The following is a 144,179-nucleotide window of genomic DNA, read 5'->3' on the forward strand; positions in this document are numbered from 1 at the left end:
TTTACCGAGGGCCACATCAGGAAAATGACTGCCTTCAAAGGATCAGATGTAAAATAAATCTTCTTTTTTAACTTGTTAATTAACTGTTTCTGTATTTATTACGTATTTAAGTTACAAATATTGCACATACATTTGCCTAGATGTAAAAAATATGGCTGTGTAACTGCGTATCTCCTGATAAAATGACATTTTAAACCATCATACCTTTTAATTTACTCTGTCGGGGGCCACATAAAATGATGTCGAGGGCTACATTTAGCCCGTGGGCCTTGAGTTTGACACAAGTGACTTAGGGGATTCAATAAGGGAAAATAAACTCAGGAACAGGTCACTCAAACAGCGATAAATGCAGGTTCGGAATTGCAGAAATGTAAACAGAGTATTTCAGACACAGTGGAGTGTGGCTCTTCACTGATAAACAGTCTAGGACTGACTGAACAGAGCAAGTGTATATAGACTACCCTCGGCCGGAACAGGCTGGAAAACGGAGCTGGACTGGGAATTTTGATAGAAATTTTAGTCAAGATACACTGCAAGAAGTGTTAAAAGCCACACTAGTCTTTGTCAAATCCTTTAGTCTCACACGAGACTATAGGTAACTTTGTGTTCCCATTTACACGTCTGTGGTTTTATTTCACACGTCTATTGTTTGATCATCTCTTACCTGTGCTCAGATGCTAATGTAAAGGTGTGTCCTCTCTGAGCTAAAAAGCCAGACTGACCTAAATGTAAATTGTACTTGGGGAAGGGCTTGGACCTCAGACAGTATTTAAGTGTCGTGACTCCATCGCTCTGGACCCACTGCAGCAGAAACTCTGTAGTTGGTTTTATCACTGGCGCAAACGTAATAAAACCAACATAGACAGTCTTCTTGTATGTTTTGGTATTATTTTACAGATAATTTCCACGACAGAATAAACATGGAAAAGAAGAAGTCGCACATGAACCCCTCTCTAATACAAATTAATAGGAAGAAAGTCCAATTCTGGGCCCCCTAAACCCCGGGACAACAGACCTCTTTGTCCCCCCTGTTGACTCCCCTGTGAACTTTTTTTTGTGCACATTTTGGTGATACAATGGCGATTATCTTTGTCGGCGATTATCACAATTATATAAAATGTCCCAGGAATGATTATTCTCGACCGTTTTTATCCCGATAAGTGATATTATTGTTTATTGTCCCATCCCTAGTTAGTTATAGTATCGATTAGTATATGAGTATCCATTTTTTGCGGTGAGTTATTCTTATTTTCAAAGGCAATGCTGATATAAAAATGACTAACACATTTTATTATTATTATTATTATTATTATTTTTTTTTTTTACAATAACAAAAAAGTAATTGGTACACATGCCCTGTAATTCTGCAAACATATAAAAAAAAACAAAAACAAAACACCATGATAGGTAACATAACACTTGGACCTCTAGAAAAAAATATAGCACCACTGCAATTTCTTCTTTAATCAGCCGCTCTCTCTGAGTCTGACAGCCAGTCCAGTCCAGTCTATGAAATATATTGAATTGCCAGGTTCTCGCCATTTCACAGTCCTGTAACAAGCACTTTTCTCATACACTTCTATCTCTATACAACTCAATTCAAGTTTATTTATACAGCACGTTTGGAGCAACTTCAGTCGACCGAAGTGCTTCACACAAAATTAAAAAAAACAAGCACGATACATTGGAAAAGAGCAATAAAACACTGAGATATCCTGTCTGTCGGGTGTTAAATGCCAGGGAGAAGAGGTGGGTTTCTAGTCTTAAACTGTGTACAACCTCATCAAAAACAAACCGTGAGTTGTGTTTTGTTTCATTCACACATGTTGAACACACAAACCTTGCATTTTTAGTTAGTTTAGTTCTTCTCTCAATTAGAAAACACCCCGTTCCACCTTGTGATGTCATGCGCTAATACAGGAAGTGCCTCACCGTGTTTTTAAACTCCTAAGACTTAATTTCTCTTTGTTATTTGGGCTGATTGGGACCTGATGAGAATTATCTTTTCACATTTTGTAGTAAAATGATGTCCACATGAGGAGATTCGTTCCACGTTTTAATAATTTTGATAAAACATTTGAATAATGATTTGCAAAAACTATTAAGACCCTGAACACAGCAATATTTGTCCTGAGTGTAAAAAAAATTTTAAAAATAGTACAACTTGGAATAATGTGGCTCATTTGAAGTGCTGCTAAGAGGTGTAGGAAGACATATGCAATAAATAAATAAATAAATAAATAAATAAATAAATATTCTAAACTCTTAAAAATATTCAAAATTGTATGTTTTTCCATTGTTGCCTACACAACCCAAAATGTGTTGTGCACATATGTCCCACGCCAGGTCCTAGGAGGTCAAACTCAATCATTTGGATCATTTCAACTCTGTAATTGCAAATCTCTACTGAACTAAAGGTAAAAGGAGCTGTTAACTTGAAAACTACAACTACATGACTGTCACGGCCCCGGGTCTCCATCTCCTCCTACAGACGTATGTGTCGTCCCTGCAGCTGATCCCTGTTCGTGTGGAAGCTTTGAAATTACAAACCTCTCCTGCAATCGGTGTATTGTTTGCAAGCTAGCACCTGATTGGCTCCTGGGCCTTAGGTGCTGATTGATGCGACGCCCTAGAGCCTGACCACTCTGCCGCACCTTAAAAGGACCCGCCCCCTGCCACTCCTCACCGCTGGATTCTACCTTTCTGTGTCTGTGTGATTCTTGTAACTTTGACTTTGTAATTGAGACACTCGTAGATCTTTGGTTAGTTCTGAGATTGGTTTGTGTTTTGTTTTTCTGGAATTGACATACTTTTGGTTTTATTAGCTGTATTCCTCTGAGCCGTACATCGATTTACTCTGTTTATGGTGTTTTTTCTTGTTAGTTCTTACTTTACCATTCCTTTTTAATACATTCTGACTTTAGTTTGACAATTTTCCATCGTGTTTTGTTATTTTTTGTAATTTTTTGTTACATTTTGAGCTTTGGAGATGCAGACAGACTAATAATAAAGGGTGGGAATGAAACAAAACGCAACTCCAGGTCTGTTTTTGAGGAGGTAACATCATTCTAACGCGGCTTAACGCTCACACGAGTCAATTTTGCGTAATATCGGACCTTTAAAACCTGAAACAACCTGACTGGCAAACGTAACTCACTCAAGGATCCACTCTGACCACTACACAACCTCACTGCCCTTAAAACCCTCCGCAAACACTTTGGTGGTCTGACCGACTCTCGTCCTAATTAGCTACAAATCAGAGAGTGCATCGGAAAATCATCACTATTACTTTCCCAATAAAGAACACCAGTAAAATGAACGGGTCTTCGATTGGAGACTTTAGGGCCTATATGTAAAGTGGGCCACTGGAGTACATTAAGTGATTGTAGTGGTCTTCTATTGACATAATGTGGTGAAGAGAGAGACGCACGTACGAGACAAGGCTGCAGACATGAGCTACGTGAGCCTGATTATTGCTTCACCGCTGAACGATTAGAGCCGCTCGAGTAAAAAAAAGAGAAAAAAACAGCTTCTCAGAACTCTTTAACTCCTCGAGACTGGAACTATTTTCAGTCAAACTTGATGTAGACGCGAGAGAGATTTAAATCCAAAAGAGTCGTTGGAGTTTTTGGATTTGTGCAATTTGAATAGCGAGTGTATGGTCTAAAAATGATCCAAAAAGCAAAAAAAAAAAGGCTGATTTGAAATTGAAACAGCCCATTTCACGCTGTTTTCGGATTTATTTTATATTATTTCTCGTCAAAAACAGACCTGGAGTTGTGTTTTGTTTCATTCACATGTTTGAGTAGCACTTTTATTTGTCTGTTTACATCTCCAAAGCTCAAAATGGCTGAGTTCTTCTCTCAAACTGAAAACACGGAGAGGTTTATGGTTAACTACTACTTGTACATAACGCGGTGGTGCCTGTGTAGTGCATTTTAAAGGTGCACTACTTGTCGTTATTGAGATATCGCAGGCTAAGTCACTGGTACATGTTCATTTACGAAGGGATTATGGGTCTGCTCCCTCCATATCTAAACACGTATATTCAACATAAAACAGATGGACATTATGCTCTGCGATCACAAAATTGCAGCTTCTTTCTGTCCCGAGTGTCCGCACAGAGACGGGTAAAGTGGCATTTCAACATTCTGCGCCTTCAACATGGAATAATTTACAAAAAGTCTTGAACTGGCTTCAACAGTTCAGTTTAAATCTATGTTGAAAGTTTAGGAAATTAAGTCTATGATTTGTAATTTGTCATAATGGTGGTGTAGGCGGGGCCAAAAAGGTGCAGAACTCGGAGCAAGTTTACAGTGTTTATTTACAGTTAGTGAATTAACAGACAAGTGATGGCAAGACCGACAAGGAGCGGGGAGCAGGGTGCGAGCCAGAGTCCGGGAATGCGTCGCGGAGAGCAGGGACAGGGACAGGGCGTAACCAGTACCGGAGCGGGAGACAGGACCAGGAACGGAGCCAAAGACGAAGGAGCTGGGATGGTCCAGGGAGCAGGAATCTGAGGGTAGCAAAAATCCAGTAAGCATCAAAAAGCCATCAACAAGAGTGTACAAAAACAGAGCTGGAATAGTCACGTTTGACACGCGGACGATCTGGCACCGAGTGTGTGGTCCTGGCTCCTCTTATCCACGGCAGGTGGCGATGATTGCGCTGATGGGATTCAGGTGCGCGCGGGAGGAGCCAGGAACTCCGCCCAGCTCCAGACTCAGGCAGGTGAGGGAGGGGAAAGAGCAGACAGGGAACAAGACCAGGAGCAGAAAATACGTGCATCATGACATAATTGCTTTTAAAAATCCATTTTGTGAAACATCTGTGTGTGATGTAACTGTGCTGCTGTCTTGGCCAGGACTCCTTTAAAAAAGAGATTTTTAGTAATCTCAATGGGACTTTCCTGGTTAAATAAAGGTTAAATTAAAAAAATCAAATAAAAAATCAAGGTGTTTCTGAAATGTTCATGATTTGATCGATTTGATTTTATTGTTGTGTCTTGCATACAAAGAATGTCGAGTCCTTTAATGAGCTAATAAGACACCATTAAACAAAATACAATAGTCCAGACTCTTTTAAACAAACTCATGTGCCGCTTCTTCCAGGCTTTACATACTGTAGAAATGAAGCCAACTTATAAACACTAGAATTAAACAACCATGTCATCTCGTTGTCGTCATTACACCAGAACATCTCAGGACATTGGAAGAACATTTCATCAACTAAACGATTTCTAAATTCATCACAAAATGGACAATACAACAAAAATGAGCTTCACTTTCCACTCCAACTCACATAAACCGCAAAGTCTTTCTTCTTCAGGGGCTTGACGAAAAAAAAAGATACGTTTAAGACAGAATTTTATGTCAGAGCGTAAAATGTTCAACAGTATGGCATTAAATATCTTACATTTATTCATTTACTGGTGTTTTTTATGACTAAAATACCTTGGAAAATGATGCATTGTTATTGTAAATGGGCTTCTCCACAGATCTGTACGCAGATAGAAAGATTTAAGGCCGTACATCGGAACATTCCAGGTTGCGCCGTTCACTAATTATATAGTTTTGCACCATTATAATATATTTTTTTGTCATTCTGCTCTCACAAAAGCACTTTAAACGGTTCATATTACTCTGTTATCTGATCTGTTATAATGTTGTTTCTTCATTTGTTTTGTTTCATTAACATGTTTAACACACACACGTTTCTTCTCTCAAACTGAAAACACTCTGTTCCACCTTGTGATGTCATCGTGTGGTAATACAGGAAGTGCTCCACGGTGTTTTTAAACTCTGTACACGTTCGCTAGAATCATTTGGATGATTTCAGACCTGGAATTGCCACTTATCTCTACTGAACTAAAAGAAAAACGTAGATGTTAACTTGAAAATGACCACTTCCTGACATCACAAGGTGGAACAGAGCATTTAGAGCTTCGGAAATGTAATTAAGTGTTACTCAAACATGTGTGAATGAAACAAAACACAACTCCAGGTCTGTTTTTGACGAGGAAACAACATTATAACATCAGAAAATAGCGTAAAATGGGCGCTTTCAATTTCCAATCAGCCATATTTTTTTTTAGCTTTTTAGATAATTATTCAACTATACACTCACTATTCACACTGCACAAATCCAAAAATGACTCTTTTAGATTTAAATATCTCTCATTTGAGTTTGTGTTTTTAAGTTCATTCACTCGTTAGGCAAAGAAACTGGGACTTTTACAGATATGAGTGAGCAGAAATTCTTGAAAATATTGTCTGATTATCGCGAATAAACACTGAGATATTCATTTTGTTTAATTAACTACGAGCTCCAGGTGGATTAGGGGTAACGCAGCATCAGGTCCCACATCTTTGAGGACTTTTAAAACACCACACAGAAGATATTTACAGACCCGAACTGCCATTTTTACTTGCGTGTGGATACTTCCTTACTTTCAGAAGTGAGACCTTTCAAGTGTAGAAAATCAGAGGTGTTACAATCAATTATGCAGTACAAATCCTCAGGAGGTAGAACTGCAAAGATGACAGAGAAAGATACGGTATTAGCATAAGCATCGCCTTGTTTACAGCACATACAGTGATAAGAGCTGTATCCCTCTAATGAACAGATATCACAAGATGTTCAAGTGCAATTAACTGGAAACAATGAGGATCTGCAAACATAAGTCTTTATTATTACTGAAGGCACCTCCGGTAGAACAGATAATATCGCAGAATTAGACCAATTATAGTTTAGCTGTAAGGGTTAAATTTGAGTTACGCGACATCGGCGTGACAAAGAAAACAGATTTTTTTTGGCAAATAAGAAAATCTGGAGTAAACTTGTTTTGTAATAACCCTCAATTTTCATGATTTTGCAACTTTTTAGCATCTCGATGATTAAAAACCTGAATGAATTTGATTAATAGCAAAGCCCTGGTTACAACGTTGACTAGAATGCTCCACAGTATGGCATTAAAGTGTATTCTTCTCCACGGAAACAAGCATCCAGTACCAGCAGGTCAAGTTACACGTTAAATCTGTGGAAATGTGACTCAGTTTACGGTAAAGATTCATGTTTTTTGAGCAATAAATGCAAGATAGACACGTTTAAAGCACATTGTGGAACATTTCAGGCAAACTTCCAACCTTTTAATTTACTTCATAGACAAAATAAACCATTAGAAGTGTAGAATTAACTATCCTAACGTAATCATGATGGTAAAATGCTGGAGATTTGAAGTGAATCCAAATCAGTAAAAGCTGAACAGTCTATAATCAACTAAGCTTGTTTTAACACAATGGAGCCAACAGCAGCCTCCATCCATTCCCCGTGTAAACTCCTCTTGACCCGTCACATCTGTCTCCAGTCTCGCTTATGCAACAACAAACAAACAGAGTCGCTCCGGCAGACTGCTAACCGCCAGCAAAGACAGAGGAGGACGCCTTCCCTCCATCTCCAAACCGGAGAATACGTCTGGCTACTTGATGAATGCTGCAGCTGCGAGCCACGTCTAATTGTGAAACGTGGATAAACACTAGCACCGGGAGAGGAAAGCGTGCACGTCAGGCCCCTCCCCGGAGAGCTGGACATGAGGTTTGGTTTAAGGATGAGGCTCAGGCGTGAGGACCAATGAACGCTCTGTGTCCTTTAGCTCCTCTCACTGACCTCATGCAGCCTGTAGTCCAAGTGTGAGGCTGTTTTTAGGGTAAAACTGCAGGTTAAATGTGGGAGTTTAGTAACTTTATTTATTTTTTTGGTGCAATTTTACATGCTTTTTTACATCGTCTGAACGTGCATTGTGCTGTGCGTCCTGAATGGCTAAGGGACTGTAGACCATCGTCCATCAGTCCATGTACATTGGATCGCAGTGTGACTCTGAAGTGCTGTATGTTTGCAATTTGTTTTCTCCCCGACAAAACCCAAAACGTCGATGAAACGTTCTGCACCGACAAAGGCGCCTACGAAGGTTTGAACTTTGAGAGAGTTTAAACGAGAGAGAAATGTGAGAAAATGTTAATGCCTGTGTGAGGAAAGTGTATAAAGTGTGTGGTGAGGGGTTTTACAGACAAAAACAGATAGAATAATTGTAAAATAAAGCTGATACTTCGCTGATTTCGTCTATTGCGGGTTATTTTTAGAACGTGACCCCCACGATAAACGAGGGACCACTGTATTCAATTTATTTTTTAAAACTAATACGATTTTCAACATTAATTTCATCAACTTAAATAAGCCACAGAAACGCTCCAATTTCCAACATCTGAACTCTGCTCCAAACCGCAGCCTTTGAATGACAGAGGAACCTGTTGACTTCACTTTTTAAAGACCCAACCTGATCACTGACCTTTTGAAATGATTGGATATCGATTGTATTTTTTATTTTTGTAATTGACTGCGCAGCCTTAGAAAACTCCACACATAACATCTATAATAGTTTAATAAATCACTTCATGGGTGGACTGTATTTTGCAGGAGCGCAGGGAGATAGTCTATCCCCATCAAATCCCTCCCCGAAGAAATATGAGGTGCTAGCGTACGTGCTAATGTGTGCAAAGTCAGCCATATCCTCCTCCGCTACATCCACGCCTGGCGCCCCCCTGCTGCCAAAACCTTCACGCAATTTTGGGGGTTCAAATAGTAAATCTGACACAGGTAGCTTCTGTATTAGCCATGCGCCGCCGGACGGTGGGCGAAGCGTCCGATCCTTGGACGTGATTGTAACTGATGACTTGAGGAGACATAAATCACAGTTGAATTGCAGCCCTGAGATGTCAGACATTAAAATACAGTGCTGGCTGAAGTGGAGAGCAGGAATACACATGAGATGATTGGTTGTTGGCGATGCAGTGTGACATCCAGGGATTACCTTATGCAAAGGTGGTCGGCTGAATCTTTAATATATGCTGCTGTTTAAATATCTGTCAGTGTGTATTTGAAGTATCGCGCCTACGTGTACCACTCAGGGATGTTTTTTTACTACAGTTTCCAAACGAGGTACGGCACAAAAGTTTTGGCGAGGTGTGAAAAAAGTTGTTAACTATTCCATGGAGATTTCGTGTTTCAGATTTTGATTTGCGTTGCAGAATTTCGGGGATTTCTTGTAAAGGGCACCGTTAAAAATGTAACACGGATAATAATACATTTTAATAAGGATCCAGATCACGTTTGTGTAAAAGATTTTCAAGTATTTGGCCAAACTTTTAATATCATGAGGTTTTGTGACTCAAATGAGAAGGTGTGAATATTTGCTTGTAGACAGAGTTTCAGCCGTGTCAACAGTGATACTAGCGCCTGTTGTATTGTTCATGATATGTTGTTTGCTTTGGGGGTGATATGAAATGTTAATATCGTGATAAAATATGCGTGCACACCGCAGCTCGCGCCAACACCAGGAGCTGATTAAAGACTGAGTGTGGAGGCTCTGCAGACTCTCTTCCTTTTTGGAGAGGAAGCCAAACTTTTTTTTGTTTTTAAACACCCAATATGGTAGAAAACTCTGTGTATTTTCAGTTATATCCTCTTTTACATAAAATATAGGTCAACTCAATGAGATCGCTGCCTTGTGCTCTGTTTGCAATGCAATCCAAAGAGAAAAACTGGCAAAAAACAAGTGTACAAGTTCATGTAAAGCTTTAAAAACAGGTGCATTCGTGTGGATAAAAGTTCATTAAATTGCAGTTGTGTCACCAGTGAAAGCCTGATTTTTTGTTTTATTACTTTACTCTTAAACCTTGTGTTGAATACTTGTCTTAAACATTGAAATGAACTTGTTTCTCAGTAAGAATGCAAGACATATTTATTTTAAAACATTAACTTCGGTTACAGGACACAGCTCTTCATTTTCAGGTTGACAAAAAGTCTTTTAATCCATCTTTTCAGTGGCTGCAAGCATCTTTTTAGAGACGTATTCTACCTTCATGTAAACAGGTAACGTTACATCCATTTATGATCTTGTACGGACAAAAAAAAAACGAGGCTTCTATAGATCGTACCTTTCTTGGAGTACATCCTTTATAATGTAACACTCATGTACCTGCTGTTTGTACGTCCGAGATAAAAGCTCTTTCAACTCTCTACCTGGTCTGCAATCGCTTCGTCCACAATTAGAACCAACATATCCAGTGTTGCTTTTCCTTAGAGTATGGTCCATTTTTGTGAAGCGAAACAGCTAAAAGCCTCTATCTGGTATTAAATGTTCCAGTATCAATGATGAACCAGCAGTTTTTGAAGTAGTTCCTTATAGATACATTTCATACAGTGCTGTTTTCTTCTAATAGACTGTGATGGACAACCCACTTTTTCATAGAGAATACAGAGATTTTAGCCATTTCTTATGCAAAACGATAAGATTTGAGCTGTAGACGGTTGAATAAAGAACTTCTATGGCTAATTATTGGTTCATTCTAGTATATTTCTTGCAGCTCATGTCTTTAATGATGCTGTATATTTAAAATAGCTTCACTGAGATGATCCTGCTTCGTGTCAGTGGCATAAAACAGTCTCAATATTAACGTTTATCGCAGTATTTCTCTGTTGCGATGTATCATGCTTCCAGTGTTTTATTGTGACAGGCCTAGCCCCGCCTTAAATGAAACATCGTCCTTTCTTCACGTATAAAACCCAACACTTGCACGGTACTGTCCTTAGCTGTAAAAAATGACTTCCACACCAGGAAAAGCCAAGGCGCTGATCGAACAAGTCAGCAAACTGGATTTAGGTGTTTGCAAATAATCCTTTGGCCTTGACTGAAGACAACTGAAAAACTGATTGCTGCAAATCACCAGAGCCAAAAGTCAATTAAAGAGAAGGCTAAAAAGCATTTTACATCTAATTACGAGCCACAAATCGCCCCGGGACAAGGCACACGTGTACGCTGCTCCCATATATTTGTGATACCACGACAGGAGTCTGGAGTCTGGGCCATGGTGGATTCTGTTGCTTTCACTGCCTTTCTGTGATATCTTTCCAGCTGATTATAAAAGACTCCATAGAAAATGATAGTCCTCCTTTTAATGCAGCCACTGGCTCATTGGATTACACAGGCTCCCACGGATAAGTGCCCCGAGCCTGCGCTGTGCCATTACAAAAATACAGATTTAGGCTGTAATGCGACGGCTCAGAATCCAGACAGCAACTCACGACAGTTCAACAAAACGGAATAGAAATCTCAAAGGATTCTGGCAAAATCACAATAAGCAGTGAATTTAAACTCTCTCTCCGGCCCTCCCTCTCTCAGCGTCTCTCCGCCCCTCCCTCTCTCAGTGTCTCTCCGCCCCTCTCTCTCTCTCAGCCCTTCTCTGACCCTCCCTCTCTTCACCCTTCCCTCTCTCAAGCCTCTCCCTCTCTCAGCTCCTCCCTCTCTCATCCTCTTCTTTTCTCCTCCTGTCCCTCTCTCAGCCCCTTCCTCTCTTTGCCCCTCCCTCTCTCTGCCCCTCCCTCTCTCAGACTCTCTCAGCCACTCCCTTTTTCAGCCACTCCCTCTCCGCCCCTCCTTCTATCAGTCTCTCTCCACCGCTCCCTCTCTCTTCCCCCCACCGCTCCCTCTCTCTGCCCCTCCCTCTCTTTGCTCCTCCCTCTGTCCCCGCTCCTCCCTCTCTCAGCTCAGCCCCTCCCTCTCTCAGCCCAGCCCCTCCCTCTCTCAGCCTTTCTCTGCCCCTCCTTCTTTCAGCCCCTCCCTCTCTCAGCCTTTCTCTGCCCCTCCCTCTCTCAGCCTTTCTCTGCCCCTCCCTCTCTCAGCCTTTCTCTGCCCCTCTCTCTTTCAGCCCCTCCCTCTCTCAGCCTTTCTCAGCTCCTCCCTCTCTCTGCCCGCTGCAGAAATCCTCATTCGCACACTCATCACCTCCAGACTAGACTCCTACAATAACCTTCCGTACAGTCCACCCTCCACCCACCTCCACAAAACTGCGCTACATCCATAACCCTGCGGCCCGCGTCCTCACCCACACTCGCTCCACACCACCACATCACCCCTGTGCTCAAACAACTACACCAGCGCCTGCACAATACCTCAAACCAGCATCACCTACAAGTCCCTCCATAACCTGACCCCTCAGTATCTCACCAACCTCCTCCATCAGCACCGTCCCACCTGCTGACACCACCCTCCTCACTGCCCTCATCCGGGAGTAGAACTATTATTATTCATTATGAACTAAATGCAACAACAGATAAATCAAAGAAACGCTATCCCAGTTTTCTATTAAGTGGTCATGAACATTGTTATTCCATGCAGAGAAAGAGGGTCAAAGGTCATGCTCGGTGGTTCTCCATTTGCTCGTTTCCTGTGACTGGAATCTGTTTGTCTGTTACTGACCAATAACTGTTTCACTGTCGGTTAAATAAACAGTTTTGTGAAGCTGTGCGACACGACTGCTGTTGTGATTTTGAGTCCTACAAAAATACATCGAAATGAATCCTTAGTCCTTCAAACGGCAGTAGCGTGCACTATTTTCCAGCTGAATACCCTTTACTTCTTGACACAACCATGTTTATTTATCAGCACTTAGGACTAGCACAAATCCTCATGGCTGAAATATCAAGATTTGTATTTTTGAAGCCTGTGAGGGTTATTTAAAGAAGACATATTGTGCATATTGTGTCGCTCTACAGCTATTATCTCTGACACCTGTGGATCATTATGTTATAATTTGCACATTTTAAATCACAATATTCATCTACAACGACTTAATAAAAGAAACTAGTCCGCTCACTCTTGCGTTAGAAAATTGCGGTGCCCAACGGGAGCTGACGTCGCCGTAAACTTCATGACAGCAAAGAGTCCGCACCTCCTGTGGATAGCTGCAGATAACGTGTTAAAAATGGCTACACGACGCTGCTGATATGATTACGGTTAAGGAAATATAAATGGAGAACGATGTAAGTACAGAGCAATGGGCGTGTAGAGGTGAACAGGTATCGATCGGCGACATGGCGTCTTGAATATACGCGATTAAAGATTGTTCAAACATGCACGAATCGCTCCAAATACAACTTCGGGTGAGTAAATGGTGGGAAGAAACAATTATAACACGGTGAAAAGCTCTGAAAAGTTGATTTTGCATGATACATCTGGAGATAAAGAGTTGGGGAAGGTATTCAGCAAATTATTAGAAGTCGTCTGTGTGATCCCTCAGTCGTCCAGGTCTGATCCACAGCGAAAGACGAAATAAAATCTGTCAACTGGACAAATCGTTTTCCAATCCAAGCCTGTTCTTCAGTTCTGGTCAGATTACTGCTGGACACTGCCTTATATCTGTCTGAAGCGAGGAGCTAACGACAACGAAACTGTAAACAGCTGTTGTCTCCAGTTTCAGCCTTAACGACGCTATTCAACCTGTAATGGCCGCCTATTGTTCTCTTTGTTTCCTGTTTGTTTTGGGTCTGAGGATAGAGTTGTAGATCGGTGAGAGATTATGTCTCAAACCTCCATTTCTGCTTAAGGAAGGATTCTTTTTCCTAACATAAATAGCTTCTTTAACTCCCTTCTCAAACCATTTCTTTTCTCTGGCTACGATCTGAACTTCACTTTTCTTCGAAGGAATGGTTAGCGGCTTTGAGATGGAGATGCACGTCGGACTGAGGTCTAATTATCAGAACCAGAAATTAAACTCAACGACACGGAGGCGAACACAGAGCTCGACGCACGTGACGGTCATTACAGTAGTTTAGGTTGTGTCTTCTGCAAAAAAAAAAGAATAAATGGACACATGCCTCTACGTGAACGCTTCAAAATGGCCGCTCAGCGTTTAATCCCATAATCTGAAACATAAAACAATGAGCCCTTAGTAACGTCCTTGTTAATTAAACAATGGAGGCATATTCATTTGACATCGCTCAGTAGCACGTTTCCATTCCTGTCGTGTATTGCTGACCTCCTTCCCGTCTTGGCGGCTGCAGTTCGCCATTGGCAGAGCCCTCCCCTATAAAAGCCCTGGCCGTCAGACTCAGCATTCACAATAAAATCCTGCGATCTCTCAGCGGGGCTCGGTGAAAGCCCCGTCCCGCCGCACTAATTACACAGTGCAAATCTAAATGAATTCTCCCTGAAGGACAATACTTCCATTAGGCTTGATAAGTGGGTTACTGTGCTGCCATAACGCCAACAATATACGTCTAATATTAGGGAGCGGCGTTTCAGGAAGCTAGGGCTTTGAGGGTCACGTGGAACACCTCAAATCGAGACAGCTCCCGGCGAAAGAATGGTATGAACGAGCCGACGCTGTTTTTAATGATGTTCATAAAGGTTAAATCCATAAGGTCAAACCATTGTCCCGAACCTGCAAACTTCTTCGGCTTTTGTACGAGCGCTAATGGGGGAGACCTGCGCTGTGCTCAGACTACCAACCTACTCATCTGAATAAACAAGACTATACCTCATTTAAGGCTTTTAGAAATCACTGCTTGCATTGATTTTACCACTAACAGCCTAACAGTGTCTGGGCTGGGTGTTTAACACAGTCCCAGGGAGCGCCGCTGCACTCAGTGGCCTCTGGAGCCTCAGAAAATCCTGCCATTTTAGCACTGACAGATGTAGGAGTAAAGAGTCGCGTTTAAGAGTCAGATTTACTTGAGAAACTCTTGAAAAAAACGTGCACTTTGTAACTTTTCCTTGCTAAAACGATACCTTGAAAACCATGCTTTCTGACCATGGACTGTATATAAATGGACATAGCTAACCTGCTAGCTGCTGTGTTCACTTTCTATTGAAAAACTGCAGCTCCTCTTTCTGTAACTGCTGCTGTCAGACTCGTCATTTTGGTCTTAAAATGTTCGTATTAACCCGCTCTACGTGATCCTGGTGTTTTTATTTTGCTATTGTGCCCGTAAATTGCGTTCGTTCCCTGCTAAACCAACAGTCCGGGCAGGGAGAGGTGTTAGCTTCAACAGCGTCACTCCAGATTAGCTCTTTAGTTGGTCTGATTCTCGTCGTCGGAATTTCAAACATGGACCCAATTCGCCCTATACCTGCTCGCCTCGATGAATGCTCTGGGTGACGTCACATTCGCTGAGTCCACGTCTTCATACAGTCTACGATTCTGACCATTAGTGGGGTCACCTCTCCTTAGATCCGACCTGTAACCTGGCCAGATGCCATTACGTGCTTGTTTCCATGTAGATAAATGATTCTATTGCCATACTTCCACGCAAAATCCCAAGTAAAGCATTAACATCTTCATGGAGACAAACAGGAAGCAGAAAAGGTGACTTAGATTAGTTTTATTACCGTAATAGCATCGGATTCCGGCAGTTTTGTGACGTTTAAAATGATTTACGTGTAGTTTTTGCCTTTTATTTCAAATTTAAATAGTTTGTTATTGTTCAAATCTTGGGAGTTGGTCGCCAGAAATTTGGGGGTGAAGGTCAAGAAGCCTCACATGGGACCCTCTGTTATATAAATGAATAGGAGCAGGGTTCAGTTCAGGTCTTTCCTCCCCACCCTATCCCCCGTTCAACTCCCCTGCATCTTGGTAATGGTGAAAACGTAAGAAAACAACTCATAATAACCTCATATTCCATCATTTCTCAAAGTGACTCCATAATAATGATGTTTGTGGACTCTTCTTCCCCGTCTCGACTTTATCTAATGTACATTTGGCCCAAACCGAGCGGACGTTTTCGGAGGCGTCCACCTGAGTGCTGACAGCTTGCCACTCCAGCTGCTGGTGTTTACTGGTGCTCGGCCCCCACACGCTGCAGCCCATATTCAGCTATATTTATGTATAGCTCATGGACACTGCCATTAGCTCCACTCGCACCTCCACAGCACCTGCTCAGCCGCTCGCAACATCGTTCATTCAGTCGATCAGTTCATTGTCTCTCTGCTTTTTCCTCGGCTGTGTTGCTCTAGCAGCCTGAACGACTCTGGAAAAATATGACATTTTTCTGACTCCAATAAGATTTGCGATTTGTTTTCAAATAAGGACCACGGTGAACATTTTAACCTGCAGCAGACTGAAATATGAACTGCTACACCGACTTATAGAAGCCCAAACAGAACAGTGTTTTAAATATCAACATCTGCGTTCGTATAAAAGGTATTTGCAATTTCCTGTCACACTCACGTCACGTTATTCAGAAAGAGTTTATAAAAATACATAGGCCTAGAGCCGTGCTGATCTATTATCTAATGTGAATGAAGGTGACTGAAGGCTTTCACAGCTGCTGAAATACTGACTTTTTAAAAATGAGATATTTCTTCTCGAGATATTTGCCCTTTAGCGAATCGCCTTAAATCTGCAGCAGAGGCCGATATTTTATTTTAGCCGACCTGCCGCCTAAAGAATCTGTATTCTATTGTATCTGTATTCATACTGTGAATGATCTGTGTCCGTCTCAAGGAGGTGGGTTCCAGAGGAGTTCAAGTATCTCAGGGTCTTGTACACGAGTGAGTGAAGGATGGAGCGTGAGATTGACAGGTGGATCGATGTATTGCTCAGTTGTGGTGAAGAAGGAACTGAGTCTAAAGGCAAAGCTCCCGATTTACAGGTCAGTCTACGTTCTTACGCTCACCTATGGTCATGAGCTTTGGGTCATGACCGAAAGGAGAAGATTGTGGATACGAGTGGCCGAAATGGGTTTGAGGCCTATGAGGAGCTTGGACTAGAGCCGCTGCTTCTCCACGTTCAGAGGAGCAGCTGAGGTGGTTTGGGCATCCGTTCAGGAGGGACGTCTGGGAGTCCCTGCTTAGACTGCTGCCCCCACGACCCGGCCCGTCTGTCGGAGACTCAGACCAGACGTGAGCGTGTGTGAAGCTCTGTCTCATCCCACAAGAAAACCTTTGTTGTTGTTTTATCTGTTTTAACATATGACTGTGAATAGACGTGACTCTGCTTTTGTAACGTCTGATGTTTGATCATTCTGATGTAAATACTGGGGTGGGGGTCAGGGGGTGGGGGTCTGTCCTGTCCATATCAGCCGTAACAAAGAATGAATCTTTTTGTATTTCATAACTCACCAGGATTCGGATTATTACTCAAGAGATATTATTTTTCCACAGCAATGCAAAGCTTTACTTTAAAACTTTAATATGAAGAGATAACTGCACAGTGGGGACTACACAGCTCTCTTAAAGGATTATGATAAAAAAAAAAAATGGCTGTGCGTGAATCTTTAGTCAATTTAAATAACATCATTTGGGGAAAATAATCTAAATTGATTCCACATATCTACACAAAAACATCAGCAGAGCACAGGCATTGGTCGCTCTGTTTTCTAAACGGTATCAGCCATGAAAAAAACCCATATCAGTCGATCTGTAGTTTCTCCTCACAATAATCGTACACTAAAATGTGATACAGTGACATTCGTATTCAGCGGAGAGGACGAGATACTCTATTAAAAACATGCCGTTGGAAGCTGGGAGGAAGCGGTGAGAACCCGGTGTAGAAACGCACACGGGGAGGTCAGATGATTTCAGATATAAGAAATATGAGTCCTCCTCCCCCTATTGATTAAACTGTCACACGTGGCCTGGGAGATTGATAAAACTTCGTTCAAACGTGTCATGTGCAACGGAGCGGCGTTGAGTGACACAGCAAAAAAAGAAAAAAAAAAAAAAAAAACGGAAACCAGAAGAGGGATTTGACATAAAGGGCTTATCCGTGCTGTCACCTTCGGAGCGGATCTGCATTTGAACGCATCATGCAAGCGCCCGCTATTGTTTTATTCAAGGGCTGAGTGAATTTAGGTCCCCCCCTTTTCACACATCACAGGAGCAGCCCCTCGCTTATTATCTGTCAAGAGGCCTCATGGGATAGCGGTATTTACCAAGACGTGTTTGTATAGACTACAGACAGACATCGTGAGGTGGGTTAAGGTAATACAGAGGCGAGCAAACTTCACCAGGTGCTATTAAAGTCGATGATTCTGGCAATTCTTAGGCAATTTAAAAGCTAATTATAACTTCATTTGTGGCACTACCGACGATCTACTGCAACCAGGAGCTTCACCGGAGAACGACAAAGATAACAGACGCGATGGGAGAATTAAACCAGCCGACCGTTTCAGCGAATAGACGCCGTATTCTACTTAAACTATCAAATCAATTCTTTAACAAGCATCAAGGCGGGTTCCAAAATCGCGTGACCCAAAGGTGCAGTTTTGTAGATTTTTAGGTAATTACAAATGAAATCTAAAACATGAAAAGAACCAAAAAACCTGTGTTGGTGGTTAATGGTTGCTTAGGAACATTAGTGTAATTCGGTTCAGTAGTGGGACGCAAACCGAGCCAAAATTTGTTTGGCATTTTAAAATGAGGGCACTGTGAAAATGAGTAGCGCTGCGTCGATGCCAGGTGGTTAACTAGAAACATGGAAAATTGAAACGTAGTAATTACTGTACAAATGTAAGGTGGGTGGTACTTCGCACAATGACATAAATTATTAGTTTTTTTGTGTTGTGATGGGATTTCATGCCTGACGTTCTCCATGCAGATGTTACTGTTACTCAATTCTGTCTTTTATTATTCATTTAACATGTGTTTTTATTGCTGAAAAACTCCTCCCTGGCATTTGGTTCAAGCTACGCAGGATATCTCTGAGCTTTATTGTTTTATTGCTCTTTATTTTTACGTATATCTCTTTTTGTTGACTTTGGTGTGAAGCACTTTGGGCAGCTTAAGTTGTATTTTGAATGCGCTATAAAGTCAAAATTGAATTGAAAAGCACGTATTTTTACCGTGGATGTTCTTGCCTCTCCAAAGATCTGAACCCGTAACTGGTTTCCATGGAGATAAACAAGTTGAATGCCATACTGCGTAGCGTTTCAGGCAAAGTAATAACATCTCCATGGAGACAGCAGCTGGTAGAACGGACACTCCACTAGAAAACTTGTATAGTGCATCTTTAAATAATCATTTTACTCAGTGTACTGTACCATTGGGTAAACTGTCCCTTGGAATACAAAGTAAAATGTACAGAATTAAGGGTCATAGCTTTTATATTTTTAACGTTTTAATGTACGTCCAATATATATACTGTACTTTTGTCTGTAAGACTGTATGTATAGTTTGACATAGCTAACCTGCTAGCTGCCGCGTTCCAAATACAAACTGATCATGGGCGCACTTGCGGCTCCATCAACTCTGGCTCCAATTCACTTTCTATTGAAAATCCGTCGCTCCTCTCTTTATAACTGCTGCTGTCAGACTCGTCATTTTGGTCTTAAATGTTCGTATTAACCCGCTCTACATGATCCTGTGGTTTTTATTTTGCTATTTTGTCTGTAAATCAAGACATGACCATTAATAACAGACAAATCAGACGCCTTCTTTCCCTCGTGTCACTCTCGCTAGTGTTAGCAACAGGTTTGATTGACAGTGTTGCTAAGCGCTCGCTCACTGCTAATCCTCGCTCTGGATTGGCTCTCCGGTTGCTATGATACTCGTGGTCAGAATACTAAATATGGAATCCAAATTAGCCGCTATAACTTTTAGCCTCGATGAGTTTCATTCGTCTGAACTCTGTGGGTGACGTCACACTCACTTTGTCCACGTCTTTACACAGTCTATGTTTAAACTGTAATAAAACCACAAAGACAAATGTAGTAACTTGTTCTCCATCAGATGCACTTTTAAGATTAGTAATTTGTCAAGTTCAAAACTGCTGAGCTAAAACCTTAACCTTAAGATAAAAACACGTAATATTTGAGCTAAATAAACCATGTAGGGTAAGATTGTGACACTACAGTCAGACGCACAACATGAAGAGTTTACTCACAAAGATGCTGCTTGTCGTCACTGTGCGTCTGTAGATTTGGAGAGTTCTTCTTGTGGGTCACAGTTTATACACTTCACCTTTTTACACTGTTCCCTCGTTGCTTCATTGTGATTCCAGTCCTGACTCTTGATGGAGAACATTTGTTCAGTCGGTAAAATGCAAGTAGTGAGTCCACGTGTCGCTGAAGGGACAAACGCTGGTCATGACCTCACGTCCTCTGTCCGTAGACCAGTGATGGAATATAACGAAGTACAAGTAGTAAAGTACTGTATTTAAGTAGAATGTTTGGGTACCTGTATGTTACTTAAGTACATTTTACAGTGGATACTTTTTACTTTTACTTCACTATATTTGAGAGCAGTATCTGTACTTTCTACTCCACTACATTTTTGAACAGGACTGAAAAGTAAAAAGTACTTTTCATCTGATTTGAGGGGTTATTTTTACCATGTACGTGGAAACATCCTGACTAAAGTTTTTGAGTTCAAGCTTTGGCTTTGAGCAAAACAAAAATAAAAACACAAAATTCATAAGTAAAATTTGAAATTGTTTTGTTACTGTGACCAAAATATGTCACTACATTTACACTTTAACTAATAAACAACTTAAATACTTTTACTTAAGTAGATTTTTTCATGTGCTACTTTTACGTGAGTAGCTTTTTGGCTCTGTATTTGTACTTTTACCTAACAAACTTGAGTACTTCATCCGCTGCTGCCATACACAGATGTAGTACTGCATAGATCGTGGATTAGCCTAAACAGGAGCAAGTCAATACAAATGTGACTGGAGCACAAACAGCTCATGGGTGGGACTTTTGTCGTTTATTTACTACCTCATAAGCTGGTTCTGGTTTCCCTGTTGCACCGTCAAACTCCTCCTTTTCTATCTGTACGTCTCCTGTAGAGCCATACGTAAAACACAGCGTCTTTTAGCTTATTTTGCATTTATTTTAGCACATGGGCGTCGTTAGCTCGTGACCTTCGTGACCTTTGGCATGAGCGTGTCCCTGAAGTCGACCCATAACCTTTTGCCATTTGATTTTCCATGCATTTTTTTATACAAGACAATCAACTTTTCTTACTCAAAATTAAATAAAAAATGTGCATTTGTTTATTCATTATTATTACATCATTATATTTTCATTTAAATATTGTAATCTAAATAAAGATAAAGGTCAGTGTAGGCCTTCATGTAACAACAACACTTAAAATATAATAAAAATGCACAACTCCACCCATTCACACACACATTCATACACCAGTGCACACAGACACTGACTTGAGGTGGGTTAAGTGTCTTGCCCAAGGACATTCATCTGTGAGAGCTGGAATTGCACCGCCAACGACTCTGCCAAGCACTCTACCAGCTGAGGTACTGTCTCCCCAGAAAACACAACAAAGCAGTAATTCTGGTTCTAATTAAAGTAAGGACTGTCTTAATATAGGACAAAAATCTCTGTATCCTGAGATTAAAAAGCACGTGACAGTTTTTCATGTTTTTCTAATTCTAATCAAATAAATATCTATCATAGTTTTACATAAGTTAAGTGACTGTTTGTGGGAAAAGGTTGAAAAGAAAAGGGTGAAAATACAAGAAGCAACAGTAAGTTCTAAAGAGGATCTGACCACTCAACCAATGTTTATGTGAAGAGCGGGATTTGAACCGCCAACCTTCAGATCGGTGGACAAACACTATATATTGAGCTAGAGTCTCCCTCAGCAGCAGCATCATCACAGATTCAACTTTATTACACCAGGGCTCAAGGAAGGGTCAACACAATTCAGTGTGCAATAGGTTTTAAAATATTTTATTTAGATAATGCAGGCATCAATATAAGAAAGTATGCACTAAAAAGCTCTCAATAATAAAACAAGGTTCCACAGCAAAACTGTTATCTCCAGAATAAAACGACACAGGTTAAAATGAGAAAAAAAATGGGGAAATGGAGATGTTTATCTAAATTAAAATGCATTTGTCAAATACAAACAAACCCTTTGTTCTGGCTCAACAAACATTGATCCCCAACACAAATCAGTCACGGACATGATCTCACAAACCTTAAGCTACAAGAGCCAAACTAGCACAAGTAAAAAGTCAACACTTTCTACCATTTTAAAGCTCCAACTCTGCAGCAAGCTCCTGGGTTTTCATAACGATTGTGCACAACATAAGTCTTGATTAGTGTTCAAGCTTCGGGACAAGAACCCAACAATAAAAACAGTTTAAAGTGAATGAAAAGTCGGCCCTCTCTCCCTCCACCTCAAAGCAGTGGAGGCTAAACATATTGATCCCTCATTTAGATGCATTCTAAAGATCGTGGAGGTGTTTTGGTCTCAGTGTTAGTTAATGAAGCTTGTCGGAGCATGGTCTGCTCATTGTTTGGCCCACTGGGTTTTCTCTCCTCGCTCTGGATTTGGGACTGACTCACCAAGTTTTCGACAGTTAATGCCTCAGGTGACTTCAGAGCACTGCCTAAAAATCACAAGTCTGTTTTTTTCTTTATTTTAATAGTTCATTCCGACATAAAATAACATAATTACAAGAGTCGTACAGTGTATTACTTGAGCTCTCAACATCTATACGATCGGACATATGGAAAAATATCAAATCTACTTTACCGTGCCAGTCAACCCAGTACAAAATATTTTTTACAAGCCAGTTACAATTTTGCATAGCTCAGCTCAAACTTAGTGGAAACATCCCAAAAGCCAATATTAGACGATGTTAGCAAAACCAAACAATAAAAGAACTCTTGCCAGTTAAAAAGTACTGTTAAACTGTAAGCTTTTTCCAACTACAAAATGTGAAAAAAGTGTTTCTGAAATGAATTTTGTCCAGTTTTCTCTTCCTCAAACACCCCATTAATGCTCCAACAGCAGTTATTGCAAGAAGTAACACAACATAGTGATTTTAATTGGTCTGACAAGTCGTCTACAATAATGCAAAACAATTTACAGTATTCCAAAACACTTGTAGAAGCTCGATCTCTATATAAAATCATTGGTCATATATATGTTCTCTATAGCGTAATTCAATATAATGCTTAGATGCTATCCATGGCCTTGAATTCACTCAGGGCTTGCACGGGGTTGACGTGCTTCTTGTGGGACGATCTCTTGACTCTGTTGGTTTGGCCGTCGTCCTGCTTCTCTCTCTTCACCAGCGGTTTCTTCTCGGGTGCCTTCATCCTCCAGGAGACCGCGGGCATGTTCAGAGCTTCCATACCTTTGTTCTTCTGGTATTTGGTGGAGGCCACGTATGAGGCTTTCACCGTCGACACCACGGCGTTCATCAAGTTCTTGGCGGCCTGGATCAGCGACATGGCGCTATCCAACTGAACGAGAGAAAGGAAATTATTATTAGTGCTCAAAAAATTAGCAGCGCAGCGAGGTGAGGGAGATTAGGGTTTACAAAAGTATTGAAAATCAGACACTGGAACTAGTATTCAAAACGACATAATTAGATACTGAAAAAAACTACCTCTATTGTCTGAAAGCAACCTGTTTTTTATCATCATTGTGGTATTGAAATTGGTATCAACCCCGTTTTTAAGTATTGAAATTTTTTGTATTGTGACGACACTAGTTACAAGAGAGCGCTTGTCGTTCAAACCTGTTGCTAACGCTAGCGGGAGTGACCTTGGGGAAAGAAGGCGCCCGATTTGTCTGTTATTAATGTTCATTTTGTGATTTACAGACACAATAGTGAAATAAAAACACCAGGATCATGTGGAGTGGGTTTAAAAAAACGAAAATGACGAGTCTGACAGCAGCAGTTACAGAGGGAGGGGCTACGGTTTTTCAATGTAAAGTGAATTGGAGTCGATGGAGCTGGAAGCGCAAACGTGATCACTTCGTATTTGGAACCATTTATATATACAGTGTATGATCTGCGCACAGAAACACACCAGTATCATTACCTCCATTACAGATCTTACTACCTATATTTTGCCAACTATACTTTACTTCAGCCCCTCAAATGTTACCGTCTGAAATCTCAACCTGATTTGAACACAAAGCGTCCATTTTACGCCATTTTCTGATCTGTTACAATGCTGTTGCCTCATCAAAAACATAAGTGGAGTTGTGTTTTGTTTCATTCACATACGTTTAACACACAAACCTGCATATTTCCGCTGAGTTTTTCTCAAAAACTGAAAACACTGTCCCAAACTTGTGATGTCATGTGGTAATACAGGAAGTGCTCCACTGTGTTTTTAAACTCTATACACCTTAACTAGAATAATTTGGATGATTTCAGTCCTGGAATTTTCAATGTCTACTGAACTAAAAGGAGAAGGTAGCCGTTAAGTTGAAGACTGCCACTACATGACATCACAAGTTGGAACAGAGCATTTCGAGTGCTGTAGATGTGGAAATAACAATTAGCCAAACAAAACACAACTCCAGGTATGTTTTTGATGAGGTAACATGACTTAAAGCTCACAAGAATCCATTTTGTGAAATATAGGACCTTTAATATGTTAATAGTTCTATCTATTCTAATCACAAGGCTCTCATTCTACCACGACGACGCTAATTTGAAGATAATTTAAAGACAAGACATTATATGCAATAGTGGACATTAGCAACATTGTGAATGAATAGAATTAGCAACATAAGTATTAATACTACACATTTCAGAATGATATTTTAGGACAATGTGGCAGATCCACATCAAAATCGTTCTCTGGGCCCAGTAATAAAAATCGTCATAAAAATCTGCCCACTCCCTTTTGAGCAATTTAGCAGAATACTGGAGTGATAAAGGTCCAGCCGACTGAGCGAGCAGAACAGTCTTTGGCAAAGGACAATATTTATGTTTTGTCGGAGGTTCGCGGTTTAACTTCCAACCGAGCCGTGAAGGTCTGAAACAGTAACAAGCCCTCGGAGTCTGGCACAAACAAAGGTGATCTGAGGAATATGGAAAAAGGTCACGCTAATTTAAACTCCGATGTTTAATGGGGTCTGAGGCTGGAGCCGAGCGGAGAGCCTGCGATGTATAGAGAATTTATAACAAAAGTTGCATTGCCCAGTCCAGATGAATCGATAGAACCAATAAGGTTTAATTAAGGAAAAAAACAAATGAAAATAAACTGGGCTTCACTGATCCTAACACCCAATCATTCTTAATCGTCATTATTATCATTTTTCCTCCCTTTCTTTTACTTATTTTATTTATTTTTGCCCATTTACATTCTCTATATCTTCTTTTCTCAAATGCGAATTACTAATACTCACATTCTCCTCTGCTGTCCCCACCTTACCCCCCAAAACCACGGAAATATCACACATACACCACAAACATGTCACATGTAGTTGTCTCGCTAGGTCTTGATTTGTTTTGGTTTGTCTTGGTATGTCTGTGCGCATATTGGTTTGTCTTAAGTTTGTCTTTGTGCGCCTTGGTATGTCTTGGTTTGTCTTTGTGCATCTTGGTTTGTCTTTGCGCGTCTTGGTTTGTCTTAAGTTTGTCTGTGTGCGTCTTGGTTTGTCTTGGTATGTCTGTGTGCGTCTTGGTTTGTCTTGGTATGTCTTTGCGCGTCTTAGTATGTCTTGGTTTGTCTTTGCGCATCTTGGTTTGTCTTAAGTTTGTCTTTGTGCATCTTAGTTTGTCTTGGTGCTTCTTACGTTTGTCTTAAGTGTGTCTTGGTGTGTCTCGGTTTGTCTTTGTGCGTCTTGGTTTGTCTTAAGTTTGTCTTTGTGCGTCTTGGTTTGTCTTAAGTTTGTCTTTGTGCGTCTTGGCATGTCTTGGTTTGTCTTTGTGCGTCTTAGTTTGTGTTGGTGCGTCTTAAGTTTGTCTTAAGTGTGTCTCGGTTTGTCTTTGTGCGTCTTGGCATGTCTTGGTTTATCTTATGTACATGACTGGTCACTATGTTTATCTGTCTTGCATTTAAAAAAAAGGCTTAATTAACATAAACAATAGACTGGTGTTCATCTAGTTCATCTACACATTTATGAGATTCTTTCAAGCACAAAAACGCCATTATTTCTCTTATCTCTTTATTGTACATAAACATAAACCTCTAATTGCAATGCACAGTGTGAATCGCTGACTTCTCTCTGCCAATAGCCCCACACTATTAGAGCTTAGTACTTTGAATTTATCTAGAAAACAACAGATAATAGAACTATAATAACTACACAGCCAATGCATTTCATCAGATTAATCTCCCCATTTGGAAATGAGAAGTATCCAGCAGAGAGTTCACTGTAAATGAATGCAGTCTCTTTGTTTTCAAATTAAAAAGGAACCCACTGAGTATTAAGTCCTCTACATTATAGAAATCTACAAGGCTTTGTTCATTATTTTAACGCCTTAACACCGATATAACTTTTCAAGAGGGTCTGAAAACGTTTAGAACTGCTTTGCCAAAAAAGTTCCACATGGCATTAAAGGTCCTATATTACGCAAAACTGACTCTTGTGAGCTTTAAGTCGCGTTATAATGCTGTTACTGCCTCAAAAACAAACCAGGAGTTGTGTTTTGTTCTTTAAATTATCCAAATGATTCTAGTGAAAGTGTACGGAGTTTAAAAACACAGCGGAGCACTTCCTGTATTACCTCATGACATCACAAGGTGGAACAGAGTGCGTTAAACAATGTGTGAATGAAACAAAACAGAACTCCGGGCATGTTTTTTGATACAACATTAAAACAGATAAAAAAATAGTATTTAAAACTCACTTTCATGGAGACGCACTAACAATAATGTATTTTTCAGCAAGAAAAACAAACCTGTAATTTATCTAATGCAAAATAGGTGTGTTTAAAAGCATACGGCAAAACATTTCAGCCAACGCAATGACTTCCTCCTGGAGAAAAGCAGGTGGTAAGGTCCCATTCCAAAAGAGTAACGGTGCAGTCTACTCCTGTTTGCTACGGCCTGCTAAAGAATTCAGTTTGGCTAGAATAAAAATGGTAATGCCGCCTCTAAACTGCTCCCCTTGCTCTGTCGGTCCCTGAGGAGGTGAAGACATGTGCGGAAAGTAAACCAGGGTCGAAATGGAAGGGAGGAAGGGACTTACTCCGGACACGACCAGCTCTCCTCCCAAGTTCTGGACCTCGGCTTTGACTTTGCTGCAGATGTTGAGCTGGTGGCAGTACAAGGCGATGCGCTGCAGGTAGGCGAGCAAGTCCTGTTTACAAGTGGAGTCTGGGCACTGCAAGACAAGAGAGGAGACAGGAGTGAGCTAACGTCACTATATACACACACTTTTAACAGGTGCTGAGCTGTACGAATAAATACAAGATTATAGATTCAAAATATTATTAGCTGGTGGATTTCTGCAAAGGCACTCTCTCGCGATGACAAAGATAGAATGCACAAGCTGGTCTCTTCTGGTAGAGTCATATTTATCCATATTTGAGCCATAGGATTTATAATTAAGATCAAGATTAAACTGCCTTTTTCCCCTCACAAATGGTACAAAATCCCCACATTCCTAGCAACCAAGGATTCTGTTTGTCTGTATTTTCTGTCCTTCTCCGCTTGCAGAATCCAGTCCATCATTCGCAGTGATCCGGCGGTGCTGTAGTTGGCTCGGCTCCGTTCAAAGGCAGCGGTGCTAGTGCTGAGCTCCAGCAACACGACAGAGACGGATGCAGGGACTGTCCCCGCTCAGAAGTTATACTAGAGTGTGTAGGTGATAATAAAATGCGTATTAATGCTTAGTTGCAGTTTAATGGATTTATTTGCAACAGTAGGGCTGCCTTGAATTTTGCTTATTTAGCTTCATTTGTTTGACAGATACATTGAAGTGTGCAGGGAGTATGGATTCTACACGGTAGACGTGGCTCCTGTTCCCTGATCCTAACCTTCCCTCACCTGGCTAAGATGACCCATTACCCTTCCCTGAATTAGCCCCCGTCTGGCTCTTAGTTGAATGGGCTCTGGCTCTACAGACTTGGAATGCGCGTTAGTCCCGGACACATCTGCAGCTGCCAGTCTTGGTTCAGTCTTGGTTCAGTCTTGGTTCAGTCTTGGTTCAGTCTTGGTTCAGTCTTGGTTCAGTCTTGGTTCAGTCTTGGTTCAGTCTTGGTTCAGTCTTGGTTCAGTCTTGGTTCAGTCTTGGTTCAGTCTTGGTTCAGTCTTGGTTCAGTCCTCGTCTTGGTTCAGTCCTCGTCTTGGTTCAGTCTTGGTTCAGTCCTCGTCTTGGTTCAGTCTTGGTTCAGTCCTCGTCTTGGTTCAGTCTTGGTTCAGTCCTCGTCTTGGTTCAGTCTTGGTTCAGTCCTCGTCTTGGTTCAGTCTTGGTTCAGTCCTCGTCTTGGTTCAGTCTTGGTTCAGTCCTCGTCTTGGTTCAGTCTTGGTTCAGTCTTGGTTCGAGTCCTCGTTCGAGTCCTCGTTCGAGTCCTCGTTCGAGTCCTCGTTCGAGTGCTCGTTCGAGTGCTCATTCAAGTCCTCGTTCAAGTCCTCAGGAGTGGATCTCTCCTTCACTGTGGTTCTCCTCGAGGTTTTTCTTTTTCCCACTGGATTTTTTTGAGTTTTCCCTTGCCGAGAAGAAGGGTCTAAGAACAGGGAATGTTCTGGGACAATTCTCTATTTGCTTGTTTTCTCTTGATTGATCGACCAAAGTCTGTTTCATTGCCAATTTTCTAACTTTCTTTTGGTTAAATCAGTGATCTTGTTCAGCCCTAAGAGGAGACTGCTGTTGTAATTTTAGACTTTACAAAAATTAAATCGAATTAAAGCGGCAAGAGGAAGAAGCGAGTTCAGTTCATTTAACCAACAAATTTACAAAAGTTAAGAGGTTCTGTAGTTGAGAGATACTTATATTTTTATCTGTTATACTTTTTGACCTTGGCCGGATTCTGATCTGTCAAAAAATACACTGTTTGTCTCTAATAAAGCCTTGTGTGCTGCCTGCATTCTGCACAATAGTCTGTAAACAATATGTATAATTAATTAGTCTAACCATAACGTCTTGTTTTTTTCAAACCGAGCAAAGTCGACAATGAATCAACTTTTGTCACTTTTTTCATTTAGTGGCACCACTCAATTTGAATATTTATGCGATTGTACAGTCTCCATGATAGTGCACTTTATCAAGATGAGTTAGGAGCGGTGTGACAGGTAAGGTAGACACCCACATTAGGGACGTGCTCACAGCCGAAATGACAAACACACGCCCACAAGCTAAAAAGATGGATCGCTCATCGTCTCCGGGTTAAGTGCATTCGAGACGAGCCAGATGTAAAATTTTATTGGGAATCGGCTGTCAATCAAGTCGCTCTGGTGAGAAAATAATTTGGTTTGCGATGTAAAGATGCAACGACGCCTTTGAGAGGTGGTGTGAATTTGAATAATTAGAGGAATGTAAACAATCTTAGTTTACTTAAAGCGGAGTTACTTGATTTTCACACCACGGTAGGAGGTATTTAAATCCGTCTGACTCGTCCCTAGCGCTCACAAAACCTTCGTAATAATAATTTTTAAGAGCATTCAAGGCTTTAGAACTGATTTTTTTTTTCAGACAACGGATTGAAATTGGGATGACCTGCACATGCATGATCAAGAACGCTGCTTTAGGTCTTTACTTCCTAGTTTTTCTTCTTTCTTTTTAATGAAACCCAATGAGATCACTTAAATTCTTTTTCATGTGCGCCCTGTTAATATCATAAAATAAAAAAAAACAAGTTTACAAGTCCATATAAAACATTAAAAACAGGGGCAGGTGTTTGTATAAAAAGTCTGTTACAAGATAATTAACAAGACAAGACAAAAGTTGACAAGAAATACAAAAAGTATCTAATAATGTAAATGTGTGATTTTAAACAGTGCACATTACGTCTGTCGTGATAATCACTATATCCACTTATCGTTTGTATATGAAACTGGAACTATATTTTTTTGGGGGTCATTATTTATTGTGTGGACTTTTTCTTTAAACTACTGGGACATTTTTGGTTGTTTTTTGGCTATAAAATAAGATTTAAGCTGTAAAAGATTGAAAAAAAACCTGAAAAAAAAAACGTATGTGACTCATGGACACAAACTAAGTACTAAAGTGTTTCATTCGGCTGTTTATTTAGTGCAGCTCAACTTTTTTATTTTTACAGTATTGCACTTTTAAAATAGTTTTTGGGGGTAATCCTGCTTTAGGGTAATTGTGTCACCATCATAAATTTGTTTGAGTATCCATTTCGTTTATCGTCTCTATTTTCTTCAACACAGCAGCCACATTTTGTCACGAATTGTTGCTTTTACAATATACTATTTGAGGGAAAGCATGGAATTTACTAAGGAAAAAACGGAGTACCCCAGTTTTAAAGCTGACCATACAAAGATACTAAATATATCACTGTCATATTTGAAACAACAGATGTGTAAGTCTGTTTTGTCAAAATGGCACCTTCAGGAAATGTTTTATTGTGTCAGTTTTTGTTTTATATTTTTTCCTGAAGACACAATGACAGCAGTGTAATCAAGCAAAAGTAGTGAAGTACTGTACTTGAGTATAAATTTTAGGTATCTGTACTTTACTTAAGCACATTTTAGAGTGGATACTTTTTACTATTACTTCACTACATCTGAGAGCAGTATCTGTACTTTCTACTCCACTACATTTTTTAACAAAACTGAAAAGTGAAAGTATTTTTATTATAGTTTGAGACCTGATGAAAAGGCTGAGGGTTTATTTTTTAACACTTTTCATTTGAGCAAACAAAAATAAACAAATAAAAACAGAAAAAAATACTGGTTCAGTTGTTTCCATTGAACAAAATTGAGCACAAATCTTTAACAAAATCACAACATTTAAAGCTTCATTTGATCTCAGAATCTGCACGAAACATTAAGTACATTTTTTTATGTGATACTTTTGAGTATTTACTTGTTTTTGCTCCAGTGTTTGTACTTTTAATTGGGTAAAAAAATAAATAAACAAATAATACTATTACTTCTTCTGCCTCTAATTGACAGTAACAGTGAAGCAGTAACATGTTCAAGAAGCTGAATACATTATGATAAAACGCACTTAAAGCGGCAGGTGAAGTACCTCCCAAATGCACCTCATTTAGAATTGGCACGATCTTCATGACTAATTATGTATACAGACTTGGGCTCTTCCTTGTGAAAGTGTTTCCAAGCCTTTTCCAGAATTGTCTAAACAGCCTCCTGCCAGGACTCTAATTAGGCCACTGACTGTTCTCTTATCTGCCAGTCATCCAGTTAGGAGAAAACAGCCCAATAAGTCTTATGCACTTAAGTATCTCCAGCCTGAATGAGTCAAACACACTGCGGTGACCATGAGGGACCGCGAGGGCACCAGCCAAACTGAAATGTCTGAGAAGTGCAAGCTTTGCTGGTGCAGCGCTGTGTAAAGGACGAGTCCTTCGGCAGCTGTTAATTCTGAGAGCAGGGAAAAGGTGAAGCAGTGGTAATGGAAGCCAATCTTTTAATTGATGGTCTGTTCACAGGAGGAGCTGGCTGAGGCAGGTCTGCGGCAGGTCTGCGGCAGGTCTGCGGCAGGTCTGCGGCAGGTCTGCGGCAGGTCTGCGGCAGGGTACGGGGGCTTTCAGAGACCTAAGACTACCAACGCTGAGGAGACGCAAACGATGTAGACCGATCATTTGTAAGGAGCCAACAGTGCCAGGATGAAGAACTAAGGTTTCATTGGGGATTATAAATTACTTTCTTTTATTATTGTTGTTAAAAGAGTTTAATATGGAAATGTGCAAAATGGCTACAGTCTTGGATTTGTTTTTCAACAGCCTCCAATTTATTAAAAAGTGAGTTAATAAAAAAAGAAAATCTAACTCAAAACTTGGTGTAATTAATGCTTCATTTTATTAAAGTGAAAACAAACCGAGTTAACATCAGTGTAACATCGCCCTGAGTGCAAATGAGAAAAAAAAATATTTTAATTGTAATGTTATTTCCCCTCTGAAAAAGATAATCAGGCTTTTCGTTCCCCAATCTTGCTGGGTCTATTAGGTCTACCTGAGTGAATAGCTGGATCTTAAACATAGAAATTAGCATTTAGAAAGAATTACTAATTACTACAAATACAACTGGCGCTCGTATTGAATTATGGGCAAGTGGAACAAAACACTTGTAGTACAAAACGGGCTACTTCGAGGCGGCTCTGATTAATAAAAGATGAATAGGCCGAGTGAGCTGATCTATTGAGGACTGTTATGCAAGAGGATGCGGGCTAAAGGCGCTGCGGGCTGTCCTCATCAATCAGAATAGGCATAGCACATATACGCCTGTGTTTAAAAAGGGTACACATAAAAAATAAGTAGTTTAAGAAGTGGGGAGGGGGTGAGGAGTGCTTCAGAGGAACAGCGCAGAGAGGTAAATAACACGGATGAATCCCACTGGGCGCAGCAACAGCCAGAGGAAACACAGGAACGGACTAAACTTCAAGGTGTGGAATCTTTAAAAAAGCCCACATCAGGCTCATTCACACACGTTTAACCCACAAACCCTGCGTTATTTAAGCTGAGCTCTTCTCTCAAAACAAAAGACACTCTGTTCCACCTTGTGATGTCATGTGGTAATACGGAATGTCGTCAATTTCAACCCTTGGAATGCCGTTAACATGAAAAAAACTACCATTACGTGACATCACAAGGTGAAGCAGAGCAGTTTGAAGTTTGGAGATGTAGACGGACTAATACAAAACACAACTCCAAGTCTGTTTTTGAGGAGGTAACATCATTATAACACGACTTAGAGCTCATACGAGTCAATTTTTGCGTAAGACGAGACCTTTAAGCGAGTAACAGTGGAGCGAGGAGACTGAGCGTGCATTAGAAATACATACAATAGGAAAAGGCTGGAGAGATGCCGCCCTAATGCAGTGGTCCATGCTAATGAGGCGGCCCACTGTGAAAGCATCACTTGTGCCCGCACTCAGCTGCACTCAGGAAACCCAGCCGCACACGTGAATGCATCAGCCGCGCACGGAGGGGACGGGGACACGGAGGACGCCTATTCAAACAGTCAAATTAGCATCAGGCGGTTTCTTAGGTCTAAGTTAGGACTGCGAGATTAATCACAGTCATGACAGAATCTCAGTTTGAATGGACGCAATTAGAAAATCTCACATTAGGTAACAAAAAGGGGTGACTCCAGACATTTTTGGTTGGAGGAGCTATGGGGGGGACGCTCACTTAACATGTTAATTTAGAGGCTTTTATGGATTTGAATGGACTCCCTCGTCATACATTAAAACAGCAAAGGAAGCATGGTAAGTTTAGTAAAGTTTAAATGCAGTTAGCCCCTGTAGTGTGTTATAAAACCTAATATGGAAATCTTTTTGAATTGTAGTCTCATTTTGAACACCCCTTGGCTGACATTTGAACATTTTTTTATTAAATGTCCTATGAAAATGGAGCAAAACTGCATTGGGCCATTCTAGGGGAGGCTACTGTCCTTTCAAAGAAAAATGTGTGCATCAAAAGTTTGGACAGAGGCTTGAGTTCTTGATTTCCAGCTCAAATCAATTGCAAGTGCAGTCCTTGAGCTCGGTGGGGCCGTTGTATCAGTGAGTTTTGAGCAAAGACAGGTACCAAAAATCAACACCTGATTTCAGTTGCTGGAGTAAGTCTTTTCCAGTTACTTACAACCATTTCCTTTGCACAATACAATTAAAATAACCCCCAGCTGCGATTGCCACGATGATATTTTGCGATATATTGCTGTAAGTAAATATAGATGATAAATGACAATATTTAAACCAATTTACGCCAGTGACCAAAACCTGACACCAGATTTAAACCACAGAAACTCAAAAACTATTCTAAATCTACAATATTGTTAAAAATCATGAGCTGCAATAAATAAACAGCAGAATGAAACACTTTAGTACATAGTTTGCATCAGTACTGAGTCATAGAAGTCATTTATTCAACCTTTTATGGCTTAAATCTTATCGTATAGTCGGCAAATAACCAAACATTTCCAAGTTTTGCAAAGAAAATGTACAAAAGATAAATATTGACCCCAAAAAATATTGTTCCAGCTTTCATATATTGAACAATAAGTCGATATAGTGATTATTATGATAGGCCTAGCTCCAGATAACATAACGTGTCCACTCATCTTTTCCAGCTAAATTCTGAAAAAGGATGAAGAGCGCGAAATACTGGCAGCACAGAAGAATGGATGTATGCAATGCTTATATTATATTTGTGATATAAAGATGATGGGGAGGCCAGGTCCCATTATTGCAGAACAAATGCCACCCAGTCCCGCTGAATCCCATTATAAGCAGCAGACAGAGCCGATCCGCCTGACTCTGACCTTTCAGGACATTTCACCCCGAGGAAATGCCAATTTCCAATATTTACTGACACGCTGCATTCAGATGGGCTGCTGCCAGTAACCACCGGCGCAACACCAAAAAACAACAAAAACGGGATTGTTCAAGAGGAGTGATGCTCTGATATGATATGCTGTTGGGGCCAATATCCAATTTGCCTGTGTGGAAATGGCCAGCGTGAAGGGAGGCTTTTCTGAGAGCTGGCTATGACACAGTCCAGTCCATATCTGCATTTTTCTAAAAGTACCCATCAACAAAGGAATATATATAACAGCAGATGAGAGAGGCTGGATGTGTTCTGTGGATCTGAACTAAAGATAATGTACTGTTACTTCAAATAGAGGTACTCGTGAATCCAGACTACTCTCAATGAAATACAGTGGTCCCTTGCTATATCGCAGTTCAATTTTCACGGTCTCGCCGTTTCGCGGATTTTACTGCGTCTGAACGTAGACTGTGTTCTGCATCCTGATTGTTCGTGGCATTTTCGATCATCTTGCACGATTATAATCGCCTTTACAGCACCACACTGCCTCATGTTTCCAGTTCCAATACAATGTTTAGATGTTAGTTCTGGTGTTTTCCCACTCTGACATAGCAATGACACTTGTAGCTTCTGTGCTTATCTCTGTCTGTTTGTTGTTGATATCTGACAGAATATAGTTCAAAGTCTGATCCGTAACTCTCCACAGGAACGTACCAGTGCGCGCTTCACCCGTGCGCACAGATGAGACGCTAATGTGTGCACATCTTATATTTTTACCTACAATAATGCAAACTGCAGAATAAAACTACACCATTTAAACAATAGACAAATTAAGTCTAATTCACACAGCTGAACACAAATGTGCCAGAGCGCATGGTCCGAATGCGACCTATGTGCACAGAAGCAAAGCTAACAATTATACACGGTATATTTTACCTACAATTAAGTCAATAGCAGAATAAACCACGCTTACCGATCGAGAACAGCATCCAATCCATCAAAAAGTAAGGTCCTTTACTCCTGAGTCCACTGTGGGATCTTTACTCTTTGCCATGAACCGCTCGAGGTCAGAGATGCCTCTAGTTTAACTTGTACAATCATCCACAGTGTCCTCGATCAGGTACTCCCTTTGGTTTGTCCGTTTCGTCGTGTTTAAAACGCAAAACAGTGCGTAAAATGCGCCATTATGCACACATTTCTGCATCCACTCGTTTCCCAATTCACCAAAGTGCCTTAATTTAAAAAATTAAGTGTTCGTCGACGGGCACTTGCATCACTTCCGGCGCAACAAAGACTGGTCCATTTCGAGAGCATGGCATTGAGGAGTACACATTTTCTTCTGGGTACTTCTGTTTACGGAAAACCATGCCATGTGATACATCATCCTGTCCCGCTGCTCATTGGCTGTAAGGGGAAAACGTCACTAAATGTGTGTGATGTAATTGGTTGATTCTACAAGGGGAAGAGTGGGGCGTAAACTTTCAGTCATCTGTAGCACTGATTCGCTGTCTGCGGCCTCAGTAACCCACAACCCCCACCTTATTGGCCAACACTGGTGTCAATCACAAGCTGACACGTGTGTTTAGCACTGGGGAACAAAGTTGGCGCTGTCAGAAGTTTATTATGCCTGAAATCGACAAAAGAAAGGCAAAGAAGTGACGGAGCAGATTTCATATTTGGAGTACTTTCCTGCAGCAGATTGAACATGGAGGATATTATTTTGTGGACAAAATTTCTTGACTGGATTATATTCTCTGGACCTTTACGGAACAAAAGAGACCAACTTTGTGTGAATATGTTGATGTTTGACAGAACCAGAGCGCTCAATGGTAAGTGAAGTCCAGATTCACACTTTGTGACTTTTCTGTAAAAACGTCTCTCCTATCAGCACTGTGGTGATTGCAGATGAAAATGGTTTGCATATCCAGAAAGACGAGCGCCGCAGCTTTCATTTGATGTGTAGATTGTTTGGGTGACGCAGAAGTGCATGTACATTGCTGTAAAGTTGTAAAGTAGGCCCGGGCCGCCGGAACGTTAACAGGTTAATAATTATCACGATAATATCATTAATCACGATTATTTTGGCCACGGTAATCGTGAGTCTAAAATTTAATATCGTCCCATCCCTATTGGCTAAGGGAGTGTAGACCATTGTCCATCAGTCTCCTCCGTGCCGTGTCTCCTGTACAGTACAGAATGTGTTCAGACAAATTTAAATAAATGTTTGATTAACACTACAGTGGAGCGGCGCCAGGACGAAGAGGCACGGTCAGAGGAACTGTGAAATACACGCGAGTCACTACTAATTAATTAAACAAGAGAGAAATGTGAGAAAATGTTAATGCCTGTCTGAGAAAAGTGTATAAAGTGTGTGGTGAGGGGTTCTACATCCTTAAAACATATATAACTTCGCAGATTTTGCCTATTGCGGGTTATTTTTAGAACGTAACCCCCGCGATAAACGAAGGACCACTGTACACAACGTAAAGAATTGGCAATAGTACTATTTGAAAAGTGTACTCACCAACTACATAATTTGAAAAACTAAAAAATACTTCAAATATCAAATAATTTTCTAGCCCTGGTTACAAGTGTCACTCTGTTCACTGCAAGGCAAAAACAGTTCAAAACGTTTAATTAAGCTAAGAGTGTGCGCTGAAAATACAAAAGGAGACCAGTCTAATTTTGTAAGTAGATCCATAACTGCAACTCAGACCTACTAATCATTTGTTTTCCCACCGACGTGACAAGCCAATTTGTTTACCCGCTGCCGTTCAGAGACAAAGGCAGACAAAACAACACAATGAAACCTTCATTTAGAGCGTTTTGACAATGGCTGCGAGAGGAACAGAGCGCAGATTCAGAACGCCACTTCAATAGACATGTTTTAATTTGTGGCCTTACATTCAGGTGTTAACAGGATTTTGTTGCCATGGGGAATTCAGTGCAAATGAGATCTGGGATAGAGATCTAGGAAACTTTATAATGTTATCTTAAGCTTAAATCAAGTCAAAAGAAATGTGCGTTCACCTCTCTGAATGGCTCCGGATGTGTGGGGGCGGACACAGCATAATCGCCACCGCCACCGTCTTCAAATAAATGTTGAATAGATTGGTTTCTTTCTTTGTGTTATATAGTCCATTTCTTTCAAGGTAAAATGGAGGAAGTGGATTTCACAAAAGTGTAGAACTTACCAAGTATGAAGTCTATGGTGTCATGAAGAATGGAACACTGTAATATGCCACCTCTTACTTTAAAATGGGAACGTAAATGCTTAAAAGATCGTATATTTTCACGCAAATTTGACTGTGTGAGCGTTAAGCCATGTTACCTCATCAGAAACATACCTGGAGTTGTGTTTTGCTGCATTTACGCATGTTTGAGTGGCGCTTTAGTATTTTATGGCATTTAAAGTAAGGTGTATGGAGTTTAAAGACACTGTGGAGCACTTCCTGTATATCCACATGACATTATAAAGTGGAACAGTGTGTTTTTGGATTTGTGCGTTAAACTCCAGGTATGTTTTTGATGAGGAAACAACATTATAACAGATCAGAATACAGCGTAATATGGGCTCTTCAAACCATCTGCTCAGTGGTTAGTTTAAGCGTGGTGCGTATAAAAGGTGCTCTTGTCAACACATTGTTAATTGGGATGGTAAATGTAAACAGTTTTCTTCTTCCCACTTCTTTTCGATCTTGTATAGGAACAAATCTGTGAGGTGTGCTGTGCGTGTGGGTGTGCCTGATATGTATGCTCAAAATTAATAAATTAAAAAAGAATGAATGTTAAGTGCATGAGGTTTTTTCAAGCCATCTGAAATGTGCACAAATGCCATAGAGGTTTACGTTTCGCATCAAGTGAGTCGACTGTAAAACTGTCCAAAATAGTGTTTATCTGTGTAATCCACACCACTCATTGCTGCGTTTCAGATGATATCACAACTTTCTACTGCCTAATAATCTAATACCAACAGGGAGAAGGCAAAATTAATATCGTTCTAATGCAGATTTGTGTTGTAATATAGTGAGTTCTTGGGTCTAGTCGATAATCGAAATGATCAGGTTCAACATCTGTGCATTTTTTTTTATATTTCATTGCAAAGTACAGTGTAATCAACAGTGAAAACTCGCTCTTGCCCCCCATCTGGCATCATGACATCATAGGTGTAGCTATTGGCGGTTTTCACATTCTCAAAAGTGATGACGCCATACTGGCAGATGGGGGGCTAGTGCCAGATGTCCCCATTGACAACTCTGTACTTTGCCATGAAATATTCACAAGGTAAATGCACAAATGTTGAACCTGATCAGCTGCATCAGTGCCTAGACTCTATACTTGGTTATAATAAATAAAACATGCATTTTAACCATTTTTATTCTAGCTTCCCCCGTCTGTTAGATATTAGTGTCCCGTAGGATGGTGTGACATCATCTGAAACGCAGCAATAGTAAAAGGTACTCGGTATTCAAATTTTGCATATATTTAAAACAAAACATAAAATATTCCTGTCATTTCAATATACGACACCCATGTATATTTTAAGGATGTACTCTTTGTTCCACTGAATAAATAATTAACTTCTCCCGGCACTGATAAATAAACAATTATGTTATACTGAACACTTAAAAAGTCCAACAGTTTTGCCGATGTCTGCCCACCTCAGTGTAGCGTTAATATTTGAAGGGATTTTGACATAGTAGAAAATGACAGGGGAAATCTGAGCTGGGGGCAAGCCAAAAAGGTTCACTTTTGAGCCAACCACAGGGACCAATTAAATGGCACTCATCAATGTTTAATGTCGGCGTTGCAGCTGTCAGTCAGAGGTGTACTGTAATACCTGTAAGCAAAACTCAAGCCAGTGTGGGATGCAGTCATTTTCACTGTGGGGCATGTTTGACATTCACATTTTGACTTTGTTCACGCTAACCTCAATTTCAAACTACATAATTGCTACATGAAAATACTACTTCAACAGTACAGTAAAAAAGTACAACTATTTTTTTTTAAACTGTCAGTACAATTTATTCTGCAATGCCTTCCAGTATTGATATTTTGTGTTTTTGGGTGAGACTGTTAAAAGAACCAGATTTTTTCCCCTCACTTTTGGACACAACAGCCTTGAGGATATAAGACACTTCAGAGTTCCTAGCTGCAGTTTAAGAAGAGGGCTATATCTTTGCTTTGTGTAAATCTGACCGACAGTAAACACAGCCAGAGGCATTTTTAAAAATATGATTCACGTTTAGCGGTCATTCTTCATTCGAGAAAATCCCTGTAGTGCAATTAACTCAGACTCTGGATAAAATACGGCATAACAAACAATAGTGGCGGCTGATTGATGTCGTAGTGGACTCGGACATGGAATCTCTTACTTGAACCGGACTGTAGTGGACTGAGGGCTGACCCTTGAACTGCTGAGCTGAGAATTTGTGTGCTCCCCGGGTGAGTTTGCTTCTCCGCTGCAGTAGGTAATTTACAACCCTGTCTGCTGTAAAGCGTCTAGGGCCGGTGCAGGATTAGACTGACCGGCCACACAGCCCATGGATCACCATAAATCTCTCCTGATTGAATGCAAATTGGAAAAGTACACTATGTATGTCAGTATACATCATGAGAATAAAGCTCACACTACTAGCACATAGCAAGCACATGGCTCTTCTTTAAATATGCAAGTTTCTGTGCACGTGTTAGCATGTGCACGAAAACGGTTTATGTGGTGAGCCTGAGAGGCAGCGGAAATTTATGGGCTACACAGTGGCTAACACATTTGCATTATAAATCTCAATTACATAGCATTATTTGTTTACCAGTCGCCCAGATGGAATTCTCATAAGGTACCCTGCAGAGGAGGTCATAAATTGTTAATAAACTGCAGTGCAGACCTTTGTACTGTCCTGACCTAAATCCTGCAGCTCATCTCTGCGCTACACTCATTGCTTCAAACTTTAATGAGGCTCCATTACACGTATTTAACGGTTTCAGAAATCCCAAACTCGGCATTGTCCTCCTGCTGAATCCTGATGGAAATAGTATGTCGATGCTCAAGTCGACAAAAAGAAGCAGCGCTGAGACGTTGTACTATCAGACCAAGACCATCTGCCAATGTGTGTTACATGAAGGAGGGAGCCTGCAGGTCCTGCGGGCCACAGGCACACAGCACAAGTGATTAATATGCCTGGGTTAATGAGGAGTCCCAGCATCGCCTCTGCTCATACAACTGTGTCAGAGTGCCAACATCTTGATGATGATTCGCTTAAATATTTCTGCTGCAATATGCAGACCATCCATAAATGCCAAAGCTCTGAGCCTGTGGCATCTCCTGCTTTGTAACACTATGGACCTAAATATAAACCACATAAATAAATCATTTAAAAAGCTGCCACCTGGCGATTATCGTGCTAATTAAAAGGCGAAGTGCTCATAATGGTTTCAACTCTCAGGAGGTTCCTGAGCCCCTTCCTCTTATCACTCCATCCTTCTCCCCTCTTCCCTCCGCTCGCTGCCCCTCACTAGTGTCTTAGTGCTGTTGGCATGTGGTGAGTGTCGCCTGCTCCTCTGTTTGGTCTGTGCTGAGGCAGAGGAGGCTGAGGGGGACAGCTGGATGAGTTTAAAGGATGGAGGGGTCTTTACTCTGGGCAAAGACTTGTGCTCCAACAGCCAAAGCTCTTCATTTATTCATACTTTGAGTGCTTCAATCCCCAAATTCCCCTAATAGTGCACACACAAACGAGTACCTACAAATAGTGGAGTGGGACAGTGGAGCAAACAGAGCGGTCATACACGTGCCGGGAGGAGATTGAGGCCAGTCTTTAAGAGTCTGAAGAGCCCACACCTGCACCGCTTGCATCTGCTGCCTTTGGGGGAAAACAGTCTTTTCATGAAGTGAATAAGCGTCCTCAAAAAGGCATTGAGGCAGAGAGGCAGAGAAAAGACTAGAAAGTCCCATTCCCCATTCAGAAGCAATTAGGTCAGTACAGGTAGGACTTCTGCCATGAGATCGGAGCATGCCTGTAATATTGAAGATCTGAGGGTAACTTTAAATAAAATATTAGCTGAGCAGGGCAGTTGGTGGCCAGCTGCTCATTATGTCAGAATATGGAGAGACTGCTTCAGCTAAAAGAAGATCCTGCAAGTGTTGGCACAAAGTCCTGTAATAGTGGTGCAGTATCTCACAGCAGGGTATATGCAAAAGAATATGCGCATTTGTCATTTTAGAATTACACATAAAAGGCTCTGGTTAAAGTAGAAACCAGGGCAGGCGTTTCAACAAACCGACTATGAAATCTTTTTTGCTTTCCTTTATTTAATAGCTTTTTTAGCTAGAAATTAATTATTTTTACCACTTACAAAAAATAGCTGGTATGCTGTTTTATTTCTTAGAAGGATCTAAAGCCAATTGTGGCAACTGAAAATGTCAATAGATACACATTTTACATTACTATATAAAAAAGAAGTATAATAATATTAGTAACAAGATAGTAACAAGCTCCAGGTGTTCACAAAAGAGCTGCCCATCTTCCATATAAAGCAGTTCTTGATAATTGATGGAGCCATTCATCTAAATCTAATATTTGTAAATGACAGCCAGAACAGAGAAGGAGTGGGGCCACATTACTGTCAAGGCTTGAGTGAGTATTTTGTGATGTTTTGAAAATGAAAGTGTGGATGCCAGGCTTTTTGGAGCCAATCACTTCTTCCAGCTACAATTCCCAAACAGCTCTCCACTCTTTGTCTCCCAACTGACAATTTTTATGTAACTACCACCTAGTGCAGGCAAACTCGAGATTATAATAAAGACAAAATAGAAATGATTTGTCCGAATGTTATGTAAAAAGCACAAACTTTTAAATCGTAGCCGGCCTCGAGTCTGGTCATTACTTTATACAGTTTTATAGTCTGCCAACAGGTCTGTTAGCACCAGCAGAGCTAAAATGTTTGAGTGCCTGACAATAGCACAGATGCTATCAAAATTGAAATCTAAAGCCAATGCGGCTTTTTCTTGAGCTGGAGCATCAACTGCGGAGACATGCTACATCACAAACACTCCTCAATCTGACAAGTACGTCCTGTTGCTCACTTTTCACACAACTCTATCAAGATAAAAATAAATACAGAATATACAGTATGTACCACACAGAGACAATAAGTCAGCTGGCTCAGGGACCGCACATGAACAAGCTGTGGGATAAATCATACAGTCTTTCCAGAGAGGCCTACATAGCTACTATTTAAGTGAAATATGAGGCTATGGATAATTGAATGTATGCTTCCATTGCTGTTCTCTTGAGAAAGGATAGAAGGAAAGATGATGGAATCAGGGTGAAGGCAAAAGAGAGGAAAGATGGTGTTTGATGTGGTGACAAAGTGGTTAACATGGGTAAGTGGGAGTTGCTATGAATAAAACAGGTTATAATGTTGAAAAGCTGAAGTGGGGGAAGTCTCCATAGAGTCCCATAAAGTGACAAATGTATGTTCAGGACAATACTACACTGAGGAAACCATTTCATGTACAAGAAGATTAGTTTAACTGAAACATACAGAATGCATTGTACACTCCTCTAATGGAACCACATCTCTTTCTGTAATGTTTGCTCCTCTCTGCTGATAACACATGCATTCAGTCTAAGAAACTTTCTATAGAAGAACGGATTTAGACAGCTTTCAATTTGTACTGTTACAGATAACAAAAATCAATTTGGTTGGGTCTATAATGTAAATCTGACAGCACATGATCAGATTACAATAAAACAGAGTAATCTCTGTAATTATCTCCCAGTCGTATTTCTTCTGTGCTGCTCTGCTTATATTATTATTAGCCTCACCATTCTGCCTATATGACACGTTACGTAACACAGTGCGGTCTGGTTTGGGACTCACATGATCGGCGATGGTGCGGCCCAGCTTGTCCATCCTGGATCCTGCCTCTGCGATTTTCTTGGCAGCGCTGATGACATCAGAGGTATTCTTCAGCGGGCCTTTCCCCCTGCGGAGGGAAAGTGGAGAGATCAGTCACTGTTCAGATCTGCTGCAGCCTCATTCAAAATGCAAGAGCAACTTCTCAACACAGAGACATGTTTGTTTTGGACTGGTGTTTTTCAGTCACAGCCAGCACAGAAAGACAGCATGATCACAGGAATATTTCATGGAAAAGTCACAAACACAAAGGTGTGCGGTGGAGATGCCCTGACAGCACAACAACAACACCGGACACAGTAGAGCCAAAGGGAAAAACACCAACTATGGAGGCAGCTGATGGGTAGGGACGATATGGAAATGTGGCGTCACGAATATCATGGCCAAAATAGTTGCGCTAAACGATTATATCACAAGAATTACTAAAGCTGCTGACAGTTTAAAAATGTTGTGGAAATGAATAATAGATTCCATATTTAAATAGCTGGTATAGCAATGTATTTTTTTACATGTGAAAACAACATTTATCTAGAAAAGATCATCAGGGAGAAGTAGCTTTGTTCTGTACAGTCTGTTGATATAACGGCAATTATCTTTGTTGACGATTACATAAAATATCCCATGAATGATTATTGCCTGTTCTTTTTATCATAATAAATGATATTACTGTCCCAGTCCTACAGATGTGAGCCTCTGAATAAGCACTACCTTATTAGCACAAGTACATCTCCATAATAGCCTTTTAAGAAACAAAGATTCTCCTGATGCAGCCTCCATAACAAATGCATATAATAAATGCTTTCTGCTTTTGTGTTATTAAAGCCGATAAATAAAGTGTCCCAGTTTTTAAGCCGCTTTGAAAGGTTTTGTTAGAGGAAGAAAAACAAAATGCTTCATGGTTGAGGAAAACTGGACAGCGCTAAAGACGTGACATGCTCTACCAGCTTTTCATTTGCAGTCCTTTCATCCAGAAGGAGGAAGAATGGAGGACGGGTGCGCAGATATTAAAAATGTAGCGTGATAAGAGGCCGATATGATTTCAGGCTTTTGGGTTTTGTCCTGACGCTACATATTCATCTCCAGACCTAAAGCTGTGGCCGGTGCGGGTCACTCCAGCTCCGACCCGGCCCACTGTAAAGCTCCACCACCATCGGCCCCATGAGGGACTTGGGGACACACAGTTGGCAGGAGGCACAAATTGGATACAAAGCTGCTCTCTCCAGGCTAAAAAATGAGCCGTCCAACCACGAACAGATGGAATTTTGTGTTGTGTTCTGTGGCTTCCTCTCCCCTCTCCCCTCCCATGGCCCCTCCTGCTCCTCCCTCTGCATCTCGCCCATGAGGTCCAAGAGGGAGAGGGGGTATGGGTCGCAGTGCAGCCTCCAACAACTCTGGGGACAAAGCGGCCCCACGAGACAGCGCCGCGGGCTTTGTGGGGAAAGAAACACGCATGAGCGACTCACCTTTTCTGTTTTAAATTGAGTTCGCTTTGCCCCAATAAAACTATCTCATCCACACATGCAGCTACACAGTTACAAGGTCCAACGCTGCTCGTATTCTTAAAGCAACCACTGCAGGTAGCTCGTACTAATGTTTAATTCAGCTGTGTGCTCACCGCTATCGAGGAGAGCTGCATGATCTGATGTACACTGGATTTTCCTACACCTATGTTATAACAAAATGGGGGGTTGGTATTAAAAGTACCTTCAGAAAGATTTGGTGCAAGTAAAGATCACTAAAACAATGTCTTTATGTGGGAATTTTCAGATATTTTGACATGACTGACAGCCAGACATGATTCATTAAAGGTTGAGATGTTATTGCTTTGTCTGGAGTGCTTCACAATACTGCATTAAACGTGTCAATCTCCACGGGAACAAGGAGATGACACCACCACCGCACCAAGTTACAGGTTAGATCTGTGGAGCTATGACAACGCTTACTGTAAGAATGCATGTTTTACAATATAGTTTTGATCAATAAAAATTGAATAAATGCAAGACCGATCAGTTTAATGCCATACTTTGAATATTCTGTGGAGAGAATCAGGTAACGGACCCAATGTCAGAAAAGTTACACAGTGCATCTTTAATATACAGTTCTACCTGATTACACTTATGACTGATTATCGTGAATGGCTTTAAACAAGGTTGTGTTGAGGTTCACTGACACCCCCATTGTATTTATGGTGCCATTTTCAATTTAATTTTGAAACATTGTTAATTACGAGGTGAATTTGAACGCCCCACCGCATTGTTTAGTCCATGTGTCTTGAACTAAACTTCAGTTCTTAAATGTACCACTGCAGCGAGGCTCGAGTAGTCGTGACACGATAACAAATTTTGAAGTGTGATATAAGTAAATATAGATGATAAACGATAATAGTGAAACCATAAAGCAGAATTATCCCCACAAAAAAATTCTGAAGGAATACAAAAAAAAACATGCCAAAATAACTAAATAGCAGGATGCAACTCTTAGGCAATTAGTCTGTATCCATAATGAGTCATGCAAGTTATGTATTCAACTTTCTACAGCTCAAATCTTATCATATTGCAAAAAAAGTAACCCAAAATATGCCACTACTATTGACCCCAAAAAAATATAGTTCCATCTGTCATATATTGAATGATAAGTTCTAACTGACGTAGGTACAGGCTGTGAGTAAGGCAGCCGTTATAACCCTGTTTTTTACTTTTTGTGGCTTCTAAATAAACATCCCTTGCGAAAAAGAACTTAAATTGTTTTCTATGTCTAAAAATCTGCAACATTTACTCTAACTTCCTCTTATGCCACTAATTACCTATAAAGCATCCTATTTTTTTCACAATACAAGACCATGTTTTCCTGCTGTCAGCCCAGTAGCTCATGCGTTGTTTGTTTGGGAGTATCACTGTGTATCTCAGGTCTATGGAGACACTCGGTGATGGCATTAGCCCGCACTAGTCCATGCACTGTGCAGCACACAATGCCCTGAGACAGGTGGCTCCCAAATATGTCGCATATTTTCCTCAGAATGCGTTATTCATGAGCGCCGCCATACAGCCGTGAGCGATGCACGAGTCAACAAGACCGCCTCTCTCTCTCTCCCCCTCTCTCTCTCTGCAGGTTTGCCAGGATGGAGGTCCAGATCAATTACTTCATACAGCATTAACCTTGCTGAGGCTCTATGCCAGCTCAAGGTTAAGGGGGCGATCATTTAGGCGCACACTGAATTAGCCGGCCACTGACCTTCCATATGATACGGAGATGGTGTCATATGAAGAACTATACATTATATTCAGTCAGTCCAACACGCGCCTGGCTTCACTGCTGTTGAACAAGATTATGGCACGACGACTCCCGTCAGGATAACAAATTTTAAAGTGCGATATACTGCATAAGTAAATATAGACGATGATACTGAAACCAAACAATGAAGCAGAATTCTATATGTGCAAAATTGTTTAAAAAAATGTGAACTGCAATAAATAAATAACAGAATGCAACACTTAAGCATTTAGTTTGTCAATATAACGAGTCAGAGGTTCATAATTCAACTCGCTAAAGCTCAAATCTCATCACAGTAAAGAAAAACAACCAAATATTTCCCACACATATCGTCTTGAGTTTCTGCAGGGGTAGTAGTAGCGTAACTATCACAAACAGACCAAGGGAAAGGGCTGCAAGATTAATCACAATCAACAATGAAATGGGTGCAATTATGAAATTATAATAAGATTTCCTTTGCCAACAACAAAATATCCATCTGTCTCCATATGCTCTATTTTATATGCATTAAACATATTAGATCTACAATTTAGACCTCTGTTGTGACTTGTGTGTAATTTTTGTTTTAGCTTCCCAGTCTTATCTATGGGATGTGTTTAAACTGCACAGTGTGAAACTAATCCTCATGTTAAAGAAAATCATAGCCATGACACAAACCTTAAAGAGCCCATATTACACCAATTTCTGATTTGTTACGTTTTCTCAATGCAAACAGACCTGGAGTTGTGTTTTGTTTCATTCACACATGTTTAACACACAAACCCTGCAACTTCTTCTCTCAAATAGAAAACACTCTGTTCCACCTGGTAATGTCAAGTGGCAATACAGGAAGTAATAGACTGTTTTTAAACTCCACACACCTTCATGAGAATTTCCACCTGGAATTGCCCATCTCTGCTGAACTAAAGGTAAAACGTAGCTGTTAATTTCATGACATCACAAGGTGGAACACAGCATTTTGAGCTTTAGAGATGTAGACAGACACAACCCTGGGTATGTTTTTGAAGATGTAACATTAGAACACACCTTAAAGTTCATAAGAATACATTTTGTGTAGTATAGAACCTTTAAAGACAAGAAATAAGAGCCACGACATGGTATAAAATGATGTGTAATGCACTGACGCTCTGACTGTGATCTGGGTTCATGGTGGCGCTCTAGAGTCCCTCGCCCGACTCGCGTGGCAACCCTGACTGATGTCTTTGTGACATGTGTGACTCCATAGGTTTTTCTTTAACGCCCGGCTGAGCAAAATCAAAGCAGTCATGTAAATAATGGATGCCAGCACCATGCGGCGGTAGTTGCTAGGTGACAACTCCATCAGGTAGGCAACAGAGGAATCTCACAGGCATGCATTATGTTTGAACTAGCGTCACACATGGGGAGTTACAGCAAGAACCCCCTAACAATGTACTGTGCTGTCACATTCAACAAGTCCAATGTTAAGATTCTGTGTAGGCAGGGTGCATGGGCCAGCAGGACAAGGACACTTACACTCGGCTTTAGAAAACATTTTACTAATATGTAGAGCTGCTACACAGACGAGCGTCATGACGTCTATGGGGAGTGGGAAATGGAATAAACTACTAGAGACAGAAAGACTGTTCAAAGACAAATTCCAGTTGTACCAAAATTATGTTTGCAAGATAAGAAGCATAGACTGTATATATAAATGGACACGGCTAACCTGCTAGCTGTCGCTTTCCATATAGGAAGTGAACATGGGCACACTTCTGGCTCCATTTCGTCTTACATTAGAAACTGCCGCCCCTCTCTCTGTAACTGCTGCTGTCAGGCTCAACATTTTGGTCTTAAAATGTTCGTATTAACCTGCTCTGCATGATCCTGGTGTTTTTTATTTCACGATTTTGTCCATGAGTCAAGATCAAGCGCCTTCTTTCCTCAAGGTCGCCCCAGCTAGCGTTAGCAACAGGTTTGATTGACAGTGTTGCTAAGCATCCGCTCTGTGTTAAATCAGTGGTGCAGGCTTTAAGGGGCGTTAGCCTCACTCTGGATTGGCTCTTTGGTTGCTATGATACTCGGAATCAGAAGTCCAAATATGGAACTTTGCTTAAAATTGGCCCCTATAACTGCTAGCCTCGATGAGCTTCATTTGACTGGAACCAAACACATCACGCTCACTTAATCCACTTCTTTATACAGTTAATCTCGACTTGGTAGGTAAAATAAGATTAACCTGCTTAAGGTTAAAGCAGGAAATCTCAATTTAATTAAATCTTTAAAAAAAATAAATAGAATGGACAATCCTTACGTGAAGTCCTTTGGTCTGCTTTGCATTGTAAAAGTGAGGAGATGCAGCCTTTATGTGGATATAAACATGTCACTGCAATCAATAACCTCTTCACACACGCACACACACGCGCGCACACACCTTAGCCATGATGCCACAATAAAACGGACGGTAGATTGAGATGGAAGTGCCATCAGATCCATTGTGTGTCGTCAATAAGAGCAGGCGGTTATGAATTTTAATGCTTTGGGTTTAGTAGTGGTGGTACTAGTTGTAAAGCTAGAGATCCTTTTTATAATCCCGTTTCCTGCTGCTAACTGCAAGACAACGGGGTGGCTTGGAAGCTTTTCTTCATCACTACAGCAGTGACTCACGAGTTCAATTCCCAGCAGGGACTCACGAGTTGAATTTGACATCATTTGAATAGAATGCATAGTTTTACAGGTAGCACAAGGTGAAACTACAGCCCACGTGTTTTACCAGCCTGTGCATTAGAGATTAGAAACAGTTTTATAGTAAAGATCGGTGGCATAGACTGTAAAGAAGTGGACTAAGTGAATGCGATGTCACCCATAGCATGCAGCTTTAGTAAAATGAAGCTATTCGAAGCTAGCAGTTATAGGGGTGAATTTGGAGCCGAGATCCATATTTCTAATTCTGACTGTGAGTATCATAGCAACCAAAGAGCCAATCCAGAGCAAGGCTGCAGAAAGTAACACCCCTTGCCGCTGGTTTAGCTTGGAGCAGGCACTTGGCAATAGGTTTGATTGACAGTGTTACCAATACTAGCAAACTCTGGTAAAGACGGCACCACTTATTAATGTTCATGTCTTGAATCACGGACAAAATAGCCAAATAAAAACACCAGGCGGATCAATACAAACATCTGAAGACCAAAATGACAAGGCTCACTGCAGCAGTTACAGAGAGGAGTATTTTTCAATGTAAAGTGAAAGACGATGGAGCCGGAAGTGCAGCAATGATCATTTCCTATTTGGAACGCGGCGGCTAGCAGGTTAGCTATGTCCATTTATATATATAATTTATAGTCTGTGGACACTGTACAAAAATTCATTTCTGTGTTCTTGCTTTCTTCTTTCACCAAAACCGTAGCATATATCTGTTGTATTTTCACGGTATTACAGAGCTAGAGTAGAAAGGTCAAATGTTATCAAACAGATGTAGGCCTCGGCTGATTGTGTTTGACATAAGCTGAATATAAATATGTATTTTGTCTTGGAGGCATTTCCCCCGTATTGCAGAACAAAGGCCATTCATATGAGGAGATGGGAGCAGAGACATTAACATTCACAGGCTGGTTGTCAGCACTGGCAGCTATGGATACTGACCTGGTGAAGTCCGTCATCTCCATCATGATCATGCACATCTGTTTGGCCAGCACGATGATGTCGTTGCCACTGTCATCCCATTTGGAAACCTCGGCATCCAGTTTGCTCTTCTCCTCCTGGAAACTGGCCACTTGTTCAGCGATCTTTGCCTTCTGCTCCTGGGGCAGCTGTGCCATGATGGCCTACAGGGGGATTTATGGAGAACGTTAAGGGTTAGCGCAGCGGACCTCTGCATACGGCTAAAGCACGGGACTACTTTAGTGCCTCAGGGCAGTTCTTTCAAGTGCCTTTAATGGATTCTACTGATGTATGGAAACACGAAAGCACAGGTTAATACAGCGGCCACCTCAAGTTGAGTGAAAAAGAGGATGTGTTGTGTTGTTGAATGTGGTGAGACGGGAATGGATGTAGTCGGGGATGTTTAAGGTCATATTAATATTACCTGTCAAAACTCTATAACATTTTCACTTTTTATCAATGGCAACACAGATTAGAACAGCAAAAAGTGCCAATATAAAACCACACCAAATGCCAGTACACTTACCAAAAAAATCATAAATCTCTTGGACAGAAAATTGTATCAGTATGTAAATCTCCATTAATGTGGTATCAGTGACAAAACAAAATAAACGAGACAATCTAAATGGATGTGTAGGAAAATCAAACAGGGATAGGTAATGAGCGTACAGGTTTAACACATTAAACAGGACCCATTTCATCAAGATCAATATTAATTAAGCATGGATCAAAGTTTACACACCACCATACGAGTCATTTGTAAAAAGAAACTTCTAGAATATGGTATAGGTTTTGAGTCGTTTACAGCTTTGCTAAGCGCTGAGAAGCCTCATAAAATCGGAATGTGTTCCAGTGTAACCTTGTTCCATATCCCTGCAGTATTGTTGTGTGTAATTGCCTTCAGATAATGATCCTCTCCCTGCTGTTTCTGTAGCAAACACAGTGGAGTGAACTTACCCGTGCACTCTGGCCAGCGATGAGCTGGTCGTCCTCTGTCTGCACACTGGTCCTGCTGCGCACATCAAAGTCCTCTGTCTCAAAGTCAGAGTCATCCAGTTCTTCTGGGGTCTACAGCACAGCAAAGAAAAGACAGGTTTAAGTGTTTGTGGCCAATGAGCAGGATACAACAGCAGAGAGAAATGTAGGAAATTATATAGGCATAATACAATCTTTAAAGCTCCAGTAAATAAGCAACCGGCAGTGCTTACACCATAAGAAATGCTTTAGTGTTTCCCGCCATGACAACGGCTGATAAACTCATTCCTTCCTGTACCTCGCACACACACACAAAAAAAACTGTAAACTGAATTTGTAAATCAAGTCTAATGTGCTGCCTTCGCAATTTGAGAGGGAAAATGAAGGGAAGAGTGGCTCTGAAACATATTGGGAGCAAAACGCCTCAGATTCCCATCTGTCGCTGCTATCAGGAGGAGAGGGTGAGGCATGAGTTATGCTCTTCTGGAGTGGCGCTACTTCATCTCTGATCCGGATCCCTGGCTCTGAATGCAAAGCAGACCACAGGAAAAGTTTCCATGAATATTAATCGAGGCGCATTTCTGTCTCAACAGGACACGCCTAAAGCAAAATACAATAGAGAATGACAGGGAAATGTATTGAGCTGCGATATGGGCACAGGGAGATGATGTGGCCAGATAAAGGTGCATTATCACGCCAGCGCTGCTACTTGTGCTCATCCAGCTGTCTCAATAGCTCTGTCTGTAATGGATTTGGAGCCCTGGACTCTAAAAATAACTGAAGGTCTCAGAACAACCTTATACTTTTTATGGGATGTGGAGATGCTCCTGCTCTCAGGGGAGCAGAGCTATGGTTGGAGATTCAAAGCTGTAGTGACTCAGAGGTGTTTCTTTCAGCGCAGACAATGGCGTGCAGCGGGGCAAAGATATCACCTGCCGTGCCTGTGCACCAGATAACCTGTGGATGTGGGAGGCTCAGGGACCAGAGCTCAGGATGGGCACCGACAGTTAAGCTCTGTATCCAACTCTCCACACGAGTCTGCAGATTTAGACAGCAGTGGGACTATGCAGAACACAGTCACTGACAAGAGATGTGTTCACAAGTACACAAGTCAAGTATATAATCTGGGGCTGGCCCAGCAGCTGCAACAGACTGCTCCAATTTGATCACATAAAATGTTGGTACTTTAACATGCTGTATTTGTATTGGATATTGGATATTTTTTAGCTTCATTACTGTTATTAGTGTATTAAAAAAAAAACCACATAAATAAGAACATACATGTCTATATTTAATCGTAAATTACAATACTACTATTTATGACTATTACAGTTTATAATATGTAAAATGTGATGTACAATGGCATAAAACTAGTTAGTGAGATTAAATACACTGAAATTAAATGTGCATCACCACTTTCTATGTACATAAGACTAAGCATCTTTACCCAACCTACAGGGAGTTTCCGAAAGCGACAAGAGGAAAACAACATATTTGTGTAGGTATCTGTGGCAGTTGCAGGCAGGGCAGCAGCAAGAGCCTTTTCTGTTTTGGTGACAAGCTGCTCGTCATGTTTTTAAGCAGAGAACAGCCCGTCACCCTGGGCTCTGAGGCTCGGCACACTCCGCCACTGCCCCCTGCATCTCTGTCAGCCGCTGCCGGATGTCTGCAGGCATATTCTCAGATGTCACTAGGCTTCTGTCCACCTGTCATGTATCCAGGGGACAAGCAACACACCACCTGTACACCACTTACAGGGGTTAAAGACATGTCCATCTCACGCAGCCCTAAAACCATACTTGTCTTCTCACATTCACTCAACCGTGTGCATATGCCAGTGTTGACGTCACAGGCTACGAGAGGTTGAAATACTTTACAATTCTCTTTCAAATGTAAGCGTCACTGCCTAAAGATCATTTTTACCCAAGGCGAAACGTGTAGGTACAAGGATACTGCAGTTAGAGCAAGCTGAATTGCCATAACTACCTAGCTAACAGCTGTGCAATTGTGTTGAATAATCAAAACCTGTGGCAATTACCTTTAACAATAAATCTCGCCGAACGACTGAACAGAGAATTATGTTTTCGGACTATAAATTGCTTCCTGGCGACGTGAGCGGAGGGGCACGCCAGGATTAAAAAATATAAATCCCTGTATTTTTTTTTACATCTCCACACACCTACATGCAAACGGCCGGCACGTCCCCGAGGAGCAGCGTTAACAGCTTAATCAATCTGAATAAAACCGCGGCACGTGAGCTCTGGAGGTAGCTTGCGGTCTGACAAAAAAACAGCTAATTAAAAGCTCCATTCTTGAATCAATTGCTTATTACAATACAGTCAGCATAAAGGCGCCCCTCTCATCTGGAGCTTTGTCTGCGCAGGAACACGAGTATTAACGAGTGAAGCTTTAGTGAGCGCCTCCAACACAAATGCACAGGCCGTGTGACTGGATTCAACTCACAAAAGAGAGATTATATAGCATTTACCTGTAACTAGAGCTGCACAATGGTGAGGAAAATACATCTAATTTGTCTGACAATTATTGATTAGAGTTGCAATCTTCAAAAAAATAAAAAATAAATAAATAGGGCTCTGTTCAGTTCACATTGTAAACAACTACCAGAGCATTCAAATGTGAGAATATGAAAAGGAAGTGGAGCATGATTTGGTCATTAAAGGTCTTATATTATGCAATATTGATTCTTGTGAGCTTTAAGCCGTTATAATGTTGCACCTCCTAAAAACATACCTGGAGTTCTGTTTTGATTTGCACGCACATGTTTAAGTAACCCTTTATTAGTGGTTTGCCTGTTCCACCTTGTGATGTCATGTAAATGTAAGAGCTCCTTTTACCTTTAGTTCAGTAAAGATTGGCAATTCCCAGGCTAAAATCATCAAAATGATTGTAGAAAGTGTATGGGATTTAAAAACACAGTGGAGCACTTCCTGTATTACCACGACATCACAAGGTGGAAGCTTAAACATGTGTGAATGAAACAAAACACAACACCAGGTCTGTTTGTGATGAGGAAACAACATTATAACATAGATCAGAAAATAGATTAATATGGGCACTTTAAAATACTGGATAATTTGATCTTTGAAGAGGATATTCTAGTCTCTAAATGCGATTTAATAATTGTATCAACTCAAACGGCAATTTCAATTTGATTGTGATATATCATGTACTCTAAATTTATAGCAGCCACAGAAACAACAAAACACTTAGAAGTACTTGACACGAGCTAAGCATGAGCCGAACATACTACAGATTTCTCATTTTCAGCTCAGTCAATTTGGAAACCGCTTCTGCTGTGTTCACCCTCCCATCTGTCTCCCTTATACCTCCACTCAGGCAGAGGCCATTAACCCAGAGACATCCAAGGCTGTTGTTACACTAGATTGCAAACCTGGTCAATTAGGTTGGCTTATGCCTGAGACAAGTTAATCACTGGCTTGTATGAATCGCACACATGCAGTTTCTTACATACCATTAAAATTGCATCTGCAGTAGGAAGCATGGAACATACTGTGTACAGAGCACGCTTCTTGCACCTCATTGCAGAAGTCGTAAAGATACTTCAGTGGTTTTAATTAACATTATTACATCAATGCAAGCAAACCAAGACTATGGGTTTTTCATCGGATTACAAGGCTATTAAAGACTGTGTTGTCACAATATTAAAACCTCCAACTCGATTTTGATACTAAAGAAAACAACTCTTTAGACAACAGAATGTGATTTTTAACATTAAATGGTAATACTTTGTTTCATATTACCATGTGGTGTTATATCTGTGTAATCCCTCAGTGGTCCATGGGCGTATGGTAGTCTATGTGTCTTATACTTGTTCTGATACAGCTCCAGATCATTCTTAAGCTATTCAGGAAAGGTTCATTTCTGTCCTGTGAATGATTTTTTTAGTATCGATACCTGCGCAAATGAGTATCTAATTTTGATACTAGTTTTAGTATCAATTAGTATCAGATTTTTTATTCTTTTGACAACTCTAAAAGACATACCAATACCATGCTTTGTACACATGAGGGGATAGCAACAGTAGGATTAGCAAAGTACTACAAGGTTCAATTGAAAAATGGATATGTCTGAGAGAGTAAATTTTACATCAGAGACAGCATAGAAAACAGAAAACCATAAGACTCACTCTGATCATGAGCACAGCCTTGCGAATGTCACGAATGCCATCATACACCAGCCGGGACGCATCAATAAATTCGTTCTCATCCACAGGTTGTGTGGGGTTCGCGCTCAAGGCCTCCACTGCAGACTCCACTTGTTCTGTGAAGCGTGGCATGACTAAAGAAAAGAGCAGGAGAAAGATTGAAAGGAACGCATTTGAACATCGGGAAGACAGTTTGGGTCCACAGCAAGATGGTATGGAAAGGGCTAAAATGAGATTAAAACTAGTACAGAAACTATTACTGCTTATAAACTGTAGCAATTGCACTACATACTGGATTTTCTGCCTTTAATACTTAATAAATATAGAACAAATGCTAAGAGGAATAGATTGGAGATTTTTCACAACAAAGGCTTCCAATAAAAGATTTTACAAAGCTCTGCCAGGAGGCATGCATTTTGTTCTTCTGACAGCAGCTCCATAAGTGCTTCTCGGGCACGTCTGCAATAATAGATTTGAAACGCCGTATTTACCATTTCAATATAACTGTTGAGTGAAAGGCAATGGACTTAAAGCAGCCAAACAGTCAAATAAAGATATTCTACTAAGCTATGCTTCTGTTCCCTTTCACTTTCACTATTCATAATCATAAAATTATAACTTCCCATTGGGGTTCTCGCTTATTGTCACGACAAATCATCTGACTGACTTTAGCCAGGGCTAAAGGAGGCATGAACCCTTAGGTTTTAAAGTTTGTATTTCTATTCAATTAAAATAAATTTCTGTTGATTAATAGTAACAATCTAAAAGAGTCACTAGAAAAAAACAGAAAAATAAGTATACATTTTTAAATTGTAATAAACAATTAGTGCAAGACACAAAGAGATGAAGTGACCTGTGTCTGTGAGCAGTTTGGTGGCCTCCAGCACCTTCTCCGTGTACACTCCTGGTTCATAATTGTCCATTTCGGAGGTGACCACGTGGACGACCCGAGCGGCACGGCCTCGGATGGCCCCAGCAGTGCGGTCCAGACCATCCACGTCCTTCTCTTGCAGAGCGATCACACATTTGTTCACATCCTCCAAAATGTGGTTCTCTGTGAATAGTGAACAGTGGCTCTATTTGAATGCAATCACACACACTGACAACAAATTTTTAATTTCTGATTTGACATTTTAGTGTTTATTTTTAAAATTTAAATGTTAACTACAGCTGTATTTGAAGCAGTTGTGATGCTATGTGGCTCAGTAGCACAGCTGTAGCGCACCTGCAGGGCTAAACTAGAGCATCTACTGGGAGACAACTGTTTGTTTTGTATAAGATCAAATTGTTTGCAGCCTGGTGGGTTGAGCTGTTAAAAGACGTGATACTAATTGAGCCCTCACAGACAGATTCTGGAGCAGTTTATTATTGGACAGCCAGTAAAATGCTAATGTCCAGTGTGTAAATTATGGCATGTCCTTGGCTAGAGGTGAGAGGAGTCACTCTGGAGTCACTCTGTCAGGCGTCGTCTCAGAGTTCTCATCTGCATTAAGCAAACTGTTTGTACTTTAACACATGTGACAGGATGTCAATTTCAGAGCTGCTGCTGCTGTCTTCACCTTTTTCTTGGCCAAAGAGGCACAACACTACCAACTTTGAGATGTACAGCCCTCCTTGGAAAAAAACCTTCAACTTCCAAGAAATACTCCATCTTGTGCAAAATGGCTTTCCACACAAAGCAGGTATGAATCTGTGCAGGTGTACTCACCTAATATTCATAACTTTTATAAAAAAAAACCTCTTGGCAAGGACGCAGTGATGAGAAGCACTCACCTGACACACAAAGGAAGTCATCGATGGAGGTGATGTCGTCAACAGCATCTGTGAGGACGCGGACCTGCTTCTCCCATTGGTCCTTGAACAAATCCATATTGTCCTGGGCCACCTTACTGTTGGGCTTGGCAGCCAGGGCTAACGCTGCATTAATCACCTGTAATCACCCAATTAAAGCTATTAAAGCCCCATTACGGCAAAGCCCTCAGCCACAATATTAGCATAGGCTGATTGCATGAAGCCAGTCCCACCCACTACAATAACTGACACAGGAAGCCTATTCAGTCCTGAGTCCTGATTAAAGATATTGAGAGATTGGTGAAATAAATAAATGGATGAAATAAAACTAATAGCTACTTGTTTTTCCAAGAGGAAACATCTGTGGGCTTCAAAGCTCAGAATAAATGAAGTCATTAGATGCAATTAAGGAGAGCACTGGCAGCACAGAGATAAAGCCGATAGGGCTCAAACGTATTAAAAGCTGCTCTCAATATCTGTATGAAAGGAGATATTAGCAATTGTTGTTTTTCACTACATTTGACTCTATCGCTGAGCTGATAATGAAAAACTAGCCCAAAGATCAGAACCAGCATTTTGAGTCAATTCTATTAATGATTTCATGATGCAAAACAGCAGAGTACCTGAGGGCACAGTGTCTCCAGCTGTGACGCAGCCATGCGCACCAGCTTCACTCCTTCCTCATTGTTCGAAATGGAGCATGCCAGGTTAGCCACCTGAAACAGACAAACCAAAAGAAGTTCGAGTTCTGAGAGAAGAAAAAGGAGCAGAACACTGTTGCATAATTATCATAGATACATTCATTATGGGACTTTAGGGATGCGCCTCTATCAGAAATAGAGCAGCTTTGCACTACTACTAATCTCTGTGGGATACAAACACACTGCAGAGGATTAATTTATAAACTGCTAAAAGATACTATTTTTGTGGCACGGAAAAGGCAGTAGTAGGGAGTAAACAACTGCTAAACTGTTGAATGAAAGTGTCTCCCCAAAACACCCCAATGAGCCGTTTTAAAGGATAGCACTGCCTCTGGAGAATGACTAAATAAGGACGCTGCCAGATTACCATCACACTCCTGAAATCAGTGGCGAATATTCCTGACACTTTCACACACCAAGCAGCCAAGGCTGAAATGGAGTGCTGAGCTCAGCAACTCTCTGCTCACGGCGACACCCACCGATGTTTTCTACTGACCAAGAAATCAAGCCACCACAGCTTTTCCTATGCACATGCATTTGTTGGGTTTTTTATTTTTGGGAGGAAAAAAATATGTAGGTCAGAGCCTTTAAAAATTCCCATATGCCGATATGTTTAAGCTGGCAACAATGAGGCTTGCCTGGAATATCAGCAGTGGTGCCAAAACGGGATTATCCAGCAGAGATAAAGTGCTAAATGTTGACAGTTAACCAGGCAAAAGTCGGCCCTGGCTGCACTAGTTTTAGGTATAATTCTTATCCGTCATAATTAATTTGCCAGTTTCACTGCTGATGTAGGTCAGAGTCACGTGTGCAGAGATGAGCACATGATGCAGCAAATTAACCAGAGAGTAACCCTTACTTCCTCAGTATAAAAGGAGAAAATAGATATAAATAGGCTTTATATATATATATATACACGTACCACACAATGGCAGGCACTGAGTCATTGAAATGCGTGCCGTGTAGGCTAAAAGCCACTTGTACTTTATGCATTTCAAATAGAAAAGCTTTCCTAATAGTAAACAAAAACACCTCAAGTGGTAGACACGATATAAAAAAGGATCAATTTGTTGTGCTAATACAGGCATTGATTTTTGCCTATAAAGTCACACAGGTGAAGCGGTGCATTGTGACACAATTCACAAACGACAACATAAAGAAAATATGTTTGGTCCTGTGGGAATCGTTCAATAGCAGAGGTTCATGAGGGAGCAGACACATAAAGATAAAGTGCAGCTCAACTCAGACCTGTGGTTTTATTTCCATGACATTTCACATAAGCTTGCCTCGTCTGACAACCGAGAGCGGCTATTCCAGCATAATGGGACTGTGGGGAGGACGAATAAACACGGTGGACTTTTACATTAGATAATGTGTCATTCTGCTTACATAATGTTTAAATTGTCAAGTTAATCACTCTTTTAACACTAGAGAATACTGCCATATTAAGTAAACGGTATATCAGCTATGACAAGTTCACGTACAAGCACCTTTTTGGTAGTAAAAGATGTAATTATGCCACTTACGGCTTTGTTTTTAAGTTGTGCAGAGTTCACATAATTGTTTCATGCACAAATTTGCAGCGTTATTTTTAGCTGTAATTCTTTTCATTGCAACAAAACCGTTTCGAAGAATGTTCGGGAACAAAGGTGGTTTGATACACAATAGTCTATTCACTATAAAGGAGGCGCTCTTAAATGCATTACCCTGAGGACTAAAGCAGGTTTGCAAATTCACTATATTTAAAATGTGATGGAAATAAAGAATATAAAGAGTATATTTCTCCACTTTCAGAGTTCAAGAAGTTCAAAAATGGGTCAGTAGACCAACACTCCACTCAGGGAATGAAAGCCATGTAGAAGAATGGTACTTTGCCAAACAGGGCTAAAGTCAGCGGTTAAAGGGGGCGACAAGTGAATATGGGTCAGTCATTATGCCTCTTTCAAAACAAGTGTGTGAACTAATGGACATTGTGCCGTGGGCCTCCTCCAAAGCACCTCGCCACACAAAGGAGGCTCACGTCCACTCAGGGCACTTGACTGCTCCTCTGCTACTAAGCTAAATGTATACGAAGAGTTTTTAGCATGGAAAAGATGATAAAGACATTTTAACAGCAGGCCTATTGCGTAAAATTGACTTTTCAGAGCTTTTAAGCATGTTACAGTTGTTTCTTCCCACCAATTACTCCCTCCAAAGTTGTATTTTGAGTTATTTGTGCATGTTTGAGCAATCTTAAACCGTTTCAAGATGCCATATTACCCTGTTTTCACCGCCACTGGCATACACCCACTGCTCTGTACTTCGTTCTCCAATTTTATTTTCTTAATTGGTGATATGCGTAGGATTCTGCAGAGTTGCGTAGTCATTTTGGTACAATTGAAAAAAAAAATCTGCTTCTCGCCAACATGATCTGCAGCTATCCGTCGGACTCTTTGCTGTGATGACATTTATGACGATGTCAGCTCCCATTGGGCACCGCAGTTTCCTAACGCACAAGTCAGCGGACAGTTTCTTTTATTAAGTCATTGTAGAAGAATTGTGATTTAAAATGTGCAAATTAGAACATAATGATCCACAGATGTCAGAGTATAACTATAGAGACACACATAAGCTAAGTGTTCTTTAAGCAAAACAGTACATAGAGCTGCAATTAACAGGCCTGCAATATTAAATCACAATTGAGTTAAAATCCCAATTTGAACTGATGCAATTAGCAAATAACTAAGTACAATTTTCTTCCTCCACAAAGAAAAAATATTCTCTATATTACTCTTCATAATAGTCTTATCCTGCATTAAAAAACTGCCAACCCTGTACTTTAAATCTGTTCTGAAATTACTCGTTTCCCAGTTCATCTGCCGGTCTTATTATCCTATTAGTAAAACATAAATGGCAAAACTAATCGCAATTGCAATGCTTGTCAGAAAAATTGCATATTTTTTCCCCAACTCGTTGAGCCCTAATCCCTACCAACTACACTGCATTTTTCTTGGTTATATTGTTTGCGATATCTGTATTCCCCACGCGGCATTAGCAGTACACTAGTGTCACTGCTGGGGGTAGAGCAGATCCAAGTCATGCTCTGATGCCAGTTTTGACACATGAGCTGCAGGAGATACTTAAGGCCCTGTCCCCGGTGCAGCTGGGCCTTTCCTCTCTGATGCTTCAGCACTTTCTACACAGCGACGACTCCACTGCACCGGCCAATCAAGACACACTCATGCTCATGTGCCCACAGGGACAGGTCACTTTCAAATGTCAGCGATTGAGGTTTTGACGCAAGCTTTTCAGAAAATAGTCCAAACACAGGAGCATTTCACTGTCACTACTCTATTTGAGTAGTTTAATTAAATATTTGGCTTTGGTCCTTTAGTTATTCTATGTGGTTCAAGTGCGTTTCACTTAAAACTACTGAGGGGAAATGCCATTTGTACAACTATTTACTGCTTAAGAAATCTTTAAATAATCCAATCCAAATCTCATTGTTATATGAAGCCATTATATCATGTCTAATATGACATTTTATTTAATTATGTGGTGTTGAATTAGGTCCACAGACTATATAGATGGACAATGCTAAACTGCTAGGTGTCGCGTTCCAAACAGAAAGTGAGCACGGGCGCGTTTCTGCCTCCATCGTCTGGCTCCAATTCGCTTTCTATTGAAAAACTGTCGCCCCTCTCTCTGTAACTGCTGCTGTCAGGGTTGTCATTTTGGTCTGAAAATATTCATATTAATCTGGACTATCCTGGTGTTTTTATTTGGCTATTTTCTCCGTAAATCAAGATATGAACATTAAGACCAATGAGGCGCCTTCTTTCCTCAAAGTCGCTACCGCTAGCATTAGCAACAGGTTTGATTGACAGTATTACTAAGTGCCCGCCCCCTGCTAAACTAGTGGTGTGGGCAGGAAGAGTCACTACTTTCAATAGCCTTGCTCCGGATTGGCTCTTTGGTTGCTATGATACTCGAGGTCAGAATTCCAACTATGAAACTCTGCTCCAAACTCGCCCCTATAACTGTTAACCTCAGCGAGCTTCATCTGACTGGAGCTGAATGAATGGATGACACTCACTTAGTCCACTTCTTCATACAGTCTATGCAGTCTTTATAAATAAAACTATTCTGATGAAAATATCATAAAAGCAAGGTATTGTATTGTACAAAATTGAGTAGATGTTTATATTAACCATGACAGAGAGGACATTGGCCCAACCTAGTCTAGAATTCAATTCAAATTCGATTCAAATCGTTCTGATATGCCAAAAATGCTTATATAGATTGATCCCAATACTGATCTCTGGATTGGGACATCTATCCTTGATTTACTCAAAATAATAAACATTGCAGTTCCTAGAGGCATTAGTCTACTGAAGGGGGTATATCGTTTTTTTATTTGTGAAATTTATCTTTGTAAGCGGCATTCAACAGCACATATGAAGTTTGTGAGGATAAATCTGCTCTGGCAAGGACAGAATTTCCCAGAGGAAGCACTAATCCTTGAGTTGGGCTTGTTTCACTCGTTTGGTTACACTTAAAATTTTGATTTGTGGCTTTGACCGCACAGAGCAATATTGTAGCTTCCCGCTCAATACAGCAGCAGCACTGTGTCCGATTAAAATCAGCTTTGGGGGAACAAACCTGAAGCAGATAGAGCAACATCATTTCAATGTTGGACGCCGTTTTCATTGGGGAAAAGATGCCACCGATTTTTTTCTACTGTTCTGAGGTTTCACTTGGGAAAACTACAAGCTTTTATTTAATGCTCAAGTAAGCCAGTCTCAGGGTCACATGCCATAAAAGACTTTTTGCCAGTTCAAAACATGAACATGGAAAGAGCATCTTCTTCACTTAAAATGTACTAGGAGCAAATATGGCACAAAAGAAAATCAAATTTGCAATTTTCTGATTGATTGGGCTGGTCTTACAGTGTTAGCAGATTTTAGACATGGGAGACATATTAAAGACCCTGTACGCAAATTTTTTTTCCCCATGTATTTGAGCAAAATTTGTCCTGCTCCAGTACAGATATTTTGCATTAGCTGCAGCTCTGGAGGTCAAAATATGTCGACTTTGGGCTGTCTGCATCTAATTATAAAGAGTTTTATTGTTTGATAATCAGGAAGTGCACAGTTTGCATGGAGTTGTTGTTAGTTTTACCATCACAGCAAAACAGCATCACTATAGTCTCTGAAAGTTGTGAAAAGAGCTTAAGGTGGTACAGTGTCTTAAAGTTGTTGACAAAGAATAATTCCACTGTTCACAATTGGACCATTGATTAATCTTGCAGCCCTAATAAATACGGATTTTCTTTTTGGTTTTTGATACTATAACTAACTATATAACCAGTATCAACTAATACAGTACAGAGACTGAGAAGAGTGTTTATCTACTTTAACCCAAAATAAAATATGGCAAAACTGGCCCAAATGTGTCATGAGGCTAGTGATGCATGATAATGGTATTTTCAAACGATGCCTGATAATTTGAAGATGTTTGTCATCAATAACCAATAAAGTAAAACCTTGAAATGGAAATTCTTCTTGCCACATTGTAAATGCCGTTTTATTTTGTTATTTTCCTTATTATTGACAATATGCTTCAGAGAGGTATATTCCATCTGTTGGCTTCATGCTTTGTGCAACAGAAGGACAGGGGCTGGTCTGCAGCACCATGGCTGCTCCTTTAACACGAGATGGATTCTGGGGGACACAACCTCAAAGCAGCCACTGTCTACTGTGCCATGAGCACATGGTCACAGCAGAGGCTCAAATAAACTACTGCTGCACCATACAAACTCTTGTTTGAGAACTAAAATACAACAGCCCAATAGTATTTATGTTAAGCTAAAGGGTTGATGCTGTTGCAGTCTCGAGTGCCTCGTGCTTTCACGAGTGAAAACTTTTAGATGTTATGTTAATGTGCTCAGAGTGTACCCCCTCCCTCATGTGATGGGGCTGGTACAAAGTGCTCTCGCTGAAATATTTCCTTCAAATGTAAAAGAAGCCCATATATGTAAACATGTGTCCTTCACTCTGCGTGGACAGCTGGAGCAGGGGGCGGCGCTAGCTAGGAGTGAGCGCTATGATGGAGAAAACCCTGGAGGAAAAGCAGCTGAATCACTGTATTTTGGTTTTCTCATTACTGGATTAAATTATCTGAATTATCAGTGTGATGTCATAATTGCCACTAATGGCCCATAATTATTTGTGATCGATATTATTGTGCATCTCTTCATGAGACTTTCTGGATCAACTATGACCAGTAAATAGTCTTATTACATCAATTAATATGCCCAACCATGATATCTGAATAGATATTTGGAATTAGGAATATATGTTCCAGAAAAATGTTCTGTATCGGCGCCGATATCACATACCAGTATTGGAACGGTGCATCCCTGCTAATAAACATTCCAATATGACTAATAAGCAAATCTCTGCTTGCTATAAATAGGCAGATGATGTGCTGTTCTCAGTCTCTGATAGGTAAAGGTCGAAATGAAAGCGGCATCTGTATGACGCTAACCCTGATGATTAGGATTCACATTGACAGTTACCTCGATCAGCTTGTTGGCGTGCTCCCGGAACACGTGCGCGTACTCCTTCACTTCTTTCTCATTTCCATTCTTGGCAGCTTCGATGAGGACCAGAAGGGGAACGTTGGTCTCCAGGAAGGAGTCAGAAACATGGTCCATTACGGCTTTGCGCAGCTGTGAAGTTAGGACACAGTTAAAACTCAGCCTGTTAGTTAATCCTGATGGAGCATCCACATGGAAACAGTGCAAGAACAAACCTAATAATAATAATTATTTTTATTTATATAAGACTTTTCTAAACACTTAAAAACACAGAACAAATATTTTAGAATTAGAATAGAGTCTGAATTCAATCAGAAAAGGCGTATAAAAGAATCAGAATAGGAATAGAATCAGAATCGGAAAAGAGTCAAACGAGTCAGAAAAGACTTCGAATAGAATCAGAGTAGGAATAGAATCAGAATGGAAATATAACCTGTCGGCGAAGGTCTCTGGTCTTCTTGGTCATCCGGTCAATGGCAGTGTTGAGAGCATCACTTTTGTCTTTTCTTCCAGCCTAAAATAAAGAAAAATCTAACGTCACGAGTGTTGTTCGTATGAGCATTAAAATGTATGAGTTTAAGAAATAAAAATGGGAATTTCATTAAAGAGATCGGCTTATTTTTGTGACATAAAAAGCAAAGTTAAAAAAGTCACATTGAAATGCGAAAGGCGTATCTAAAAATCTCTACGGCTCTTTTTGAATGACAAAAGCCTACACTAAAATCAAACCCCAAAGAGAATCTAATATAAACACAGAGCGGCGACGATGGCAGAAAGGCACAGCTGCTTTTGGTACAAAACGCATAATTTGCATTCAAATCTCTGCTATCAATTTGAGACAACATACCCTTTTAATTAATTAAGCAAACAGTACAAACAGTGAATACCCATTTCAGCACAGCTCTTAGTTCTGTCATCCCATACAGTGAGTTTAACAAGGATACTACAGCGCATTGCATCATGATTCACAAGACATCAAGGATACAGTTTTCTAGTGATTTTTATATTGCGTTACAATGAATGCTTGAAAATAAAATGGTTTCAGTTTATGAAGAGACAGCTATGTAAATTATGTACAGTCTCATAGTAACATCAATGGCAGTAGTGGCACAGCTAACGCACACATGAGCAATAGTCAAAGCCCTGGCCACAATTTCCCGCTGAGAGCAGAGAGATGTTCAGTCACATTGTGCAAACTGTTGGAGCGTACAGCGAATAACTAAAACTTTCAGGAGGATAAGGAGATGGAGGGCGAGAGAGAGGCACACAGATACACAGCGCTGTAATCACAGGGAAATTAGAGCCACTGCGGACAGCCACGAGAAAAACAAGCAAACCAATGATGCACTGGCACTGAAGGCTGTCTGTCAACTTTAGAGGACTCAAATTAGCCCCAGCACAACAGAGCGTGGTGGCAGCACTGACCCGTACCATCCCCCACCGGCCCTTGTGCATTGGGGGCTGTGTGCACAGTCAGGGGCCATGGGGCTTCAACAGCACTAATCTCCTATGATTTTGTGCCGGTTGGAGGCTCTGCTGTGGTAGGGCTTTACAGCGCTCTGCCCCTACTTCTCAATCCTATTTCATTCATGCCTGGCCAATATTTCATTTCCACGCTAGAGGCTTCCAAAGCACTTCTTCAGGTGCTTATTATGGAGGCAGTTTCTCTGCAGAATCTTTTATGATTCTCAAGTGAGTCTCTATCCATCTCCTTCAAGACAGATTAAGGAGCATCCTGGTTCCACTAAAACACAAGACCAAGAAAATGTATCAGCTGAAAATGCGCAAAATAACAATCAAATGCATTCATCTTATCACTGCGGTCAGTATCACGTGTTTCTCACAAACGTGGCCCTCACACAGTTGTAATTTGAAATGCAGAAGTTGCAGACCTGGGGGATATCCATCTTGCCCTGGAGAATTGAGCATCTTTACCCTTGTTTTTCTCACATCCTGCATAGGAATCCCAGAGGGAGATGTAGTCTAGCACAATAAATGTGCCGACTGACAGCCGTATGCCGGTCAGGTAGGAGGATGTCAAAGCTAGAGGCAGGATATGTCGAAAAACCACAGAATTATATAATAACATTAAGTAGTAATGACCATTTTATGAAGGTTTCTTTTCAGCTCACTGAATATGTGGCACATGCAACTGCAGCCTACAGTATTATTTAACTCAGCTATCTCATAGAACAACATTAAATCACTGTCATTAGGGATGCACTCAATCTGACACTGGCATCACATATCGGTGCCCATACTGAAAAATTTGCTGAATCGGATTTCAGCTACTAAATATCAGTTCAGCTGATATCCTATATTACTTGTCACATTTGGTCCACAGTCTCATCATGTTTGAAATGTATTTATACAAAAAGATACGTAACACAGCTAACACCACATTTGGAGCAGTTCTATCCCATTTTATTTTTGGTTAAAAGGAAATAAATCAAGTTTTCAGTCTCTGCACTGGAAGCATTTGATATCGAGTATCGGCAGATACTCAAAGCCACGGTAGTGGAATCGGTATCGGAATTTAAAAAGCTGGGTCGGTGCATCCCTAACTGTCATTTTGGCAAATAACCTTTACAAACAGCATAATAAAACCAAAAGCATCAAATCACAAAAACACACAAGGTGCACTGCCCTTTTGAGTGCCAAACCCATCTGTATTAGTTGGCTTGCACTCATTTCGGTATTTATAGCTCAAAGAGTTTTTTCTCCTTTTGCATGTTCAAAGTTTAATTTTATCACACAGCAGCTGGCCATACATCACATGTCATTGCTCAAAAATTAAAGCGCGGCACTCAGAATATTTAAATTATGAATAAAAGCCAGACACCCTATGCTTCCATAACCTCCACACTTCTGCCCAGATACAAGCATACAGCACCTTCCTTCTACCATTGTTGACATTTTCTAGAAACAGATGTTATGAAACATATTTGCTTTGTAATGTTCGTTTATTTATGTGTGCCGTGTACATTCATATACGTTGCATGCAAAACAACAAGGCAGGATTCAAGATTTACAGCAGTGGTTAATTTCACTGGCGAGCTGCTGCAACACATTCAAGTTATCAATATTCTGATGGTGAGGAGCTTTAGGGGGAGGAGGGGGAGGGAAAAGAAGACTGGAGGTGCACACAAGTAGTGCGTATGAGACAAAAAGCAAGTGACTGAGGCATGGAGCGAGCGGCCGGCTGTTTGTGTGGGAGAGCGGAGGAGAGAGAGAAATGGTAGTGATGATCGACGCCAGGCTGCCACCACTCTGTAGCACTGAGTGGCTGCAACAAAAAGCACAGAATAACATCCCTGACTCCCCGCTCGGCTTTTTTCTCTCTCCCTGCGTCTCCGCTAGCAGACGGGCTCCGCTCACAGCTCTGCAGAGGCTATGCTGAGTCTCTCCACCGGCATCGGGAGCACCGCGCCTGCCTAACATCAACAAGTTAGGGCTTTGAGGACCGCGGCAAAGGAGAGGGGGACCATTCGACTCCAATTAGGCGTCGGAGGTGACAGGCACCGCGGCTGAGAGGAAACAAATAAGAGAAAGAAGGAGCAGCAGGAGGGGGGAGCCTGATCACCAGAGTCATTTTGGATGCAACTGATTAACTTGAGAAAATATAGAAATATACGTCTGAAGGATTTTGGCAAGGGGGAAAATGAAGCTTGGACATTCTGAACTTGGAATTTAATGGGCACAAAGACAAGGATTAAAAAGCTTGGGACATGGAATTTCATATTTTGTTTCAGTTGTGTGGGCTCCGAATTGCTTTATTCCCAAAGAGGCTGATTCCTTTTGTGCTTAATCAAAAGGGTTTTTTCCCTTTGGATTCTTCTTCCATCTGGTTGCTCCAAGAGTCTGCGGAAAAGGACAGTTGAATGCAGCCTCCGATGTGCACAAAAGAATGGGTAAGTTAGCCCCTTTTATATTGCAGGTCTGGACATGAATAGGATATGCAAGTAAAGGAGAGGGAGGCTAAGCACTAAAAGCTCCTCAGCCTTGTCCATTTACTGCAACTGTCCTTCATTTTTCCTCCGTCACAAGTTGAAAATTTGCCATGAATTCATTGACATCTGGCTTAAGTTTTTGTTCTATTGATTAAAACTGGTAAAGTTGAAAATAAGACAAAACATTACAAACATCTAAATACAGCAAATTGGAGAGACATAATCTAAATCATGTAAAATTTGCCAAACGCTGCCTGAGAAGCTGCATTCAAACGCTTAGACAGAGCGTGTATTGAGAAGAGCTATTATTAAACAGCCTCTAAGCCCGCGTCTGGCATTGAAACACATTTAGATATACATCGGAGTCTAAAAGTTATTTGTTCATTTGAATGGCATAAAAGCCATAGTTCAAAGAACACATGTTCACATGCAACATCAAAGTTGCCCATGCTGTACCAAAGCCAGTGTGCACAGGGAGAAAAAAAATGAAAGCACAGAAAGCCGGATCGTCACCATGAATAAGTAATAAGTGCTCTGCAGAGATTAGCTTTCCCGCCCCATAGTTCATTTTCTTATCTTTCAACCCACCCAGGTTTCCATTCAAGGTGGCCATTGGTGGGACCAGCACCAGCGGCTGTGTGTGCGTGTGTGATCAGCATGCTCCTCGTGTGCCTGCTGCCTCCTGCAACATGCACAACCTGCCCTCAGAAATGCCGCTGTGAGGACCTGCAGTTCTACTGCGACACCCAGGGGCTCCAGGCCCCCCCAGATGGTGTGGACAAGGGTGCTCTGGGGCTGTCCCTGCGCCACAACAGCATCACCGAGCTCAGCCCCGACCAGTTCTACGGCTTCAGCCAGCTCACGTGGCTCCATCTCGACCACAACCAGATCACCACCGTACAAGAGGACGCATTTCAAGGGCTGTACAAGCTCAAGGACCTCAATCTGAGCTCCAATCGAATCACCAAGTTGCCCAACACAACCTTCATCCACCTCATCAACCTGCAGATCCTGGACCTGTCCTTCAACCAGATGACTTCCCTGGAGCCTGAACTGTTCCACGGTCTGAGGAAGCTTCAGATTCTCCACCTTCGCTCCAACCTGCTCCGCACCACCCCTGTCCGGGCTTTCTGGGACTGTCGTAGCCTGGAATATCTGGGTCTAAGCAGCAACCGTCTAAGGAGCTTGGCCCGGAATGGATTTGCTGGGCTCATTAAACTTAAAGAGCTCCACTTGGAGCATAATCAACTGACCAAGATCAACTTGGCCCATTTCCCGCGCCTTGTTGCCCTACAGTTTCTATATCTGCAGTGGAATAAGATCAACAATGTGACGTGTGGCATGGAGTGGACCTGGACCACTTTAGAAAAGTTGGACCTCACAGGAAATGAGATCAGAGTCCTGACACCTGATGTGTTTCAAACGCTGCCAAATTTGAAGATTTTACTTCTGGATAACAACAAACTAAGCAGTCTGGATCCACAAGTCTTGGATATGTGGCAGTCTCTAGGTACTATTGGGCTGTCCAGCAACCTTTGGGAATGTACCAAAAGGATTTGCTCTCTAGCCACTTGGCTAAGCACCTTTAGGGGAAGGTGGGAACATTCCATTCTCTGCCATAGTCCTGAGTACGCCCAAGGAGAGGAGATACTGGATGCAGTTTATGGATTCCAGCTTTGTCAGAATTTTTCAGCTCCGGTTGTTCAAACCACAAGCACGACCACAGATGCTACTACAGCTGCCGAAATCACAAGCTCTTTGTTTGGAATTATGCAGCCGACCCCCACGCAGGACTATGCAGAGGAATATGTGAGCTTTTCCACAGCTACGACCACAACATTTACAACACCGATACCACGCACTGCTCAAGCTACAACCGCTATATCAGAAGAGGCAGCAGTAACGGATGACTTCTCGGCTATGGACAACACCGTTATGACTCATAGGGTAATCATTGGAACTATGGCCCTGCTCTTTTCATTCTTTTTCATCATTTTCGTTGTGTATATCTCACGGAAGTGCTGCCCCCCCACCCTGCGCCGGATACGCCACTGTTCAGCTATCCAAAACCGCAGACAAATGAGGACCCAGCAAAGGCAACCTATGGCAGACCTAGCCACACAGGTGCCATATAACGAGTACGAGCCTAGCCACGAGGAGGGGGCACTTGTCATCATCAATGGCTATGGGCAGTGCAAATGTCAGCAACTGCCTTACAAAGAGTGTGAAGTATAAACTCTTATTTATTCCTAAAACATATGGTTTGCCATTCGACCATTTCAGATGATACAGGGTTTGCTTTTATGGTTTTCTTTTTCAATTTCTGTAAAAAGATTTATTTCTACAAGTGAGATTTAAGAAAAAGAGAAAATTTAAATGCTACAATGACAGAGAGTAAATTTGAAAGAATAGGGATGATGTAGAGATAGTCACAAATTTATTTTTATATGAATGCGAGGTTGTTTAAGGCAGGGGCAATCATTTTAAACAAGAAAATTGTAAACTGTGAGATTTGTCTCCACATTGTCTCTATATTCTGCAGCACAGAAAATATTTGGGCCAAAGGTCCACTGCTAACAGAATACAGTCAGTGGAGAAATGTGATGTACATTTTTTCTTTTCAAGTGGATTTTGAACTCCTGTTTTTTAACTGCACCACAGTAACTGTAAGCCCATCACTTAATCACAGAGGCAATTGAATTGGACAACTTTATCACAATGTTTTGCTTTGTAGCTTCACTGTTTTGGGGATCCTATGATACATTAAAGACCATTATTACAAAACTCTATTCTGAGTTCTATCTGGAAAACATGCGTGTGTCATTATGCTACAAATAAAAAAAAACAACTGTTGCTGAAAGAACTAAATTTTATCATTACTGAAATGTATTCCCTAGCAAAAATCTAAATACTAACATTTAGTTGAAGGGATTTGCAAAAATATTAAAGGAATTGGCAAAGAAAGTGGGTGATTTTTAAACTGCAAACACAAGGAGCTGCTACTCCATTACTATTAATATGTCACTGTTACTGCCAAGTAAAAACAGATGGGTGTCTTCCATATATTGGACACAGAGTATATGAGTTGTTGTCTATGGTTTTTACAACTCCGAAAGTGCCACACAGAGACCATTTATTGATGTTATTTGATTTTCTTTAAGAGAAATGTTTTATATTGCGATAGTAGAACAATGAGTCCTGGTGCAGACAGCCGATAGGGGGCTACTTCACTCTGAAATGAAACCATTCCAGTGGCCTATCTTTTTTACCCCTCAAACTAATCAGGAGTGACAGGCTCAAGATTGAACCAATTAAGACGCGGCAAAAAGAATCTAATATTCTGTCAGCCACACCAGTGACCCAGCAATATTTAGCTTGTTCGGTGACTCAAAACTGTTCCAGGGGTATTCCTCCTTCAGACTACTAACACAACAAGGACATTTGTGTTTAAGTTTCCTGGGGAAATAGACACAGGTGCTGTTTACACTGAGTAAATGGGGTTAGAGAAAAGAATACGCATCAGATTTTCACGTCTGACAACCACACGTGTCAAGTTAAACTGTGGTCAATACCCCAGAGCAAATGGAGATCCAGTGATAAGAGCAGAGTGAGCCTGGGTCAGGACGCATTGGTATGCAGCAGGGAGAGGATGTGCATTACCATCAGACTAAAGCTGCTGCTGCCGCAGCCCCGCGCTGCTTTGTGTTCACTTTGGTGGTGGGGGCAGGGTGAACGGAGATTGAGGCTAAGTGATGGGACGATAGGCTAATGTCCTTGTCTCCTAAAAGAGCATCTTTTTGGCCAAGCAGTGATGGAGACGCGAGTACTTACAGGATGCATCGGAGTTTAGACGACACAAATAATTAAATCATGAGTCAACAAATGACAGTGACAGTGCAAAACAAGTCAAAGAAAAAGTGACTAAGCAGTATGTTTCCGTTGAAAAAGTAAGAGGGAGAGTGCACGACAACATGTAGCCTGGTGCCATCACTATGAATTCAACTTAAGATCGTAATGCTTGTGTATTTCAGCTTCATGCTCCTTGGAATCTTAAACAACTTATGGCAACATGTGTGTAAACCAAAAATCTTTTAATCTCAACATTTCAATAAGGTATTATATAATGTTACAAAGTCAACAACCACTTTATGCATCTCAGTTAGGATTTCTTATTAATTGGCACTACCCAACTTTGTAGAGACTCACTTTTTAACAAGAGAGGATGTGTGTAACATTTCTTAGACGTTGTCTATCATCTGACATCTCACTGTCTAAACTTGTACCAAGTGATATCAGAAACTCCACTGAATTTGTAGAAATCTGCACCCTTTGCACTCTGGCTCTTTGTAAACTGTTTTGTTTCTTCTTGTCATCCTCTTGCTCTAACTTTTGTCCTGCCAACAAAATAAAAACACAAAAAAGTGAAGCAACCCCCAATCTTTTACAAGCTCTTTTTGCAAATGAATGCTTTTCTTCCCCCTTTCTTTTCTATTGTAAATGTACAATTTCATATGTGTAAAGTGGATAAGATGTGCCAAAGTGAAAAAACAACAATTGCCCTAAAACCATTTATATTTTTAAATAAATCTGATACAGAATACAAGTGGTTTTCTAAATGGAGGAGATCTCAACCTTTCATTAACTGATTATAAATACATACAAATAATAAATATTGCAACTATATGCAACTAGTGATGTGTTTTTGGCTATATCTGCCAGCCAACTTATTTTAATATTGAGAAAAATGAATATAACTGTCAGATAAAATCATAAAGGCAGGTTTGGTATAACTACACTCTTGTAAAGTTAAATTAATGAGAACTTTGCAAATGCCAAACTTTCCTTTACAGACATTTTACTAACGCGCATCAACAAATTAGGTCTGTATGTTTTGGCCCTTTGTGTCACTGTATGTGGTTTATCAAATTATATCAATTAATTGTATTTGTCGATATATGACTTATTATTGCTTATTTAGCTGGATTTAAAATGTAGCATTACAGACAGAGATGACCTAATGCAGTCAAAATCTATGCGTCTAAAACAAGTTAGCCTCTCCAAAGATGCCAACACGTCAAAATAAGAGACGAGGTGATCACACTGGGAGAGGTGTTTTCATTTTAACAGCTCTTTTTTGATGAGTGCAACAGAAAACCTGCTTTAGTAATTAAGGTGCAGGAGGCCCAGGTGGGAGAGGTGGGTTTAGTAGTCTGCTGGGTTCAAGGACTCAGCACTTGTGTACTTTAGGTACTTATTACGAGGCCAACGATAAATCTGGAAAATGCTTACTAGGACGTACATATTGATCGAGACCGGAAGCAAAAACACAATTCTAATGTGTTTATTGCACGACACATGATGCAATCTTCACTTTATTTTGCATAATCCAAAAATGTATTATTCAAGTTGGTGTATGGGAAGCAGGTTTGTGCTTTTGGGCATGACCATTTCGAAATGGACAGCTTATAATGTCACTAAGTAGAGTATTTTAGAAAGGTACAAGCCAGAATCTACAGAATCTACATTTTCCAATAACATTAGCAAAGTTTATGACATTAAATTTTGGGGCATAATTATTTCTCAAGGCTACGCATAATGTAAAGTGCGTAATACCTAGTTTAACCAAATACAGCACCGCCTTGTCAGCCAAGTTCTACAGTCATTACAAAAACTTCAGATTGTTCCAATAAGCCTTGAGTGAAAATGCTTGCATGAACAAAATTAATAGGTATACTTTGTTATAGTTGTACCTGACAGGTCTATCTACTTGATGAAGGGCTTAACGGCACCTTGGCCAATGGCTGATGTTATAGCAATATATCCCTGCCATTCAGCTGTGTTTAAAGTTATTTTCCATTCTTGTGATGCATTGTTCCCAGTTGTAAAACAGCCAACTGGGAGCAATCCCAACACTCCAGATGGCCAGTCCACTATTGGTGTCTCCAACCCAGAAAGCATTGCACATGAGTTATGCCCAAACATTTAACAAAAGACAGAACCTTACCAAAAAAACATTCAAATTATATAGGTTAATAAAATGATTTTTTTTTTTTTAATCAATGAGGTCAAGCGGTGAATAATTTCAAACAAAATATTAAAAAGGTCAAATCAATAAAAGGTCCAGTTCCGCAGGTGATGGATGTGAGGAATTTTCAAGGTGAGATAAACGGCTACAATGGGGAATGTCGGCTATGGCAAGACTAAGTGAGATAAGAATTTGTGAACATTTGTCTAAGAATGAATGTTTAATGATGGTGAAGGGTAAAAGATTGGCTTATTTAACTTGATTTAACTCTGAGCACAGTCTAGCAGCTCCACCCTCAGCAGGGTGGAAAACTGTCTTTAAGCTCGATTAAGCACCAAAATGCATGAGTTTTATTTTCAAATTGGCTTAATCACATGTTACATTTGGTGCCAGGAGAACTTAAAATCAAAGGTTATGCCACCATCATTCTAGGCAACGCAATAACATCTCCATGGAGACAAACAGGTGTCACCAGTCCACCAGAAATGTTACATAGTGCACCTTTAAATGTTTAGCAGAGCTGCATATGAACATGTTTTAATATTTTTTAACTTTTTGAATAACACTGGAAATAAACAAATGAGAAAGTGGATATTTTACCAGTATTTGATACCAACATTTTATATCAAAATCCCCCAGTCTCCGTGTGGCCATGCGTCATTCCCAGTTTGTCCTCAGTGCATCGTTTTTGTCTTTTTGAACAGAGAGGGGAGTAAAAATGGAAGTTAAAGTGCAATTAGGCTAAAATATGGCTGTATGTTTGCACAATCATGCAACAAATGATTTTATAGCTCAGATAAATACATTTTGTGATAATTTTTTACAAAAGTGAACTGTTAATTTGAATATAACTACCGCTTAACAAATTTGCGGGCTTTGCCAAGGCTCCAAATTGCAGTTATCAGCCACAGCAGCATGACAGCCAATCCGTACTGGACCATCCCTAGAATTCAAAAGCTGCAGAAGATCCGGATCCATGTCTGAAAAGGTGCCTGACTGGCTCTCACTGACAGAACAGTGTTTTATGGAGGCTGTAAATATAGGAAAGGCCTTGGGGACACTAAATCTTTCTGTGTTACATTGTGTGAAGAGTAATTTGTTTTAATTATGCATTTAGATGAGATTACAACTGGATAAATTGAACTGCTTTTGCGCTGGTCTCAAATTAGGTTTAGCCCCTTTGAACCTTTTGCTTCTCCTCAAAAGCATCAAAAGCTCATTCATTAACATAATCTGTCCTCTTCCCGCTTCAGCCTTGTTGGAGAATAATAGCATTCACAATACAGTTTGGCTAACACGTAGACGGCTACAGATAACAGTGTTTAGCCAAGCCACTCACTTTAAATGACAGTTAGCAAATGAGTTCAAGGCGTAAAAAGGTGAAATCTAGTGCATTTTACACCTACATTTTAAACTACGATGCCTGCCTGTTGTTTTAATGAGGTACGAGTGCGCGACAGTGGCCACATTGATCTTTTCATCGAACCCAAACTGATAATACATCACTCCTTAAATGTCAGTGGCTTAATACGTCGGAGAAACCTGGCATCACCCTGTCAAGGAACCTGACCCTGAAAACACTGATGTGACAGTGTGAGACGAGACCGGGTTCAGCGCACTGTATTAATACGTCTCAGTTCTTTCTTATATGTTGTTTTTTGACAGGAGCAACCAAGCACATTTAATACAAGCAAATGTAATTGTTAAGTTATATTTTAAAAGGGGGGACATTAGAGTAGGCCTGTCACACTAATTACTGTATAGAGAAGAAGAAACAGTAAGTTTTGAGGGCCAATATTTGTCACGGGGACTTTTTCTTTGCACTAGGGGAGAACATTTTATTATTTTTCTGTTATATGCATGTTATATATTCAACCATCTAAAGCTAAAATCTTAGATTAAGATTTTCATTCTGCTTATTTATTGCAGCTCATGTCTTTAATCGTATTAGACATTTAGAATAGTTTTAGTTTAAATAACTTTAGGGCTATTGTGTCAGTGGCATAAATTAGATTCAGTATTATCGTCTATCATGCATATTTTCTTCAGCAATGTCCCGAGTTTCATAATGTGTTATTGTGACAGGCCTACGTTAGGGCTGCACAAAAAGATGCTATTTTCATAACAAGCATATAGAGTGTAATTTGATTTGCGGTATTAAGTTCTTAAAATAGGATTCAGTGCCCCTGAGTGTGAATTCTGAACAAACACTTCAGAGAAAACTGAAAAATAAACTAATGCAAGAGTCTTGTGAATTTCAGAACATGTTTGCAGAGGTCTAAGCTACAGGTACAGCCAGGTTTATTCTATTAAAATATATTATGCTCTTTGTAGTACTCATCGCGGTTTGCTAACTGAATCAACTCACCTTTGATTTCAATTGCGATATATAGTGCAGTCCTAGTGGACATGTACATTTTTTTCAAGTGGGTTATGAAACCAAGAAGCTGATGCGCTCTTGTCATTCGGTCAAATAAAGAGCAGTCCCCACCCAACCCCCTGCCCATCAGTGTGCTGGTGAGATATGCTCCTCTAAGTATCTGCTGATCATATGAGCACTGTGCAAAAGCCCGGTGATGTAGAAAACGGGTCCTGAAGCAGACCAGGGAAACCTGCATGACGCGTGCAGATTTAAAATAATGTGGCAGTGGCCTGGATGAGCAATAACAGGAGCAGGACCACAACAGGCAGAGAACAAGTAAACTTAGGTGACATCTGACTTCCTGTGTTGTGGGTCACGGTTCATGCCAGATTATGCAATGAACCAATTGAATTTCAAGACATCTTTAAACAACAACGCCAAGTAAAGTAAGCACCGTCTGAGACCAGTGACTGCTCTGAATTCAATTAAGATTTAAGATTTTTGAAGCCAAGCAGCTCCCACAGCCTAATACAGCAGCAGTGCAGGCCAACAGTCAAGGTGACTGCCGTAAAACAGTGTTGTTTATCAAATGCCAAAATATATCAATATGATATTGGCAAGGCATTTTCAGATTGTCCTCTAAATAATAAGCTTGGGCTAGTGACACGCCAATTGGCCACACACAAACTGAGAAGTATAGTAACTTTGCAGTGAGTGTGAGAAAAGAGGAAAGTGCTGCAGTTCTGGATCATAGCTGGTCATAAATAAGACATTAATACAATTCATTTGAGCATCGGCTCACTCAGAAACACAGCCTGCATACAGAGTGAGACAGGTGAAAGGAGCAGTTGTTGGAAGGCAAAGCGAAAAGAAAATATGGAAACTGGGGACATCAAATCATTACTAGGAAAGCAGTGTCATGATGCTTCTTTAAATCACTGAATGTGTCAAGTGCTAAAGCAAACACAATGAAGTGACTGCTTTTCATTTGTAATTAAAACGAACAGTCATCTTTGTCCAAGTGAACCTGAGAATATCAGGTCAAAATGACTGCTACACAGGGACAGACAACGAGGAAAGTCACAACATATTTTAAATGCTATTACCGCCCGGTCATGTAATTTGAGAAAAGTTGTTCAGAGGCAACACTGTCATCCAATTTATGAAATCCCAGCAGACAATAGCTCTCCAGTGGACCACATCAATCTCCGCAGTTGAAAATAAAGGGCCTACTCCTACTATAATAAAAAACACATTCAATCAGCCACAGAGAGCTTAGCAGTCACATAGGCAATTAACTTTCCCAGAGTGGCTCCTCAGACGTATTTGTGCTCTAGTACATACAGCTCCATTCCTAGTTATTCATTGTAGCATTGTCTGTGACTCACATAAGCTATACATTGACTCTTAACCGCCAACGGTCCATCGCCTTAAATGCCTAAGTCTAACAGCCTCAACTGTGTGTGGAAAACATGGTGAAGATTAAGTAGTGGCTATACTAGGGAAGAGGGAATGGTACAGGCATGTCACAATAACAATTCAAGATTCAATTCAACCCAGAAAATACATCTGTAATCTATAAGGCCACTGATGCCAGGACCATTTGATGCCACTGAAAGCCTAAACATGATTATCCTAGTAAATCCCTTTTCTAAAGCACATCAGATTATATCATACAAAAGACTAAATACAACAGTGAAACCATTTTCTTAAAGAACGCTCGAAATGAACTTTATCTGAATTATTTACCCCTCTACAGTTCACATTTCCTTACAACAAAAAAATGTTAAGTTTAAGACTAAGGCAAATAAAAATACAAAATAAAACATAATGAACCCCTAAAAATCTTTTATCTGTCTGCTGTTGAAGAATAATTTGTTACAGTAATTATCACGACATGCCTAGAGGATCAACAGTGACTTGCAGAACAGTTTGTGCGCATGAAGCAGAGCAGGTGTGCGGGAGCTTGGACAGGGACAGTAATGGCAGTGGTGACACTTACGTTGCCCATGTACTCGGTGAGCAGGTCCTGCAGAGCCTGGCGCACAGAATTACACTCAGCCACGATGCGCTCCCTGCGGTCGTCGCGCGTGCACGAGGAGTCGGCCATCAGCGCTGCTCCACTGATGATGCTCTCGAGACGCTCCTCCAGGGACGGACGGAAGCGTTCCTCGCTGAACGCCAGGGGGTCCACGATGATTTGTTTCTGTGGGAAAAAGCCAGACAGGAAATTACATACAAAGTAGAAAGGCATCATGTTATTATACTGCGCTATCCAAAAACCTGACAGGAACACAAAGGTCTGCTTTGTCAGAAACAGTGAACAGTATTCAGAAGGAACTCGCAGTAACTTTTCAGAAGCAATACGCATCATTTCACTACAAATTTATAAGTCCAATTGGTAAGAAAAGTATAAGTTTAGGGAAGTGCTACTCGTGAACTGGTCAAAAAAAAGTCAAGTGCATTGTTATCACACTGTTTTTCGAAATATATTTATAGCCATGAAATGATTTGGCCATGCAAGTGAAATGAAAGCGTTGATTAGCTGATTACTCAGTCAATGAATATGTAATTTATTTTTGTAAGTGTCTCGGTTTCAACAATACTTCAGGGTTAGAAAGTGCTAAAGTAGCTCAATGTACTTTCTCTTGTATGTGAGAGGTGGAGAGACTTAAATGTACGCATTGACAAGGCACCTGCTGAGAGGGGAAGTAGTTGGCATGCTGTCGAGGCAATGCAGAGGGTTAAGGTACCACTCGGTTTGGTGGCTTCAAGAGAAATCCTACTTCCCCCTTTGACAAAGCACTCCGGGGCATTTATTCCCCCTCTAAATATACAATTCGAATGCGAGAAGTGAGGTTTATTAGGCATGCTGTCGTCTAGCGCGGCCACCTCCACTACCCTTTCTATCTCATCTGACCTCCTCTGCTTGCGTGTTGTATCGCCATGGCAACAAGCACACGATAGACGAAGGGAAACTAAGAGAAAAAAAGAGAGGGAGGCAGAGTGAATTGCGAGGGGGTTGACTCATTTGCTAATTTTGCCGTGCTCTTGAAGCAGCAGATGAGAAAGGAGCTGGTCTGGAAAGGGAAACAAACAGTTAGTGGGAAGGTGTTCATAGTGTCATAAAAAATCTGATTAAGATCTGATCGGCCTGAGCTCTACTACTGTCCACCGTGTTTATTCATAAGGGTGTATGCTCATGTGCAGAGCAGCGGCAGCTACACCTACAATTTAACCGATACAAAGACAGCCATAGCAGTTTTGTAGTTGCAAATTAGATCAAATAAATCAGTTATATGGGCACTAGTGAAGGTAGGCTTTTAGTTTATTATTGTAGAGCTTATAAGACCGGGGTACGCCTGTCACGATAATTAATTTTTACATGAGATATATTGCGGAAGTAACTATAGACGATAAACTGTAATACTGAAATCAAACCCTAAAGCAGAATTATCACCAAAAACTGACTCTAAATGTATAATATTGTTAAAAATATGAACTGTAATCAATAAATAACAGCATGCAAACTTAAGGAGTTAGGCTGTAGAAGATAAAATTATGAACTTCTATGACACATTATAGACACAAACCAACTCTGCACTAGAAGAAACATTTTGGTTTGGTTTCTACACTATGATCGAACACAAACTCACCCCCAAAAATAGCTGTTAAAGTGCGTAATCTAACATACATTACACGATAAGTCCATATAGAATTTATTGTGACAGGTCTAGACTGGAGAAAGCCATAGCGTTTGGTTTGGCCATATTTTTTTTCCTTGTAAATTCATTCACATTCATTCTCAGTCCAGTTATTGTTTATTCAGTGCATAAAAAAATAATACTTTGACCTCCAAATAGCATATCGTAGTGCTTTTGTACAACTCTGATTGTGTTGCAAACTTAGCTCAGCCATTTTAACCCCTGTAACCTAAGGCAAGCCTCATATAAATTGGTATCACTTTAAACACACAGCTTTCAGACTAAACTACTCAAACAGCATAACAAACAGGATGTCTCCAGCTGAAGGTAAAGTCACTTGAGATAGCGCGTAATCATCTTTGCATTCACCGCACGAAGGGGCATTAGTCTGATTAGCTGCACCTTTTATCCAGCTGTTATTGTGATGATGTTGTGTGTCAACATTACAGACTGCTTTACATTTTTATATACGTCATCTTTTAAATTAACCGTACGGTGAAAGGCATGAATATTTAAAGATCAGTTGGAAGTCGTTTCAGCCTGTGTCTAAATGCTCTTTTGTAATGCGTGCCCATCATTCAACTGGAGCTACTGTGACTCAGGGAAACACTCAGCACGTCCCACAGCCCTGCCCTAATTTGTCCACATAACTCACCCGTGATTTACGTCTTGACCCCGCGCCCTCTAATTTTCTTCCCTATTACTCACTCACTGTCCAGACTTCTTTGTGTTAGTTAATATTTAAAATCTGTCACAAGTAAAAGTTCAGGACCAGTGCGGAGAGGTCACCAGGTGCTTTTAACTCATCACCAAACTTACATCAAAGTTGTTGATTGCGATGGCCAGCTCTCCGCCCACCGCCGGCTGGTTGAGGGCGGAGTCCTCGGAGGCGGTGGCCTGGGCGGCGTTGGAGATGCCCGAGACGGCGTGCTGCAGCTGCTTGTAGATGAGGTCACGGTTGGCCTTGTACGCGGCCACGTCGGGGTGCTGGAGACAGGCGCGGGACGCAGTGTACAGCATGGGGATGTTTCTCTGCAGGACGCCGCGAGCAGCCGCCATTTGGTCTTTGTGCTGCACGTCCTTCAGCTCCTAATGGGACAGATCAGACAGTACGTTTACATATACACCTGGGAAAACAGACAACTGGCCTAGCCCAATTTAAAGGTATGCAGCTGAGCCTGTCACGATAACATATTTTGAAATGAGATATATATTGCTGAAGTAAATATAGACAATAAACAATAATGTTGAAACAAATTTATGCCACTGACACAATTACCCTAAAGCGGGATCATACCCAACAAACTAATCTAAATCCACAATATTGCTAAAAACACATGAGCTGCAAATAAATAAAAAACAGAATGAAACTTGTTAGCATTTACTTTGAATCTGTAATGAGTCATAGGAGGTATTTATTCAATCTTTTATGGCTTAAATCTTATCATATATCGAAAAAATAACCTTAATTTTCTAGTAATGCAAAGGAAAAGTGCACACGATAAATACTGACCCCAAACTATACTGTTCCATCTTTCATATATTGACCGATAAGTCGATATAGTAATTATTGTGACAGGCCTAATGTTTACGCTTTGCCTGGAATGTTTCACAGTATGACAATAATCTCAGGTGACGCCAATAGGCCAAGTGACAGGTCAGCTCTATGGAAAGGTGGGCCAGCTTATAGTAAGAATGCATGTTTTTCAAAGTATCTTTGAGCAACAAAAACACCCATAACTAACTAAGTGCAAGATGGATTGAAGCACAATATACTGAATAAAACAAACTACTTTATACCACTGATATAAAGCAGAATAATCTCAGTAAACCAGTTTTAAAATATCATTCACACACAGCACAAAAGCCATGAGTTGTAACAAATAAATAACAGAAATGAAGCAATAATTAACCAGAAAACCCTCGACAGCTCAAATGCATCTTAAATTACAACAAAAATAACAAAAATCTACCCATTATTGCAAAGAAAACGTCCACGATAAATATTGAGCCCAAATTTTTACTGCTCCACCTCATGTACTGAACGATAAAGTGATATAGTAATCGGAACAAGTCTAGATGTTTACCATATTACTGAAAATTCAAGGCAGCTACAACTCCATGTAGACGAGCAGGTGGCGTACCCTCCACCAGTAGAGTTACATAGTGCATCTTTAAAGAGAATTCTCAAAACGCAAGTAAACCGAGGAACTGAATGCCTCATAGCCCCCCCCCCGGTTCACACCCATTTGTCTCTTTGACCTGCATCTAGACTGGTAAAGTGCTCTGATCAGTTTAAGGGGCAAAGATGGATTAAATTTGGTTGTTTAGTTCACTGGGAGTTCTCTGTGCTCAGTGAGAGAAAGAGAGGAGCAACAAGGTGAACGGGGGGTGAACAGATCGTGTTGTACTTACAGGGCTGCTAATGTACTTAGATTCGAAATGAGTCTGTCACGGCCTTATGAAGACTGGAAGTGTGGCAGAGTTTGTTTTAGATGACCCAGATTTATTCCTGTCCCCTGCGGTAACACAGCACACTCATAATCAGCCCATTATAATGTGCCTTAGCAATTTAATGTGAGGGGATTCAGATGTGATCGCAGTTAATTTATAAAAAGAGAAAAGGGGTGATAGCGGTGCATTTATTAAACTGAACAAAAACAGCCCGCAAAATAAGGAAATCCAAACTGGTGATTTTCTTGAAAATTAATTATCGGTGTTCATCTGGTTTAATCAAACTAGAACAATAAGGAAATTACAAGTAGATCCCACACAAAATCATCTACGATCACTGGCAAATTAGCACTTAGAAAAGGGACACATTAAAACGAAAGCCTGCAATGAATAAAGATTGTGTTAAATTGGCGGCTACCTTAATCGTTCATGTTTCTGTGGTGGACATCGAGTTAATGCATGCCTATGATGACGCATATTAAACCATTAGCCGTTTCATTATGTAATCTAACAAATATATTCTGTAATAAAGCATCCCAGTCCATTTCCCTGTGGTGTCTGTTGTGGTGACGTTTCAGGTTCGCCTTCACCATGAGGCACTTGAAGATGACCTTGCAGCTAGTCCCCACATTACCTGCTGTCTCTTGGCAGCCATTGCGTTCAGCTTGTCCACCTCTGGCTTCAAAGCCTTGTATTGGATCCCAAGGTCCTGCTCAGTTCCTGCATTACGCACTTTAACCAGACCCTCCTCCACCTGTGGACAAACGGGGGAAATGCTCAGCTGCAAATGAACTAAAAACAAAAAATAAAAGAAAAAGAAAAAAAAAAAAAAAAAAAATCAAAATAAGTGAAACAATATTCTTAAAAATGCGTGCCCTACCAGTTTGAGTTGCAGAAGCAGCCTGTAGACGTCAGCCATGTCGGCCAGCACCAGCAGGTGTGTGACAGCGGACAGAAGGGCCCTGGCAGCTCGGACCATGTTCCCCCTCTTAACAGAAGAGCAAGGGTCCTCCGCAAACTCACCAGATGCACTCCTCATAGATTCTCCTAGAAATAAGAACACCACAATAACTCAACAATGTCCAAATTTGTTTTATACTCACTTCCTCCACTACAGTTCGAAGCAATACATAATGGGTGACAGTAGCTCAGGAGGTAGAGTTCCAGATACACTGATCTGAAGGTTAGCAGTTAAATTCCCCCTCTCAACGTAAACATCATTGGTAGAGCATTCAGATCCACTGACGCACAGGTTGGCGGTGCATTTCCAGCTCTCACAGATGAATGCATGAGACAAAATCCACCTTAACCCCAGTGACTGTGTACACTGGTGTATCAATGTGTGTGTGAATGAGTGAGTGGTTTCTTGTAAATCACTTTGAGCGCCTTCAAGGAAGAAAAGCGCTGTATAAAAATGCGACTATTTATCATCTACAGTGTGGTGACAAGGATCTAGATGTCCTTTAGTCCTTACTTTGTTTATGGGATTATGTTATTTTAGTTCTAGCAGAGTGCCACTTTTGACAAACTAATGAAAACAAAAAAAAGAAACTACTACTTTAATCAAACTTGGACCTTATGAAATTTACAGGAAACTTTTAGCATATTGTCATGATAACAAATTGTGAAGTGTGATCTATTGCTAAAGAAAATAGACAATAAATGATAATACTGAAACTAATTTATGCCAATGACACAAGAACCTAACAGCAAAATTATCCCCAAAAACTATTTAAAATGTATGAAAAGGTTAAAAATGGCAACAACGGCAATAAACGCACAGCAAAATGAAACACTTTGGTAGTTAGTTTCCATCTATAATGAGTCATAGAAGTGATTTATTCAACCCTCCATGTCTCAAATTTCACCGTAGAACAGAATAAATAAAAAGTTCCCAACTAGTACTAGGAAAAAGTCCCCATGATAAATATTGACCCCCAAACATTATTGCCCCATCTAACATATACTGAACCATAAGTCGATATTATTAATGAATTATCGTGACAGGTCATTTGGATAATCCATTGAATCAAATATAGAGATTAACGTTTGTCGATAACACACCACAGGAATTTTTGAAGGTGTCCATTTCTCAAACAACCAACAGCAATGAGACCACATTTTGTTGTTTATCCAGCCTTTAGAGTCCAGTGACTGTCAACACAGACCAACTGAAGAATCGCGCCTCCGCCACAGGACGATCAGTCACCATTTCTAGGTCTGTTGTGGTCACCGCTGCTGGGATGATTGTGTTCACGTAAACCATTTTGCGACCATGATGCCCTGTCCATCTTCATACACGGCCCATGACACAGACAAATGACGGCCTTCAGATTAGTCCAGGTAGGAGCATCAAACACCGCAGTGGACTCACGAGATCACCACCACAGTAAATCTGTAAATGGCTGACTTCAGGGGAAACGCGGCCAAATTTAACCTCAAATTTAAAACTGCATTAAATATCTTTGCAACACCGACTCCCTGCCAGCATATGGATCACTTCTCCTCGTGTTATTTGTGTACTCGAGCTAAAGTTTAAATAAATTGTTTAGTCTTCTGTGAACTACTGATGTACAGGGTGTCCATAAAGTCTCTTTATTATTTTAAAATGTAATTATAAAAGCAACTGATGAGATACATTCCTTAGATTTGTATTCAGTGCTTATAAAAGTTTTTAATCACATTGCATTTTTCATGAGTTCTTCCATTCAACGTGTTCAGATCGTTTGATTGGAAAGGATGGACCAATTCTGTGGCTACGTTCAACAGATATCTCACCTATGGATTTCCTTCCATGTTAAAAGATATCGTGCATCAACAAAGATACAGGACATTACTGAACTAAATCAAAAGAAAACAGATACATTTGCAACCACTGATGAGGCTTTGCTACAGCAAACATGACAAGAAATCCAGTCCTGTCTTGATGTGCTTCATGTGACTAATGGTGCCCATATAGAGGTGAATAAAAAAGAGATAAAACACTTTGGAAACCAGTGAGTATAATAGAACAAGTGATTAAAAAAAATTTAATTGACAAGATATCTTAATAATAAAAGACTTTATGGACACCCTGTATATCAAGTTTACTCAGATCCATTTCACTTTGGATAGATTTGCTATAAAAATGTGTTCAGCCAAGTTACACTATTAGTTTAAGAAGCACTTGTACTTGGATTAGAAGTGTATTACAAAACGATAGAAGAGAGCAAATATTAAAAAGGGCATAATGAATATTCTAAGACTGTTCCTGTCTGAGGGGATGCTGTCATTTATTTAAGGGAGGAGGGTAATGTCAGGGATGGGACAGTAAAATAGCAGCTCCGCACTGGGGCCAATCTGACAACGTGAGAACCGCTGACACAGGGAGCTTTTGTGTTATTAAAAATTTGAGTCACCGAACACCCCTGGCCTGCCCCTAGTGTCCCCTCCAGGTAATAACACTTTATGTCTTTGCTGAGGCCTGTCACGATAATCGCAATATAGATTTAACATTCAATATATGAAAGCTGGAACTATGTATTTTGGGCCTCAATATTTATCGTGAGTACTTTATCTTTGAGAGGTGGGGAGATTTGGGGTGTTTTAAAATGGTTTACTGTTATTATCTTGCATTATTTAAATCTTAATTTGCATCATAAAGTAGTTTCAATATTATCGTTTATCATAATATTTCTCTGTAGTGATATATCGTGCTTCAAAATGTATTATCGAGAGGATTAAATGTGAATTTATATGTTTGTGTCAATAGATTTGAGAAAAAAAAAAAACAGCACAAATTGAGTGAGCATGGGTCCATTTTGTTTGAACTGTGATGCGGGAGTCTGTCAAATCGACCAAAAAGTGCTTTGAGTGTGAAGCAGAGGTGCCTGTGGCTTTTTGTGGTGCCGCATCAGCAGCAACTGTCATCATAAAATATTGTATGTAATGAAATACACAGCTCCTCGCAAGAACGCCTCGTGTACGGACTGCATCTGATAGTTTTTCATTACCAAACTACATTAGAGAAGTACTCTTGTCAAATGTCAGAAAATAAAATTAAAATGTTAATCATAATTTTCCAAAATGGTGAGTCTAATTGGATGATGTAGCCATTTTACGACTCTCAAGACGGTAAAGTTGGACTGAAATGAAAAAAGATGTTCTAGCTAAATGGTTTATGCTATCTGACAAAGCAAATCAAAAACCTTTTTAGTGGATGAGTAATGGCTTGCTGGTTAAAGCAGTGCAAATATTACACTTTACAGAACATAACAGGATAACAATTACACAAATCAATCTCCAAAACAAAGATCTAACGCCGATTCCCTCGCCAACAGCGCACTGAAGCGGTTTGTGCAAATGATCGACAGCACACACAACACAAAAACACAACGCGCCATCTCCCCCCTCCCACGGACAAAATCAATAAGGCCATTTTCAGGGGGCAGATAGCGATCAGCGCGCCTTTAATAAACTCTCATCCATCTAAGGCTTACCTGTGGCCCACCAAGAGAACGCAGAAATGATTAAAATGTATATCACACAATGAGGCGGGCGGGCTGGCGGGCGGCAGGACAAGAGAGACATAGACAGGAGGAAGGGCAGCCGCGAGAGCAAGGACAAGAGCGTGCTGAAGTGGCCAAAGAGTGCGCACTCGCGATTAGAAAAACAGTGAAAAACAGGTATCGCTAAAGGGATAAAGGATTTGTTTTTATTACAATCAAACAGTGAGTGGTATCGCTGTGATCAGTACTCTCTTTAAAAACAGCTGATGAGCCACAGTTGGGTGGAAGTGTGCTCTCCGTGCAGGGGGTGGGGTGTGTGCCTTCTCAATAGCTGTATTATAAGTCCAGGCACGCGCCACTGAGCAGCTTGGCATTGCTGACAGCCAGGCATAGGCACCAGCTAACAACGCAGTGAATTCCAGCCCAGTGGAAGCTTTAGCACAACTACAGTGGAGTCCCCAGACCCGGAGCTCTGTGCGGGCTATCTGCTGACATGTCATCCAGCTCCACTACATGCACATCGAACAGCACGGGCACCAGGGGGAGCAGTGCGCTGACACCGGCGATAACAGCCATCCTGCCGTCACAAGTCCCCAGTCTCTGTGGTCCTCCAGTGTGTCAGACCAGCCACAGATATCAGGTGAAGCACAAAGGGATAAATGAAACTTGTTACATGATGAAACCTGCCACTGCAAGACAAATGGTAATTCCACTGGCAGCTGATTTGACCCAGGAATCCCGACTCTTGAGGGAGGCATGAAATTGAATTGGAAATTGAGTATGTATGGTTTGATTCCCCCAAGACACGAGGGTATTTAAATATATCTGAACCGTCTGTGACATCTGAACGGCTTTCGCATCAATCACACACTAGCTGCAAACAAATGGAAGTAATTTAGTTATCTCTGTTGAATAAAAGCATCGTTTGTATGTTTTGCACACCACTACCAATCTTCCCTGGAACAACACAGAGAGTCACGCAATGTTTCTTTTTGGATTCCCGTCTAGTCTGTCTTTTTCGTACTGCATAGAACAAACAATACAATTACATTTTGGTAAATTAACAACTGAAAACAACATGATTTTGTCTCAGCTTGAACCATAATGATTATTTTGACTACTTTAATGAAGATGAAAAACAATATTGTCTAAACTGATGTAATAAGATGACTAAATCAGCTCCACATCTATTCCAGAGAAAACAGATTCACAAAAATGGGAGCCGTACAGGAAGCGTGGTCTGAAATGCTTCGCTGGGCATGTTCCGACAAAGAAGAAATTTGATCACACTACCAAGGAACCATGCCATTTAAAACAACAAACAAGTTTCCCTGAACGCATCAATAACCAAAAACCGGTCCAAAGCAGCAGCATTTGAAAAGGGAACATGTTTGACCTTATTCAAACAGCGACGAGTGTTAACAGCTCAGTGGCACGCCAAAACCGAGCGGGACTGAAACATGCAAAAATACACAGCACCTCTGCCTGCCTTGTTTGGGAAAAATGAAATCAGATCAACTGTTACCTCATTAATTTGTTTAAAAACTAATTAGTAAAGTCGTGTTGTGAATGGGGTTGCAGTTTGCTGTTGAAGGTGATACTATTATTATTCTGTGTAAATATCTCATTATTTTGAGGGCATGCATCCTTTTATTTAGTGATGCACCAATTAGGCCTGGCACAATAATTACTATATCAACTTATTGTTTGATATATGAAGCGTGAACTATGTATTTTTGAGATCAATATTCATCATGTGGACTTTTTCTTTGCACTACTAGGAAATGTTTGGTTATTTTGGGGCTATACCATAAGATTTAAGCCGTAAAAGGTTGAATCAATAACTCAATGACTCATTAGATGCAAACTAAACTGTTTCATTCTGCAGTTTATTTATTATAGCTCACGTTTTTTAAACAATATTGTAGAATGTTTTTTGTTTGTTTAAATCTGCTCTTGGATTATTGTCAGTGGCATAAATTAGTTCCAACTTTTTTGTTTATTTACTTCAGCAATACATCAAACTTTAAAATTTGTTATCGTAACAGACCTAGCACTACTCCAGCTTTTTCAGTTCAAATATGATACCAATACTTTAGTCTTGAGTATCTGCGGATACCCGATATGAACCGATACCAGTGTAGAGACAAAAAATAACTTAAAACACTTGTTTCACAAGAGATCCAACTGTGCTAACTGTTATTTCTCCTTCAGTTTATCCTTCACACTGAACAGCTTTGTATGAATAAAAATTGAAACATGAAACTTAAGCAAAAATCTGCCTGTAAATAGTTTTATTACATCCAGTTAAAGGCCCAACCAGGATATCGGCTTAACTGATACTATGGAATGGATACCTGATCCAGCTAGTTTTCCAGTCTCAGTGCTGAAATTCGTTACCAGTATCGGTGCATAGCTACTTTTACTACAATCAGCTCTTAATAACAGCTGCCATGGCAAGTGAATATCTCCACTTTGAAATCAATTAGGTTTCATCTTATTTCTCTGTGAATGAATACAGAAAAATGTAATGTAGATCTCTGCAGCTGTCGTTAATGTTGAATATAAGATTCTAAAGCAGTAGCTTTGTTTTGTACTTCAGACAATGAGTCAGTCAGTAGAAATAAGCAGTCACACTGAGAACACAGACAGTGGACAGATTTGGACACTATTTAGATTCTTTACTCTTTCACTAAAAAGAATCAATGCACTTCAGGGTCGAGGCATGCTTAAATTGGATCCCAACAGAAAGCCAGACACCAGCAGCCTAATTCATCAAATGAATGTGAAACGTCTACCCAGAGCTAAAATGAATCTATTACTGGGCTGCCCAAACATCCAATACCAAACAAATCTGTCATTCACAAAGTGAATTTTTATTTTAAGGCTGTCCTCAGAGGCAGATGATATGTACATAGCTTATAAGTTATGTATGATTTCTCCTATCATAAGAGACGCTCAGTATAGTCTGGCAAGCACAGACACTGCTCCAATAAGTGCGTTTTCAATATACCTTGCTTGCGGACATCTTCCACAGCAGCAGTGAGCTCATCTTTGAGAAACTGGCTCTCCTTCGCAATCTTCTCTCCTTTCTCCAAAAAGTTCTGGGTGGCGGTTTCCACGGAAGCAGCCAGAACATGGGCCTTTTTGGAGCGCCCCTTCTTCTTGTTGGATGGGCCTTTGTTGCTGGAGTTAACCAACGTAGTGACCTAAAGCCCAGATACAAATACATAGTTTAACAAGATTAGACAAAAAAGTGCATACAGAGACTTAGCGGTTCACCGTCTGGTCAAACGTTTATTCAATTTTATCTTCAAAGTCAACAGCAAGTGAGAAATTTCTGTCAACATTGAGAGTCTACATAATTTCAGAATGTAGTTGTAAAACCATATTTAACATAAAACTGATATGCTTTCTTATCACACAATGTTATACAGATTTGTTTCACCTGAGTGACTAAAGGCTCCAGCAGCCTCTCCACAGCAAGAGTGCGGATTTCCAAGCTCTTTGGATCCCACTTGAAGTTGATGTTTGCTGTGTTGATGGTTGACATTGTGGCTGTTACAACCCTGGAAAAAACAGAGTAAAAATCTGAGTTACTCTCCCAATTTTACCTATAGCCTAAAGACACATCATGTAAGTGAATCTGTCCTGTCGACAAACGCTGCCCAGCAAACTCAGTACCCACAGGCAAAATCCACCCAAGCTCAATACCTCTGTGAACATACTGAGACTTCAGCCCTGAAGCTTGTCAATATTAATATAATCCAAATAAAACTGAAAAAGACACATTTCCAATATGTGCTTCTGTTACTGCATCTGTGGATTGCATTTTTCAGGAGAGTATCGGTCAATTAACTACTGCAGTTCAAAAATCGTTTCCTGCTTCGAAAAAAACAAGATTCGCCTACAGCGTGTGTGGTTGTGATGCTGTTTTTCTGTTATTATAATTTTGAGTAACATGCAGGCATACACTGTGTTAGAGTTCAGGCATAACGACCAGAGGCAGAGCCCTTCTGGCCTGTCCTCACAGAATAATGGTGCGTGGCAGAGCACAGTTATACACTGGCCTACTTTCGATTTCTCTTTTCACACTGAGACTGCAACTCCATTGATTACCTATCAAACACAGAGGGGCAGGGATAATCAGCAGGCCCCTAGGGCTTCACTGCTTCAGAAGCAAAGTTAGAATTTGGTGAACAATACATTGGTTTGAGTTTAGCTTGTTATGCAGTACAGTGAAGGAAAAAATGGAGGATACAGACTGAGGGCTGAGTGATAATGACAACTTGAATACTACTGCAGACTTTTGGTTAAATGTTTACTGCATATCAGCTCTGAAATGCATAGGCACATTCATAGGGAACTATTTTTAACAGAAGTAGATAGTAAAAATAAAATTGATTTGAGAATACCTGCTGGATATAAACCCAAACTGACCTGCAACCCCTGACCAGCTGACTGCTCTTCACATTTCCATAACCATACTGACTGGATGTCTGTGTAATCCCTCAGTCGTCCAGGTCTAATCCATGGTAAAAGCCAAAATTAAATCTGTCAATTTGTACAGCTTTTTATCCAGTTGACAGATTACATTTTGGCTTTTACTACAAACTGACTAAAGATTACAATGACATGTTGATTTGACAAAGTTAATTTTAACCAAAGGAAGCTTCCTTGATGATGGACTACACTATATAAATTCATCCTAATGTGCAACAAGTGTCAAGCTATAACAAAATCGCTGTAATATAATTCAACAATCAAAGTATAACATTGATTGACAGAAGAGCAGGTCACGTGACGTCGCTCAGCGTGTTAAGGGCGGGTCCACACCTGAGAGGTACAGGCTAACATAGAGCTAGCTTCACTCCGACTGTGAATTTATACATTATATACCCACAGTTATGTACAAAACACGCCAATACTGTACACAACCACTGGAAACTTGGCATACGTTGAAGAAATATCGTATATCTTTGCTTAAATGAGTCCTGAAGTGTCGCAGAGTACAGTAAAGTCGCGCACAGTAGAGTGGGAGGCTAAGGCTAATGCTAACCGACATAACACTGCTCCAACGGCTAAAGATAAGCCTTTTACAAACCGCTCCAAAGATCTACGCAGACTGCAAACTTTCCTACGATCACAGAGTAGATTAAACAACAGAACCAGACTTAACTCACCCCCAAAACAACTGAGCAAAAGTTGAGTTTAAAAGTTCAAAATGGAGGAGTGGAACTATGGAATTCCTCAAAAGTTTTCAGACCTTTTGTGTTTCTCCGCTACTTCCGGTTTTCCTTTCCCCCGGGTCGATCCTCACAAAACAGATAAAAACAACTCTTTGCGGTGTTTTATCAGAGACAACAGGCCTGGATTGTTTCTGAATTACCTCAGAAGTTTCGGTGAAGTCCTGTTTCGATGTCGCAGTCTCTTTCCCAACAATGGATGACACGCAGGAGAGGAGGGAGGAGGGGCGGGCGGACTTCCTGGCTGTAGCCGCCTCAGGACGCACCAGGGCCGGGAAAGCGGGAGGAGCGCGGCGCGGGAGGTGAGCAGGGCGGGGCTCTCTCTGTGGACGCTCCTTATATGGGCTAATGGTAGATTCCTTCGAAGTTGGGTCAGGGCAGCTGTAAGGCTAAGTTTAACTGTATAAAAACACTAATGTTACAGTAGAGAACCAAAGAGGAATCCAACAGTGTGTGTGTGTGCTGGGTGAAATAGGTCATAAATGAGCTGCAGGCTTCATACACTGCAAAACTAGTTCTGTGTTTACTTTCTGCTGACCTAGTTTCTATTCCCCAAAAGTTACTAATAAACAAAGTAAAGTAAGTGTATTTTTTATTATGGTTTTTTTTTTATAATTTTTGCACAATTGTCCCATTTTCCTGTTATTGAATCACAAGAGTAACCCGAGGACTGTAGGCTAAGATTAGAAAGAGGCAGGTGCAGTTTTGTTAATGGCGTTACGGGACAACACTGTAGGATAAGGTCTAAGATGTTTTGCCTATAGGGGAATGCACGGGTCATTTGATAGCCTAGCTCAAGGGTGTCAAACCCATTTTCACCGAGGGCCACATCAGCAAAATGTTTCACCTCAAAGGGTCAGATGTAATGTAAAATAAACTACTTTTTTAACTTGTTAATTAACTGTTTCTTTCTTTATTACTTATTCAGGTTACAAATATTCCACATGCATGTCCATAAATGTAAAAAATATGGCTGTATAACTGCGCATCTCCCGATAAGATGACATTTTAAGCAGTCATACCTTTTAATCTAACTTGTCGGCCACATAAAATGACACAGTTGGCCCCATTTAGCCCACGAGCCTTGAGTTTGACACTTGTTGCAGGCTTTAATATGATTTCCAAACCAAATCATATTTTAAAGGGGCCACTTTACGCTATTTTCTGATGTTATAATGTTGTTTCCTCATCACAAACAGACCTGGATTTGCGTTTTGTTTCATTCACACAAGATTAACACACAAATCCTGCATATTTAGGCTGAGTTCTTCTCTCAAACTGAAAACACTGTTCCACCTTGTGATGTCACGCAGTACAGGAAATACTCCACTGTGTTTTTAAACTCCATACACCTTCACTAGAATCATTTGGATAATCTCAGCGCTGGAATAGCCAATCTCTACTAAACAAAACGTAACAACATTATGACAGGTCTTAAAGCTGACAAGAGTCTGTTTTGAGTAATATAGGACTTTTAAAGCTCGTATATTACACAAAACTGACTCTTGTGAGCTTTAAGCCATGTTCTGCTGTAGTGCTCCCTCAAAAACATACCCAAAGTTGTGTTTTGACTCATTCACACATGTTTGAATAACACTTTATTATTATCTGTCTACATTTCCAAAGCTTAAAATGCTCTGTTCCACCTTGTGATGTCATGTACTGGTAATTTACAAGCTATTTTTCACCTTTAGTTCAGTAAAGATTGTCAATTCCAGCTTTTATATCATCCAAAATGGTTCTAGTGAAGGTGTATGGAGTTTAAAAACACAGTGGCGCACGTATAAGCCTTAAATAGGAAACAATAAGTGATGGGATTTATTGGCACAATGTTACGGTGTCAATAGCCCACTGCAGTCGGTTAAGGGCATACATAATTATAATTGCGCTGCCACATATCGTGCTTTTCCTAACCGTACGCTCTCATTCCAGTGTAATCGTGTGTCTTTGTTCAGTTAGCATTGTGTTGTGTTTAGGTCTGCGGTTGTGAATTCAGTTTGGACTGGATGACACTCCACTATTGTAAATATTTTATGAACTCTTGAATGGGTTTTATGTTGAGAGCCACTTTATCAATTTGCTCCAAAAAGCCGTTTTAGAGATTATGTCAACCCTCTATTGTTAACCCGGCTATGAAACCCGTACCTACTACTGCATTCGGATCACACCAATGACCTGTCTTACATTATAAAGGGCTTTTTGCTAAATTAATTCAAGCTTTGTCCCGACGCAGCATCAGATGTAAAGAGAGAGTACCACTTTGTTGTATTGTATTATTGTGGTGGGCCATAATAATTCATAGCCGCTCTGACATTTCAAATAATGCTTTTGTTCAGATTTTCCGACAGGGTTTTGTAGATGTCACGTATCTACAATCTCAAGGTCGAGGAACATTATGTAAGCGGTGGTGTTTGGGTGCGTGGCATTGTACCGAGATGGGTGCTGTTATTTTGCCTTGTCGCAGCTGTGTGACTGATAACTCCCAGACACTTGATAAACACATTCAAGAGGAGAGTATTTTAGTGTTGGGCATAATGAAGTGTGAAAACCATAAATAGATTATATCTGGAGAGCCAGGTGCCACAGTGACAACACCAGCTCTGGCTGCAACAGTGTTGAGTCTGAGTCCAGAAAGCAGAAAAATATGTGCTCACTTGATGATTAATTTATTACATCAACGTTCTCTTTACAAGACAAGGCAAGTTTATTTGTATAGCACAATTTGTACACAAGGTAATTTAAAGTGGTTTACGGAATAAGAAAGACATTAAAATCACAATACAACAAATTGAAACATAAATAATCACAAATAATCATCATAAGATTAACATTAAAGGAGAAAAGTGCAGAATAAAAACCTTTCAGTCATATGCACAGATAAAAAGAACCGTTTTGACCCTGGATTTAAACATTGTCAAAGTAGAGGCTTGTCTCTTAGTCCCAGTTCAGTCCCGGTTAAGTCGAGGTTTAGTTGTACTTCAGTCCTGGTTTAGTCCCGGTTTAGTCTTGGTTCAGTTGTGGTTTAGTCCTGGATTTGTCCTGGTTTAGCCCTGGTTTAGTCCTGCTTTAGTCCTGCTATAGTCCATTTTTACTCCTGGTTTAGACCCTGGTTTAGTCCAGGTTTAGTCCTGGTTTAGTCCTGGTTTAGTCCTGGTTTAGACCTGGTTTAGACCTGGTTTAGTCCTGCTTTAGTCCTGCTATAGTCCCTTTTTAGTCCTGGTTTAGACCCTGGTTTAGTCCAGGTTTAGTCCTGGTTTAGTCCTGGTTTAGACCTGGTTTAGTCCTGGTTTAGTCCTGGTTTAGTCCTGGTTTAGTCCTCCTCATGTGAGATGGTTCATGTGGCTCATGTGGGAGATGTTCTTTGGTGCTGGCTCATAGAGAGACTTGTTCACACAGAGCTGCTTTAAAGTCTATTCTCTGAGCCACAGGAGCCAAAGACCTGAGCACAGGACACATGTGTGAAGTACTTCCTGGTTCTAGTCCTGACCCGAGCAGCAGTGTTCTGGATGTCCTGTTCTGTCTTAAGGCTCGTTTGGAGAGTCCAGTGAGCAGGACGTTACAGTCGTCTAACCTACTGGAGACAAATGCAGGGTAAATCTCTCCAAGTCTGGTTTTGACAGTATAACTTAGATTTTTGCAATGTTCTTAGATGGTAAAAAGCTTTTATAACACTTGCTTACAACACTCATGGTTTGCATCAACTCAGAGAAACTAAAAAATATAAAAAAAAAACTTTGACTAACACATCACAGAAGCAGTGGGAGAAACTGGGGGAAGCTCATATGAATTCATTAATTACTTTGGATTTATATAACAACTTTGATGACACCCAAAGTCATTTTTCACTTTCTTTCATTACTTATTCACTCCATACTCAGCGGTGGTAAGATACTAATGTAGCCACAGCTGCCCTGGGACAGAGTGACAGAAGCGAGGCTGTCAATCTGCGCCATCGGCCCCTTCCGACCACCACCAACACTGACACACTACTTTCATACTAGGCAATGTGGGTGAAGTGTCTTGCCTAAGGACACAACAACAGTTTTTGCCACTAGCGCCCCCTGTGGTACTTGATATTCCCAGTGGTCTCACATCCACGTCCTGACCAGGCCCAGTCCTGCTTAACTTTTTCTACATCTTTTTGTTTGTGTTGTTTTAAAGTCAGTGGAGCCAAGATTCTAATTAGCAAAATGTTGACCTATTAAAAAAACTTACCTGAAATTTAAAAATAGACCATTAGGCTGTTGTGTGCTGTGTATGTGGGTGTATTGTTGTGTGTATGTGTGTGTCTGTATTGCTGTGTGTGTATTGTAGTGTATGCATATATTGTTGTGTGTGCACATTGTTATGTGTGTATTGTTGCGTGTGTGTGTACATATGTGTGTTTATCGTTATATGTATATGTGTGTGGTTGTGTTTGTATGTGCGTGTATTGCTGTGTGTATGTGTGTATCATTGTTTGTGTATACATGAGTATTGTTGTGTGTGTATGTATACATGTGTGTGTATTGCTGTGTGTCTAAGTGTGTATATTGTATATGTATGTGTGTGTATTGTTGTTTGTGTGCATGTATGTATGTATGTATGTGTATGTATCTGTGTATTGTTGTGTGTGTGTATGTATGTATGTATGTGTGTGCATGTATGGATGTGTGTGTATTGTTGTATGTGTGTGTATTGCTGTGTGTCTAAGTGTGTGTATTGTTATTTGTATATGTATGTGTGTGTATTGTTGTGTGTATGTATGTATGTATGTATGTATGTATGTGTGTGTATTGTTGTGTGTGTATGTATGTATTGGGGTGTGTGTGTGTGTGTGTGTGTGTGTGTGTGTGTAGACCATTATCCCAGTGCGTTTGTTCTTATTTCAATATCTGTGTTGTGTCATTGTGGTTCTTACTCTGTTGAGGTCAGGTACAGTTTGTTTTCCTCTTTCTCTGTGTGTTGCTTTGGCTGTGCTTTTAAACCAGATGCCCTTCCATGTATCAGGTTTTACATTTCTCTGGGTCCTGTATGTCGGGATAAGCAATGCTGCACTTTATTATCACATGAAAAAAATCTGTTTAAAAATGTACTGAAAGAGTAAAAAGTACAAGTATTTTTCACAGATTTGATGGGTGTTTTATAAAGCTTCAAATGTAGTAATTTTGCTAAAGATTTGTGCTGAATTTTGTTCAGCAGAAACAATTAAATCAATCGTTTTCTTCCTGCTGTTTTTATTTTTGGTATATTTTGTTTTCTTAAACTATGAACATGTTAAAAATGAACACTTTTTCCGCACATCTCAAACTATCATGAAAAATACTTTTACTTTTCAGTCCTGTTCAAAAATGTAGTGGAGTAGAAAGTACTGTACAAATACTGCTCTCAAATGTAGTGGAGTAAAAGTAAAAAATATCTACTTTAAAATCTACTTAAGTAAAGCGCAGATACCTAAAATGTACACTTAATTACAGTACTTTTTACTACTTGTGCTTATGTTCCACTACTGTGTTGGCTTGAATAAGTTTTAATAGAAAAAACTGACCAGTGCTGCGTAGAAAAGAAATCCACAGATAACTCAGAATTTAATTATCTTTCCGAAAGACATATTTTTGTGTTATTATAATTATCAAACTAATTGTTTTCTCCACGCTGAGACTAAGGCTGGAGATATAGCGGCGGTATAGCACTATAATATTTACAAAGCGTTTGAACAGGTCTGGAGTGGTGAGTGATGTGTGTTAGTCCAGGTAACAGCTTGCAGAGAAGTTTTGTGTGCCCTTGAACTGGGTGTTTTTGTACCTGTTGGGCTGGATGGATGATAAGAGCACAGCATGTTATAAATAATTCCCTCTCATTAAAAGGGAGTGCACATGTTTGTCACACGCTGCATGTATAATGGAGCACATGCAAATCGCGCCGTGCTACTGGTCAAATTTACCATGTACACTCACCGTAATAAGTCTATACATCTATACGGTTTCTATGTGGAAGTCTCTGTAAATGTGTTTGATGATTAATGTGAAGAACTAGAGTGAGTGGTCATTTTACCCCAGAACTAAATGATTCACTGGGGTTTAAAGAGCCCATGTTACACTATTCTCTACGTGTCATGAGGCACGCATTATCTGCCTCTCTTGTTGTCTCCCTGTGTGTTCTCCCCCTCCCGCACCTGCCTGAGTCCGGAGCTGGGCGGAGTTGCTGGCTCCTCCTGCGCGCACCTGGAGCGCATCAGCGCAATCACCTCCACCTGCTGCGGAGCTTAAGATGGACGAGCTTCAGACACTCGGTGCCAGACCGTCCGCGTGTCAACATGACTACTCTTGCTTCGTTTTTACATTCTGTTATTTTGACTTTTTCGATGCTAGTTGTAATTTTTGCTACTCTCCAGATTCCTGCTCTCTCGCTCGTTCCTGCTCCTGACTCCGCACCCCAGCTCCGGTACAGTCCATCCTTTGCCTTCGCCTCCTGTCTTGTCTCGGTCTCCGGCTTGCTTCCCGTCTCCTGCCCTGGCCCCCACTCTCTGGACTACTCCTGCTCGGCTTGCCCTGGTCTCGTCCCGATCCTGTCCTCGCTCTGGTCCTGGCTTTCCCGTCCCCGCTCTGCACTACGCCCGTCTGGTCTGCCTCCCGCTCCCTGCTCCCTGTGTGTGATTAATGAAATATTGACTCATATTTCTGCACAAATTGTGAATAAACACTGTGAACTTGCCCCGAGTCTGCACTCCTTGGTCCGCACCTGCACCTGCCATTACGACACTACGGCACGAAACTGTTTCAAATCCTATCTAAAAACAGGGAGTTCTTTGTTAAAATTGGAAAATGTGTCTCAGATTAAATGTCTCTAACCTGTGGGGTGCCCCAGGGGTCAATCTTAGGATCCATGTTGTTCTATCTCTACATCCTGCCAGTTAATCCGCAGCAATAATGTGTCCTACCACAACTATGCAGATGACACTCAGATCCTTATTTATGTTTTGATTTGTTATATTGTGGTTTTAATGTCTTTTTTATTCTGTAAAGCGCTTTGAATTACATTGTGTATGAATTGTGCTGTACAAATAAACTCGCCTTGCTTTGCCTTCTCTGATCTTTTTTATAAGGCTGTTTCCTCATCAAAAACACACTTAGAGTTGTGTTTTCTTTTAGTCACAAACAGAAAACACTCTGTTCCACCTTGTGATGTCATCATGGGGTGATACAGGAAGTGCTCTATTGTGTTTTTAAACTCTATGCACCTTCACTTGAATTATTTGGATAATTTCAGCCCTGGGATTGGTAATTTCTACTGAACTAAATGTAAAAAGTAGTGGTTCACTTGAAAACTAGTACTTGATGACATCACAAAGTGGAACAGAGCGTTTTGAGATTTGGAAATGTAGACAAACTAATAAAGTAGGATTATTTAAACACGCGTGAATGAAACAAAACACAACTCCAGGTATGTTTTTGAGGAGATAACAGCATTATAACACGATTTAAAGCTCACAAGAGTGGATTTTGCATAATATTGGACCTTTAATAAAGCATCTTTGGTTCCCCCTTTGAAATGTCATGTTAATGAGGAGGGCCAGTTCCGCTTACGAGTTATTCTAGTCATAACAAAGCCAGTTTTACACATGTGACCACACACATAAAGAGAAGTGCTATTAAAAGCTGTATTAAACACACTCTCATAAGAAAGTGTTTGGGTATATACCATTTTATTCCTCTTTGTCAAACTGAACTTTAAACCATAGCTGTGAATTATTACACAATGCAGTAACCAAATAGCTAATTTCGTGCAGTTTTAATGTGTGTTTGGAAACGCAATACAAAAGATTTAAAGGCCGTGAACTGTGTTTTCGTGACTGAAGCGAACACAAAAATGCTTTTATTCCAAATTGTGTTGGTGTTTTAAATCACGCTCTAAAAGCACGCATATGTTTTCATTACTCTTTCATTATGATTCTGTTTTTCTGCTGTAAAGTCATTTGCCCAGCGCAGACAATAAAGCCCCCCTGACCTCTGACCCTCGGAACAAATGGAAGCCGCACCAGTGATGACCAGTGATGACCAGTGATGACCAATTACATGTTTTATGACAATGTTCTGCTAAAGCCTCACACGCTGTTCATTTAGGTCAATGTTTTTTATGTGTTTTGTTGTTTTATTGGGTCCGTCATGTTTGCAGATTCAATTTAACACAGAGTAAAAGCCGTTAAAATGATTCAGCAATGAAATATAGTTTGCTTGGGATCTTCGTGCACCCATTTCTTATACATATACCTTCACCTTAACTATTATTAGCACTATACATTTTCACTTGTAAATGCACACGTTCTATTTTCAGTGTAATAGCAGCCATGGCACTGCTCCGTCCTGATAGCGCACTTCCTCATAAATATAGGGTGGGATAAGCTGCTCTCACCCTGCTTCACTCTATTGTTTATACAGTCCATATGCAGGCGCCAGGTCCCTGTAGCTCCCTGTCACACCATCTCCTCACTCACTCTGACGAACAGCGATTTGGACAGCCCCCCCATTACCCCACCCTTCACCCCTCCTCCCCTCCCTCCACCCCTCCTCCCCTCCTCCCCTCCCTCCGCTCTCTCTGTGCCCGCCCTCCTCCCTCTGCACCACGGGACAATTTAGCTCCCTGACATATAGGACAACAGCGGTCCGCCCGCACGCACCTGAGTCAGACCGACAGCTGTCCAGGAAGTGCAGTGATGTCATCCAAGCCCCCGCCCAAAACAAGACCTTCACTGTAATGCCTCATAAGCACTGGTGTGTTTGTGTGTGTGTATATATATATTGTTGTGTGTGTATATTACTGGGTGTGTGTATTGCAGTATATGTGTGTGTCCACTGTGCGCATGTGTGTGTATTTTTGTATGTATATGTATGTGTGTATGTGTATGTTGTTGTGTGTGTATCATTGTGTGTATGTATGTGTATGTTGTGCGTGTATCATTGTGTGTATGTGTGCGCATTGTTGTGTGTGTGCATATTGTTGTGTGTGTTAATGCGTATTTGTGTTTTTATGTATGTATGTGCGTGTGTCTGTGCATTGTTGTCCGTGTCATTACGTGTACATGTGTGTGTGGTTGTATTTATGTGTGTGTATGTATGTGTATTGTTGTGTGTGTGTATTGCTGTGTGTATATGTATGTGTGTCTACTGTTGTGTGTATTTGTGTGTTTTGTGTGTGTGTATGTATGTGTATATTTGTATATGTGCATTTATGTGTATAAGTGTGTGTGCGTGTGTATATGTATGTGTATCTTTGTTTGTATATATGTGTGTGCGCGTGTGTGTATGTGTGTGCATGTGTAAATGTGTATGTATCTTTGTGTGTATATATGTGTGTGTATCTTTGAGTGTATATGTGTGTGTATCTTTGTGTGTGTAGGGGTGTGTGTGCGTGTGTGTATATGTGTGTGTATGTGTTTGCGTGTGTATATGTGTGTGTATCTTTGTGTTTATATATGTGTGTATATGTGTATGTATATGTGTGTATATATGTGTGTATCTGGAGGCTGCAGAGACGACAGTGCCACACCTGATTATCCTTGACAGCCGCGGCTCACAGTGACATTTGTGAAAAGGTGAAAGGAAACATATATTATTTGTATTTATTATTTGAGTGAATTAGAGCAAAGTCGTTGAGGAGGACATATTGGACATGTTTATAGTCAAATGTGACCCAGGTTTAGCGTCATACAGCCGTGTGATCTGATTGGACGCTCCAGCTCATTTTGTGCATGAGTCAATTGGGACAAATGTTTTCCACCGACATGTGAACCTCCAGTGGAGAAGTCACTGTGAACACCACTATCAACCACAGACCGAGTGAGTGTGACGTCACCCATAACGTTTGGAGTCAAATGAAGCTCATCGAGGCTAGAGATTAAAAGGGCAAATTTGGAGCCGAGTTGCGCATTAGGAATTCTGATCATAACAACCAAAGAGCCAATCCGTAGTGAGGCTGTTGAAGTTAACGCCCATTCCCATCTGCACCACTGGTTTAATGGAAAGTGGGCGCTTAGCAATGCTGTCAATCAAACCTGTTGCTTACGCTAGCGGGAGTGACCTCTGGGAAAGAAGGCGCCTGATTTGTCTGTTATTAATGTTCATATGTTGAGTTATGGACACAATGGTGAAATAGAAACCCCAGGATCATGTAGAGCGGGTTAATATGAATATTTAAGACCAAAATGACAAGTCTGACAGCAGCAGTCACAGAGAGAGGGGACACAGTTTTTTCAATGTAAAGTGAACTGGAGCCAGAGTGAATGCCGCCCACTTCCTATTTGGAATGCGGCGGCTAGCAGGTTAACTATGTGCATTTATATATACAGTCTATGCTATTAAGTCATACATGAAGCGTATAGGAGAACTATATTTAAAGAAACAACAAATGAATATGCATGTCATAATCTGTTTGTTTTTTTTGTGTGTTCTGTGCTCTTTTCCCAGATCCCTTCTGTGTTTTGCCTGGAACTGGGTGGAGAGTCTAGCACCACCCGCTACAAACCTGAAGCCCATCTACAATCAAGCCACCTCTGGAGTACGAAGGGGCTGAGGATTGTCACAGAGGCTGCTAGATCGTCATGTCATCCTCCAGTTTTCTCATCAGTGTATCTTCCGTGATCCCATTTCTTGGACCCATCGTGCACCTCAGCTCCCGACCCAGCTACCTACGATCGGTTCGTACATGTCAGTCTTCGAACAAGCTTCCTCCTACCACCTCCTCCAACCAGCATTCACATCCTCCTGTTTGCAGTAAACTCTGTCAAACCTGTATCCCGAGTCTGTGCGATCCACCATTCTTTACAACAATATATAAAAGATCAGAATCACAGTTTCTTTTCAGCATTTTTCAGAATCACTTCGATTCTTTGTCGTGCAGCTGACGAGCACAAAACATAGTTCTTCAAAATAAAGTAAACAAAAATTAGTAAAATCAGTATCACAAATCAAAATTATTAAACATTTTTGATCTGGTAAAATTCTATACTGCTTTGCTTTTGTATAAAGCAAACAAAACTATGCTGCCATTAAATATCCAAAAACTGTTCAGCACACAGGACGTACACTATGATTTAAGGGGAAGGGGTAAATTTAAAACAAATTCAGTGAGAACCACCAGGAAAAGCATGTGTGTGTGTGTGTATCTGTGTGTATATCTGTGTGTGGGGTCAGTCTGTGGAAAAGGTTGGGAGAAAACCTGAAGCAATGCCCAAATATTTTTAGTTTAAAAGGAATTATAAAGATTTTTTTCTTTCGTTGTATAAGGATGACAGCACTGGGTGATCTTAAAAAATTAAATAAAATGTTTATATATATATATATATATATATATATATATATATATATATATAATGTGTAGATAAATATGTACATAATGTGTATATGTGTGTACATATGCATGTATATACATGTGTGTGTGTGTGTATCAATGTACAAAAGCAACCCCATCATTTTTGAAGCTATGATATGAACAGGGTTGGGTTAATATAAGTACATTGTACATGTAGTAAACATGATTATTCTTTTCTCTTGGCACTAACTCGAAATAAAACCAATTAATCAATCAAACAGTAAAGATAAAATACAATAAATCAGTCTGTTGGAAGTGGTGACACTGGTGACCTTTGACCTTCTGTCATTCAATTCAATTATCAGTGAAAACTACACATAATATACTGTAGTATTATGGTTTGAACAATGAATGAAATGAATGTGTTATCCATTATCACATTAAAACATCATCTGTTATATCAGTGTTACCCAGGTAAAACTGACTGTACTCTTGATATTATTATTCAGAGTATTTTTAGTAGTAGTGACAGAAACAAAAACTCAACCAAAGTCGCCTTGACTCATAAATACCAGAGTGCTGCTCAGTGTGCCCTGTCTGCAGTGTACCTTTCAGAGTGTACCGTTTTGGTCTGTTCTTATAAAATGGACTTGAAGTGCCTGGAGCGTGAAGAATAATGCATGTATTCCTTGAACTCTCAAAGTCAAATCTTTTTTCTCCGTGGCTCGTGTTCTGCCCGTGTAGGTGATGTTGACAGCGGCTGTTGACACTCTGAAGTGCACACCGTTTACCTTTGTCTTCCCCCTGCATCTCTCATTCTGATCCCATTAGCTCCACACTCAGATATGTTTCACCGAGGAACAATGGAATATTCATTATCATCTTTATACAATCAGTGAAATGCACTTACAGACGAAGCCCTGACAGCAAACATCCTTGTCCTTCACGCTGCTCATAATAAGTCTGCAACTGCTGTCACCATAATGGCATCAGACGAATGTTTAGACAACTGCAACCAATAATATGAACGTGATACAAGGCTATACGTCAAATTAGAGATGGGAGTTATAATATATGTTGTAACTATAACGATTAAAGGTTCGGTATTACGCAAAAATAGACTCTTGTGAGCTTTAAGTTGTGTTCTAATGCTGTTACCTCCTCGAAAACAGACCTGGAGTTGTGTTTTGTTTCATTCGCACATGTTTGAGTAGCACTTTATTATTAGTCTGTCTACATCTAAAAAGCTCAAAATGCTCCGTTCCACCTTGTGATGTCACAAAGCTGTAGTTTTCAAGCTATGTTTACATTTTGTTTAGTAGAGACTGGCAATTCCAAAGCTGAAATACAGTAATCAAAATTGAACATTAGAGAGGATGTATTGACCTTTTTCAGCCCCGCCCACTTTTCCCATAAATGCAACTAAACTGTGCTTTCTTTGGAGTGACACTTCCATTTATGTGTGAACAGGGCCAGTCCAGACTATAAGCAGACTAAGCAGCTGCAGAGGGCCTCGAGGCCACCAGAGGGCCCCCAAGAGCCCATACATTTAACTGAAAATAATGTAATATATCAAGTTTTATTGGACACAGGACTTGTGCGTTTACAGCAGCCCAAATATCCCTCTCAAACGATTACATTTGTTTTATATCTATAGTCGCAAAATATCTACTGCTGCTACGTTTGTTTTTGAGTCGGGCAGAGGTGAGGGCAGCTCTGTGTTTACACCGGTGCAAGGACCCGACATAATGTAAATTTAAGCGCAATGTCGCCAACTGGAACACATTGAAATTCACTAGAAACAAAGAAAAAATGTTTAGAATTAAAAAAATCTTGACCTCCCCTCTCTTATATGTTTGTGTTCTGTTCTTGTGACTGTGGTAGTTGTGACATTCTGGATGTTTTCAGTCTGATGTTAGTCATAAAAACACAAATACAACTGGTCAACGTGATGAGCAGAGTTATAATGTTGTCAAATGTGAATCACCAATAGCTGAGCCAGGAGGGGGCCCCGAGACAAATTCAGCTTAGGGCCACCTGAAAGCTAGAACCGGCCCTGTGTGTGAACCCTGTTTTTTTCGATGGAGAATTTGGGAAAAGTTTTGACTCAAAAATATTATATAAAGTAGGTTGATTTATGTCAAATGTTCAATGTTTATGTTCAACAACAAGTCAACGCTGAACCGATTCTCTGGAAGCTTCAAAACAGCTCTCTAGTCCCGGTAGAACTTATTTACTGGCAAGATCGGCAGCTCCATGCAAAATAATAAAAAAATGAATGACGATGGCGACGATAAGGTGAATAGAGTTTAAAAACACTGTGGAGCACTTCCTGTATTACCACATGACATCACAAAGTGGAACAGAGTGTTTTCAGTTTGAGAGAAGAACTGCCTAAATATGCAGGGTTTGTGTGTTAAACATGTGCGAAAGAAACAAAACACAACTCCAGGTCTGTTTATGATGAGGAAACAACATTAGAACTGATCAGAAAACATTGTAATATGGACCTTAAAAAAAAAAGTCTGAACAGGTCGATTTTGAGTCGTGATTTGAAGAAGGAAGGGAGTCGATGTTGTGGAGGTTGGTAGGAGCGAGTCCCAGAGCTGAGGAGCAGAGCGGCTGAAGACTCTGCCCCCCCACGGTGACGAGACAGGCAGAGGAACAGAGGAGGAGGAGGAGAGAAGGAGAGGGAATAGAGAGCTGCAGAGAGGAGGAGGAGCAGAGGAGAGAGAGAGAAACAGGAGGAGGAGCAGAGGAGAGAGAAACAGGAAGAGGAGAAGAAGGAGCAAAGGGAATAGAGAGCTGCAGAGAGGAGGAGGAGAGAGCGAGGAGGAGAGGGAACAGAGAGCTGCAGAGAGGAGGAGGAGAGAGCGAGGAGGAGAGGGAACAGAGAGCTGCAGAGAGGAGGAGGAGAGAGCGAGGAGGAGAGGGAACAGAGAGCTGCAGAGAGGAGGAGGAGAGAGGAGGAGGGAGGAGAGAGAGAAAGAGGAGTGAGAGGAGTGAGAGAAAGGGACAGGAGGAGCAAAGGGATCAGAGAGCTGCAGAGAGGAGGAGGAGAGGAGAGAATGAGAGGCAGTGGCATTGTGGAGGAGACGGGATAAGTATTGTGGAGCTGAAGGTTATGAACAGCTTTGAATGTGGTGAGGAGAATTTTGAAGTTGATTCTCTGTTTTATGTGAAGCCAGTGATGTTGTGGAGGGTGGGGGTGATGTAGTGGAGGGTGGGGGTGATGTAGTGGAGGATGGAGGTGATGCAGTGGAGGGTGGGGGTGATGTGCTGAATGATAGGGGTGATGTACTGAATGGTGGGGGTGATGCAGTGGAAGTGATGCAGTGGAGGTGGGTGTGATGTAGTGAAAGGTGGTGGTGATGTCGTGGAGGACGGAGGTGATGCGGTGGAGGGTGAGGTTGATGTAGTGGATGGTGGGGGTGATGTAGTGGAGGATGGAGGTGATACAGTGGATAGTGGGGATGATGTAGTGAAAGGTGGGGGTGACGTAGTGACAGGTGAGGGTGATGTAGTGAAAGGTGGGGGTGTGTAGTGGAGGGTGGGGGTGGGGGTGATGTAGTGAATGGTTGGGGTGATGCAGTTGAGGACAAAGGTGATGCAGTGGATAGTGGGGGTGATGCAGTGAATGATGGGGTGACATTGTGGAGGGTGGGGGTGATGTAGTGGTGGGTGGGGGTGATGTAGTGGATGATGGGGGTGATGCAGTTGAGGACGGAGGTGATGCAGTGGATAGTGGGGGCGATGCAGTGAATGGTGGGGTGACATTGTGGAGGGTGGGGGTGGTATAGTGGAGGGTGAGGGTGACGCAGTGGAGGGTGGGGATGACGTAGTGAAAGGTGGGTGTGACGCAGTGGAGGGTGGGGATGACGTAGTGAAAGGTGTGTGTGTGACGTAGTGGAGGGTGACGGTGATGTACTGGGGGATGGAGGTGGTGTAGTGGATGGTGGGGATGATGTAGTGAAAGGTGGAGGTGACGTAGTGAAAGGTGGGGGTGACGTAGTGACAGGTGGGGGTGACGTAGTGGATAGTGAGGAGCGATGTCGTGGATGGTGATGAAGTGGAGGGTGGGGGTGATGTAGTTAATGGTGGAGGTGACATAGTGACAGGTGGGGGTGACGTAGTGAAAGGTGGGGGTCCTTGTGTTAATCCGATCTGCAGAATTTTGAAGGAACAGAACCTTGCCATGTGACCCTGAAGGGAACAGTGAATATTTTGCCGACACATACTGGCACGTTACAACTTTACTACTGTTACTTCACTACTGCTAGTACAAGTACCAGTATATGATGTATTATAACTGCGTATAGTTGCATACTTAAACCACACAGCTACTACTTTAGATGAGAGTCAGTACACAGATGTAGAATACTGCTGTGTTTCAGATGACATCACAACACTCTACAGGCCAATCATACTTAGTACAGACGGGGGCAGCTTATATGAATACTTTTAAACTGCTGATGTATGTGGTACTACGGTAAGTTCTCGGGCCTAGTCACTAATAGAAATGATCAAGTTCAACTTTCGTGAATTTACGTTTTGGAAATCTCATGACAAAGTACAGCGTAATCAATAGAGAAAAATGGCTCTTGGCCCCATCTGCGCGTATGACATCATCACTTTCTTGAATCTGAAACCCATGAGTGAGTGAATGATGCACAAAATTGTAAAGCAATCTGGGCGTCTGGAAACACGCCATGAGACTAATTTGTATCATTACCTTCGTTATAGCGCTACCATGACAACGCTATTGGCCTAGTGCTTCGCCGCAATTAGCACTATTGACTATCATAGCTGTTATCATTAGGTCTACTACTCCAGTAATATGACTCTCATTTTCTGCCACGCACTCTACTCCAGAAACCTTGTTCTGGTCCCACACTCCCCTGGAGAGATTGTGCCCTGATTCTTTTTGCTTTCCAGCGGGGACCCGGCTAAAAGGAAGGTGAAAAATGTGGAGAAAGCACCAAATGAAATATAATGCTTTTCAAAGAACCAATGAGTCACAGGTTCAAGCCTCCTCTAAAGCGACCGAACCAAACACTACAGAGGTGTGCTACAGAAGGGGTATGATCTGGACAAGGTCATGCTGGCTACATGCTCCTGCTCTGAGTGGAAATCATCAGATACTGTATCGCAAACAAATACAGACTTTGAAAGTTTCATACGTCTGGAGTTCGTTTTGCTTCTCCAGGTCACTATTGAAACTCAAGGAAGGAAAACAGGAAAATAAATAAACATTAAAATACTTTGCATCTAAAATTTATTACAACTTAGTCCGCTTTTTTTACGTACATTGCAACTATTACTTCTACTGTTATCCACTCAGCGTCAGTATTTCAAAATTAAGCAAATCAAAACAAGACAGAGACGAGAGCAGATCAGGCCTGTGCTGTGTGACCTGCACTGGCTTCTGTTTCAGATCAGGTGCAATTCAAAATGTTATTGATTGTGTTTAAATGTGTGCACTCTATGGGTCCACTGCACTCTATGGGTCCACTGCGCTCTATGAGTCCACTGCACTCTATGGGTCCACTACACTCTATGGGTCTACTGCGCTCTATGCCCACTGCACTTTAAGTGTCCACTGCACTCTATGGGTCCACTGCGCTCTATGGATCTACAGCACTCTATGGGTCAACTGCGCTCTATGGGTCCACTGCGCTCTATGGGTCAGCTGCTCTCTATGGGTCCACTGCTCTCTATGGGCCCACTGTGCTCTATGGGTCCACTGCACTCTATGGGTCTACTTCGCTCTATGCCCACTGCACTTTAAGTGTCCACTGCACTCTATGGGTCCACTGCAATCTATGTCCACTGCACTTTATGGGTCCACTGCACTCTATGGGTCCACTGTGTTCTATAGGTCCACTGCACTCTATGGGTCCACTGCACTCTATGGGTCCATTGCACTCTATAGGTCCACTGCACTGTATGGGTCCACTGCGCTCTATGGGTCCATTGCACTCTATAGGTCCACTGCACTGTATGGGTCTACTGCACTCTATGGGTCCTGTCTACACTCTATGGGCCCACTGCGCTCTATGGGTCCATTGCACTCTATAGGTCCACTGCACTGTATGGGTCCACTGCGCTCTATGGGTCCACTGCGCTCTACATCCATTACACTCTATGGGTCCTCTTTATTTGAGGGAGTTACTGCAGCCTCGTATACTTCACCCAGAGCCCTGAGGTCAGCTGACCAGCTCCTGCTCAAGACCAGAGGTGACAGAGCCTTTTCTATAGCAGCACCCAGCCTATGAAACAGCGCCCTCTGTCTGTCAGATCCTGTCTTCAACGCAGCAAAACTAGACTGAAAACCCACCTCTTCTGGCTTTTAACACTAGTTAGACAGTGTTTTATTGCTCTTTTCCTATGTATCGTAATATCTGTATATTTATATATATTTTTTATTTTACTTTTTTTTTTTTGTTTTATGCGTAGATATACATAAACTTGAATTGAAAAACATGGAACATAAAGCAGAGAAAGTTCATAATCTCATTAACGCATTTGAATGAGAAATAATCATCATCTCCTGCACAGGGATATTTTTAGCTGTTTGGGAGTGAATAGATTTGTTCAAGTTGCGTCGATAGAATAAAACCTACACCACCCACTCCATCTCTACATTATATATTACGGCTACACCTCCTGCCTACTTATTTGAATAGACAGTACATAAAGTAAGTCAGCACACATGTAAAACAGCATGGACAGTGATGGAGAGATGCTATTGGCTGTAAATCAGCACAGTCTGTTGGCAGAGCGGAGCCTGGTACATTTCACCGTGCGGCTCAAGTGCTTCATGGAAACAATAAAAGCAGCAGTCAGCTAATTTCCACTGGAGTTTTATGGCGGCGTTAGGTAGCCCCTTTTTCCCAGACAAATAGTAAGAATGACCCAAGCAGTCTAGTGGCAAATTGGAAATTGAACCCGGCCGGTGATAGACAGAGATGTTCAAGTGGGGGAAATGGCCTCTCAGTATTAATGATGCGGAGAGCCGTGACATCACCGCGAGCTGACGGTACGACCGGGGCTGTTATCTGAGAATCAGCACTGTTCATGGCAGTAGTTAGTGAGCTCAGATTTATCAAAGTGCTAAGCTTTACTCTCGACTTTACGCTCTACTCTATACTCTCTACTACCTACTTTACTATTTACTATCTACCCTACGCTCTACTCTCTATCTACTATCTACGCTATACTATCTACTCTCTACTCTACTATACTCTATACTCTACTCTCTACTCTACACAGTACTACTACTCTCTACTATCTACTCTACTCTACTCTACTCTACTCTCTACTATCTACTCCCTACTCTACTCTACTCTCTACTATACTCTCTACTATCTACTTCCTACTCTACTCTACACACTACTATACTCTCTACTATCTACTATACTCTACGCTCTGCTATCTACTCCCTTCTCTACTCTACACAGTACTACTACTCTCTACTATCTTCTCTCTACTCTACACTACTCTCTACTATCTAATCTACTCTACTCTCTACTATCTACTCCCTACTCTACTCTATGCACTACTATACTCTCTACTATCTACTTCCTACTCTACTCTACGCACTACTATCTACTCTCTACTCTACTCTACTTTCTACTATCTACTATCTCCTCTATGCTCTGCTCTACTAGCTACTCTACTCTCTACTCCACGCTATACTCTACTCTCTATACTTTACTCTCTACAATCTACTACCTACTCTCTACTCTACTCCACACTCTACTCTCTATGCTTTACTCTCTACTCTCTATTTTACTCTCAACTCTACTCTCTACTTTACGCTCTACTCCACACTATACTCTACTCTCTATACTTTACTCTCTACAATCTACTACCTACTCTCTACTCTACTTACGCTCTACTCTCTACTATTTACTCCCTACTCTACTCTACGCACTACTCTACTCTCTACTATCTACTCTCTACTTTACTCTATGATCTACTCTCTACTGTCTACTTCCTACTTTACTCTACTCTCTAATATCTACTCCCTACTCTACTCTACACACTACTCTACTCTCTACTATCTACTCTCTACTCTACGCTCTACTCTCTACTATGTACGTCCTACTTTATTCTACTCTCTAATATCTGCTACTCTACACTCTACTCTCTACTATCTACTCTTTACTCTACTTTTTATTTTACTCTCTACTTTACTCTTTACTTTCCTCTACTCTCTATTTTACTCTCTACTCTACTCTACTCTCTACTCTGCTGTCTACTCTCTACTTTACTCTCTATTCTCTACTCTCTACTCTTTCCTCTTTAGTCTGGAGTGATATCTGACTGAACGCTCTGGTGTAATTTAACACACTCTCACATTCAGTTTTCAGTATTTGAAGCTTTATAAAGAGGTGACACTTAGAATAAGTCGTGTTAATGATGACACAGTCTTTCATTAGTGGCAAAAATTATATCAATATCTGAAATGACAGTGAAATGCTGTGAGTATTACAAAACTGCTAGTTATACAGATTATACGGCCATAGTTCAACTACTACTTGTACTAGAACTATAATACTACAATAGAATACTGAGACAATAGCCAGACCCGGGTGCTGTTTACACTTTGACCTTTGGGATGCGTTCTGCCGACGTCTTCAGGAGGGTCATGTGATGTTGCACAGATTTTGGCGTCATTCTCCTGTCTGTATCAGTGTGGAAACAGCGCCACCTGCAGTCTGACCTCTACAGGACAGCATCCCAGGTCGTTGGAAGTCGATAGGCCCCTCGTCCCTGTTTACTGTCCTGCCGGCGTGTATCAGGATCTCAAAAAGTCTAATAGTGTTAGTACAATTTCAGAATCGGGATCAAATTTAGAAAATATTTTATTGCCTTTTTAGTGTCTGTGAACAAAGGAACTTCCTTCTTTTATTAATTTTTTTCCCTTCTTTATCGTTGTTTATTCAGGGGAACCCAATGAGAGCACGTAGGTTCACTTTTTCATGGGTGCCCTGTTCAAAATACAATACAAAAAAATAAAAATAAATAAATAAATAAATAAATGCTCCTCTGCTCCTCAGTTCTGCTCCTCTGCTCCGCTCCTCTCCTCTGCTCCGCTCCTCTCCTCTGCTCCTCTCCTCTGCTCCTCTCCTCTGCTCCTCCACTCTGCTCCTCTGCTCTGCCCCTTTGCTCCTCTGCTCTGCTCCTCTGCTCTGCTCCTCTCCTTTGCTCTCTGCTCTGCTCCTCTGCTTTGCTCCTCCGCTCTGCTCCTCTCCTTTGCTCCTCTGCTCTGCTCCTCTGCTCCTCTCCTCTGCTCCTCTCCTTTGCTCCTCTGCTCTGCTCCTCTCCTCTGCTCCTCTCCTTTGCTCCTCTGCTCTGCTCCTCTGCTCTGCTCCTCTCCTCTGCTCCTCTGCCCCTCTCCTCTGCTCCTCTCCTTTGCTCCTCTGCTCTGCTCCTCTCCTTTGCTCCTCTGCTCTGCTCCTCTCCTTTGCTCCTCTGCTCTGCTCCTCTGCTCCTCTCCTCTGCTCCTCCGCTCTGCCCCTCTCCTCTGCTCCTCTCCTCTGCTCCTCTCCTCTGCTCCTTTCCTTTGCTCCTCTCCTCTGCTCCTCTCCTCTGCTCCTCTGCTCCTCTCCTTTGCTCCTCTGCTCTGCTCCTCTGCTCCTCTCCTTTGCTCCTCTGCTCCTCTCCTCTGCTCCTCTCCTTTGCTCCTCTCCTTTGCTCCTCTCCTCTGCTCCTCTCCTCTGCTCCTCTGCTCCTCTCCTTTGCTCCTCTGCTCTGCTCCTCTGCTCCTCTCCTTTGCTCCTCTGCTCCTCTCCTCTGCTCCTCTCCTTTGCTCCTCTCCTTTGCTCCTCTCCTCTGCTCTGCTCCTCTGCTCCTCTCCTCTGCTCCTCTGCTCCTCTCCTTTGCTCCTTTGCTCTGCTCCCTCTCTGGTCGTGGATCATGTGTTGTCTGGTGGAAATAGAGTTTTTGTGCTTTTTTCCTGTCGTTTGTGCCGTGTCCCTCTTCTCTCTTCTCAATCAACACCTGTCATCTTTCTTGTCTCGTGTTCGACACAATCAGACGCACTTCAACAACAACAAGTCGTCTTCCTCCCCTCCTCTTCCTCCTGTCCTCTTCCTCCGGAGCGAGGACGGGAGTTGGAGTAATGTTGATCTATCTGTGTAGTCAGCCGTGCCTGTTTTTTGATACAGTGCAGTACATGGGTCATTGGATGTATCAAAATTTCGCACATTGCTGTAAACGTGCCGGAGGAAGGCGCTGGGATGACACAGATTCTTTCCGAAGTACGAGTACGAGTTCCAGATATACGCCCGTGTCTGGGGCTGTGTCATTCACTCTCACCCGACTGATCTGAGGGAATAATCAGGGATAAAGTCACGACAATGGACAATGTTTACTCTAAAGATTTACAAAGATCGTTTTAATAATGATCCATAAGAAAATGAGGTGAATGTAAATACTGCAGTGTAATAAGGACTTTGTGTAGTAGGACAGTAGTGCAGTAGTAGTAGTAAAAGTAGTAATAGTAGGCTAGCAGTTCTAGTAGTTGTAGTGGCAATAGTAGTAATGGTAATTGTAGTAGTAGTAATAGTAGTGGGCCAGTAGTGCTAGTAGTAGTAACTGTAGTAGTAGTAGTAGTAGTGCTAGCAGTAGTAGTAGTAATAGTGGTAGTAGTAGGACAATAGTGTTAATAGTTGTAGTGGCAGTAGAAGTAGTAATAGTAGTGGGCCCGTAGTGCTAGTCACCGTAGTAGCAGGAGTAGTAGTGATAATAGAAGTAGTAGTAGTAGTAGTTTTAGTAGTAGTAGTAATAGGACTAGTAGTAGTGGTAATAGTTGTAGTAGTTGGCTAATAGTGCTAGTAGTTGTTGTAGCTGTTGTAGTAGTAGTAGTGCTAGCAGTAGTAGTACTAATAGTAGTAGTAGGAAAGGAGTGTTAGTTGTTGTAGTAGCAGTAGTAGTACTACTACTAGTAATAGTAGCAGTAGTAGGCCAGTAGTAGGCCAGTACTGCCAGTAGTCGAATTTGCAGTAGTAGTAGTAGGAGTCATCGTGATAGCAGTAGTAGTAATAGTAGTAGGGCAGTAGTGGCAGTAGTCGTAGTAGCAGTAGTAGTAGTAGTAATAGTAGTAGTAGTAGACAGTAGTGCTTGTAATTGTAGTAGCAGTAGTAGTAATAGTAGTAGTAGGTCAGTAGTGCGAGTTGTCGTAGTAGCAGCAGTAGTAGTAGTAGTGCTAGCAGTAGTAGTAATAGTAGTGGTAGTGGCCAGTAGTGCTTGTAATTGTAGCGGATGTGCAAGTAGTCAGTAGCAGTAGCAGTGCTAGTAGAAATAGTAATAGTAGTAGTAGTAGTAGTAGATATAACTTTTGTCGTATGTAGCTCATCAGATATCGACCTTAAATCTCCAGCACAAGCCGATGTTTTGTTTTGTCCCGCTGCCTAAAGGATCCATATAAAGCTTTATTTGAACACTTTAGTAAAAGAGACAACTGCACAAATGTGACCATCAGCTCTCTTTAAGGTTTATGGTAAAAAAAAAAAAAGAGCTGTGGGGAAGTTTGTAGTAAATTGAAATTACATAATTTGAGGGAAATAATCAAAATTGGTCTGACATATCGGCCCAAAAAAAATATCAGCGGACCTTTTTTGTGGGTATGTGCACAAAATGATGCTACTAACTGCACAAGCTGATAAATGTAGTGATAAATAAACTTCACCTATAATCTTCAGAGTATTCTTTGTGCCAGCGCCAAGCCTGGTGGATGGAGAAGATATTTTAAAGTCCATCTGGTATGAAACGTACTCACTATGGCAACCCAAGAACAAGAACTAAATGTATTATTGAGAAGTACTTCAGCGAGCATTTGCATCTGCAGTGATTATGCAGAGAATATTTTAGCTTTGATTTCCCAATACTTTCATGGTAAATAGCAGTTTCTAAGCTAAAAGCACTCGTGAAACCAACGGGGACTTCGGCAAAATCCTTCAAAGTGCTATGTATAATTACTCATAAATTACAGTAACATACCTGGATCTGCCGGCATCAGTGAGACAGAGTAATATGTGAAATAGGAAAGAGGTGGGCTGTTTTTCGGGGGTCTCAAAGGAAAGAGACACAAAGTTGAAATACGACAGAGGCATAAACGGCGGCTGGATGGAGGGTCCACCACAGTAAACAATCCCAGTGGATGTGTCAGCTCGGTGTCCTATCAATCATCAGCATGTGTCCACTTTAATGCACTGTCGCCTGGGCTTTACGGATCACTGTTTTGACGTGTCAATGCTGCCAATAACAGCCGTTTCCCGGGCGACCATTATCAAAATGTAATGACACTTAGTGAGCAGAGATGTGGTCCAGTGAAGCGCGCCATCAGAGGAGAGCGTTTAAAGACACAAGTGGGAAAAGACGTATAAGAAGCGATATTTTACAAATCTTTATCAGCAGAGAGTTGAAGTTTTATGCTCGTTGGAAACAATACGTCTAAACTCTTTTATAGAACTTTTACCCTGCGTTTAAGTACTGCTCTCGTGGTTTCAGAGGAGCAGAACACTCCGAATGAGTGAGTGGTTGGGAAGTGACCCACACAACACTTTTCATACAGTGTGGGTGAAGTGTCTTGCCCAAGGATACAACAGCAGAACTTAGCAGGAATCGATCCTTCAACCTTCAGACTGGATGACCACTGCTCAAACCACTGAGCCACGGTTGTTCCAGACAGAGTTTAATGGCATAAAGTGGAAGATTATAGCCAAAGGAACAATATTTACATGGAAATAAGTAGGAGATCCTCCTCCAGGCGAAGTAAAAGTCAGGTTTGTGGAGATGCAAGCCCGCTCAGAGTACAGAGGCATGTTTCTCAGTGTAATAAAAAGAACCAAAACTGTGTAAACCCTCATTCGTCCAGGTCTGATCCATAGCGAAACCAAAATGAAACAAACTAAAAAATAAAAGGAACAAACTAAAAAACCTAAAACAAAAAAGAAAGAAACACACTAAAAAAACCTAAAAAAACCCCCCAAAAACCTAACAAAAATCAAAAAAAAAGAAAAGAAAAAAGAAACACACTAACAAAACCTAAAAAAATAAATAAAATAAAAAAAAACTAACAAAAACCTAAAAAAAGAAAAGAAAAAAGAAACACACTAACAAAACCTAAAAAAATAAATACAAATAAAAAAACTAACAAAAACCTAAAAAAAGAAAAGAAAAAAGAAACACACTAACAAAACCTAAAAAAAAAAAAAAAAAAAAAAAAAAAAAAAAAAAAGCTTTTATCCCTTTTACTGTCTAACTTTTGATTAAATCATTACTATGGCTTTAAATAAAACCTTATAAAGCAGATCTATGATAAATGGATGCTCCTGTTAGGGCCCTGGATTTGGTAACGTCCATCACTGTGACACATTTTATTAAAAAACCCCCAAAAACATATAAAGTAATCAAATGGAAAGAACTGAATTGATTTCGTGTATTTAATGTGTTTCACTCTGGATCACTTTGTATTCATGATTTCCTTATGTTCTAATAAAACCTCGTATGATGCATGTTCTTCAGGTCGTATATGGCTGACAACAGCACAATTTCCCATGGCCCGCACTTGTAAGATAATGAGTAAAACACTGAAATAATCAAAGAGCTGCTTTACATTGACGCCCCGTGTTATGCAGAGGCACTGATGTAGAATAAATGAAACATGATGCATGGAATAAATAAGGCTTTTGTACCTTGAGCTTTCATTAAAATAAAGACAATAGCGAGGGGAGTAGCGCAGCTGCTTCTCTGAAAGGTCACACGTCTCCCGATGAGTCCGCACGTCAAGAGAGACATGATTTAGCGTGTGTGGACCGCTCCAGGAATCAACAGGACAGTGTATAGGAGTTCGGTTTGATGTTTTTAAAAAGCTGGCACCATCAGAAACATGTATATTTAATGAAATAATACATCAACAATACGCTTTTTATGTCTGCGTTCATTTCCACATCAATGGGTAATCTGTTGTTATTGCTGTTTTGTTGTTTTTATCAGATGCCCTTCCTCACTCAGGCTCAGCAATTTGACTGGAGATGGAAAGTTGAGTATTATTATCCATCCCTGAATGAAAAAAAAAAAAAATTTACATATTATTTCTACATTTCTATAGCTGTAGAATCTTAAAATTCACCTTGAACAGAGCCACAGACGAAGTTTTGGTATAGACCCGAACTAATCAGCACCATTGCTATAGACAGGATAATATTTCGAGAAGTGGAAGAAGTATGAAGTAAGTAAAAGTACAGATATCAGGGCAAAGAAATACTCAAGTAAAAGTGAAAGTATAACGTGAAAAATCAACTTAGTAAAAGTATTAAAGAACCTGTTTAAAAATGTACTTAAAGAGTACAAATTTAAAGTATTTCATGTAAATTTTGAGGTTTTATAAAGCTTCAAATATAGTGATTTTGATAAAGGTTTGAGCTGAATTTTTTGTTCAACGGAAATAATTCAGTTGTTTGTATTTGTATATTTTTATTTTGCTCAGATTTTGAATGTGTTAAAAATAAATCTTCAGACTTTTCAGCAGGTCTCAAAATACTTTTACTTTTCAGTCTTGTTCAAAAATGTAGTGGAGTAGAAAGTACACAAAAAAAACAAAACCCTCAAATAAAAGTAAAAGTATCACATGATAAAATCTACTTAAGTAAAAGTATTAAAGTATTTGTTTAAAACTGTACTTTATGGAGTAAAAAGTAAAAGTATTTTGTGCACATTTTGAGACTTATAAAGATCCAGATGTAGTGATTTTGATAAAGATTTGAGCAGAATTTTGTTCAACGGAAACAATCGATCGTTTGTGTTTCTATATTTTTATTTGCTCAGAATTTGAACATGTTAAAAATAAAAGCAAAGTAAAAAAATGACTCTTGTGAGCTTGAATTCATGTTATAATGCTGTTTCCTCCTCCAAAACAGACCTGGAGTTGTGTTTATTTCATTCACACATGTTTGAGTAACTCTTCATTATTAGTCTGTAACATCTCCAAAGCTCAAAATTCTCTGTTCCACCTTGTGATGTCACAAAGTGGTAGTTTTCAAGCTAACATCTACCTTTTACCTTTAGTTCAGTAGAAATCAGCAAATCCAGAGCTGTAATTATCCAAATGATTCAAGTGAAGGTGTGTGGAGTTTAAAAACACAGTGGAGCACTTCCTGTATTACCACATGATGACATCACAAGGTGGAACAGAGTGTTTTTTTTCTGTTTGAGAGAAGAACTCAGCTTAAATATGTAGAGTTTGTGTGTTAAACATGTCTAAATGAAACAAAACACAACTCCAGGTCTGTTTATGACGAAGAAACATGACAAACTTTATAACATATATCAGAAAATAGAGTCATATGGGCCCTTTAAGTAAAGTACTTCATTACCTGGTTACATTCCACCACCGACTATATCTGTATGAGGCCCATGTCTGGTGTACTGCCGCTCCCATTTCCCTCCACTGCAGTTTCTCTGTTGGTTGTGTAAAATGTGACTTTTTTGGGCGCTCCGTTGAAGAGGTGCAGTTTGGCCCCATTGAGTCGTCAGGTCTCTGGAGGGTCTCGCCGGTGTCCGTGGCCCTGAGTTACTGGAGATGTTTCTGACAAGCCCTATCCTCCTTGTTATCTCACAGCTGTCTGCTTTAGTCTGTCCCCTCGCCAGGATAGGCCCGTCACACAGTCAGCGCTCGGCACGACCGGGAGAGGGAGGGAGGGGGACAGGACTCAAGCCATTTATGTCGACGCTGCAAGAGAACTGTATGCTGTTTGATACTGTTTCCAGAGAACTGCCCTGAGTTTGGACTATACTGGAGGGTTTTGTACAGTTTCCTGGCTAACAATGTGAAGTGAAGCGGTTTACATCAAATCTTTAATGTAAGCTTCTTTACATCTGAAACGAAGGCTGTTATGGTCCAGTTTGGTCTTCTTTTAACTCATTTTAATAGATTCTTTTCCAGACGAAGTGATGCTGTTGCTGTGACATGTCCGGTCAGCTGATTTAAACAGGTTTTGGTGCCATGTGCAGGCCAAATTCTTCAGGATACTAACCCAGGTGTGCGAGAGTAGAAAGGCCCCCCTTCGTCAGGTGCATCTGAAGGGCACTTACGTCACTTCCGGCGAGATAAGGCCTGTCCCGTTTCATGCACCCCACGATTCCGGTCGACAAAAGCGCCCTATGTTTCCGTGAACGAAGGGCACATCTGAGCAGACTTCGCGTCCTTGTATATCCCATCATGCACCACGCGTCACTTTTTCTACGGGAGAAAATGGAGTCCGCGTTGGCTACAGAATACACTATTAAATGCAAGTACTAGTTACAACAGTGCTACATGTAACTGTTAAAATCTGAAAAAGCAGCCGTCACAGTTGCTAGATGACGTAACGTAAGCGATGTAACGTAAGCGATGTAACGTAAGCGACGTAACGTAAGCGACGTAACGTAAGCGACGTAACGTAAGCGCACAGACAGCAGTTGAAGCATGCTCTGTGATGTAGGCCTGTACCATTTCGGCTTGGCATTTGCGGTCGACGGAGGCTACACGGAGGAGCACCGTTCATCAGCCGGGCCCTTCGAAGGGTGGAGCCGTTGAAACTGGGACGCGGCAGGACGCTCACCCCCAGCGTCTGCGTACACCGGTGTATCAATGTGTCTATGAATGAGTGAGTAGTTCCTTGATGTAAAGCGCAACGGAGAAAAAGCGTTATATAAAAATGTGACTATTTACCAAAGCAACAACATCGCCACAAAGACAGAAAAGTTACTACTGCACCTTTAATATATGTTCAATTCTGTAGCAATACGTTGTTAGTTAGCAAAGTAAATCAAAAGCTAACAGAGATTGAATTAAATTGGAAAATAACAAATACATAATTTAATAAATCATAAATATACATTTATATTTATATATATTTGTGCTGGGTCGGAAAGTTCAACAGTCACACTGAGCCAGCAGATAAGTAAATAGTAGAACGTTTTTAATTGGATATATGTAATTAAATGGCATCCAACTGATGTTTTTGTATTTGTTTAATGAAGGCTTTTAAAATGCATCGATTCACAGGCGGTTATATGCTTTAAGATTCCTCATTTATCTACTTTTGGCATCCACCCACATGTTATTCAAATTAACAGAAAAGATAAAACTCTTTTTATGACAAACAAGAAACGATGTCCAGGTCTTGTTGTGCACTGCCAAACCTTATAGAAACCGAATGATAATGTTATTCAAATCTCCTGTCAGTGTTCATCAAGTTATATATGAGGTATGGAGTGTGTAGAGTTGGATTTACATACAGGGTTGACATCTGCAGAGGAACAGCAAATACAACATAATTGAGGGTGTCACATAGGTCTGTGCGCCAACGAAAAGCGCAGTTTGTTTCTGTCAAAATCCTCACTGATAAAACGTACAAAGCATTAGCCCCGTCTGAACAGGACATTTCAAACACATCACGTTTGGTTTATAAAAGAGGAACTTATGTCAAAGTTCACTTTAGTGTTCTCAACCAGGTGCAACAACCGTGGAATAAACACCATGCTAAACTCCATTCACAATAAAGCGATGAGTCGACGTGGTATTTTGTAGCTTTAATGCAGACTCCTTTACCATGACATGGAGTGAAAACTGTGGTCAAAAACACAGAAAAATACAAAAATATTCAGTTTACATTCATTATAGAACATGACAACCATCACCTCCGTGCAATCCCCATTAGCAACAACCATTCCCACATCACATTTCTATATTACAATCATCATGCCCCCTTTAACCTAAATTATCTGAAAATTACACAAAATAAACATTGATTTATAAACATAAGCTCTTGTACTTCGAATTAAAGTAACTTACGACATTGGTTTATCAGTCCGTAACCATAGATGCAACTGGATTCTCCCTCTAGCTGCAAGCCATGTGCCTTCCCTCTTTCTAAAGGGCTAACCAAAACAGGAAGTGATGCGCCTGACTTGAATAAACTTTATCGACAACCAAACCAATACAACACTGAACAGATAACATAATGAATATTAAACAAAACACTCCCCGTCTGACCTCAGTGAGGTCACTACTTCTACACATATTATGAGTTAAAACTTAAACTTGTGCCGGGAGAAGCAAAACAACGTCTGTAATAGGTCTACAAAAAGTCTTTAGAGTCCCTCGATCAACTATCTTGATCTCAACTTGCCTCACGTGACCGTCTTTTCCAGGAAAAGTGGCGGTTATTCTTCCTACTGGCCAGTGATTGCGTTCAACTTGCTTGTCTTTGAGCAAAACCACATCTTCAACTTGCAAGTCTCTGCGATGAGTAGTCCATTTTTGTCTGTGCTGCAAGTATGGCAGATATTCTTTGCGCCATCTTGTCCAGAACTGATTTGCTAATGCTTGCACTTGCCTCCAATGCTTAATGTACATGTCCTTTTCTGTGAAGTCTCCAAAGGGTGGAGGCGCACCAGACTTTTGAGTGAGAAGCATGTTTGGAGAAAGAACTTGAGGATTGTCTGGGTCGGTAGAAACAGGCACTAGTGGGCGCGCATTCATGATTGCAGCAACTTCTGCCATCAAGGTAGAGAGAACTTCATGGGTGAGGTTGACATTTAACTGGAGGAACATAGAGTCCAAGATCCTCCTCGCGACACCTATCATTCTCTCCCAGCTGCCTCCCATGTGCGAAGCATGAGGAGGATTGAACTCCCAAATACATCCATTTTCCCTGAGAAATCGTTGAATCTTTGGGTCCTGTGAGTTTTTGTCCATTCCAAGTTCTTTGCTGGCAGCAACAAAGTTTGTACCACAGTCAGATTTCAACTTCTTTGCTGGTCCTCTGAAAGCAAAAAAGCGCCTGAGTGCATTTATGCAACTTGAGGCATCCATAGTCTCTATTAGCTCTATGTGGACTGCTCTTGAGGTCAAGCAGCTGAACAGAATTGCCCATCTTTTGCTTTCTGCATGTCCACCACGAGTTCTCCTTGCAGTGACCATCCACGGACCAAAAACATCGAGTCCTACATAGGTGAATGGAGGGCATACTTGGAGACGTTCTGAAGGTAAGTCCGCCATATGTTGTTCCTCAACTTTGCCTCTCAGCTTCTTGCAGATTACACAGTTGTGTATCACTGTGTTTATGAGCCTTTTGCCACTCACGATCCAGTACCCTGCTGCTCGTATGGCCCCCTCCGTCAAGTGACGTCCTTGGTGTTTCACTTGGGTATGGTGGTGACGTGTTAAGAGTAGAGCTACATGGCTTTTCTTTGGCAAAACCACCGGATGTCTTTCATTGGTATCTAGGTGAGAATGTTTGAGCCGACCTCCAATTCGGACCAAACCATCCGTGATGACGGGATTAAGTTTTCGGAGACAACTGTCTTTTGGAATGGGCTTGACAGCACATAATGCCGAGAGTTCCTTTTGGAAACCAGCTCTTTGTACTGCTTGCAGAATAACAACCATAGCTTGGTCGAGTTCGTCAGGTAGACGTGGTTGACTGCACCAGTGCCATCCCTTGCACTGACGGTCTTTGTTTGATTCTTTGAAGGACCTGGCTATGTGAATCAGGCAAGCGACAGCTCTGACAAGTGACTGAAGAGTTGAGAAACGCTGAAAGCGACTTGGATTGAGAGAGTTCTCTTTGACATTGGTACAGTGGGTTTTAACTACTGGCCTGATTTCAATGTCCTTTTCCGGGTGTACGAGTTTGAATCCTTCTGAAGTTTGATTGTCTTTTTCTGCTGTCTTTCTCAGGAATGACGGTCCAGAAAACCAAGTTGTTTGAGTTAGACGGGAAGCAGGCATGAATCGTGTGATGTGATCTGCTGGATTTTCTTCAGAAGGAACATCATGCCATTGCTCTGGTTTGGAAGAATGGCATATGCGCTGAATCCTGTTGTGTACAAAGACATAAAATCTTCTACTGGTATTATGGATGTAGCCAAGGACAACTTTACTGTCACTGTAGAACTTCACTCCATCAAACTTTACATCCAGCTCTTCTTGGATGAGGTCTGCCAGTTCCACAGCTAAGACAGCTGCACAAAGTTCTAAACGTGGAATTGTGGGTTCTGATCTGGGGGCTAACCTTCCTTTAGCCATCACAAATCCAATCTCGGTGTTGCCATTGTTTTGAATCGTTTTAAGATACGCGACAGCTCCGATGGCCTTCACAGAGGCGTCCGAGAACACAATGAGCTCAGTGCTTTCAACGCTGTTGAGTGACGTGTCTGCATATGTCCATGGTAGGTGTAACTGCTCAAGATCTTGAAGCGATTCGCGCCAATTGTCCCATTTGTCATGCTTTTCTTCTGAGAGAGGAGCATCCCAGTCAGAAAGGTCAGCTGTAAGTTCTCTTAGAAGAGCTCTCCCGCATGTAGTGACAGGAGCCAACAGACCCAAAGGGTCAAAGATGCTGTTTACCGTAGATAATACACCTCGGCGTGTGAAAGGCTTTGGGTCAGATGAAACTGAAAAGGTAAACGTATCTGTTGAAATCTCCCAAAGAAGGCCCAAACTACGCTGAATGGGTTGTGTTTCTCCACTGAGGTCTAAGTCTTTCACAAGGGTTGCACAGTCTTCTTGAGATAAGGCCTTTAGAACATCTTCACTGTTCGAGCTGAACTTGTGGAGACGGATGTTTGACTCTGCAAGTGAGGCCTGCGTCCTTGTGAGAAGGTCTACTGCTTGATGATCAGTTGGAACAGACATGAGACCGTCATCCACATAAAAATGTCTCTCGACAAACTGAACAGTGTCCTCACCATACTTTGGAGCGCCTTCTCTGATCGCTCTCCTCAGTCCGTAGATGGCAACGGCAGGTGAGGGACTATTACCGAAGACATGAACCTTCATACGATACTCGATGACTTTGTTGTTGACATCATTTCCTTCATACCACAGAAACCTGAGGAAGTTTCGATGGGCCTCGGTTACCTCAAAACAGTAGAACATTTGCTGGATATCTGTTAACACAGCCACTTTCTCCTTGCGAAAGCGTAGCAAAACACCAATCAATGTGTTGTTTAAATCTGGTCCAGTTAGCAGTACATCATTTAAGCAAATTCCTTGGTAACGTGAGCTTGAATCAAACACCACTCTAATTTGGTCTTGCTTCCGAGGGTGATATACTCCAAAGGTGGGAAGGAACCAGCATTCCTCACCGTTGTTGAGAGGTGGTGCGACTTCAGCATGTCCATTTTGAAGGAGTCTGTCCATGAATGCGGAGTACTGTTCCAGCATTTTGGGATTCCGTTTCAGTGTTTTCTCTAGTGACATAAACCTCTGACCAGCATGCTCTTTATTGTTGGGAAGGCATCGCCGCGGTTCTTTGAATGGAAGCGGAGCTACCCATGTGTTGTTACCTTTCTGGTGCACTTCTTTGTCCATCTTTTCCATAAACGTTGCATCATCAATTGATGGAGCAGGTCTGTTGTCATTGTCAGTTTTGTCAAACACCGTTTTCCCTAGTGTTTCTTCTGTTACTTTAGTCGTACGTTTGAGATCTGGTAATGACTCCTTTATTTGCATGTAGCTCGTGCACGGTTGAAAGATGGAAGGACGACCAGTTTCCAACACAGTTGTTTTAAAGTTGTTGATGATTGGCTTATGGCTATTTCCTAGGCACACCTCACCAACAATCACCCAGCCAAGGTCCAAGCGTTGTGCGAACGGGGCATTGTGTGGTCCGTTAATCTGTTGCCTAACCTTATGTAGCCTTAATGTATCTCTACCAAGAAGTAGCAATATCTTAGCCTTTGGATCAAGTTCTGGAAGATGCTTGCCAATATGTCGCAAATGGGGCTGGTGAATGACAGCATTTGGGGTTGGGATTTCTTCACGATTGTTTGGAATGTTACTACACTCAATAAGAGACGGAAGAGGGACTGTTACTTTCCCATCAATGGACTCAATCATGAATCCATCTGCTCGTCTTCCTGACGTTTCTGCCAAGCCTGAACAGGTTCTCAGTTGATAGCAAGAAGGCTCCGTTTGTATTCCGTACAGATTAAAAAACTCTGGCCTGGCCAGTGAGCGGTTGCTCTGATCATCTATTATCACGTATGTGTTAATGACTTTGTGTACAGCATCTTGGGGATATATCTTTACAAGGCATATTTTAGCACATGAGCGACCAAACTGTCCGTTACCACATACCTCAGTGCAATTTGAAGTTACCACTGTTGCTTCTGAGTTGTCTGCGTTAGAGCTTTCAGTCTCCCCGCCGTCTACCTGTGGAGTTGGTGGGGCCTTTGGTTGTGGACTTGGTGTGCTTGGATGCATGGCTGTCACATGGTAAGTGGACTCACATTCAGAACACTTAACAGATGTTTTACAGTCCTTGGCTAGATGTGAAGTTGTAGCGCAGCATTTAAAACATATTCCATTTTTCTTGAGAAAAACTTTTCTTTCTTCTATCTCTTTGTTTCTGAATGCTTTGCAACTTTGGAGTGAGTGTGGCTTGTTGTGTAGAGGACATGTTTTGGATGGGTCTATGTTTGTTACTTTGTTAAACTGTGGTGAAGAGATGTCCGTTTTCTGTACTGTGATCGCTCTGTCATTAACATTTCTCTTTAGTGTTGACTTATCTGGTTTTGAAAACATGGCGCTTGGGGTCATGAAGCTGGGATCATTTCTTTTCCTTGCTTCATTACATACAAACTCACAGAAATACTGAAAAGGAGGAAAGAGTCCACCATGTTCCTCTTTGAATTTTGATCCAGTAGAGAGCCATTTTTCTTGGAGTCCAAATGGCAACTTGGTTACAATGGGTAATATGCCACGTGATGTGTCCAAAAAGGATAACCCGGTTAGATAGCCATCCTCTTTAGCACCAAGTATTTCAGACAACAAATCTCCAAGTTCACGTAGTTTAACATTGTCTCTCGCGTTAAGTCTTGGAAAACTCTCAAGACGCTCAAAAAGTGACTTTTCTATTATTTCTGGAGCAGCGTAACACTCTTCTAGACGTTCCCATGCTTTGTTCAATGCCACAGATGGGTTGGCAATGTAAACTGCCTTTATACGTTTGACGTATTCACTGGATTCTTTCCCAAGCCATCTGATCATAAGGTCGAGTTGTTGTACTGCACTTAGTTGAATGTCAGTTGTTGTACTGATAAAGGATGCATACCATGCACGGTAGTTCTCTGGCTTATCATCAAACTGATACAATCCACAGTTTGTGAGATCTCGTTTGGCTAAGTACTGGGCTAATGGGTTTATTGCAGGTGCCGGCATGACTGTACCATCGTTATATGGTGCAAATGGCTGAGCATGTATGTTAAAATGTCTCGGAGGGTACGGTTGGAAAGTTTGATTTACGTTTCTTTCTGGTTTTGCATGCATTCCTTTAATTCCTATTCTTGCTTGTGTTCGAATTGGTAAGTATGAATCGTGGTTTTCTTCAATGTCTTTTTTAACACTGCCTTGTGACTGCGTTGCGAAAGTTTTGCCTGCCAATGTTGGACATTTAAGGGGATTAAACGGCACTTGGTCTTTGTGTGACTGACTTTCAACAGACACTTGTGATGGAGGAGGATGTTTATAAGCATTTTGTGAATCAACATATTCCCTTGTACGTCTCATTTTATCTTCCTGTTCTTTTTCACTTTCTTTTTCTTCTACTTCATCTACTAATTGCAAACCCTCTTCCATTTCCAAAACTTGTGCTTCACGTGCTGTTGCTTCAGCTTCACATTGTAAACGTAATGCTTCAAGTTGTGCATTTAATTTACTTCTTTCAAACTGTATTTTTGCATCTTGTTTTATTTTCTCTGCATCTCTCGCTGCTGTCTCTAAATCAATGTTTGCTGCTTCTAACTGTAGCTCGAGTTGCCGTGCCGCATAGTTTGCTCTTATCTTTGCCGCTTCGGCCAGTGCTCTTACCCTTCCGGCTGAGGAAGATGAAGATCCGCTTTTGGAAGCCATTTTGAGTACTGATGTCTTCTTGTCTTTTCACTTTAGTGTTCTCAACCAGGTGCAACAACCGTGGAATAAACACCATGCTAAACTCCATTCACAATAAAGCGATGAGTCGACGTGGTATTTTGTAGCTTTAATGCAGACTCCTTTACCATGACATGGAGTGAAAACTGTGGTCAAAAACACAGAAAAATACAAAAATATTCAGTTTACATTCATTATAGAACATGACAACCATCACCTCCGTGCAATCCCCATTAGCAACAACCATTCCCACATCACATTTCTATATTACAATCATCATGCCCCCTTTAACCTAAATTATCTGAAAATTACACAAAATAAACATTGATTTATAAACATAAGCTCTTGTACTTCGAATTAAAGTAACTTACGACATTGGTTTATCAGTCCGTAACCATAGATGCAACTGGATTCTCCCTCTAGCTGCAAGCCATGTGCCTTCCCTCTTTCTAAAGGGCTAACCAAAACAGGAAGTGATGCGCCTGACTTGAATAAACTTTATCGACAACCAAACCAATACAACACTGAACAGATAACATAATGAATATTAAACAAAACATTCACAGAATTTCTTAAAGTACATTATGTTATGGAATGAAGAAATATGCACATTTTAAAAATCCCACACAAAATGAATTCGTGTGAGCTTTAAGCCATACCAAAAGTACAAATTTAAATCTGTCAACTGGACTGATTACTGCTGGACACTGCCTTATATCTGTCTGAAGGGACGAGCTAACTACACTGAAACTGTAAACAGCTATTTGTCTCCAGTTTCAGCCTTAACGACCCTATTCAACCTGTAATGGCTGCCTGTTGTTCTCTTTGTTCCTGTTCATTTTGGGTCTGAGAATAGAGTTATAGATCGGTGAGAGATTATGTTCCTCTGGCTCAGATCTGAACTTCACTCTCTTCAAAGGAGTGGTTAGCGTCTTTGAGATGGAGATGTACAGCAGACTGAGGTCCCGAGCTGCTCTTGTGAAGGTGTTGGCACATTCTCTTATATAGTGGCTCTGGAGAATTGAAGAAGCGGCTTGCTCACACATGTTTGAGTAACGCTTTATTAGTCTGTCTACATCTCCAAAGCCGAAAATGCTCGGTTCCACCTTGTGATGTCACGAAGCAATAGTTTTCAAGTTAGCAGCTATCTTTTACCTTTAGTTCAGTAAAAATGGGCAATTCCAGGGTTGAAAGGGTTGAAATCATCCGGATGATTCTAGTGAAGGTGTGTGGAGTTTAAAAACACAGTGGAGCACTTCCTGTATTACCACATGATGACATCACAAAGTGGAACAGAGTGTTTTCAGTTTGAGAGAAAAACTGTTTGCGATGAGGAAACAGCATTAAAACAGACCAGAAAATAGCATAATACGGGGCCTTTAATATATTTTAGCTGTCAAAAACTCCATAAAAACTGTATCAGATACCACTGAGTCAAAGTACTCTCACTCTGCTTTACTTACACTTGGATGTGCTTGGCTTGACCCCGGGCATGGAAGATTTATGTCTGGGAAAAGTGATCATCTTGTGTCAGTTTACATCCATCATGACATTCGCAGCAGAACAGGCACCAGGCATTGGAAACTGCTAATCCCGGGTCAACCAAAGCTCACGGCGGCTCCTCTGACACCCCTTTGAAAACACACAAAAAGACCAGGCAAATCCATCAGAAGAGACGCCTGACACACTGCAATTTCACCAGCAAAAGAACCATTGTGGCGTCATTTCACACAGCAAGGTTATCGGCTGACACGAGACGGGACTTATGACAGATACAATGTGGTTTATCCCAAAAAGTGCCCACTCCCGCAAGTATAATGAGACCAGAGAGTGTGATAAGAATAATAATAATAATACAAGAAAAAATGACCCAGATATGCTTTAGCGCAACGACAAAGAAGTTAAAATACACACTGAGAAATTGGTCTGATCAAAGTGGGGAGATACACAAGGAGCCAAGGAAACGGTTTGATTTGGACCTGTCCTGACGGGAATAAATGGAAGAGATATTGAGCAGGTTTCAGAGGTCGTGTGAGACTGACTTAAGGGATTTCAAGTGAAAACATCCATTATTTGGGTCAAAAAGGCACACAAACAAATACTGTCAAACCACATGAACCTAGAAAGAGGCTTCATGAATGTTATGTTCCTTATTTAGCAGCAGATATAACGAATATAAAACTTCATAATGAGACGAGGAGTCAAAACAGAAGTTCGGCTATTTTATTCCAGAGCCAAAACAATAAAGGATTTTTACATAAAATGATGAGTGGAGGTGCGTGCCAGCTGTGCCAACAAAGTGAAATCAAATTATAACAAAACAGGGGCTAACTGAATGACCAGGACTAAGAAAGGAAAGAAATCGAAAGCCTATCCATCCATTTTCTTCCACTTATCCGGAACCGGGTCGTGAAGGCAGCAGTCTAAGTAGGGAGTGCCAGACGACTTCCCGCACCCCAGACACTTCCTCCAGCTCTCCCGGTGGGTCCCAAAGGCGTTCCCAGGCCAGTTAGCATTCTATAGCTGTGACAGGAGAGAGAGAGCTAGCTAGATTGGCTGCCAGCTTGCCAATACAATTCAACAGATGCACACTTCGCTAGGTGCATTGAAGGGCACTTACGTAACTTTGGGCGCAACAAGGCCTGTCCCATTTCTTGCACCCACCGAATGATAAATGTGTGTGTTTCCATGGAGATCGCCGTGAACGAAGTGTGCATCTGAGCAGAGTTTGTGCACTGCTATATCATATCATGCACAAGGTATATATTTTCTTAAAGCTATGTAATATTAGCTACAATTGGGAAAAAGTCACCTAGAACGTGATATTGGCCTCTTGATATTCAAAGGGAAAGATTAATTCCTTACTTCATTTATTCTAAACAGAAATGGCTGCTGCGACGATGATGTCTTGACTGCTCTTCTACTAAATAATAAATAAAACTGTAATTATTTTAGTGTCTATTTTACGCCTACGGCAAGATGTCAGCTACATGGAGGAGTACCCTTTGTCGGCTGGGTACTTCGAATGGTACTTCGAACGGTGCATTTGTCGAATTGGGACACTGCGAAAGAGAGCAAAGGAGAGGGAGGAGCAATACATAAAATCGAACCGTGCTTGGATGTAACAATGAGTGTTTTATTTCTACATTAGAAAGATGCAATTGTATCTTCACACCACAAGATGGAGCAGTGAGAACGGCGTTACCATTTTAGACTGAAATAGTTGGACATTACCTTACGCATCTGCATTGTCAGGAGGTGAGAGTCCCGATCATCCATTCCAATGTATTTTTAAACTCCACACACCTTCGCTAGAATCATTTGAATGATTTCAGACCTGGAATTGCCAATCTCTACTGAACTAAAGTTAAAAGGAGCTGTTAACTTGAAAACTACTATTTCATGACATCACAAGGTGGAACAGAGCATTTTGAGCTTTGCAGATGTAGACAGACTTGCGTGAATGAAACAAAACACAACTCCAGGTCATTATAACACGGTATAAAGCTCACAAGACTCAATTTTGCGTAATATAGGACCTTTAAAGAAGTCGGTAAAGAACATTTGCATTATAACCAATATAAAAATACCTAAATATCTTTCCAAAAGTTTTGTATTTCAGTATTTCAAGTTCAGTATTCTGGAAAATGAGGGTGACTTTTCATTTGCACTTGAGTAGAAAGTCGGCTTGTTTCCAAATGTGCGTGAAATTGGGCGTCTCCGGCCTCAGTCGCAGCAGCTCTGGTACTTGGTGCAGTCACTCGAGCAGCGTCCAGGGGGAGCTGTTGAGCCCAAGAACATGCAGTGGGCTCTGGTACTTGGTGCAGTCACTCGAGCTTTGTCCAGGGGGAGCTGTTGAGTCCAAGCACAGGCTCTGCTCTGGACAAACTGCTTCTCATTCCAGCTCAACAATTTGTTCATCTCCTTCACTTCAGAACTAAACCAGGATTTACAAGAGTTCTTCATTACCAGTTGTGAGTTTTGCTTCCTGTGTGGATAGCTTTTGTAAAATTAAAAAAAACTCCAAAGGTTTCCAGAAAATTTAACGATTGTTCAGGGTAAAGATTCTCACTTCTGCCACACGGGATCAGCAAAATAAGTAAATATCATTTTTATTTTGGATTGGAACCATCATTTAGTCTCAGCTCTTATTCTAAAAGACAGAACGTACTATTTATTGTGCAAACCCAAGCTCTTCTTTTGTCAATTCAGGTTTTTATTTCATATTTCAGTACGTCTGTGTAATCCCTCAGTTGTCCAGGTGTGACTCATCGTAAAAGAAAAATACAAATCTGTCAGCGGGACCAAAAGTTGTAGAAGTGAAGACGTTTTGCTGCTCAGTTCTGGTCAGATTTCTGCTGGACACTGCCTTATATCTGTCTGGAGGGAGGACCTAACTACACTGAAACAAAAAAAAACACACCTATTTGTTTACAGTTTCAGTTTGTTTGCCATGCATTTTGAGCTAAACTAAGTGTACACTGTGCCTGAGTCATATTTTGGATAATCATTCAGGCCCCTCATGGCTGCTCTCACGCGTATTAGCAAACTATTAGCAGCCTTATTGTTTTCTTTGTTTGGATTTAGGTCTGGGATGGAGTCATAAATTGGAGATCGATGTATAAGCTCGTCATTCCTCTCGTAACCTCGCCAGTCAACAAAAACTGTAAACAAATTGGTGTTTTTTTTTAGTTTCAGACAGATATAAGGCAGTGTCCAGGAGTAATCTGTCCCGAACTGAAGAACAGAAGAAGCTTGGGCTAGCAGGAAACGTCTTAACGCTAAAACTTTTGTCCATTGACTGATTTGAATTTGACCTTTTTTCCGTGCGTTTGGACCTTTCTGGAGTCACCGCACACCTTTTTCTTCATTTATTACCAAAAACCAGCCCAAATAAAAGTGTAAAGTTGCATATATCATCCATGTCACTACATTTAGCTCTTTCATTTTGGCCGTGTTGATGATTTCGCCTTCTTTTTTGGACCAGACGTTTGCTCAGGACACTCCAAAAAAACGTTAACTTATTCATGAATGATTCCATAAAGTCAATTTGTAAATTTTTTCAAAGCACAGCGGGCATTCCCTCGTGTCACACTCGCGTTCCCGTCTGGCACCGGTTGAAAATCAAGTTCTTATTTGACTTGACACGTAACTAAAACGCTACATCGTGCTGTTACAGGGTCCTACGGAGTTGCTTGAGCTCGGGCTGTGGTTGCATGTGGATGTGGGCTCTTTTTCCACACGCAGGTCTTCTCTGGGCTCGGTTAAGCCTGGTTTCACTGATTGTGGTGAATGTTTGATGCTCTGACAGCGGGGGGTATGCCCGCGAGGAGTGAGGGGTTATCAAACATTTATTCTTAACAGATGTCTAGGTCTGCCTCTGCCGCCACGTAACACTCCTCACACACACACCGACGGGGAACGGATCGCGCTCTCAGGCCGCCGCGTATAGGGCAAGAGTTTATCATGGCATCATAAGGAATTCATATGACGAACGGACGGCGATGTGCTTCATTTAAGTAACTCGTTCATTTTAAACGGTTTGCAGCGGTCCATAGTTATTCCTCACTTACCTTATGAATTCAGAGCATCTTAATTATTCACAGTGATGAGTTTATAAGCGCTTTTCACACCAGAAAGGAGTTTTGTTGTCATGGCGAAGCTAGCAATAACTTGACCTGTCCAGCCAGAACCACATGCTTTGACAAAACGTTACAAAAGACGAGTCTAGAGCTGTATCCTGTCTCCTCGATCTAAAAGTCCGTGATTGACAGTAGGATTAACCAATCACAGAGACGTACGGTCCGTTCAGGTCAAAAACAAACGTGTAACATTAAGCAGTAGAATATTAGAACAAAATTATACATTTTTGCATAGAGTGTACGTGACTTTACTGCCAAAATCGCTAAAAGGTCCCTTAAGATACCTCCTATAAGCAGCCTTTTTGTCGTTGAATATTATATAGAAATGAATCCATTATTACAGCAACAAATGGGCATCATATCATACGGTATTTATCCAAAAAAAATGCATTTTATTTAACTGGAATAAAGATAATCCTCCATCATTTGGCAGGTTTAAGCAGCTGCTACAAGATATTTCTCGTTTAGAGTATCAAACGTACGCTTTAAAACATAGGACGGAACCATATAACGATTTATGGAGACATCTTGTTGACCTCGGACATTTCAAACGGGGAAGTAAGTCAAACTCCAGCCCAGAAATCAAAGTAATAATAAAAGAAAATTGCATAGATTATAAAGGTTATTATTATATTAATGCGTATAACAGTGATAAAATATTATATAAACTAGAGAATTATTAATAACCTATTACAATAAATAAATAAATAAATAATGTCTGATCTGGAGTGTGGCTTATCATCAAATATTTTTAGTTTTTTTTATTATTTTTTTTATTTTTAGTGGAGATGGGGCTTATGGTGATTAATAGAAAGCTACTGAAAAGATGGAAATATATGATTTATTTATCTATTTTTGTTTTTTACTAGTTATCTTTCATATTGTATATTTGTACTTAGTTGTATGGGTGTGTCTGTGTATTTGTGAGGATGTATTAATGTATAAAAATGTGTCGATTCTAATGTATTTGTGTATTTAACAGTTGTGTTCTGTTCCTGTAGGGGAGGGAGGATGGTGGGAGGGGTTCTGATATATTAAAATGTACTAAATAAAAAGAAAAACATGTGAAAAAATCGGAAAAAATCAACATAACACAGGTCTGAGAAATAGCGTCCCTCTGTTTTCCGGTTCAAGACCCTTCTGGATTCATGGTAAGACGCACTTGTTGATACTCTAACAATAAAAAAAACTTTATAAATAGATGCAGACAGTACACAGGAGACATATTTTGACCTCAAGAGCTGCTTATTTGTTCAGGGACAAGACCAATTTTGCTCAAATGCATAGGGAAAAATTAGCACAGGGTCTTTAAATGGAAGAGAATAGGGTAGAGCACTAATAAGAATACTTTGCTAACATGCTAAAATGGATTCTTTTATGTTGTATATGTAAGTAGATACTCAGACAAACGGGGACAAAGGTTTGCGGAGGTGCATTAGCAAAAAGCCGGAGTAGCAGCTGTTGAATTCAATGAAATGGCCTCAATGTACAAGTTTTCCGTACATTTTTAATAACGCTATTTTGTATGTGTCAAGCGAAAGCCTTTTTCACATGATGTTGCGGTAGGTGAGGCTGCGGCGAGAGGAAGTAGAGCGTTATGGAGGCAACGCGGTTTCAAATCGTGCATCTCAGGTTTGATTCCCTGGGCTGGTCTGGTGGTTTTCTCCAGTTTCCTCTTTTCGGCCTAAAACATGAATAAATAAAACCTAAACAACCGAAGTAATAAGACGTATCCTCAAACTACCCCCCGGCGCAGGGAGGGAGGGGTCAGTGCAGTTTCAAAGAGTGATGAGGCAGTTTGGATTCTACGGAGAAAATCTGATGGTAAAAAACATATTTCTTTAAACAATGGAAGGAATAATGGAGAATTTTCAACAACAAAAAAACCCACAAACCAAGACTACACTTAAACACTCAAATCTGTCCTATTTATTATGCAATTTTCCACATATATATACAGCAAATTCTATACTGTTTTAGTACAAATTAATATAGTACCCATATTTACCATTTACTCTTTTCACCGAGGGCCATATCTTGAAAAATATTCTACACGAAGAGCCACAGACCAGTGTCAATACAGTAGATAATTCAGATGGTGCATGTAACATACTGTAAATAAGGCTTGAAATATTATTATTAGGTCTGTCTGACAATGCAATGTGATGTTATTTACGATATATTGGGAGGATTACTCAAATTTGCCATAAAAAGTACTGATTATGATCAATAAAAACTGGTCTGAGGGCCGCATTTGGTCCCCGGGCCATAGTTTGGACACCCCTGCACGAGGATATAGCAGCGCGGGGTGATCTGTTTAGTCACGTACCGTCGTTTTTACCGGTTCTGGTAAAAACGAGGAAAAAAAAACAGCTGAATACTATGATCATAATGACAAAACAGACTGAGCCAAGTAGAACTGTACCATGAAGGACACACTGATGATCTGGCAGCGTGTGGAGGATCCTCAGTCTCTTTGTACTCCAGACGTGGAGGCTTGATTGTTGATTGGCTGCAGGTGTGTAGTGGGTGTTGCCAGAGTCTCCACCCAGCTCCAGGTACAGAAGGGAGGAGGGAAAACAGCACAAAACACAGACAGACTGAGATCTTGACAGTCGGTGAACGAGGCGGCGAACGGTTCCTTAATGTAAACAGGTGGAAGTGGATCTCATATTTTAATAAAAACAAATCTATTTTTATGCATTTTTACTCTGATTAACACTGAATCAGCACATGACGAGTGAGATTTGTGCCTAAAGCATCATAATAACAGTTTTTAAAAATTATTAGCCTATTATTATTATTATCATAGTACAACATTTTATTTAGATTTTCATAATTTCGAAAGGGTAATCACACTCCCACTCTCAGTTTGAAACATTTTAAACAAATCTTGGTCATTTGTTTCTTTGATTAGTTTGTAGATAAAATGAGTTCTCACGTTGGCATCTGTCATAAATAAATAGTTGAAGAGTGAGTCTTTTGAACGGCTCTTTGAAGAGAACAGATCCAAAAGATTTGGTTCCCACAAAAAAGTCGAAAGTCCTAGTCCTAATCACTAGTTCCGTTTTAGTCATAAAGCAGTCGAAACCAAAATAAAAGGAGAATTAGCAGCAGAGTAAGCAGCTGCAGCCAAGTCAGTGCTGGAAGAGAACGAAGTACAAGTAGTAAAGTGCTGTACTAAAGCAGAATTTTTAAGTATCTGTACTTTACTTAAGTAGATTTCACAGTGCATACTTTTTACTTTTACTTCATTACATTTGAGAGCAGTATCTGTACTTTCTACTCCGCTACAATTTGGACAGGACTGAGAAGTAAAAAGTACGTTTCATATGATTTGAGGGGTTATTTTTATCATGTTTGTGGAAACATCCTGACTCAAGTTTTTTTAGTTCAAGCTTCAACTTTGAGCAAAACAAAAATAAATACACAAAATTCATAACAAAAATGAAGAAATTGATTTGTATTGCTACTGTGATCAAAATATGTCAAATTTTTTAATCAATATCACTAAATATTGGTCCCTCGTTTATTGCGGGGGTTACATTCTAAAAATAACCCATAATAGGCAAAATCTGCGTAGTATCAGCTGTTTTTTTTACAATTACTCTATATGTTTTTGTCTGTAAAACCCCTCACCACACACTTTATACACTTTTCTCACACAGGCGTTAACATTTTCTCACATTTCTCTCTTGTTTAAACTCTCTCAAAGTTCAAACGTTTCATCGACATTGTGGGTTTTGTCGGGGAGAAGCACTTCAGAGTCACACTGAGATCCAACATTTATATAAATTTGGAGACACATCATGGAGGAGACTGATGGACAATGGTCTACAGTCCCTTAGCCAATCAGGACGCAGAACACAATGCATACACTGGAAAAAAAGCATGGAAAATTACACAAAACAACGAGAAAGGTAACGAGGGACCACTGTATTTACGCCTTTTTAACAAATTAACAACCTTTGTGTGAAATACTTTTACTTTTTACTCTTAAAGTACATTTTTAAGCGATTGCTTACTTTTACTTACTTCTTTTTTCATGTGATACTTTCTACTTTTTACCTACCTTAACAAAACGGGAGTTCTTCATCCATGACTGAGCCAATTCCATTAACAAATGATATTTTAAAGCATTTCCCCCAAACCATTTCTGCTATAATGTACGGTAATACTATCCCAGGGACGTATGACTTAAAGGTTGCGCATTTCGAATCAAGCGGCCAATATTTTACCTTTATACGACCAATTACTTCATATTTCTTTGCCCTAGCTGTGTGAGAGTCAACAATGAGGGGCTATAATGGATTGAATGGGCAGACAAAGCACATATGAACACGTGTACCAAAGACATTACCATTTTTTACAAGCTTCAGTAATGGCAGTGTGCCTACAGATACAAAGTCAACACATTTTTCATCCTAAGTGCCCTTCACTCGTCAGCAGATGCCGTTTTCCATATAGAACGATGAGGCGCCGGCTAATCTCTTAATGAAAAAGCAGCACATTTTATACTCTGCACTTATTTCATTATTTTGGGTCCTTTGTTGAGTTTCTTGTGTTTTTGCTGATCCAAAGCTGGCTCCGACTTCGCATAACTACTCCTGTACTATCAGAACTTTAACTACACCAAAAAGCACTGATCACAGCAAGAACCGCGGTGCATCCTGGGTACGACTCATCCCTCTGTTTAAAAAAAAAAAAACAGGCTAAATATAGTCTAAGCCAATATGTGGACGATTGTGTTTTAGCGTGAGTCAGAGCTGTGTCAGAACAAGCACGCTCTTAAACTTGATTTGCAATGATGTTTCAGAGGCACAAGGTAATACTGAAAACACAGAGGGATTCGTGCTCGACAAAGGATATGACATGGAAATGGATTCTGGTGCGGACAACATCAATCCAACCCATAATAAACTCATCTTTCTCCATTCATTTGGGACGTTGGGATGTTTTATACAATTTATACTTTATTACTTCTTAAAGTGACGGTAGCGGACTTTATCTAGCCCCGGTACAGGTAGTTCTTGAGGTCGAAATGAGTCCGCTACGTGCTGTCTGCGTCTAATTATACACTGTCTGGACCACACAAAAAAAAGTCCACACCTGGATTTAACTAAGCAAATAGGTACGAGCCTCCTGCAGTTGGTCTAGTCTAGGTTCAGCAACAGTCTGTGCTCAAACCTGGATATACTGAATGACCAGGTTGTTCCATCAATGGATTTTTTGTTCCCTGATGGCACGGGCGTATTCCAAGATGAGAATGCCAGGATTTATCGAGCTCAAATTGTGAAAGAGTGGGTCAGGAGCATGAGATGTCATTTTCACACATGGATTGTCCACCACAGAGTCCAGACCTTAACCCCATGGAGAATCTTTGGGATGTGCTGGAGAAGCTTTGTGCAGCGGTCAGACCTTTTTTTTTTGGTGGCGACTTCTTTTTTGTCAGGCAGTGTAAGCTTCACAGTTTGAAATCGGTTTGGAGCCCGGGCCACACAACACAACGTGCAGTTAAAATGTATAGTGGTTTATTACAAGCGAAAAATGCCCAAATTTAAAATCCTTAGAAGCAGAAACATACAGTAAATTGGGTAAAACCAGGGTAAAAGTTGCCGTCTTTAGAGCAGTGCACAAGTTCAAAACCAAGATTGTTTAGTCCCATAAAAACAGCTAGGAAAAACCCCCACAAAAAAAACACAAAAAAAACAAAAAAACACTACATCTGAAGCTTTATAAGACTCAAAATCTGCATGAAATACTTTTACTTTTTACTCTTTAAGTACATTTTAAATCGGGTACTTTAATACTTTTACTTAAGTAGATTTTTTCATGTGATACTTTACTTTTACTTGAGTAGTTTGTTTTTTTTACTTACTGTATTTTCTGGAGTATAAGTCACACTTTTTGTCATAGTTTGGCCAGGGGTGCGACTTATACTCAGATGCAACTTATATGTGAAATATGTTGTTTTTTTCCTTCATTATTATGCTTTTTTTTTTGGCTGGTATGACTTATACTCCAGAAAATATGATAAGTACATTTTAAAGTGGATAGTTACTTTTACTTCACTACATTTGAGAGCAGTATCTGTACTTTCTGCTCTACAAAATTTTTGAACAGGACTCAAAAGTGAAAGTATTTTTTTTAAATAGTCTGAGATCCGTTAAATGTAAAAAGATAGGATAAAGATAGATAAGATAGATAGATTTATAAAGGATAAAGATAGGAAAAAAAATCTATTCAATTGTTTCTGTCGAACAAAATTCAAAATCAAAATCACTACATTTGAAGCCTCAAAATCTGCATGAAACACTTGTACTTTTTACTCTATGTACATTTTAAATCGGATACTTTAACACTTTTACGTAATTCAATTTTTCCATGTGATACTTTTACTTGAGTATTGTTTTGCCCCAGTATCTACTTCTTCCTCCACTGACAGTCAGGATTACTTTAGCTGGAGGATCTTTCGCCTGTGTTTCATGTTTTGGGTTGATGGGAGAAAATGGACTGTCTGCATGAAGGACAACATGCAAAGTGCACTCATGGAAGGCACGAGGGAGTCCAACCCGGGACCCTCTCGTGTGAAGCGAGAGTGCTTGTTCATCCACGTAAATGAACACTCCTCCATCCCCCAAACCACAACAATATCAACTCCACAAGAGGTCAGTATTCCCGTGAGTAACGCAGCTCAAAGCTTTGGTTCTTGTTATTATGTGTTTTGTTTTCAAATACTTTTATTACATCAGTGAACAGGAAATGTACTTACAGGACTTTTTTTTACTTGTAGGTCATGTTTTGGACAACATTGTGAAGAATATAAGGTTCTAATCTAAGGCTCTGGATCGGTAGTTACCTGCTCAAACTCATTTTACTGCCATGTTCTTGACATAAGAATTTCCATGTACAGTGGTCCCTCGTTTATCGTGGGGGTTACGTTCTAAAAATAACCCGCAATAGGCGAAATCTGCGAAGTAGTCAGTCATGTTTTTGGCTGTAAAACCCCTCACCACACACTTTATACACTTTTTTCACACAGGCATTAACATTTCCTCACATTTCTCTCTTGTTTAAACACTCTCAAAGCTCAAACCTTCGTATATTATATTCCTCTTCCTCCATGATCGCTTTAAATGACTTGTTCACGTGCCTCTGCTCCAGCGGTATCCACAGAGGCGCCTCTCCGTGCAGAGAAACACTTTTAAGTTCAAAGCGTTTCTGAAATTTGCCGGTGCAGAACGTTTCATCGACATTGTGGGTTTTGTCGGGGAGAAAACAAATTGCAAACATACAGCACTTCAGAGTCACACTGCGATCCAACGTTTATGTAAATTTGTCTGAACACATTCTGTACTGTACAGGAGACACGGCACGGAGGAGACTGATGGACAATGGTCTACAGTCCCATAGCCAATCAGGACGCAGAACAAAATGCACGGTCAGATGATGTTTTTAAAAAAAAGTATGTAAAATTGCACAAAAAATCTGCAAAACAGCGAGACCGTGAAAGGTGAACCGCGATATAACGAGGGACAACTATATATAAATGGACATAGCTAACCTGCTAGCTGCTGCGTTCCAAAGAGGAAGTGATCATGGGCGCACTTCCGGCTCCATAAACTTTTGCTCCAATTAACTTATATTAAAAAACTGTTACCCTTCCCATTTTGGTCTTAAAATGTTCATATAAACCCGCTGTACAGTTCACTATTTTGTCTGTAAATCAAAATATGAACATTAATAATGCAGGAAGGGGCGTTACTTTCAACAGCCTCGCTCCGGATTGGCTCTTTGGTTGCTATGATACTCGTGGTCGGAATTCCAAATACGAAACTCTGCTCCAAATTCGCACCTATAACTGCTAGCCTCGACGAGCTATAGGTGACGTCGCACACCCTTAGCCCACGTCTTTACACTTCGTCTATAGTGTCTCCGTTTTACCCTGTGCCTTTACAGTATAAGGTAAAACCGCAGCAATTGAAACTTACAGCATTAAACTGCCTTGTTGAAAATGTTGCGTATTGAAACGTTAGCCCCAGACGCTCTCAGCTGTCAGTGGCCCCTCGTGTCCTTTCCACGCTGTGCATTTTATCTCTCAGATCTTCCTTTTAGTCACAAAGAACACAACATTATATCACATACAAAGACCACATCTCATCTAAACAAACGCAATTACACAAACTCCCACAGTGAAAGCCAATCACTCGCAATCAGTTTATTGGGCTTGAGTTACACCAGTGCATTTGTTCATAAAAAGTCCTTGGCAAAAGCGATAGGTGGTTCAAAATCCCGCTCCAGAGTGTGATTATTTCTACTATAGTGTGGCCAGTCTTTCAGCTTTATTGGGCTTTACAAGTGACTCATAGTTAGCGCCGGGTCAGATTCCTGCTGATTGGAATTGATTTAGCCTTTTCTGTCTCCCATAGTGTGTTTCTCCTGATTGAAGTTTATGCACACCAGTTACAGCGTTTAAATAAGAGGAGAAAGTGCTTTGACATCACAGAATTCATCTTGTATTAATTATCAGCAGAGCCATTAACTGGGCTAGAAAATGTAATAGGGATAATTAAACATAATTCAAGTGCGTATAATCATGGAGGCTATATGGATCCAGGCTGCTTCTCTCTCTGCAAAAGGACCTCGCTGGAAGCTAACTCCCCACTGAGAAAGTGAACTTTGGACTTCATACTCTAGTACAGTTTCTATTATATTATCTTGTAGAAATGTTCACTTTTTGGATTAACTTTCAAATTGATTTCCGTGCGCGTAGAGAGACGTAGAAGCGGGTCTATAGGTGCAGGTGCTGTGAAAGTAAAAGTTGGAATAGAAGTTCAAAATGAAGCATTGCTGCAGTTGAATGTTGTCTGTGGCGTCGTCCCTGACAGATAAACACAAGCTGCACAATACTTATTATTCTAATGGCCCGAAAGTCACTGATAGTTGAAAAAAACTCATAACTCTTTTGTTTCTAAGTATTTTACTTTGATTTTTTCAGAGCATTTAGAACGACTCTTCCCACATTAATCTGAGCAAATACAGCACCGAGGAACTAACCCTCATTGTACAGTGGCACTTTGAGTCACATGGGTCAAATTCGACATTTTAACACCAGAAATGCCCCGAGCGTAAATGCCATTAAAGGAATAATAAGTGTTTTTCAAAGACAGGGGGCAGTATGTGATCTCCACAGACCTGACTAGTCCTGATTTCTTCTTGTGGAGCGATCTTAAAGAAAAGGTGTTTGTGAATAAACCTCAGACGACTTAATAAACGACTTAAAACGTAATATCGAGGATCCAATAAGAGCCATAAGCCCGGAAAGGCTTTCAAATGTTCTGCAAGTGTGTTGGATCGGGCTGTTCAGGGCGAAAACGAAAATGGTGGACACTTAAAAAACATTATTTCCTCTAGTTTAAGTAGTGATAAGTTCAAGTGTAAGTGAACAATTATAACCGTATATATCACCAAAAATCTCAGAAGGTTCAGTTTATCTACGGCTAAAATTTGGTGAGTATAACTTAAGAATTCTAAGAGCTACTGAAGATTTTAAAGTGTCCTATTTAGCATTCATAAATGTTAATTTAAAATTACTTCATTTCAGGCTGATCTCTGTATTTTTTCTACAGGTTGATATCAGTCTGGTTCTTAAATTTGACCAATCTCAAACCTAAAACGTGATCGTCCAATCAGATCTTTATATTTCAGTGACACGTGAAACAAAGGAGCTCATTGGTCACCTGTGATTTACAAATAAAATCACATTTCTCACACCTCTTTCTGCAGAAATCCACAATGTTTTCAGCCCCGTGTGATATTTTTCCTTTCCGATACAGCTGGACCATCTGTGTCCCTGATTGGCTCATCCACCTGTCAATCACGCCCATGTGAAAATGGAGAGACTCAGCTGTGACCAGACTCACATCTTCGTAAAGTATTGAAGATATTTGTGTTCTGGATCCCAGGTAACTTCATTCCCGTTCATTATGACAAAAACAGACGCTCTGCACTAGTGACCTCTCCAATCACGACCAATCAGACACATTCAGACTTAGGCCACGTGGGTGAAGTGTTTTACTCAAAAGGACAAAACAGCAGCACTGGGCAGAGCTGGGATTGAACTACCAACACCAGGCAACCAGAGAGTCACTGCCACTTTTATTGTTTTCACTTTTACTTAAAGAAAACATATTGTGCTTGTGTTTGCTCTATAGTTATAATCTATGACACGTGGATCATTATGTTGTAATTTGCACCTTTTAAATCGCAATATTCATCTAAAACGACTTAACAAAAGAAACGAGTCCACTGAGTTCCAGGTTAGAAAACTGCGGTGCCCAATGGGAGCTGACGTCGCCATAAACGTCATGACAAAGAGCGCCTCCTATGGATAACTGCACATCACACTAGCGAAGAGTACAGTTGTCCCTCGCTATATCGCGGTTCAGCTATGACGGTTTCGCTGTTTCGCCGATTTTTTTGTGCAATTTTACATACTTTTTTTTACATCGTATGAACGTGCATTGTGTTCTGCGTCCTGATTGGCTAAGGGATGTTGGATCGCAGTGTGACTCTGAAGTGCTGTACGTTTGCAATTTGTTTTCTCCCCGACAAAACCCACAATGTCGATGAAACGTTCTGCACCGACAAAGGCGCCTACGAAGGTTTGAACTTTGAGAGAGTTTAAACGAGAGAGAAATGTGAGAAAATGTTAACGCCTGTGTGAGAAAAGTGTATAAATTGTGTGGTGAGGGGTTTTACAGCCAAAAACATAGAGAATAATTGTAAAAAATAAAGCTGATACTTTGCAGATTTTGCCTGTTGTGGGTTATTTTTTAGATCGTGTGATAAACGAGAGACCACTGTAGCACTTCTTTTTTTTTTTTTAATTGCGCCAAAATGACTATGCGAGGCTGCCAAATCCTACAAGTATCACTGATTAAGAAAATAAAACTGCAGAACGAAGTGCGAACGTCACAGTGGGCGTGGACAGGTGGAGGTGAAAACGGAGGTAAATTGGCAAAATGGCATCTTGAAAATAAGCGGCTAAAGATTACTCAAACGTGAATCACTCCAAATA

At 40.8% G+C, this 144,179-nt stretch overlaps 2 protein-coding genes across 4 annotated transcripts; one reads left to right on the forward strand and one right to left on the reverse strand.

The window, feature by feature from the left end:
- Positions 1-21,509: 21,509 nt before the first annotated feature.
- ctnna1 (catenin (cadherin-associated protein), alpha 1) lies at positions 21,510-92,547 on the reverse strand. 3 transcript variants are annotated; one of them, XM_033974459.2, is made up of 18 exons: positions 92,383-92,547; positions 90,442-90,562; positions 90,007-90,202; positions 83,387-83,553; positions 83,141-83,260; positions 80,872-81,141; positions 78,351-78,554; positions 64,445-64,525; positions 63,991-64,143; positions 57,354-57,446; positions 56,713-56,869; positions 55,793-55,993; positions 54,922-55,073; positions 50,736-50,846; positions 49,761-49,942; positions 42,855-42,960; positions 26,747-26,881; positions 21,510-23,052 (listed from the first exon to the last, which is right to left on the reverse strand). In XM_033974459.2, exons 2-18 carry the CDS (start codon positions 90,544-90,546, stop codon positions 22,762-22,764), a joined length of 2,724 nt encoding a protein of 907 aa, XP_033830350.1. In that variant the 5' UTR covers positions 90,547-90,562; positions 92,383-92,547; the 3' UTR covers positions 21,510-22,761. The 3 variants fall into 3 exon arrangements, with proteins under 3 accessions (XP_033830350.1, XP_055080970.1, XP_055080969.1); XM_055224995.1 differs by having other exon boundaries at positions 92,260-92,465; XM_055224994.1 differs by having other exon boundaries at positions 92,177-92,440.
- lrrtm2 (leucine rich repeat transmembrane neuronal 2) lies at positions 67,284-72,396 on the forward strand. The gene is made up of 2 exons (XM_033974460.2): positions 67,284-67,922; positions 68,554-72,396. The coding sequence occupies exons 1-2, from the start codon at positions 67,919-67,921 to the stop codon at positions 70,194-70,196; spliced, it is 1,647 nt and encodes a 548-aa protein (XP_033830351.1). The 5' UTR covers positions 67,284-67,918; the 3' UTR covers positions 70,197-72,396.
- Positions 92,548-144,179: the final 51,632 nt, after the last annotated feature.

This window comes from Periophthalmus magnuspinnatus, chromosome 10 (genome assembly GCF_009829125.3).
Source record: "Periophthalmus magnuspinnatus isolate fPerMag1 chromosome 10, fPerMag1.2.pri, whole genome shotgun sequence".
In the NCBI taxonomy this organism is placed as follows: domain Eukaryota; kingdom Metazoa; phylum Chordata; class Actinopteri; order Gobiiformes; family Gobiidae; genus Periophthalmus; species Periophthalmus magnuspinnatus.

Coding starts and splice junctions, on each gene's coding strand:
- ctnna1 (XM_033974459.2), bottom strand. CDS start 90,546: ATGTCAACCATCAACACAGCAAACATCAACTTCAAGTGGGATCCAAAG. Junction 55,074..55,792: donor CAAACTGCTCACAGACACAG/GTCACTTCATCT, acceptor TCTTTTCTTTAG/TCATGCCACGCTTCACAGAA. Junction 49,943..50,735: donor TCGCTGGCCAGAGTGCACGG/GTAAGTTCACTC, acceptor ATCCCCCTGTAG/GCCATCATGGCACAGCTGCC.